Source organism: Phalacrocorax aristotelis, chromosome 1 (genome assembly GCF_949628215.1).
Source record: "Phalacrocorax aristotelis chromosome 1, bGulAri2.1, whole genome shotgun sequence".
In the NCBI taxonomy this organism is placed as follows: Eukaryota; Metazoa; Chordata; class Aves; order Suliformes; family Phalacrocoracidae; genus Phalacrocorax; species Phalacrocorax aristotelis.
Genome location: NC_134276.1, coordinates 71,089,460 through 71,232,856, shown reverse-complemented (window position 1 = coordinate 71,232,856; position 143,397 = coordinate 71,089,460). Strand labels below are relative to the sequence as shown.

The 143,397-nt window shown below is 41.2% G+C and overlaps 3 protein-coding genes and 1 long non-coding RNA gene across 12 annotated transcripts; all 4 read left to right on the top strand.

Moving 5' to 3' along the window:
* The first annotated feature begins 25,830 nt into the window (after positions 1–25,830).
* Positions 25,831–30,192, top strand: LOC142057012 (uncharacterized). The gene is made up of 3 exons (XR_012660520.1): positions 25,831–25,935; positions 27,399–27,481; positions 30,102–30,192. It is a non-coding gene; the product is annotated as an uncharacterized LOC142057012 (long non-coding RNA).
* An 83-nt stretch (positions 30,193–30,275) lies between these two features.
* Positions 30,276–53,947, top strand: LOC142056983 (interleukin-1 receptor type 1-like). 3 transcript variants are annotated; one of them, XM_075092492.1, is made up of 11 exons: positions 30,276–30,371; positions 31,475–31,541; positions 33,246–33,477; positions 35,543–35,732; positions 36,808–36,982; positions 38,181–38,246; positions 43,609–43,729; positions 46,072–46,217; positions 47,924–48,067; positions 49,115–49,279; positions 50,513–53,947. In XM_075092492.1, exons 2-11 carry the CDS (start codon positions 31,481–31,483, stop codon positions 50,887–50,889), a joined length of 1,677 nt encoding a protein of 558 aa, XP_074948593.1. In that variant the 5' UTR covers positions 30,276–30,371; positions 31,475–31,480; the 3' UTR covers positions 50,890–53,947. The 3 variants fall into 3 exon arrangements, with proteins under 3 accessions (XP_074948593.1, XP_074948594.1, XP_074948587.1); XM_075092493.1 differs by having other exon boundaries at positions 31,460–31,541; XM_075092486.1 differs by lacking the exon at positions 30,276–30,371 and having other exon boundaries at positions 31,436–31,541.
* Positions 53,948–69,041: 15,094 nt separating this feature from the next.
* On the top strand, positions 69,042–86,731 carry LOC142056940 (interleukin-1 receptor type 1-like). Of its 6 annotated transcripts, none has more exons than XM_075092459.1 (14): positions 69,045–69,235; positions 69,756–69,895; positions 70,650–70,710; positions 71,506–71,669; positions 73,501–73,570; positions 76,925–77,168; positions 77,487–77,673; positions 78,469–78,631; positions 80,615–80,680; positions 81,266–81,386; positions 83,500–83,648; positions 83,948–84,091; positions 85,300–85,461; positions 85,974–86,730. In XM_075092459.1, the coding sequence occupies exons 5-14, from the start codon at positions 73,507–73,509 to the stop codon at positions 86,360–86,362; spliced, it is 1,689 nt and encodes a 562-aa protein (XP_074948560.1). In that variant the 5' UTR covers positions 69,045–69,235; positions 69,756–69,895; positions 70,650–70,710; positions 71,506–71,669; positions 73,501–73,506; the 3' UTR covers positions 86,363–86,730. The 6 variants fall into 6 exon arrangements, with proteins under 6 accessions (XP_074948545.1, XP_074948560.1, XP_074948565.1 ...); XM_075092471.1 differs by having other exon boundaries at positions 69,119–69,235; positions 71,506–71,842; XM_075092444.1 differs by lacking the exon at positions 71,506–71,669 and having other exon boundaries at positions 69,042–69,235; positions 85,974–86,731.
* Positions 86,732–109,675: 22,944 nt separating this feature from the next.
* IL1RL1 (interleukin 1 receptor like 1) lies at positions 109,676–138,542 on the top strand. Of its 2 annotated transcripts, XM_075092432.1 has the most exons (12): positions 109,676–109,806; positions 115,029–115,124; positions 116,007–116,077; positions 118,312–118,513; positions 118,816–118,984; positions 119,072–119,234; positions 121,830–121,898; positions 123,701–123,833; positions 123,924–124,081; positions 131,518–131,661; positions 133,550–133,708; positions 137,492–138,542. In XM_075092432.1, the coding sequence occupies exons 3-12, from the start codon at positions 116,011–116,013 to the stop codon at positions 137,836–137,838; spliced, it is 1,611 nt and encodes a 536-aa protein (XP_074948533.1). In that variant the 5' UTR covers positions 109,676–109,806; positions 115,029–115,124; positions 116,007–116,010; the 3' UTR covers positions 137,839–138,542. The 2 variants fall into 2 exon arrangements, with proteins under 2 accessions (XP_074948533.1, XP_074948540.1); XM_075092439.1 differs by lacking the exons at positions 131,518–131,661; positions 133,550–133,708; positions 137,492–138,542 and adding an exon at positions 125,673–125,989.
* The last annotated feature ends 4,855 nt before the right edge of the window (positions 138,543–143,397 follow it).

The following is a 143,397-nucleotide window of genomic DNA, read 5'->3' as shown; positions in this document are numbered from 1 at the left end:
CCATTCAGCAGGGCTTTCAGGCTGGGGGGGACAGCTGGCAGGGGTTAGAAACTTTGTGACCACATTCAGCAGACATGGATTTGAGGGCATGGGGTGTTAAGAGAGTGATTGCTATTGCAAGTGTACATATCCTGCTGGAGCTGCAGGCAGAATGAAAGAGAGACCTTAAGGACTCCTGAGTACCAGGTGCTCCCACCTTGTGGGCTGTGAATATATTTTCCCATGAAGTTCATACACTGCAGAATCAGGATTGCGAAAGAGAGTGGAAGAACTCCAAGGATGAATAATCAGAGAATTTCAAGCACATGCTGTCCAACAGGAAACTCCAAATCTGAACGCTGAACAAAGTCTGGGGGAGGGAGAGACTAAAACCATGGGGTTTTAGCTAGGAGGAGAGAAAAAGTGTTCAAAGGTCAACTTAAAAATGGAAAGAAGCTGAACATAGCATAAAAACAGTTCTCCCGTCACTCTATTCTTCAGTGGGGGCTTCTGTGAGCAAAAACCAGACATGCAGGCTCTAGGGAATCTGTGGGCATGGCAGAGCAGCAAGGGCTTCTTTTTGCTGAATGATGCCCCAGTGTTTTCAGAATTAAAACCCTGAGTCTTTGGAGGAAGTCAGAAGAGATCAGATGAAGTACTAAAGGTACTTAGATAAGAAAGAAATGAGATGGACGGTTGCAAAATGAAAAGTGTAGTACCCCGCAGGGTTCTCTGCTAATTTTCAATAGGGTTTTTTTCTGGGATTTTGTTAGTTCTTCAGTTCACCTGGATTCACAGGTGTGGGGGTGGAGATGCAAGCCCTGCAAGTCCTGAAATGACTGCATGTTCTGTACTTCCACTTCTTGAGATTACTGTTTTCTTCCGAATGCCAGAAGGCTGCTGCCTGCCAGTGCTCTTTCAGAGCCTCTCTCCCCTTGTAATCAAAGGCAGACTAGTCATCACCTTAGTTATTTTTAACCTTTAGCAAGGAAACTCCTAAATAAGTTTGAAACACCGTGTCACATGAAGTGGAATAAATGGGGCAGATTTAAAAAAAAAAAAAGTGCTTCAAATGATCTGATATGTTTTTTCCGTGTAAATCTTTCTTAGGCTGTATTTAAATATACAGTTCAATATGTAAACTATACATTGAAACCTGTATTATTGCTATACGTGTTGTTTACATATTATAAGCTTTTGTTAAAAATACATCTGATTAGAGAGAGACAGTTTACCTTGCAATGTTCAAATCAACTGACGGACTGGAACTCAGAGTCTTTGAAAGATGCTGGAATAGTTTTGTTCTTGGGAAAACGACATTTCTAGTTCAGCCTGTAAAGATGTGCACAGAACTACTGTGCTTAATGCAGGGGAGTCTGGTTGTGGCAGTGCTCTGTGCCTGGCTGAGGGCTCTTGGGAAGGCACCAGACTCAGAGGAGATGCCAACATCGTTCTTGCATCTTAGAAGCACTTCAAACTCAGCCTGAGCTCAGGCTATATAGAAATATGGCACATTTTTATGGAGGGTACCTGGAGATGCCTTAAACCTTTCCAAAACAACTTTTCTAGCCAAGAAGGGTTCCCAAGCCATCCTTTTTGTCTGATTTTAAAACAAAGGCAGAGAGAAACCATACACTCTGCATTCTGGGAGGCTTGAGCACTGGTCACACATGACATTTCCTCCTGGGAATCCCAGAAATTTAACTTTAAACCTTCTTGCATGGCATTCATATCATCTTCCTTTCTAAAATTAAGAAAAGATGTTTTTAATTGAATACTCAACAAGCTTTCACAGTAGTGCGCTGCAGGCAATGAACTGGAACTGAAGTCAGATTTCAAGTACGGTGTATCACATAAATCTGAGTTAAAAGGGTGAGAGGCAAAAACAATGTAAAATGTAGAAAAATTATGAGGTTAGTGAATAAGCTGTTTTAGAAGGCTTAGGTGCTGATTCTGATCAGTAAGACACTGGTCATTCAAAGATATAAAAATAAAAGCTTGCTGTGCTGAATGTCTTCAAATTGTTAGACTCAACCAGAAAAATAAGCAAATGGTTCATAAGCTTGCCCTGTATATGCAAAAATTCATTTTATAATTTGTAATTCATTCATTTATGTTGTAATTTGTATTAGCTCTGTGTTAATAGAAGTTACTTTTCAAAATATAGAAAAAAAAATTTAAAAAGAAGAAAACCTAAAATTCATAGCTATGTACAGGGATGCAATTAAAAGCAGATGTTATTTCAGATGAGATGATGCTACCGCTTACACAATATAGTCCCGTGGCTCTCATGGTTAATATACATTTCATGATTACCTCTGCAGGTGTTTTAATCAGTGAAGTAAAAACAGATGACCAAAAATTATTTATTATTTCCGACTTTCTTTTCCACCATTCCTCCGTTAAGATGATTCAAAGTTCTCCAACTTTCATTTATCTTGCTGATCTCAAGCAAGAACTCAAGACAGCCCAGTGACTCATTTCAGATAGCTGTTTCAGCACCTAACTGGGGAAATCAAGGTCAGTCAAGATACACTATCCTGAGTGCCTCTGTTACAGATTTGGACTTGTAATTTCTGCTGTATGTGATGCCAGGTTAAAGTTTTGATATTGCAGAGACAGCTTTATACTTATCATCTCATTAAAATAAATTAAAATATCAGACCAGCATCCTCTCTGGCTGTGGAAGGAGACCAGGAATGACAAGATTTCTTGCATGTCTTTGGGAAAGGGGTTCATTGTTTTTTTTTCATGTTTTTCATAAGGAAGAAATCAGCTTACTTGGGAATTAGATTATGTCACGTGCAGAGCAAAAGTATCTGGTGTATTGCTCAGAACTGAATTGATACTGGTTTTTTTCTAAGTTCCTCCTATTGAAGGAGCACAAACAAGTAAGTGTTTTTCATGCTCTCTGTGTGCTTGTTTAAGATATATGAAGCTCTTGGCAGGGGATGAGGAGGACATCAGGAGTTTTATCACTTCCTGACATTTTTCATATTAAGCCAAATTACTCCCTTCCCATTCCATTTTTAAACAGGCTGCAGTGTGACCTGACTCCTGGTTCATTACCAGCCTGCAAGAAACACATGGGGTTATTATTTTGATTTGTGTTGCTTAACTGCATTTTTCTGTTTGTTACTTTCTCTACTGGCACAACACAGAGCAAAATTGCTGCTCACAGCAATAAGGGCACTGCCATAGCTTCGGCTGCTATGGCTTATCAGCCTTTAAATATCCTTTGGACAGGCATCAATAAACTTCAGAATGAAAAACAGAAACATCTTAAAGATTCAGTACACGCCTATTGCTCTTTATTTTTCATTCTGTTGTGTATGAAAAATTACAGGTAAAAACCTTTGTTTGAAAGGTTATCTGGTGGTGTTCAGAAATCCCTTTTGAGACAGGGAGCCTACATATGTGCTCATGAATGGAAGTGGTTCATGGCAGAGGCACAAGTGCTGTCCCACGGCCGTCTCTTCTGCCTGCACGTTCCCTGGCACACTTCTGGCCTGTGCCAGCTAGCACTGCAATAGGAAATACCTACTGTGGTCCAGGGACTAGCCCAGGCTAGGAACTTTTCCCTGTCAGAAGTGAAGCTGAGGACACTCTTCTGAGGACACTCGTTGGAGTTCAGTTTAGCCACGTGGAGAGAGACCTCAGACAACCTGTTCTCTGGCCCATTCATTTATTTGTGCTAAGATAACTGGGGGTTGTATGGTCAATCAGGATCTCTCAAATTTACAGGACAACATACCCTATAAATTAAACTTGACTTTATGAGCATTAGGAAAGAAAAGAAACAAACCCAACAAACAAGCCTCATTCCCTTTTGTACAGACTAGTCTACTGTGTGAATTCACTGTTTCATCACTTAATTCATGATGTTTCTAACTCACAAGTTCTTTGATTCATAACTCACAACTTGTTACTCGTGCACCTATGAGCAAAACAGTTACCCAGCCGATGGTGAAAATGCTCATCCTTCCTCCCCCATGATGGTGTGGATATCCCCTGTGTCACACCAGGAAGCACTAAAGCCCGAGCAGTCCAGCTGCTGTTGGATCTGCCTCAAAAGCTTTTTTGGGGTAAGCTAATGTATTTATACCTTCCAGCTTGGAAGTGTGTTCTCTGCAGTTTCTATGAGTTACTGGATTCTGAAAAACTGCCAGAGGACCAATATGCAAGGATGATGGCTGCAGGAGACAGCAACCTGAAGGTGACAGTGGCTGCATAACGACCTTTAGCCCTTCCTGGCCACCGTGTCCTGCCTATGCATTGCCCTTGCCTTGACCTAGTGGTGCTGCTCCCAGCATACATCAGGCCTTAGCATGAGCTGTGCGTTAGCCCATATCTGAGCAGGAGTTGAGTCAACAGTCACAGGGATGCTGGTCTGTGGAGCAGTATTCCAATTTTGTTGAGAAAGCTGTGTTTTCTTATGGCAGAAAAGATAAAGGGGCAGGGCAAGACCATGGCAAAAGGTAAGAAATGCAGCTTTGAAGCCAGCAACACGATGGTCCTTCGGCTGGAAAAAGCTGCAACTTCCAAGTAGGGATGAAGAAAAGTTTTTGCATCTAAAGATTTGCACTGTGTGCTTACACTGCTAATGTAGACCCACCCCCAAACTCCACACCATTAATTACACCAGCATCCACCTGGAGTAGCATTAAGTGCAATCAGCATCTCTCTCATGTGTGGTAAATTCATTCTCTATAGCCTTCATAAAGGATATGATGATCTTATTAGTCAATTGAGGTGCGGTCAACTTTGCCAGTATTGGGCTATCAAGGCACAGCAAAGATTTTTGCTCAGCTTCTTAGGGTGTGTATACAAATACCTGCTAGGAGGTGCAAATATTCTTATCAATTAGATGCAGTATTTTGTAGGTGGCCTCTGTTTCTCTCATAAGGCTCAAGCAGGTTATGAGGAAATGTGCAGTGATGCATGCCCTGATAGAGGCAGTGGCACTAAGGAGCAAAGTTGTGCCTGGGAGTGCCGCTCAGCTGGCAACTTGGGGACACCTCCAGGCCTCCTCATTGAGGCAACGATGTGGAGCATGAGGGGACAAGGAATACTGAGCCACTTTCCCATTTCTGAAGCTGTAAGAGGACTACAGAAATACCTGTAAGGGATGTGAATGTTGTGAGAATTTGGAAAATATTTAGGCACACTGGCAATTTTTTAGGCAGCTAGGGAATTGCTCTCAAGTCAAATGCTATTGTTTGAATCTAAAAATATGCAGAACTTGAAAACAGAGGAAGAAGGTTTGGCAGCATCTTCTCTTTTTCCCTGCCACACATGAACAAGGAGATAAAACAGGAATCTCCAGCACATCCCTTTATTGTTAGATATTTTTCCAATTGCCTGGAAATGAGGGAGACAAGCACAGAGAGGGAGAGCCAACACGATCTCAAGAAACTTCAAAACAATCTTAGCTGCTCATAATTTGATACACTCATACCACGTAAATGACAATTCCAACTTCTCAGGGATTTATAAGTATTTCTAAATTATAAGTTATGTATGGGTTAATAAACTCCAAGGCATGAAAGAGAAAGATGGGAAAAGGATAAGGTGGGGAAGGAAAAGGATGTATAAGGGATGGAATGATGACAGACAATTCAGGCACACTTTTCAAGGTTTAGCCAAAATCAGTTGAGCACTGGCAATGTCATGTCTTGATTTAAGTAGTGCCTATTACAGGCTGGACAGAATCCTTCCCTGTTGAAGAGCTGGATTTTATATTGTATAAAAATGATCTCATTTAATTACCTGAAAGTTTTGTCTAATGTGGTTTGCTGTAATTCTGGAAGAAAATTATAGATTAAAATGGCCACCATAGTTTATATTTTAATTATGTAACTTCGACCTTATGCTCACTGGTATACACAGGAAGAGCTTTTGAATCTTTTTGAGTGCACTTTTCCTCTCCTCCTGGGTTCAGACTAAGTGATGCCATCCTTCACAGCTATTTCTTGTAAAACTAAAGTAAGAAAACATTTGTATTTGAAATTGGCTCAACTGTTTAATCAAGACTGACCTACTCAAGTGAACAAAGAATCTGATCTGTAAGTCAAAGGAATTCAGAAAGGGTTTCACCTAATGAAAGCACCATCTATTATTTTTAGTAAAGACTTTGTGAAGTAAGCACTTATTCAGAAATACTGTCTCGCTTAGCACTGTGTATAAGAAAACGCCCCAACAAGCCACCTTCAATAGAAACCACCATCAAGCATCAAACGCTGCACAGCTGTATTAATATGTGTAAAATACCGATTATATTTAAGACAGTGATTTATAAAAGCATATTTCCTGCCTACTAATAAGGTCAATTTCCATTACTAATTGGGTCAGCTAACCACAAAGGCACATGCTTCACTTCCTCTTCAAGCGTGTTCTTTGATGGCTTCTCAGAAAGTTACAGGTTGTGTACTTTATGGCAATACGTTGAAACACTCCAGAATCATTAATGTTCCTTTTATATCCATCACCTTCCTTCTGTTATGTTTTTCTCCTCTTTACCTCAGTTATTTCTCCTTTCTATCACCTTAAAATAAAACTTTTTTTTTCAGCTTTTATATGTTCAGCTGCTACTTTATATGAAATTTTAAATGTTTGGTTTGGGTTTTTTTTTACAACGATATCTTTTTCTGTAACTTCTTCAGACAATTTTTTGTTTCTGGCTCTTGCTTATTTCTCTTCTGTGTTTTATTTTGTTTCTCTGATCAAGCTACACACACATGGCATTTCTCCACTCATATCCTCATTTCTTTACTAGTTTAAATACTCTTTTTCCCTTCTCCTTTTTTACATCAGGTTTGGCTTCCCATTCTCCTTCTCTAATTTGTTTAATCTAGCCTCACTTGTTTTCATCATTATGAGAAATTAGGAACTTTGAAACTAAAATACCATAAAATACTCAGTGTTGATAGCTCATCTACGAGATACATTTGAGAAACATGGTGAGATGATGTCAAACGTTAAATGTCAAATTCCTGCCTTTATAGGAAACGGAAAATTCCACAATACAGCGTTCAGGAGAGTCTTCTGAGGTTTGGCAGCCTACAGCTATGAAGATTTCAGCCTTACTGAACACCCTTCATTGCTTCGCAGCTGTTAGTGCTGAGCAGACAGCACAAGTCTGTGGAGCAATAGGACCCTTCAGGGCCCTAAGAAGAAAATTGGACATTCCTTGTATTTACTTTACTACCCTACAATGAAGCTAGACACTACTACTGAGAGAGGGAAACCTGCCTCTCCCAGCAGCTGTCAGTGCCCACCCTGCAGCTGGTAAGCAGGCAGCAGGGATCGATCTGCATGAGTGCACAGGGGACTACACGTGGGCCAGAGGGGAAGGAGTGGAGAAAAGAAGTATGTGGTGCATCTCAGAGAAGAGGTTGAGAGACGTCCCTGGGGAGTGGGAGAACTGAGGCAGGATGGACATGGAGCATAAGACTGTGAGTTGGACTAACTCCCATTAAAGTTAGACTAGGATCAAGTGGTTCATACTTTGCTGAGTGGCTTGAAGGAATAACAGAAAATAGGTAAAGGGGGTAGGAAAGAGAACGTGACACAGAGAAGAAGTTTTTGAAAGACATGGAGATTGTCTAGACAGGGAGACTGGTATTAGCCACTTTTGTAGGAAGAAAGAAACAATGTGGGGAGAGTTTGACAGGAGATGGGTATACAGAGAGTGGGAGACAAAGAAATGGGTGTAAGAGTTAGAGAAGAGGAAATGGGGAACTGGTGAGAATACAGGGAGGTTATGGTGAAGGTGTTTGAAGGAGGAGGTCAGTGGAGAGACTGGGAATGACAGCCACTGGGGAGGAGCTCATGAACAGCCGTACTATGGGAGCCTCCAGAAACAGGGAAATGACAGGGAGACTGGAGGTGTCTATTTTGAAGGGGGAAGAGGGAATGAGACTACATATGAAAGGAGGCTATGGCTGGGGGTAGAGGTCAAAGAAAATAGAGACTGTGACAAGAAACTCCAGGTGCATCTCATAAGACTGAGAAAGCAAGCAAAAAGGAGGCAGACAAATCTCAATGTAGGCAAATGTAAGGTAATGCATATAGATAAAAATAATCTACACAATTCTGAACACAGAACTGGCACTTACAGCTCAATAAAAAAACCTTGATCATTGACAGTTCTCTGAAGGAATCACCTCAATGTGCAGTAGAAACTAGAACACCTAGGTAAATGGATTGAGAATAAAACAGAAAGCATCAGTTTCCCAATACATAAAATCTTGGGGCACCTTTGCAGGGTATGGTTTTGAATAACTGAGTATATATGGTACCCTTACTTCAAGATACAGGTGCACTACACAAAATTATGATGAAGGATGTGATGCAGCTGTTCCATGAAGGGAGAAAAAAGGCTGAAACTCTTTGTTTTACAGAGAAGGTGGCCGGTGGGGGAGAAGAAGGGTATTGTTGGGGCTTACAAAATTTTGAAGGCAATGTGTAAGATGTAGAACTTTTATTCACCAAATCTTATGGTACTAAGATTAGAAGATTGTCATTGCAACTGGAACTTGGCTTAAAAAAAAAGACAGTACTTTGCACAGTCTTTACCGATCTTCTGGAAATGGTTGCTACAGGTCTGTGCTGGTTTTGGCTGGGGTAGAGCTAATTTTCTTCATAATACCTAGTATGGGGCTATGTTTTGGATTTGTGCTGAAAACCGTGTTGATAATACAGGGATGTTTTAGTTACTGCTGAGCAGTGCTTACACAGTCAAGGCCTTTTCTGCCTCTCACTCCACCCCACCTGTGAGTAGGCTGGGAATGCACAAGGAGTTGGAAGGGAAACAGCTGACCCCGAGTGCCCAGAGGGGTATTCCATACCATACGACATCATGCTCAGCACATAAAGCTGGGGGAAGAAGAAGGAAGGGGGTGGGATGCTTGGAGTGATGGTGTTTGTCTTCCCAAATAACCGTTATGTGTGATGGAGCCCTGCTTTCCTGGAGATGGCTGAACACCTGCCTGCCCATGGAAAGTAGTGTATGAATTCCTTGTTTTGCTTCGCTTGTGTGCACAGCTTTTGCTTTACCTAAACTGTCTTTATCTCAACCCAGAAGTTTCCTCACTTTCACTCTTCCAATTCCCTCCCCCATCCCACTGTGGGGGGAGTGAGTGAGCAGATGGGTGGCGCTTAGTTCCCAGCTGGGGTTAAACCACAACAAGGTGGTTGTGGAGGCAGAGAGTATCAGGAGGTTCAAAAAGTAATTAGGCTAATGGTCTATATACTCTTGGGGAAACACATCAACTTGCCCTCTAATTCCCCAGCAGCATTACTCCCTTGCATGACTGTTACTCCCATGACTGGTTCTGCCTGCTGAACTCTCTTGTGGGTCATGGTCAGGATCCCCTCAGATGAATTGAGGAGGCCTCTCCCATCAGAGAGGGCCTCAGCATGTAATTTATGCTTGCCCCAAAGATGGGATTGCACTGGCTACCAGGGTCTGGGCCAGTGGTCTCAGCTTAGAGGTCCTGGGTGGCAAGACTTGAGGAGGAAATGTCAAGGGAGGGAGCCATCTGCCCTTGTGAGCAGCTTGCTCTCACTTTAGGGTGTCCCTTGTAGACCCCTCCCCAGGGACCCAGGTGCTTCCCCACTGCAGGCAGTTTCAGCTGAGTTGACCTGCTTGTGCTGACCCCATTACCTGGGTAGTGCCACAGACCGAGGGGACACCCGGGTGTGAAGGGGCACTGGCAGTGTTGTAACTGGGGCCTTCTTTTGCCACTCCTCCTTCCTGCGTCATTGGAGAAACCCAGAAGTGCCAAGAAACCCAGCAGAGGAAGGTGGGCGGTGGTGGTAGCACTCCACCCATGGGAAGCCACCCATTTGCCATGGCGATGGGAGTGGGGTAATCCTAGGAAAGGGGCAACATCCATGTGCTTTTTCCAAATGCAAGGCAGGAGGAAGGGAGGAGATGGGTAGGATGAGGGAGATCAATTGCCAACAGCTCCCAGCAATCCTGGATGTCAGGTTATATGAGACGAAAGTACCACAGATAGTGGCCAGATTTGCACAATGTCCCTTAATAGTATCTCCCATGGCCACTGCTGGAGACAGAGTGCTGGGCCAGAAGGGGCATTTTGGTAGGGTCTAGCTGGGCATTCCTTTCATTCTCAGAATATTATCAAGATTAACATTATCAAGATTTCAAAATTAGTTATTGCTTAAAGTTGCTTATGCAGTCTTAACGTATTTTTCCTGTTACATGTGCTACAATTGTTTAGTCACATACTATTTTACCTCCTAGGAAGTCTTTGGTGCTATTGGGAAGAAAGAAGGTACTTTCTTTTAATAATCATGTAGTCAGGACATTTTTTTCTCCCTGGTAACTCTGTGAGCATCCGCATGCCTTATTTCTTGTCCTCTATTCAAAGCCAGCTCAGAAAATATTTGTTTTTACATGGATTTTTTTGGTGCTCAGCGTTTGATGTTTTTTTTTTTCCCAGCACTGACTTTGCAGTCAAGTTCTTTTAACATAGTGAGTTCACATTACAGATTCAGTCAGGAGAAGATTCTGTGCTAAATGCAATTTTTTCTTTTTATAGCTGTTGACAATACCGACAAAGAAAAGAAAGGCACACCATAAATCTGCCAGTAGAACGTACATATTTCAGGTATCTTAGCATCAAGAGACCTATTATCAACTAAACAATAAAAACTAGGAAAGGCCAAGCAAAAGTGAGATGCATGAAACTCAGGGACTACTGGTGGTTGCTGCCTCCTCAGAATGGCGGTTGCTCAAGAAATATGACTTCAGGAATGAAAAGGAGCATCTGCCCGTAGGTCCTAGCTGCTAGTCCTCACGTGGATCACATTCATACTGCACATGTGGACTTGACCCAGAGTAAAGCATAGATGTGAACTAACTTGCATCTGTTGTAGATAACCAGGGTATTAGCATCCTGTTTGACCCAGACAGTCAAATATTACCTGAAAATCTAGAACAAAGAATATTGATAAAATTACATCCCCTCTTTAACAGAAAACAAACTTGCAACATCTGCAAGTGCTGATGTTACTTCTATTCTTTGTCACAATTACAGTTCTTCCTTCACTGAGAGTTAAGGGAGAGGCAGGAAGCCTGGCAAACCACAGAATTATAAGCAAAGTGTGCTGGTACCTTTTGAGTAATGTTCCAGTTGCAGTCGAAGCTGCTGTAGTGCTGATCTGATTGCTGCTATGCCCAATATTTGATGTAGTAGACATTATTGCCTTTGTGTAGCTTCTCTTGTGGCTGAAACCCTCTTGAATGAGAAATCTGAAGTGTGTTCTAGTGGCTTTTGTGGAAAATTACTTGTACACTTACAGTAAGGAGCTGTTTTCCCTGAGGTCTACTTTTTTCTAGGTTTTCAAAAAATATTTTTTAATCGATACAACAGTATTTTCAATCTAATCAATCTCCTTTGAAAATTATTATTACTGAACAAAGCTAGTGACCACTTCAACACTGCAACAAGTGTAGGCTTCCAAAAGCACTGTGGGAGGCTCCTTCAACTACTTGCCTTATCAGGACGAAAAAACTGTTTTTTAAGGGACAGAATTGCTGTCTAGCTCACTTCAGTGCAGGCTTTGCTAGATATGTTTTTCAAAGACTGTTTTTCAGGTAGCCATTGCAATGAAAATATATGGAAACCCCCAGCAATCTTTCATTTGCACCTGATCTGTAAATAGAGCGTGTTGTGGCCCATTTTATTTCAAGCTATTATAACTGGCTGGCATTTGACTTCAGAAGGGGAGTTACAATAGCGATTGTAATTAATAGGTAGTATCATTGATTGATAGTAACGCCATAAGTTTCTGAGTGAGCTCTTTTTAATATTGTTAAAATTATCCCTTTGGACAGAGATTTTCTATGCTTCATAGTCATCTAAATTTGTTTCTAAAAAAGGAAGGTCACCCAAACCATTCAGAAATTTGTAAAATGAGGTTAAAGAAGAAAAACACTGTGCCTGCATGCTTTAAAGCCATGAACAGAAACATAGCCTTTGTCAGGGACATGTAGCTTGCATTTCTGTGAAGCGCTATGTGGATTTGCCTAATTTATAAGACATTGCATATTTTGTCTCTCACATGGTCATATTTGCTAAAAGTTTTGAATATTTTTCTTTTAGGATGCTTCATCTGATTTCTGTCTATGGTCCGGGAGCTTGGTTTCTGTGCCATGAAAGAGGAAGTGCTATTGTTATTGCAACATTCTCTTCATAAGGCATCGATGCCATCCCTTTCCAGACAACCTAGAGAATTCTGGGCCCTAACTGCTGTAGGTACTAGTGCAAGGAAGGTGAGGAGACAGCCTGCGACTGCTCTATCCAAGGCCAGCTGGGGCTGCAGGCGATTTTCTCCTACATCTTAGGGTGCCTCAGAGAGCTGCCCTAAACTGTAGCTCCTTCAGATCAGTCTGTCAAGGCCACTCACCTTTGCTTATGCTTTTTCTTTTCCCTTCTCTACTCCAGCTTTCCTAATGACCATACCTCTGAGGTTAACAGCTGGTACATACAGCAAAGGTCATGGGGAGGTCCAGAGGAGGAATCCACCAGGCACAGAATCCCCTGGAGGGGCAGGAGGCCTCCTCCAAGTGGGGCACAGCCTGCTAACCATGCTCCTTCCCCTCCCCACCACTTGCATTTAAGCATTGATAAGCAACTTCACCCAGCTGGCAAAAAAAGTATGTGTCAGGTTTGTAATGGTTTCAGTAAACTGAAATGTGTCCTTGGAAAGCTGCTCTTGAAGAAAGCAAAACAAGGTTTGAGAAGTTCCTGCTAAGTGAAACAACACGGGAAAATACCAGTTTTGTAACTTGTTGGACCTGTGCACTTACCTTTCTAAAAATGGAGACGAGGTCTGTTCTACAATGAGATCTGTGTTGGAGACAGCTTATCAGAAGTACAGATTTGGCTTATTTTCTTTAGCTCTGTTCTTCCCCTTGTATCCTTTGACTTATTTGCTCCTGGTCCCAAGTACGGTGTCATTCTGAAACTGTTCCCTGCAATGCTGCCAAGCAACACAGTACAAACACCACACAAAAGAGGGGTGGGGAAATAGAGCTCTTACTGTTGAATCATGTGAACAAAAATTGTTTCCAGCTTGCTTGTAATGTGAATTCCCACCCTCCACATGTCCTGTTTAAGAAAAAAAAAAACAACCAAAAAAACCAGAAGAAAGCATAGTGCTGTGGTCTGATGACTCTTCCTTCCTTCAGGCTTCTGCTGAAGAGCCAGAAACTGAAATCAGGAGGATGTGAAGCTTGCTTGTCACCTGGAGGCATAAGGGAGGTTGGGAGCATTTAGAGCTCAAAACTGCTTCTACCATTTACTCCAGGGATGGAAGTGATGTTTCCCCCCACGGTATCAGCTTCCCAGCTCTCCAAAGAGTCTCCAGAGACCCCGTGGTATGAATTTTTTCATGCATCCCAAACAAGCATTAAAAAAAGGATAGCTGCTCTGTCCATTTTAATTCACTTTCAAACTCCATGCTTAGCACTCACAAGAGGTTTATATTACCAGTTTAATAGCTTGAACTACCATCAGCTCAAACTACCTGTTTAATACTACTTAAATGGTAGTCCCTAATCCAGATTTTGTGCCTTCTCTTTTATCAGGCATTCTGGTCATCTGCATTGTTTAAACTGACAGCCTCTCAGACAGTCATTTAGCACCAATTTTAAGGAATGCTGCAAAGGAGAAAGCCTTTAAGAGGCTTGTGCATTCTCTTCTGTTCTCTTAAACTGGTTATATTGCTCGGTCTCTCACAGGCCTGGACCTTTCTCACCTCAGTGTGGTTGCTTTGAGCTGGACAAACATCACGGCTGCTGCAAGCAGTGGTGAATGAGGTGGCTCTGAATAGATTCCTGAGTCTTGCAAAGAGAGTTACATTAGAAAAAGTTGATTTCATAATAGCAGTAAAAGATAGCAATTATTGTTGAATGAAAGAAAGCAACTACTTCATTGGAGGTTACGAGGTTACATCCTGTTGCAAAATTTCTTTGCAAAGGAAACATAAAAAAAGCCTCCAGCCAAATTCACATCAATCATGATGTCCTTTTAACTGCTTTGGATCCTGTAAATAAGGTCAGGCCGCCTCAAACAGTATTTGCTCCCACTTGGTCCCCCTGATTATTTAACAGCTTTTTGATACTTCATGTAGACAAATAATAGCACCCTGCAGCCCAAATCCAGAGAGCTCAATTGCCTTGAAGTAAGCAAGAAAGGGAAAGAGTAACAAAGCTCAGTGACACGTTTCTCACTCTCTCCAGCTACACTCGCTTGTACAATAGTGGTTAACCTCTGAGCAAAAGCTGCCGTTGCTGTTCACACTGCTCAAGCCCCTGCCACAGCAGCCCGATGACATTTGAATGACAGATTTGAATTAGGATTTCAGTTGAAACATTTGTCACAAACTTCTCCTTAAAACTCATGTTGGGCAAACCATGAGGAAACTTTTCTCTACTTGCAAGCACAGCCTTGCTATACCTTGTAATGGTATTTCACTTCATTTTTCTTAATCTTTCTTCTTGATGTGGCCCCATAAATCTGGCCCATCCTCCCTTCTTCCGCTCCTTTCTCTCTCTGCTGAGACAAACGCTCTTCTCAACATTCACTCAGCACCATAATAACATCTTTTTCAAAAGACTGCCTGACTGTTCATGCAGGTCCTGCTCACATTTTCCTCTTCTTTATACAAATCTGGTTGATCTGATGAGCCTTGAACGTCTAAGACAAAGGGTGGGAAATAATACTTTCTATAGAATTAAGATATCAAAACATAAGCAGATTTATCTCAGAACATGGGGCTTGGAACAAATTCCATTGTCTCCCTTGGAAGATGAGAGGGAGAATTCTTATTTACTGTTATTGCCATCTTTGACCCCCCATATAAAAATTTATTTGTAACATCCTTTAATTTTACATGTATCCATGCTCTTTTGGGCAAAGGTGTCCATCACGGCTGTTTGCCCATTGCTTTACATAATGGGACAAGACATGACTGGGATGTGATATTATAAAAATGATGATCATAAATAATACACATAATGTTAAAAAGGCAAGGGGCACTGGAATCAGAAAGCTGTATAATTAAGGGGACTCCAGCACTTGAATCTCTAACTTACTTTCTACTGTGTTGACTTAAGCTGCACCTAGGTTGACGCTTTGCTGCAGAAAGGTCTGGGTGTTTCAGAGGAAGCTGTTTCCTCCGGAAAGATGCTGGGAGTCAGGAAGCCTGGCAACAGCCTTCTTACACTATCACCCTCTATTGTGCCTGACATCTCATTAAAAAAAAGCTTCAGCTGTAGTGGAGACAAATCTAATTATTTGAAGGATTTTCACCTGTTGTCACTATGAATTATTTGAACTCAGGATGCACATGGGATGTGTGTTCTCTTTTGTTTCTAAAACTTGTACAGTATAGGAACTTGGTACTTGGAGCGTGAACTGACTTGATATACCATGAACAGAAGAAGAAAATAGTTTAGTATAAGATATGTTCTTAAGTTTAACCTCAACCCTGTAAGTTAAATATTAAGCTGCTTTGTTGTTTTACCACCTTGAATGCCAGGGCATAGAAATAAACCCACAGATTTTGTATTTAGTCTGATTTACTGTAAAGAGATAAGAAGCCTCTGTCTGGCTCATTGAAAAAAAAAAGCTTGGCATTAACAACACAGAATTCTTCTGTCTCAGGATGTTTCTTAGGGGATGTGCTTTTTAAAAATATAAACCAGCAAAATCACAGCCAGAACTTCTCAGGAAACCACAGCCTAAGACAGCCCCAAATGGTTCTCACTTTCCTTCCCTCTTTGCTCAAATGAATCATCTTCAGCCTTTGTTTTTTTAAGCCAAATACTATTTACCTACCACATTAATTTTCCTCCTATAAGTGTTATCAGAAGACAACCATTACACGCAACTCACTCCCATCAGACAATGACTTGCTTAAACCAGGCACATGAACTGCTGAAAATTGTAGAACTACTCTTCATCTGTGTGGACCATGATAGTCTGGGACACGTTTTGGGGGCAAGGTAGCATGGATACCCCTATTCATTGTTCCCAGCGCTCAGCTGCCACCAGAGCCATCCAGATTTTGAAAAGTCACTTACCATGGGAGAGGATTAGAAACATAATGGAACTGTTTGCTGTTGTTGGTATCCACAATAGCACAAGATCAGTTTAGGCTGAACAATCTCTGACTGCCTATTAAGTACTCTTCAGAGAGCCTAATCATTGCTGGCTGGTTGCAAACAACACTTAGGAAGTGTATTAGCAAAAAGCGTATATTTACAAAGCTCTGAAAGAGAGGCATTGGGAACTGCCATGAGCACAGCATGCTCTCTCAAATAATTTGTCTGTCATTCTGGGCAGCCCCTAGATATCCCTCTGAGTTTACCTAGGAGCTTCTGAAGGCACAATGCGTGCTTGGTCTTGTGTGCTCTGGGTGCTGCCCTCCACCTGTGGAAGACACCATGCTTGACATGTTGTGGTCTCCACAGACTGGGAAGCTGGTCTGGAGGATGGTCCTGGCAGGCGCCATAAGATGTAGTATCAGATGTACTCAAAGAAATCTTCTAATCTTGCTAGAGAGGCTTTATAACTAGTTTCATCTCCTTAGTGCAGACTAAGTGCCCCCTTGTCACAGGTGAATTATTAAGAGAAGTCATCGTTGTGGGGTTAACTAAAAGGGGTTTATTAATGATTAAACCATGCTCTAATGATAAGTAATCAATAGAATGAAAATTAAACGGTAATCAAATGCTGATTAAGAAATAATTGAATGGTAATTAAAAATTATTTTAAAATGATTTGACAATGATTTAAATGATAATTTAGATGGTGGTCAAACACTACTACTTACTACACTTCTAATAATTATGCTATAGGTGGATATATAAATGTCACTAGCGTACAATATACTTTTAGGCCTAATGTAAAACGTTGCTTACCTCATTCTAGATAATCAGGTGCCAGATCAGGGGTCTCTGAGCCTTGAGAAGTAACCTTGAGAGGTATCCCTTCTCAAGGGGAGGTCACCACTCTGCAGCCTGCTGCTGCGCAGGAGTGCTCAAAGAGCTCAGGGCGGAGGGGAGCTACAGACATGTAAAGCATAAAGTGATTGACTCCCCATTTGGTGTATGGGCAGAAGTGCAGCTGTGGCAGTTTTTAGTTTTGCCTAGTCCCAGCTCAGGCTGGTACTGTTAGCTCCTGCTAAGACACGGCGTAGACCCCTTAGTCCCTGAGAAGCTAAGGCTTAGCACAGTTCTCAAGGTTTTCACAGCAGGGCTGATTTCAGTCAAGTGATTTCAGTCAGTGATGCCTGAACCAAAGAAAGAACTGCTCACCCAGTCAGAGTGGGGGCATCCCTCACACTCTACCTCTTACACCTTGTGCCTTTGAGTGCTCCTCTCCTCCACTTCACCACACAGGTAGAATGGAAGTTCTGACAGCAGGTGCACCTGACCCCAGCCACCACAAAGGCAAGGAAGTAAACATACCAACAAAGATATCTTCTTAGTCAGAGTCACAAGACAAGCCTGATAAGCGCAGCCCCTGATAAGATCAGCCTAAACCTCCTTGATCCGCAGGACAAAGAAACTGTGATAATGAAGTAACCTTCCAGGAAAACAGGAGTCAGCAACGACTATTCCTGGAACTGATGTCCTACACTTGCTTATGTGTCTACCAAAAAGGTATTTATGCCAAAAGCGTATAAAAAGTAACTTGCTACCCACCCAAAATGAGCTTCTCTGCAAGAGATCTCCCGGACAGACTGGACCCTTGCCTGGGACACCTAGCTTACTCTGGACTCTGTGATGCGTATCATCTTTGAAGTGAGACTCTTTCTGTCATCAATTAGCCCCACCCTTGGGAGCGGTTTTGTGAATGTCATACTGGTAATACCTCGCATAAATATGTATTTATAGGTGCACACACAGGTAAAGGTTCATAAGTATATACTCACTTCACTAGTTGGAATTCTGCAATAACTTTTAACATACATATATTAATTTTACTCTTGTAATATATATACACACATGGTAATTTAGTAGCGAATTGTAACATATATTTATATTAATAGTTATATCGTTCTATATCTATATTATTTGTTTTTATTAATAGTAGTTTTGTAGTAATTTGTAACAAATAAATTTTCAGAAACCCCAACCTCTGTGTCCTTGTGTAGTGCAGAATCCTGAGCACCCCACAGTCACCATCTTTATACACCCGTGGGTCAGGTAACCCCCACAGGTCATGACCATGACTGCTACAGTACCCGTCTCTGTGAGTACTGACATGCAATCTACAGAAAAGACAGAGGACAAAAAGAGCACACGGAAATCCAGAGAAGGAAAGCATTTGAATTCAAAGAACTTCAATATGAATTTCATTTATTTTGGAACATAGCAGCTTACTGTACCATCTGCAGCTGTATTTACTGTGGGTTGAAAGCTGGTTTTGATTACCAGTATCCCGGCAAAATACTATCCATGGCCCAATAACTCCATGAACACAGCACCAGCATTTTACCACAACTTTCACATCACAGGTCAGTTGCTAACATAGTTAAGAAAGGACCATGAGAACAGAGGTGACTAGCTGGGCAAAAGGATACACACAATATTTTTTCTTCTACTCCCATAATAAGTTAGTCCTTGAGTGACTGTCAATAAGAAAAATGAAGAAATGTTAATAAGATTCAGCAGAAAAGCTCTCTGTGGCTGTTGAAAATAACAATATTGGGGTTTTTTCCTGTTCTTTTTTTTCTTTTTCTTGTTTTTTTTCCCCATCTACAAAATGCCAATTTATAGCTGTGGTCCAGTTGTGTTTCACAGCAATAAAAACACACAAGAATGAAGGTCTCCAAGGGAGAAAGCATAATGCTGGTGGGAGCTGGGATTGCTTAACACCACTGTTAGCATTTGCCAACATGTTTTTAAAAGTTCCACTGACAGAAAACCAGCTCATGAACTACTTCTGTATTCCACATCACTGTTTGCTTTCTTTTGGCTGAGGAGAATGCCAGGTCTTCAGGCAATGGAAAGTTTCAGCAGAGAACAAAAACTCCTACAGGTACTTTCAGAAGCAACAAGAAATTATTAGTTCAAAATGTAATGCAACCCATGAGGGAAATTGTCTTCCTTCTCTTCTATAACATGATCCAATAACAGGAATTATCATAAATGATCAATTAAAATGCATAAAATATATTAGAGATGCTGCACACTGTTCAGGCACATCTGAAGCCTGGATTAATCTTCTCCAGTGTAGACAATCCGCAGTACAGACTGAGATAATTGCATGGCTGAGATAATTTTCAGGCAGACAGAGGGGAGCAGGTCAGATGACTGCTCTTTGTGACTCTTGCTGACCACAGATGGATGAACTCTGCTGAGATGAACTCTGGCCTAAGTGCTCAAGTCAGGCTTTGCAAAAGCTTGAGAGACCTGGAAGCTGAAAGTCCTGAAGAGTTTGCCTGGAAAGGAGGGTTGTAAGGAGGAATGTGACATGTATGGCTGGGCAATGGGAAGAAGGAGAATCTAAGGAGAGGAGTGTGGCAGGGAGACACTCTGACACCTTGGCAACAAGAAAGCTGGAGACTCTTTTAGTTTCTGCTGAGGGCTGTAAGACAAGGATAGGATTTAGGAGCTGTTGTGCTGTAATGAGTTGGTCACCTTGAGGTAGGATGAGAGAGAACTGCAAGGTTACTCTTACAAAGTCTGAGCTAATGTTTGTGTTTGAAGGACATGTGGAAGGAAAAGGGAAGGAGCAAACCCATCTGGGTAGTGTTATGTGTTATGAATGCTGCTGATGGGTAAAGGCCTGCTGATAAAATAGGTGTGTCCTGATCAGTGTGCTACAGTGACTGAACAGGGATGCCACAGGGAGGGCTCTGTCATAGCTTTTGTTTATACGTGGAATGGCAGTGAAAATCTGCCTCGTAGGCTTTAAATCTGTCCATTTTTAAGGTGGATCAGTCTTAATTAGAACTAATATGTGAGGACGGAGCAAAAGCTATGGCATGACACAGCCATAGCAGCCTTCTATTTAAAGTGGTTTTGTTTATCTCCCTCCACCTGTACTGCTAATTAGATGACTGAAATCCAGTTTCTACTTATTTCCAATCTGACTCTTTCCGTTGTCCTTCCTCTTTCTTTGACTCCTCTTTTTGCAACCTAGGTTTATGATAGGGTGGGTACACAGTTGTGGCAAAGAAAGATCTCGGTGTCAAGAACTGTATTTTGGACTTTACAACATGCACTAAAGAACAGTGGATAGGTGTTATTAATAGAGAAATAAAAATCTAGGAGGAAGCATAATTTATGAGCCATTTTCCCCAATCAGCCTGAGACTATAAAATTTTTGAATGAGGGGGCATGTTGTAATTTCAGCTGTGTTCACCACTCCAGATTACTTGGGCTTCTCCTAAGACTTCCTTGCAATGAGGCTAGTGTCGGATCCCTATTCAGTTTGTGCACAAATCTTCTGATGACTAATCAATTAAAAATTACTAACAATGGCAGTACTGCTTATTTGTTATGTCACTTTAGCCAAAACAGGTGAGAAAATAGGAAAACCAAAGCTTCTGCAAGAACTCAGCAATAATGCCAGCACAGGACCCCTAAACACATATACAGCTGACAAAAAAACCGACTGCTTGGCAACGTATTAATGAAAGTACTTTGCCAAGCCTCTAGAAGGATTTGACACAGCACTTAGCACAGTGATTCATGTTCAGCCAGTTAGAGCTCAGCCCTATGAAAGACAGTAAATTACTCTCCAAAGGCAAAGGGTTCATGCTCCAGTCACGGGAAATCAATTGCTGTAGATAATTAATTATCTTATTTTATCATGAGTATTAGCTTCCACACATCTGCTACTTTGGTTTTCTTACATTTTTGCCGCAAGGAATGTCATAGCTCAGGCAAAAGTAGCTCTGTATTTTGTTTCCTATGTCTCACACTGTTCTGAGCTTTTACAGGTGGTAGGAAAAAGCAGCAGTACATTAATTTCTACGTGCTTCTAAGGCAAATAATCCTTCCTTCTAATCCAGGGTGAAATCACCAACATACCCTAGTGCCTCCTGAGAAAAAGGCTTATTTTTCAAAGCTCAATCCACTGAAAGTTACTGCTTCTAAAGATTCTTTTTCAGTCACCATATTTCAGGGTCTGCTGTAATTGTGTGCATCCTTTTTGTGCCCTTCTAGCAGTTTAAAGACGAATATTCTTGTATTGGTTTCCTTAGGCTATTATGTTACTCCAGCTTCCTTGTTCTTTCTGCTCATGTAATTTTAGTGGTACTCTAGCAAGGCACTGTATAATCTGATTATAGCTATGCGGCCATTATACAGTTTGTCCAGATTTTATTGTACACTGTCCCTTTCTGGCTGGGTGAAAAGGCTAATTTAGAATTCCAGGTTCCTTTTCAGCATCTTGCCCTTTATTGTACAACATTTAAAGACAAACTCTGAGCGCACATTGTACATAGCAAACTGCAAAAGCAGAAGTTAGAGAGCTGCTCCATGATAACAGCAGACAGATCGTAGTCATTAGAGACACGGACATTTTAAAGTCACGCTAGATATATATGATGGATAAACCACTGCATCCATCTTACACACCTCACTGCAAATTAATTACAGCCATTTCAGTTGCACTTCTGCTGACTCCAAGAGCTCTAACCCACAAAACAGGATAAGATCTTGAGGTGGCTGTGTGTCAGGCAGAGATACCCAGTTGTGAAACTTGATTTTCATTTCAATGACTCAACTACCGGCTAGCAAAGCCATCACTTGCTTTGGCTCTGATGAGTATTGTTAGTGCCAACATTACTGTCTCCACCTCAAGGAAGTCCTAAGGAGACCAATAATAACCTTGAAGCCATTCCGGGATCTGCCTTGAGAACTGCTTCAGTTCAAACCAGAACTATTCAGGTAATGTCGGTAATACACGCATGGCTGATTTACTTATGTAGTAATGTGGTAAAGACAAAAAAGTGGGGGTTTGGACCTACTTAGTCACATTGGAAATGAACAAGGCTATAGAGCTTCTGTGTGCTGAAGGCAAAAAGGAAAAATTCCCCAAAACTGTCACCATTGCTCTCAGGAGGCATGGAAAAGAGTCACAGAAAAGATCAAAGAGAAGCATCTTGTAGAGAAATCCACAGTGATTCTGGGTGGGCAGGAGGAGAAAAGTGCTCCTAGCATGCATTCCTGGTTCAGTGTTGCAGTGGTAATCACATCATGCAGAGACCTCCTCCACTTAAGCTGCAGTTGCACATGGAAGCATGTAGAACTGATGAAAGACCTTCTAACCTTTTTAAAAAGAAAAATTAAACATCTATTTTTATTTTCAATGAGATTCCAATTGCAAAAGCTGTCTTTTGGGAAAACTGGTATGTTCAGGTTTTTCACTTACTTAAAATGTCAATTTGAGATCAGTTGCTCTATCTACTAAAAATTTGCTTTAAGTGCATATGGATATACCTGATCAAATATGAACTCTCTCTCTTTTGTGTGGAAATGCCAGACAGTGTGACTGAACATGCTTCAATACATGAAAATGTGTTTCACGTTACTGCTGTACAAAATAGGTCTGACGTGCCTTTGAAGGAGTAACACCAAAAGCACTATTCTGAGTGCAATGTGATGCCTCTGCCCTTGTGTTTCTGTTGCTAGCCTGTCCTCTCCAACAAGAGAGACCTTTGTATAAGAGGTCATTATGGGAAGGGATCTAGTGGGATATACAGATACTCAGTTTTGATTTGGACTTTGGACTTGGCTGACTAGAAAATCAACCACCTCCAGATGTAAGATTTTCTGAAATGAGGATCTTGGTGGTCACAAGCTCTGCTGTTGTTCTAAAACAGGTGGGTTCAGACTCAGAATTGGTTTGTATTTTCAGGGATCTATAGTTTTTGGTGCTGCAGCAAGGTGTAGCAAGAGTTAATTCAGTATAAATAGGCTCTTTGGCATAAATTTGCGTTTCTTGCTTGCTTTCCACATTAATCTTTATCAAACGACAAGTCCAAAGAGCCCTGTGGAGCACTTCAGTGGAACTACCAGACTGCCTTTGAATTAACTAGCATGACACAGACATCACTGTCAACATCAGTGGTCGAAGTGCCAGGAGCTGTACCTTTCAGAGCCAACTGGAACAACTTACTGTGTTGCTCTGAAGTTCACCCTGGCCAGTTACTTCAGGATACTGAAGGACACAAACCTCTGTCTGGCTTCTTGGTGCTGACTGATGTCTGAACAATTCAGTCTTGCTAGCAGCAATCTGGCATTGGCATAGCCTCAGAGGCCTGCAGTTGGAAGCGATGACGGGCTTTTCCCGATTACGTGTGAACTCGGCACCTAGGTACACTCACACAATTGACTGATTGAGGTAACAGGTCAGGTCATAAAACTCATTTGGGAAAACAGCTCTACAGTGGAACAAGAACAGAAATTAGCAAAATTGTCTCTCTCTAACTGGAGTCTTACTAGATGTTTCATGATCAATTCATCCACAACACTCTTGGGAAACTCTAGGAAACATCCTCTACTCTGAGAAAAATGCATACTTTGCTACTGAATCACAATTTGGCAGTGCTGACACTTACGTGTGTTCTTCTGGAAGTGTACTTTTGGTCTGGAGTGCTTAGTTTCTCTAAAATGAGTGCCAGAGAATGCTTTGGGTTTTTACTTTAAAAGTGTGGTCATGGCAGATATGGGATATCAGAATTATGGAAACAGTGACGTGTGCCAGATTCTACAAATGACCATTTAACCTTCAAAACTTAACAAGTATTATATACATCCAAGATATAAGTATTACTCTTCCTTGAGGCCGCTGGTTTTCTGGCATGCTCCCCATTCTCTTGCTACATGGTGGAGAGCTTTCCTGGTCATTGCTAGCTACTGGGCAACACTTTGTTCTCTGAACCCCTCTGTGTCACCCACTTTCAAACTTTGTGCAGCTTAATGGGAAGCATTGCTATTATCCTTTGGATATTGTAGAACAAAGTATTGGGCAGACAAATACTTAGAACACTCTAATAGCTTTGTTCTTAAGATTGGTATGGCCTGTGAAGTTCCCCTAATTTAGTCAGTCACCTTAACACCACCCTTGACTCAAAAACAGTGAAGGCAAAAGCAGATTAAATCATTTAGCACTGTTAAGAGAGACATGAGAGTTTGCAAATGCTTACAAGCACACACAGCAACAGGAAAGGACATGTGCCCATCCAGCTCATAAAGGGGCCTCTCCCCCTTTATATCATCGGTTAAGCTGGTAAGCATTTCACAGCTTTCCTCTCTGAGAGCTCCGAGGCTCAATCCAGCTCTTCATCCTGATATTGTCAACATGGAAGAAGCCCAGTATCCCTCTAATTGGTGTTAATGAAACCAAGAGGCAAACGAACTAGCCCTTCTACCCAAAAACACCCGAGCTTCCCACTTGGGAAACAGTAATGGTTCTGTGGGTCTGGAACAGAGGACCTCCTCTATCATTTAGTAAGATAAAACATGCCTTCCCACATTTTTCCAAACCCTTAAGAAGTTGACAGTCCCTTCACATTGTTTTGGGAATTGTTCAAACCCCAAGGTGAAGCAGGTTCTTACATTACATTATTATGATTCATATTAAAAGGTACATTTACTTCAACTGGAATGTAAATAAAGTGCATGTGGATCTTTAATAAAATCAGAGATGGGGATAAGTGATCACTCTGAGTGCCCTACAGTCATGCCTCTGAGGAGTGACTAAAAGTAAGTCTGTGGGAACCACAATGAAGAAGGTGAAGGCAAACTCGAGGAGAAGGTGCTGAACTGAAAACTATGGACAAGGAAACAATTCCAGAGCAACCTTTCCCTATCTGGAAAAATTTGCATTTCTGTGTTTGAACATGTTTAATTTCACCGTCAAGCTAAACAATGAGAACTATACAGAGTTACTACCCAAACCGTGAAGGAAGAAACTATAGTTTGAACTGAAAAAGTGATACCTTAGCGCAGTGGAAGGGACAGCTGACCAAACCAGACAAAAGGTAAACAGACACATGACGGAAAGCAAAGTTCTGCTCCGCATAGAGAGGCCGAGCAACTTCAGGCGATGGAATATGGGAATGCTGGCACCGGGCATGCATTTACGTGTTCTGGTAAATACCAGACAGAAGTGATGGCCCCTTTACTCACTTCATGAGTGGGGTGCCGGATTCACAAAGAACTGGCTTCACTTGTGCTACACAGGTCCCCAGGGCACGTGCAGTTATGTCTGGCGTGTCCTGGACGCGCTGTGGTGCACAGGTAGGATCTGGTTATTTGAAGACACAAAGCATTTCTTCTCCCACTGAGCTGCCAAATGGGTGCTGGCCCCTCGCCGCAGCGAAGCCGGCATGGTGAGCTGGCCACAGGGCCCTCTCATGCTTTGCAAGATTGGCCAGGTCAGGGCTTGCCATGAGGGCATCCTGAGGGAAAACTGGCATCCGCACAGCGCTGAAGTCAGCTCGGCCGCCCCAGCACCACAGCCCGAAGGGAAACTAAACCCATGTGTGGCGGCTTAAGGAAGCGGGTTGATGCTGGAGAAAAGCGGGTTAGCTCAAAACTCGGGGAGATGCCCCACAGGAGGCCACCACGACGGCCAGCTCGCCTGCGCCAGGTGCTCGCACGCCCCCGCGGGTCGGTGGGGGCTGGCCGGCCCGCCGAGACCCCACAGCCATTCAGCCCTCCCCGAACCGCCCGGCCGGGACTCCACAGCCGCCGGGGCGGCGCCGGCCCAGCCGCGGCCCAAGCCAGCCCCACACTCGGCAGCGGGCCGTGACCCGGGCGGTGCAGGGCGGCGGGGCGGGCCGGGGCCGGGGGCGGTGGCGGCGACGAGGCGGGGCCTGGTGGCCGTCCGCCCACCCGCTCGTTCGCTTGCTCAGTGGCGGCGGCCGGCGAAGCGCGGGGACCGGCTGGAGGTGAGGAAGGGCGGCGGGTGGTGTGTGGGGGCAGCCGTCTCTCTCCCTCCCGGGGCTCGGCGCGGCTTCCAGCGCCGCCGGCCTGACGGGGCGGGCAGCGGGGTGCCGAGTTGCGGCGAGGGCCGGGGTGGGCGGCTGGGCTTTTCCTTCCCTGCGTGTCTCCCGCCGCTCCGTGGGCCGTTTGCCTCGTGCTTGGCGGCGTGGGGAGCGGGCGGTGGCGTCCCCGGGCCGGTCAGGGTGCCCGCGGGTTGGGGCCAAGCGTGGGGGATCAGCTCCCCGGCAGGTGGGCTGCGGTGCCGATGATTTCCAGAAGGAACAACCCCCAAAGCCCTCGGTTTGCTGTTAATTTCAGACGCGGGTTGAGGCCGTTCGTGCCGATGCGCCGTGCGTTGCACAATGCGGCTACCTCCGCGCGTGGCTGCTGGCTTTGCAGCTTGTATGGCATCAAATCGCCTCCTTGGAAGTCAGCTCTTTATTTTGCACTTGCGTCTGCTTCCTCGTTGCGTGCCGCGTTATACAAACCCAGGTGGGGAGGACGGTGTGAAAATGACGGCTGTCGGAGTGCTGAACGCTACCACACATTTTTTTTTAAGGTACCAGGAAGCAGGATAAAGCTTGGCAAAAATCTTCTTGACCCGGCAAAACGCTACAGAAACTATTGGTTGCATAACCGTGATCAAACGGGGGCTCTTTTTTTTAACTGTTCGTATGACAAGAGCGCGGTTTTGGGTGAAGGAGCTGGCTGCAGAAGTAGCGGTACCGAACCGAGCGAGGAGCTCTTCTGGCGGTCCCGGACCTGAGCTGGGCGCAGCCGAGGCGGCGCTCGGCAGCGGCCTGGGGAGCCACGGCTTGGCAGGACAGAGCTAACCGCTGAAAGCTGCTGAGCTTGAACCAAGGTTCAGGTTTGTTTCCAGCAGCAGCTCTTAAGTCTGGAGAGTTTTCATCAGGGACTTGAGCAAAATGCTGGATGTGTTTTGTTTTTCTTCTTCATAAATTCGGCAGCTGTGTGCTTGTTTGGCTTGGGCCGTTTCTGCGTGCTTGGGTTCTCAAAAAACAGATTGGAGTTGCTAAATGAACACGCTTGCCTTTCATATAGATTGCGAAAGTGCTGTAGAAGCTGAGAAATTGGCATAAAACTCTTGCACAAAAATTGTTTATTAACGCAGAATCCGTGATTCAGACGTTTTAACTTAATCCTTAAATGAGAAACACCTATTACTTCTGTTTTTACAAAAAACACTACTGATTTCCTCCCTCCCCCCGGAGAGTAATACATCAATTTTTTTTAATGCTTTGCGTCCCTGTATTTTTTGATACATGCAGTTTTATATGCATGAGCCCTTTTGGTCCTTTTAAATGCCTCTTAACTGTACCTTAAAAATGTTTGTGGGAAAGCAATAGCTTACTTTGGACTTAAAGAAGAAATATTCTGCTTTAAAGCCCACATTACTTTATACTGACAGGTATCAGGAGTTGAAATGACATAGAAAAGTCTTCAAAAGTGCTGACTGCGAAATGAGCTCCTTCCACTTGATGCTGAAAGGAGGTACTGTTTTCAGTTGATTTGAATACTGATAAGATCGCTACTTTGAAGGTGGTTTGGATGCTCTCATTGCCTCCAGTTTGAGGTGAGGTGAAAGGGGGTGGGTAGGTTGCTCTTCACTGTACTAGAATCAGCTGGTGGTGGCCAATTATGTAGAGCTACAGATGTCCATCTTTTCTTTTTTCTTTTTTTTTCCTTCTCTCCCCTTCTCCTGTGCTTTGGTGAAAGGTGAGGCACTACCTGTAACAAACACTTTGTCCAGATTCAGATTTAGAGCAGTTAATACTTTGTCTCAAAGTTGAACTGGAATATAGGTTATAAAGGTTTAACTGTTGCAGTCCCCTCTGTGAATATTCTTTGATTTTTGTGACTCCATTTTGATGTAGCTTCAACAAAATGTCTTGGATAATGGGCTTTCCTTAAAATTATGACTTCTCTGTAGTCCAGTGACTTGCAGGATTGTCTAGAAGGGAGGCATTTAAAGACTAAAGTTTGTGGTCATCACTTCAGTGTCAGAACACCACAGTGGATAACCAGATCCACTGCTAGAGAGTGCTTTTGTGAGTGACTCAGTGTTCGTGGATACCCCAATAAAATGATCAGCCGCGTTTGTTTATATATTGAGCATGTCAGACAGGAAAGTTGGGACCTCAGGAAAGTGGTAGACTGGAAAAAAGGTACAGCCTGTTAGAAATTGTACCTTGCTTTGCTGTCATAGTTTAACCCTGGTAGACAGCTTAGCTTACTCTTGTTGATAGGAGTAAGCACAACAAGGAACAAGGTGTGAGGTGTATGGATTGTTGTGGTGGGTTGAACCTTGTCTTGGTGGCTGTACTTTGGAGCAAGTGGTCATCCATGGGTTTGGTTCTCCACATTCTGCCCCTCCTTCCTCCATTTCAATTAAAGTGTGTTTTACTTAAAAAGTTATTGCAGTTCCTTCATATAGATATGCCACTAAATTGGGGCACTTTACTCCTCTATGCTATTATGTTGTTTGTAGAGATGATAATGAGTTGCCTTTGAACCACAATTGCAGTGTTCTGTATGGCTCAAAGGCTAAAGGTCTGTCGGTTGCCTTTGCTGTAATAAGTCCCCATAGACAGCCACTTAAATTAACAGTGACATGCTGATATGCAACTGAGGGGCTTAGAGGCTTTCTGTGCTACTGTGTTGAGCGGTTTTTCATTGTGTTTGCCTTTGTAAGGATCTGTCACGTCCATGTATGTATAAATTATTTACAAGTATAATCTTTTAAAAATTGGAGACAGAAAATTTGGAAGCCAAAGATACAGTTACACATTTTGCACAGCTTCCTGAAGGACAACTTTGCTAATTCTGCTGCATGCAGACTTAGGGACCCAATAGCTCTCTAAACCTCTTCATATGGCATTTAAAGTTGGCTGTGTCTAAGGCAAGTAAAAGGGCAAGTTCTGCAAAGATAAACATCCCACAAAGAACAAAATGTCAGTATCTTAAATTAGGTCCACGTTTTCTACTTCTGTTTTCAAGATGGTAATTTTAGAAATTTGATGGAGCCATAACAAGTTGTATTTTCACTGTGGGAAGATTAATATTAGGAATGTAACTTGGAAACCAAACCTTTTCTTTTTATTGTAGCTTGAACCTCAAACACGATCGATTGGTCATGTGGGGTTTTATTTGTTTTTCTTTCCTTATTTCTTAGAAGACTTCACATACATTTTTCCTTTAAGCCCAGCAAGCTTTGAGCTGAAGCAGTTTTGCAAACTAAGCGTATAGGCAGTGTCATCAGTGAAATCGCTGTTCTCTCTACCTAAGTGAGATTTTGGAGCTTCTGTGGTTGTATCACAGGGGCATTTCATATTGCTGAGACAGGGATAGAAGGCACTACAAGGCTAACGTTGTTAGGTACGTGAACAAACATCTGCTTTTTAAACAAAGTGCTGTTTCACATTTGTGCATTTTGGGTAGTGTTTTTCTGTATATTCTGCTTAAGAAAAAGTGTAAAAACCTTTTGTGGTCACTTGAAACCATACTGACCAGAATAGAAATTCTCCGTATACTATGAGGTATTGCAACTACAAAAGCTAGAGGCTTCTTCCCTTCTTTCCAGAGTTTTTAAGGTTTACCGCTACAGTATTTGAAGTGTGTGTGTGTGAATTTTGAAAGATCAGAACTTTAAAAAAGTTGAGCTTTAGCACACAATATTAGAAAGACATCTACCCTTGGTACTGGAGACCAGTAATGGGTGCAAAATGTAAAGCTTAATCTGTTGGATTACTTAGTTATTTTTACCTTGCTCTAAATTTAAATATTCTTTGTTTCCTTTTAGTGGCTAAATCTGTCTTCCCAAGTCGCTACTTATGTCTGGTTTTGTTGCTTGCTTCACACCTGTGTAACGTTATCTTGTTTTTGACAGAAGCTGCATTTTACAAATGTCGTTGCTAGAACTCTTGGTCAATCTTTACTGCAAGTTTTGTTGTTGCTTTTTTGTTCTAAGTCATCTCTCTAGTGTAGGTAGAGGGACGCTCTTGCTTTTACATTTAGGGTGTCTGTAGAAAATTTGGTTTTCTATGTGTATGCTGCTGTCCAAAGGATGTGTTTACATTGTAAAGTCCTTTTTCCCCTTCTCCACTTCTTACAGGTAAACTGAAACTCCAAGAATGATGATCATCTCATTGGCCAATTACAGGAAAAACACATACAAGGCAACTAAATAAAGACTATGGTATGAGTGCTTTGTCAGTTAAACTGTCCAAAAGAAGTACATACTTGGAGGCTGTTATATTAAAGTGTTGAACTCTGCTCCCCGGGTTGCTCTGTACTACCGCAAAACTTCTGCATATGAAATGTTTCAGAAGAAGGAGCTGGTGTGGCTTATTTGTCACTAAAGTGAACTATATTGCGTATAAAAGTAAGTCAAGGCCATGTGTGTTTTTCAGGGAATACCATCTATTCTTCCAGCCATTTCTAGCTGGGTAGAAGGCAAATATTAACTAGGACCTGTGCAATGAATGTTTTGTAATGGACTGCTATGTGCGAAACCAGAACGCTTTAGAGTGAGAGGGAGCAGCATGCAAAATAGTGAAAAACTGAGGAGAGGCAAGGCAGCTAAATGTAGACCTTAACCTACAAGAAGCTGTTGGAAGGGAAAGGGGTTAAGCGTTTGCCAGCTGGCTGACAGTACAAGGCTTGGGAAGGGCTCTGATGACATCTTGCCAAGAAAAAGCAGGTGCATAAGAGAGGGGAGCAGAACTGGGTTAAGGTTTAGAGGTTTCATGGAAGCCACTTGTGGGCCATGAGGGCAGTTGGTGTCTGTTCAGTCATGTCTTTGTGGGAGAAAGCTGCAAAGATGGCCTAAGGTGTGAAGTGAAACTACAATTTTTGAACACTTTGTCTTGTGTCTGACCACACCAATTCATATCAGCTGCGGTTTCCACACAGGTTTAGATTTTAGATGCCAGTTTAAGTGCCAGCTCGCACTGGAGTTACAGCGTGCTTGTCCTCCTGCAAAGAACTACAAGTTCATCTGCTCTTAAAAGCAGTGTTGCCTCAACTGTACAAGAACAGTTCAAAGAATGAAACCTCATACATCTCTATGATTATGTCTCTTGTAAACATGCGGAAAGAGGAGTATATTAATCAAGCTTGGTTTATACAGTATAGCTTACATCACTGTATGCTAGCATAACTTGTCTGTGCTAGAGGATTGGGGGTTTTTTTGGCTTAACTATGCTGGCAAAAGAAAATTACACTTTATGCAAGAGCTATTCCAGTAGAAATTCGGAAAAATTCCACTAGAAAGCTGAAAACTGAGTAGCTTTCTGTGGAGGCTAACAGTTGCTGTAGCTGAAATCTTCAAAGGCTGGGGCTAAATTACCAAACGCATTTTTTTCCCTCCTCAAGATGACTAATGCTTCTCCTGAATTTTTTTTTTTAAGGAGTAGTGCAGGGTGCACAGGGCAGTGCAGCTTGAACGCTCTTACCACACTAATGGAAAAGTATTCTTCTTTGCAGCAAAAGATGACATCTACGTTTTTGCTCATTGGTCTTCTCACTCTACTGATACCTCTGTTCAGTGCTGGTAAGTGAAATACATTGTTGAAGTTACCATTTTAAAAAGAAAACCTGCAAGAGACAAGTTGTGTGTATTTAGCAGAAAAGAGGTACTGAGAGCAAATAGTAGATTTGGGTTTTTTTTTTCTTCAGCATGTTGAAGATATGCTGAATGCCTCCTCTTGGAGTGAAGTTGCACTGGGGATGGAATGGACAAACTGACAAATATTTTTAAATCTAGACACATAAATTTAGAGTACTGAGGCTTTGATTAGCCTCTCCCTGATTCCTATGAAGAAAGTTCAAAGAGATTGTCTTCCTTGGCTTAGCTGTTGAATGCCTTCTTTAGGAGACATGGTGTAGCTCCAGTCCTGAAAGCAGTAGAGCTCAGTTTCCTTTACATTTAGTTAGTAATATTTTTAATGGTAGATCTACTTATTCAGTGCAATTTAGGACTACATAAATTAATGGTGCTTGTCTTGCTGCTCTTGGCATAAGCAGTCTAATATTAATGTCTCTGAATTAGTTTAGGCAACATAGGGACCTACTTGTAAACCTTTAAATTAGGTGATGGGAAGGTGGTGGGACTGGAAGGATTACTGAAGACTTTTTTATTTTGAAACTTAATACATTAGCTTTGTACTTATACAATCATTCAGCAAGATACGCAAAAGCAGTTCAGTCAGACGTTTTGCAGCTTCATAGGAATTCAGCGTTGCACATGTATGCAAAAGTTTGGAAGCTTTTAAAGTCTGCTTTATAGCCAAATGGCCTGCTCTGTGCTAAACTGGTATTCCCCGAGCAGTTTTTGCTTTTAGATTTGGTTTCTTGATGACTTCTTGCATTATCTGCCCTTCTTTCTCTTGTATTTTTTTTGGCTGGTATTTATAAAAAACAGCTTGCTAAGCTGCATAATTGTATCTTGTCAACTTGTTACATAGCTATAATTGTAAAAATTCTGTTTATGCTCACCATTTATTTGGTGTTCAGATTAATTTTCATAATTTAAAGGTCTTTCTCGACAAAGATGACAGAAATTGCAAATGTAGTAAGGAAATAATACATTATAGTCAAGACTTCTTAATCTAAATACTGCACTGCTCTAAATTCCCTTTGTATGTTGGTTCGCAGACTTCTTTGTGTTGAGGTCTTGATCTCATTCCATACTGTCTTTTGCTTCAGGTCAAAACCCATGGGCTTTTTTTACACCACCTCCTCTTCCCACCCCCCCCCACCCCCCCTTTCTTTTTTCCTAATTTGTTTTTGGCCACACAGTTGTAATAGTCAGAGTGCTGTGAGGAGCTCTGCACTGGTACCGTTTGCACCATGCTTTTCATAGGTAGTTTCGACATTAAGAATCTGGTAATTTTGCAGAAGTACTAGCATGCTCAAATAACAAGGACAGAACAGGTGAGCTGTGAAGCTCGTGTTGCCTGGTGAATCCCGTGTATCTTATAGCCTGGTTTGCACTGACGCTGTTGGACTTGCTTATTGCAGACAGCCTTAATAGAGGGAAGTTGTGGCTTAAGCTTTGTAAAATGTGTGGTTTAGATCCTCAACCAGAAGGTGCTAACAAACAAAAAATGGTAGCCTTGTGATGTTTTAATAGTAAATTGTTACAGAAAATTTATTTTCTAATTCTGTGTAACTTGAAATGGATGTTAATATTTCTAAAACATATAAGTGTACGGATGAAAAGCATTGATAACTTTTTCTTATTTTTATTTAACAGAAAAATGCAGTATTTGTGATTACTTTGTGCTTGTTGGAGAGCCTACGGCTATTAGTTGCCCAATAATTACATTGTCAGTGCTTTACTCTGACTACAATCTGACGTGGTATAAAAATGGTAGTGCTACACCAGTAACCACAGACAGAAACGCCAGGATCCATCAGCGAGAGGGCTTGCTTTGGTTTATTCCTGCAACGCTGGAGGATTCTGGGCTTTATGAATGTGATGTAAGGTAAGGAAGGGAGGAGGGAAACAACTGGGTTGCTAATGCTTACGAGCGTGATAATGTGTTCATGGAACTTGAGCGTACAGAATTTTTTGGTTTGGGTAGGGAACTTAGGTCAGTTAAAAGCACTCTTTTGACCATGCATTTTGTTTCTGCATGCTGCCTTTTTTTTTTTTTTTTTTTTCTTTTCTCCCACACACTTACAATTGCAAAACTGGTTTGTACAGAAGACTGTTTATCTTAAAGCATGATAATATTAACAGTGATCTGTGTGGACTGTTTGTTTTGTTTGTTTGGATGAAGTGTGAGGTCACAGGGAAAAGTCTTAACTCTTCCAGGTTTTCCTGTGTACAAATTGCTGTTTGATACTGACAGATCAGAAGAATATTTTGGTTTCTTCATTGGACATGGTTAAATGGAAGAAGGCTCTAAGAGGACCAAACTCTGCATGTTATGCAGTATCACCACCTACAGACTTTCTGGAGAGCTTAGCAACTTTTGGGGAATCCTTTTAGAAATTTACAAATTAAAAGGCAGAAAACCATTCTTATGTTTTCTTCTAAAATATTACCAAATGTTAGTGGCCAAACATGAGAATGCATGTACAGAGCAAAGCAATGTGCTAGACAGCTTTAGAGACAGTGAAAGTAATGTGTCCTCAGTAGTGCTCAAAAGACCTGAGTGTACGGAGAAGAAATAAAAAAGAATAGTTTCTTTTCACCTCTTTGGTACTTTAAAGCTCTTGCCATATTTACAGCTCAGATTAGTGTACTGGACTTCATCACGTAAAGTGGTCAAATCTTGCTTGTAATGGCTGAAGTTCACTGTGTGCTGAGCAGTAAATTAATTTTGGGAAGGCACACAGAAATTTTTTTTTTCCCGCATGGTCTTGCCACAGCATGCTGAGAGCAGCGAATGCAGGCTTTTCAGGTGACACAAAACTTGTTTTAGTGTGCACTTACGTGTACTGGTGTGCATACAGTACACCAGTTATGCTGAAGTGGTTTGGGTTGTGAATGTAGTAACAGTGATCAGCAAAAACTTCCAGCGTAGGCACAGGTCTCAGGCCTTTGCACCTTCCTGCTCCAAAGTCAATAATGAAGCTAAGATTGGAAGCCAGAAGAAATGTAATCCTTTCAGAGCTACCCCGTTAAATAACTTAAGTCTTGCCTGCTATGTTTCTTGTTAATCTAGCTATGAGATGTGTTCCCACAGGCACCTCCTCACATCCCTGGCTTGCATAACGTCAGCAGGACAAAAAACTTGCTAAAGTTCAGTTTGTTAACTGTAGGCTACATTTTGTGCATCAGTCGCTTAAACCTTAATTACAGAGCTTGTCAAGGTGCAGTATATAGAAGTTGAAGCCAGGACTGTCAAAACATGCAGTTTTCTCTTCTTGAAACTTCTTCCTTAGCATAGCATTGAGAAGTGAAGAGTTAAGCAATGAATTAGAGAGTATTCCTTTACTTCTGGCATAGGCTTCTGGTTTCCACTCCCATTGTTCCTCTGCTCACAGGCTCTTGTGAGCTCTCAGCGTGAAGTGGTTTCACATTAATATTGCACCTTGATGTATATGTTATTCAAAAGCTTTGTCTCTCTTCAGCTAAGAGTTACAGCCTGCTTGTCTTGATATGTCCCTCCAAGGAATGCTGAGATGAGCCTGTCATCTCCCGGTCATTTGGCACTGAGGGTGTTCCAGCGCATGTATGTTTTGTGTTACCCTGCATTACTGTGTGTTGGCAAGCATAGCACTGAAAATGGCAAGGCTGGGTTGATGCTGTGGGCTCTGTATAACATCAGTTGTGCAAAGTCCTGGCTTTCCCTCTGGTGCTTGCAGAGCAGACCCCACTTCTGTTCACAACACAGGATCAGAGCTTATTCCCATATCTCTCAGTCTGGAACAAGGGGTGAGGAGCTGAGGGTGGTGTTTAAGAGCTTGGGGGGCTGTAGAGAGGGTGTTAGAGGCAAGGCTAGTGGGGATGCTGAAGTCCTTCTCCGTAAAGTCCCTGACTTGCTGGAAACAAGGAACCTTATTGTTAATGACCTGGCTTGTCTGCTGTTCTCATTACAGGACCCTTAACCACTCTAACAAAAAAACTATAAATTTAACAATTTTTAAGAACGACAACAATTTGTGCTTTAATGGAAAGATGAAGTTTGAACAAAAAGTGACAAGCACAAACACCGGAAAGATTATATGCCCTGATCTAGAATATTTTAAAGATGAAGACAATGATCAGCCTGAAGTACATTGGTATAAGGTATTGTGCATGTGTATTTCAGATATACATGTTAGAAAATATTCTACTTAAAATGTGTTATGAAGTAACTGTGAAAAGCAGCTTTTGGAAGGGAAGGTTTATTTTCTCTGCAGTTTGAGTAAGGTGTGTATCTCGCCACACTACTGGGGAGGTGTAAGGAGGTACGGGAGGCGTATTTAAAAAAAAAACACAAAACATTTGTCCATTTTTGGATTGCAGATTTTTTCAGAGTAAAAAACGTGGTTTCGTGTGTTGATTTGTGAAAATCTAGTTTCTCTGGTTATTTTATGTAGATAATAAGTTTAAAAACTTGTACGTTTCCTTAAATACAAGGCTCTGCACAATAATTTCAGGTTCACAGAGTATTAGGCTTACCCTGTCTCTTGATCATGGTGTGCTTTTCTTATGCCTCTTGCTCTGATTCTGCCAAAACACTCTGTAGACTATGCAAGCTTAGAAACGTGTATTTTGTCTGTGTTAAGGTAAAATTCCAAAGCAATTCAACTCTTAATTCTGGTGCTGGTATTAAAGTAGCTACACGGACCTGTACATGTAAAATAACCTTGGTGCTGCATCTATCTATATTTCTTCTTTAGAGATTAAGTGATTCTAAACTGCTTATAGGTCAGGGAAGAGAAGGAAGTTTTTCACTGTTCATGCATTGCCTCAGAAATGGTAATAGACCCAACAGCACGAGGCACTGCTACAGCAGCTCTCACTCATCGCAGTGAAGTAGGAATGCAGATGTGTATTCTCAAACTGTGCTACATGCATAATAACTTTTATTACACCTGAGATGTTTAACAGCTTGACAGTTATCTGAAGGCAGTGAACTAAAACACAGCATTTGAAAACTTAAAAAATTGGCAGCAGTGACTTTTAAAAAGTGCAAATGCAGCAAGATGTCATCAGGCTTCACGTTATGGCATAGTGATGTTTGAATAAGAACCCACATAGTGGCTTTCAAAAAAAATCAGTATTTGGCAAGTATTTTAATAATCAGTAGAGTTCAGTAACTTATTTAATTATGAGGTTATTAGTTCCCTTAAACCACAGGTACTTTTGATATATTTAGGAATGCAAGCCTGGATTTCTTGAAGACAAGCGACTTCTTTTGGCAGAGGGTGAAAATGCTGTCTTGATTCACAATGTAACTGTACAAGACAGAGGAAACTACACATGCCATATGGTATACACCTATATGGGAAAACAATATAATGTTTCACGAACCATAAGTCTAGAGGTTAAAGGTGAGTGCATTGAGGCTATTCTCTTCTCCTTTTGGCTCTGCTGTAAATGTTTGTATGCAGGCATAAGCTATTTGGCACGTTACTTTTCAGGTCGGTGAAATTAGACTTGCAAATCTTCTTTAGTTAAATTTTCCTGAATGCTAAAATTAAAATACAATAATGCATGTTGCTACCCTTAAGCATTGCTTCTAAGGAAGAATTGTCATGGGGAAATGAGAAATGTGGGGTTAGGAGTGAGAATTAGAAGGAAGCAGTAGTTACTGGGGTGGGGTGGTGTTTTTGCTAAAACAAATAATGCACCATTAAATTAGGTGAATTAAAAAAATTTTTTTTTGCTGAGACCATCACAGCAAAACACCTGCTTGTGGCCCTATTAGTGAGCTTGTTTATAAAGTTCACTAGAATCTCATTTGATAGGAAAAGAGATATGACAAGCTGTATAAATACTATAAAGTTAATAAACCTTCCTCTGGAAAGGGTTGGCTTAATGTTGGCACTTGGTTGTGCTTTTCTGTATCTAACAGGACACAGAACTGGCTGTCTCACTCCCCCAGTACTGTCATTTATTGCTGTGATGGTTGTGATTGCATCTTTGTAGGCAATGTTACTGATGACCTGACCACTGACATGATAGTGGTCTTGTCAGAAGTGTTGGATGGAGGTAGAGTGTCCAATTTCTTAGATTAAATAAAAATTCTGACTTTAGATAGGTGATACAAGGACAGTGGGTTGTTAGCAGCGTGTCTCTGTATCATGCAGAACGATACAATTCCAGCCCAGTTTAAGCGTGTACTTGTTTACTCTTTTACTTAAATACTTACCTGATCTAGGAAGTCAACGATACAATCCCTCTTTCTCTTCCTTATCTGTGTTCCTGACAAGGTTAATGGCATTTTTTGTTTTGTTTTTGTTTTTTGGTTTTGTATTACTTTTATTTCAACTGCCAGTAAATTTGAGATTTTCTTTTTGAAGTATTTTTAAGGTAAGCTAAAGCCTTTTGTTCATTTGGAAGCTAAAACAGAATAATTTGGATAGAGTACAGCAAATATCATGAGATATTTTCTGTTGTAAATTTGAAACTGGTAGTAAGTCTGGAGCTACAATGGTACCAAACAATAGAACAAAAAAACCAATCAGTTGAAGTAAGTTGTGGAACTCCCCTTACCTGAAATTTTAATTTTCTCTTTGTTTCTTTTAGAAGGACCACGGCGGATGAGACCAGAGTTTATTTATCCGAAGAACAATACAATTGAAGTAGAACTTGGTAAGTAGTTACTATTTAAGACATCATTAACATTCAGTAAAACAAATAAGCTCCTGGTCTTTCTGAAATAACACATGAACAATTCCACTGACTTCAGCAAGAGTGGGAGATAGGCATGTGGATTGGTGATATCTGGAAGACAGATGATAAAACATGATTCCCATAAGTAATTTGTGGGGGGAATAACTGTGTGCCTAAGATTGGAGTCTTAACCAGCAGTGTCAGGTGGATGCATATATTTATTTTTGCCATCTGCCCTTTGTACCACTTCTCAGTGTCTGTCTTGACATATACTCTCTATCTGTGGAAATAAGGTTACATATATGTAACGTGTTAGGGTAGTTACCAGTTGACCAATTCAGCAGCGTTTCCCCCTCCTGTGTGTTTCCTCTATCCCTTTCCTCTCCACAACCTGGACTTTATTCCTCATTCTAGGGTACTAAAAGGTTTCAGATACTGATCATTTGTGAAACGGTGAGCTGCTAGTTGGTGGATATTCCAGGTATTGTTTATCTTGGATGTTTCTTAAACAAGAGATTCTGGGTATAATGATTAACTTTTTCCCAGTGAGTTCAGCCAGGCAGTGAAGCAGGCTCCCCAGAGAAGTTGTGCAGTCTCCTTTCTTGGAGGTTTCGGAACCTGACTGGATAAAGCTCGAAGCATCCTGGTCTGACCTCAGAGCTGGCCCTGGTCTGAGCAGGAAATTGGACTAGAGGTCTCCCATAGTCCCTTCCAACCTCAGTTACTCTGTGATTCCATGAGCCAAGTATATGGTACACAAGTCTTTTCCTAAGCAAACCTATATGGTACAATCTAAACATGTATGTGGGACACAGTTGTGTTCGACTGATGTAGCCCAGAAGAATGAGTTTTGGAGCTGCTTAAAGTGTAATTTTTTTTCTTTTTTCTTTTTTTTTTTTTTTTTTTTCTTCACCAGGGACAACTGTTTCAAACAGTGTTTGATTAAAAAGGGCATTAACTAATTTTGGAGAAGTGTGATTGGCCATTTGCTAGAATTTCCTAGTACAGGATCTAAGCTGTCTTGTAATCTTTTGGGGAAGGATTATTACCAATTAGGTAATTAGAGAAGCTCTGAGGAAAGGTTGCGTTGCGGCTCTGGCACCATATGGGAGCTGAGGCCAGAGCATTGTGGATTATTCTTATGTACATTACATTGCTGGTAGTCCCGCATAATGGCTACGTTTGCTGCTGGGTTTTTTTTGACATTAAGCTTGTAAATACTGTGTATATCAGGTGTTCTTTTCTCATGTTGAGGCTTCATGCTTCTTTTCACATTATGTGAAACATTTTGTCTGGCCCAAATTCTAACTTCGAGTATATGGTATTAAGCTAAAGTGAACAGCACTGAAGTACTGGTGGGTTTTGTTTGGGGATTTTTTTGTTGCAGTTATTTCATTTTTTGGGTTGTGTTCTTTTTTTCTTTTCTTTTTGACCTCAACAACTTGTGAAAGATACCTCATTCTGAAGTTGCCAGGTTCTGGTGAGGATGAGTAGATTGTGAGCAGAATAATGAATGAGCTTTAATAGAAATTATGTTCCTCCAAAGTCCAGAAACCTTTGTTTTAAAAGATGGGAATATTCAGGATCTGATACAAACAGTATTATTTTATATAGTCCTGCAGTCTTCAGATGGTTATTTAATTCTGTTGGAAATATTCAGGAATGGCTCATCAGCCTCTTATTTTTTGGTAATTACATCTTCTTTGTCTTCATTACAATTACATGCCTGAAAGTTTTGTTTGTGCTCTGCCACTAATAAGGAAATTTGTTCACCAGATTTTAGACTGAAATAGGGAGGCTTGCCACAGCAATTTTTTTACCTCACACAAGCCTAATCTTTACGTGTGAAAACTTTTCCTTTTCCTTTGTTATTGTAACTACGGAAGGAATGAAGTAATATTACAGTGGGTTTCCCTGTACTGCGTCTCCCACCCATTAAAATATCACATAAATCTCATCCCCAGTTCTGACTGGCAATTAGTTATGACTTCCCATTTAATTCAAGTCTTATGAGGAGAAGCTGAGGGAACTGGGATTGTTTAGCCTGGAGAAAAGGAGGCTGAGGGGAGACCTTATCGCTCTTTACAGCTACCTGAAAGGAGGTTTTAGTGAGGTGGGTGTTGGTGTCTTCTCCCAAGTCACTAGCAAAAGGACAAGAGAAAATGGGGGAGGTTTGGATTGGATGTTAGGAAAAATCTCTTTAGTGAAAGAGTGGTCAGGCATTGGAACAGGCTGCCCAGAGAGGTGGTGGAGTCACCATCCCTGGAGGTGTGGCACTTCAGGGCATGGTTTAGGAGGCATGGTGGTATTGTGTTGACAGTTGGACTTGATGATCTTAGAGGTCTTTTCCAACCTTAATGATTCTATGAATTCTTACCAAGGCAGTCTCTACTCAGGAATCTGATCTGCTTAGGCCCTTAAAGGCTCTTTAATTTACTGCATACATCCTTTAGGATTTTCTTAATCCTTGGTAGTACTTGCTGAGAAAATGGAAAACAGAGCAATTATTAGTCCAGGGGCTGCCTGTGACTCTCAGCCTATATTAAGATATGTTATGTGACAACTTGTTTAGACTCCTTATTTTAGAATAGCATTTGGTCCATATTTGTTATGGCTTGAACACTGCATTAGTTAAAACTGGATGCCTTAGACCAGCTAAGACGAACAAACCCAGCTTTGATTGCCTTACAGACATTAGGAAAGCAGTCACTTGTGAGACTAAAAGGAGATGGAAAGCCTTCACCCACAAAGTGGGTTTATTGCGGCTACTGGACAACTACAAATGATTCCCTATTACAGGGGGACCATTTAAAGGAAGCTGAAGGTTTTTGTTTGTGGGGTTTTTTTTTGTTGGTTTGTTTTTAAAAAAGGTACTGCTATTCTGTATTGGGTTTGCGTGGCAGGATTTTGGTAGTGGGGGGGGCTACGGGGGTGGCTTCTGTGAGAAGCTGCCAGAAGCTTCCCCCATGTCCGATAGAGCCAGTGCCAGCCGGCTCCAAGAGGGACCCGCTGCTACCCAAGCCTGAGCCCATCAGCGATGGTGGTAGCGCCTCTGGGATAAGGTATTTAAGAAGGGGGAAAAAGTGGCTGCGCAACAGCAACTGAAGCCTGAGAAAGGAGTGAGAATATGTGAGAGAAACAGCCCTGCGGACACCCAGGTCAGTGAAGAAGGAGGGGGACGAGGTGCTCCAGGCACCGGAGCAGAGATTCCCCTGCAGCCCTTGGTGAAGACCGTGGTGAGGCAGGCTGTCCCCCTGCAGCCCATGGAGGTTAATGGTAGAGCAGATATCCACCTGCAGCCTGTGGAGGACGCCACGCTGGAGCAGGTGGATGCCCAAAGGAGGCTGTGACTCCATGGGAAGCTTATGATGTAGCAGGCTCCAGGCAGGTCCTGTGGCCCCGTGGAGAGAGGAGCCCATGTGGAGCAGGTTTGCTGGCAGGACTTGTGACCCTGGGGGGGACCCACACTGGAGCAGTCTGTTCCTGAAGGACTGCATCCCGTGGGAAGGACCCACACTGGAGAAGTCTGTGGAGTCTCCTATGGGAAGGACTCATGCTGGAGCAGGGGAAGAGTGTGAGGAGTCCTCCCCCTGAGGAAGAAGGAGCTGCAGAAGCAACGTGTGATGAACTGACTGCAACCCCCATTCCCCATCCCCCTGTGCCACTGATGGGGAGGAGGTAGAGAAATCAGGAGTGAGTTAAGACCAGGAAGAGGGGAGGGGTGGGGGGAAGGTTTTTTTAAAGATTTGGCTTTATTTCTCATTATCCTACTCTGATTTGATTGGTAATAAACTGATTTCCCCAAGTCGACTCTGTTTTGCCCATGAAAGAATTGCTGAGCGATCTCTCCCTGTCCTTATCTTGACCCATGAGCCTTTCATTATATTTTCTCTCCCCTGTCCAGCTGAGGAGGGACATGACAGAGTGGCTTTGGTGGGCACCTGGCATCCAGCCAAGGTCAACCCACCACACATTGAAAAGTCATGTTTCTGTCTGGTACCTTTAATGAGATGCTGGGGGAAAAAAAAAAAGACTTTGCTCCTCTTAAATGCCTGCCTGTCGGGGCAGAACCTGGAAAAACCTGTATTTTTGAATGAGAAATGGCAGGAGAAGGTTGTGCAGAAAGTTAACAGTACATTCATGAATGTATAGAAATCGAGGGCATGGAATACTTAAGGGGTTTTCTTCCCTTTGAAGATTGTGCAATGTACTAAACCACATCTTAAGAAGAAAAATTACTTTTGTGGTGGAAGGACATGAGGGAAGAGATTGGGGAGCATCTGTGATTTCTTTGTGAAGTCTTGTTCAAGTAACTGCTTTGCATGTGAGCTAAAGGTTTATTCCGTACTTTTGATAGAGACTATCCCTTGGTGGAAGCTTCTAGATCTGATGTGGTTCTAGAAAAAGAAACACTGAGATCTTTACATAGGTGAACTGAGAGCCCACCTTCTCCTATCAAATCATAACTTCCATGGGTAAAATACAGAAGGAAAGGACTCCAAGAAAGCTGCTTGCCTTCCTGTAAATGGAACCCTCTGAGGTACATTGGCAATAAATATATGCTGCAACTTGGCTTGCTTTCTTAATACTGAGGCATTCTCTAGGTTCTGGACTGTTGATGGCAAAGGAGCTGAGTGGCAGGTGAGCTTGCTCTGGGAGCAGAGTGTGCGGGTATTCAGAAATCATCTCAGTGGACAACGTTTGTCAAAAGACTCTGATGTGGAGTAAAGATGTGAGTGGTCACTAAGAATAGGATTCAGCTCCAGGGTGTAGTTGTCTACACAGGGGTACCTGCACATGAGCTAGGGGCCTTAATTCGTACTATTACCAATGGGGGCTCCATTCAGTTGCCTACACATACATGTCTAGTGCTGTTTTGGGTGGTCTGGCTACTCTAGCAGTGCAGGTCTCTTGAAGATCTGGAGTCCTATCTGCCAGCTCCATATGGATGCCTTTGATGCTGGAGAGCATCTCAGATGTCACCATACTGTGTACATGCAACTGATTGAAACCCTAAGGTCTGACAGTGGAAAGCCATTCGGTTGATAAGATCCAGGTGTCTACTTTTACTGTGAGTGGAATCCGGCAGAGCTGAACTCTGTTACTAGCTTAAGACATCTAGCTCGCATGTAGACATAACATTTAGACACCTACATTTAGGGTGAAATTTACATCCAGATTAGAGACACCCAAGTGCAGATTACAATGAGTTTTAAGGACTCTGCTTTTCATAAGGTAAGTGGGTTTTTCGATATCCCTCCTTTTCCCAGCTGTTCCCTAATCACTTGATCCTTCTTCTGTTACAAGACGTTCAGTTGCTGTATTTAAATGTTTTTTGTAGGCTCTCATGTAGTTATGGAATGTAATATATCAAGTGGCATAAATGGCTTGATTCCGTTCTGGCAAGTTAATGATGAGGATGTTGATAGCTTTGATAGCACCTACAGGGAACAGTTTTATGAGTAAGTATCCTTATACGTTGAATACTAAGTCCATTTCTAGGTGAAGCAATCTGCAATAGTTTGCAGTGAATTCACCATACAATTGACTATTGGTCAAATGTCAGTAATCGTTGAAAGACTGATTAGAAGTCTGCATTGAGTACATTATATTCTTATTGGTTGGTTTGTTTTTTTTTAAATAAACACTTTATTATAAATACATCAGTATCTAATACAAATGTAAAGAAGCAATCATATGTCGGTTTTTATAATGCCATTGCGAAACATAATTTTGTAAGGCTTGCTTATGCGTTTGTTCTTACGTAATCCTTTTTGCTAATAGATTAAAGCCTGCACTCTGTCATTAATATGGGAAGGATATATTGTTCCAGGACAGAAAGTCACCCCACTTACTTTTTTTGTGAAGTTGGTCCTTTTCTAAGTAGACATAGCTGCTAATCCTCAAGAACACAAAGCAGAAGTTCTTGTTGCAGGATATTTAGGGCTCTTTTATGTTCAGGAAAATTAAACACGAATTAGGCTGATAAAACCAGTAATTTATTTCAAGAAAGTAGGACTTCTGTTACTCAGTGACTGGCCTGTGCTGTAGCAGAGTGTGGATGTACCATTTGCTTTCTCACTGTATCAGTCACTGCTGTTAAATAGAACCCTTAAACATAGTGCAAAGGATCAGTTCACACTGGTGCAGAAGTATTGCTGTCTCCACAAAGTGCCATCATCAGTGCAAAATATGGCTGCAGAGTTAGGTTGAGGTTGCAGAATGCTTTTAAAATTATCTTTTTCATTCATCTGTATCTGGCTTCCAGAAGGAATCTTAGTTCTCTTTTGTCCCCAAGTTCCTTTAGGGGGAATTATTACTGTCATTATAGATCTGTGTACTTGGTGGTTTGCCTATAAATATGAGGAACCCAGCTTATGGTCTCTAAAGCAAAATTAAGCCCATTAGGGAATGAAGTTTCTCAGCTTCACCAGTTAAGACACATGTGCAGCTCTGCGTAGCTATGTTTAAAGTTACTATAACTGCAGCTTCTCCTGAAACCAACTTGGTGCTGCTATTAAATAAATCTTCCTGAAAAGCATTTAATATACTTAACTTTAAAGGAATTCTTTGTTAACAGTTTTGGCTTGCATGGAAGTAATCTCCATTTCTAATCACTACCCTGCCTGATAATTTTCCCATGCCAGAGACGGAGATGTGCGAAATACATCCTGTGCAAATTCTAAGTAGGATTAATAGCTTGAAGTAAGTTATCAGAGAAATTAATCTAAATGCAATCAGAATGTTTTATTTCAAAAAAATAGTAGCTATTTCTCAGTAATTAAATTTATGGAGCATTTGTTAGCTGCAAAGCACACTGTAGGCATGGCCAACATTATGGACTTGAGGGCTTACACCTTGGAGGCACCTCTGTCCTCTGCTGGGAAGAAAGTTAAAACTGACTTGAACAAATCTGAACGTGTTGCAAAATGATGAGGTTTGTATTGGCATCCCATGAGAGAAGTTGCTGGCAATCATACACATAATAGAAACTGGTTTTTCCAGATGTTCTGCAAAATGAGTTTCCCTCCTTGAGTACGTAAGGTCAAGTCACTTTGGTATATAGGGTAGGATGCCAGTTTGTAGGTGCCTTCCTAGTGTGGCCTCTCCTACCTTATACTTGCACACCTACCTTAGAGCAGGACTGTATTTAGCAGTATAGCATATTATATCTCTAAGCCTTCTGTGGCAATAGATATCAGACATTAAGGCAGTATTACCATGTTTGTTGTCATTTGACACCAGCGTTACCCAGCTTTTGTGAACTTTGTACATTATTTCCCAAGTTAGTTGGTGCCATTGACTGTGGACAATGTGGGCTTGGGGAGTCTGTTAGTACGCTTAGAAAAATCTCTGCTGCATCATCAGGATAAAGAATCCTGGAAGATTATTTTTCTCTTGACATTTTTATTACTAGTTATTACTTGTTTGAATAGTCTTTCATTCACAGAGTCATTTCAGTTGGAAGGGACCTCTTGAGATTGTCTGGTCCACCCACCCCTGCTCAAGCAGGGTCAAACAGAGGAGGTTGCTCAGGGCTGTGTCCAGTTGGGTTTTGAATATCTCCACAGGTGGAGACTTCACAGCTTCTCTGGGCAACCTCTTCCAGTGTTTGACCAATCTGACAGTTACAATCTGCTTGTTACAGGGGTGATATTTACTGTGCTTCACTGGCTTCTTGGGTTTATAGAAGTAAAAAAAAGAATGTTCTTGTATTTGTGGATGGATGAATCTATCCCATATTAAGCACTGGTATTTCAGTTTCTTTACAGATGTTTCCTTTTTACTCTTTTTTTAATGACAGAGAGGCGATGCCTCATGGACTTGCTGTATCTGGAACAAAATTTAATATTTCAGAAGTGAAAGTAAAGGATTATGCTCATAAATTTTTCTGTCACGTCATATATGGTTCTCAACAATTTACAGCCTACATCAAATTGGATCGCCCGGGTAAGAGATCGCATCGTGATAAAATGGTGATCAATGATGCTTACTTCTCAGTTACTTTGAGAACATCCTACTTAGAGCTAAAACTGCGTGATGTACCATTGTGCAAAGTGGGCAATGCAGCTTAGTAGTTTCTTTGATTATTTTTTTTCGTATTCTTAGCAAAATTTAAAAACATAGCACTTTTAATTTGCTTTGTCTTCTCTCGTTCAGTGTTATAGGAAACACTAATGAAAGACTCCAACTTATCTGAAGCAAGTATGAGACCTCAGGGAAATATTGTGCTTAATTTTACACAGCTGTATTGAAGAAGCATGTGGATCAGAGGAGGTCGTGTGTCTAGAGCAGTGAAAATGGCCAATTCTCTAAAAGAGCTGGGGGAAAGACATAATTAAGTGTGGAACAGGTTGTCAAAAGGACATGAATATATATGTGGCCCGGTTGTCCTATCCTTCAGTAACGAATAATGGGCTCAGATTGCCAGGAGAAAGAGAAAACATCTATTTATATAGTAGGAGAAACTCTTAACACGATGATAATGAAGGAATGAAATAGATTGCTTGGAAAGGTTCTGAACTTTCCATTACTGATGCAGGTGCTGTGTTATCACCTTTTGGACAGGCTCATGCATGTTGATTGGGAGCATCCTGACACCTGTTGGGAGACCCCAGTCTTGTGCTCAGAGACCCCAGTCTTGTGCTCAGAGACCCCAGTCTTGTGCTCAGAGACCCCAGTCTTGTGCTCAGAGACCCCAGTCTTGTGCTCAGAGACCCCAGTCTTGTGCTCAGAGACCCCAGTCTTGTGCTCAGAGACAAGTTTGACCTGTTGCTGGCTAGTGTTAAATTTTCTTTTTTAGTAGATGAACTTAAAGGTAAAGTGAGCTTCAAAAACTCAAATGCAAGGCTGAAGAAATTAATTTGTTTCATTTAAAAACAGATACACAGAAAAGCAAATCATCAGATATTATAAATGCCCATTTTTTTTTTTTTTTTTTCATTTAGCTGCAGAAAAGCCTCTGGTCTATTGAGCTTATATTGAGCTGGCTTTGTCAACTGTGAGCCAATTCTTTGACAAACGTTATTCTCAAACTTACCTTTAACTGGCCACATTGTAAGCAAATAATTGACTGAAAGTGGATCTGAGGTGTAGCTTTTGACATAAGTTGTTCATAAAGATTGTCAGAATAGGATCTAACCTCAGAAATTCTTTAGTATGCATAAACTAAAAAAGGCAGTTTGTGGAGAGTTTTTGTTTTAAGGATAACAAATCTAGTAAGGACAACAAATCAGTAGGTTCAGTGACAGATCTGCAAAGAGGCTAGAGACAATGGGAAGCTGGTTGGTCTGGGGAGAATAGCATGGCCAGGAAATCACCTTCCCGCCTCTGACTTTCCAAAGTTTTGTACCAGAATTCTCACTCTACTGCTGCACTGGGATATAGATGAATATTTTGGTGTTTCAGCTGAAGAGCAGCCTCATTTGTCACATTGCTAAGGTATCTTTCAAAGAAAAGATAGACGTAGGGTTGTCAAATAACCATCTTTGCAGAAAGCATACATGAAAAACTTTCAGTCCTATTCAGTCATTTCTTTTTTTTCCTTAAAAATACTTTAATGACTAAACAATTTTGAACTTACCTTGTCTTTCTCTGATTCAAGGGTGTAACTGTGTTTTGTTTGTTTTCTCTTTTCTTATTCCACTCTACTGCAGCTCAGAACATTCAGGGTTACTTAATTGGAGGAGGAATTTCTTTGGTATTTTTATTATTTTTTATTCTCTTCATCTACAAGATCTTCAAAATTGATATTGTGCTTTGGTATCGGGACTCCTGCCACCCTTTCCTGGGTAAAAAAGGTGGGTTTGTGTAACAGTGCTGTGTGTTGTAATGAACCTCCACCTTCCCTTGCAAAGCAATGAGGTAACCTCATGGAGTGTGATTGGTCTTCCCTGGGATATTTGAAAGGATGACATGTTTTTAGGATGTTTAGAATTAGTTCAGATAACAAAAGCATCTACAGGGGAAAAATCAGCAACTTTCCAGGAATCCAGTACTATCATTCCTTTCCCTGAAGACCCACTTCAGTGGTTTGAATGCTATTCTGACAGCAGTTGTTCAGACTTCTTTTAATTACTTACAGAAAGCAGTAATACAGTGGAATTGTTGGGTGTTTTTTTATTTTCCATACATGAACCAGGACAATTTTCACTTTATTTTGTTTTCTATTGGAAAGCACTTCTGATTATTTTACTTTCTGTAAATTCCTGTCATTCAGAAAAACGTTGATAGGGGCGCTGTCTATGAGAGTATGCTGAAGCATGGGTCATTTCCAAACATAGGAGAGGAGGTACATGCTAGAGAAACAGAAGATATCTTCTAGAGGTATTGAGGTTCTGTTAGATTTCTTTGAAGTCTTTTAAATTTGGTCACTCTGGAAAGTTTGTTCCAAAATATCTAATACAATTCAGACCTTAAAGTTTGCTGAATACTTTGGCTTTGTTTTCATGGCTAAGTGGTTGCTGTGTTTTGAAACTCCAGGTTACAAAAATGACCTGAATTATGTGGCAGCTGGAATTTTAAGTATTCAGTTGTACTACTGGAGCTGCTATTTTCCAGATAATTCAGTGATAACATTTTTTTACTTAGAGTTAAAAAAGAATATTCAAACCTACTTTTGCAGGTCTCTTGCGTATTCAGATCCAGCATACTGTATTCTAGAAGGCCTGATTCTACAAATATTTCAGGCTTAGTATAATTATACATGCTTAGATAATAGCAGGATTAGAATGTAAAACAATTATTCAAGTGAGGAAAAACCAGTTTAGAGGGGTTTTTTTGTTCGCTTGCTTGCTTTTGTGTCTTTATAATACATTTTTATATTACTCCTATTGCTCACTCTTTAGTTTCAGATGGGAAGATCTATGATGCTTATGTTCTGTATCCAAAGAACAGAGAAAGTTGCTTGTATTCATCAGGTATTTTTGCTCTGAAGATACTGCCAGAGGTCTTAGAGAGACAATGTGGATATAGCCTCTTCATATTTGGGCGAGATGATTTACCAGGAGAAGGTAAGCTGTCTGAAGACAAATTACACTTGAGGTGTCTCATTGGCAGCTGCAAACACAACTCAGAAACAGCCAATCAGTCCAATGTGATTCTAAATATCTCTCACCATTGAATGAGCTATGATTTTGTATTATCTCTGATGGAGAATGAGAAATACAGCACCGGGTGCTCCCGTGAAATCTGTTTATCTCAGCCTTTCCCTTGTCATTATTTAGCTATTTCAGGTTTTTTGTGATGTCTGGCTAGCCTAGACATCTGGAGATCGAAGGATGCTGAGGGGAAGAGGAGTTGAAATTGTGGTTGTGAATGATGACTAATTGCAGAAAACATGGAAAAGTATGTCTCGCGAGTGGTGTGCAAAGAGCCTGTTGCCTTGAGCTGCCATGTGACAGGATGACCTCTCTACTGTTTCATTGGTACTTGCTCTGAGAACTGCTGTCAAACCAGCAGGATGCAATAAAGGGTATGACGGATGCTTAGACAGTGCAGGTGGAAAAAAAAAGAACACAAAGCAACACCAAGTTATCAAGAACAATCAGCTGTATCAAAGACTACTTGTCCCTAGTGAAAGTTCTTACAAAGCATTGCCTTCCTTGCAGGGCTTTAAAATCCTTGTGGCGGTTTCCTCTCCGTGCGTAAGCGCATCAAATTTAAATTTCTAGCATCAACACTGAAAACTGCAAAGTCTGTCCCACTGACTGCTTATGTGAGGTGAAATGATGAAAGTGTCTGAATCCTTCCTGGTCTTATGGCTTTAAAAATATAATGCTGAGACTGAAAAAAATTTGCAGAGCAGGCCTTAAATAGAAGTTGGGTTTTTTAAAAAAAAAAAATTGGGTGCAAACAAACCTGCATGAGGTGGTTCGTGGATTGATTTTTTACATCTGAAGGCTTTTGGTAATGGTTTGAGAAGGAAGGGTTCCCTGAGAAGTAGAATCTAAAGTGCTGCTTTATTTTTCCTGCTTGAAAAAACTTGTTTTTTTGCAATTGCACCTACAATGGCAATAAAATGGCATTCGCGAGAGAAGTAGTAGATATTAGGTTTATGCAAAACAAGAAGATAGGGTCAGATTGTGTTGCACTGGCCAGTTCTCTGCTTGCTCTTATCCTGTCCCTTTTGGTGAGATAAAGTGTGTTGGCTCAAATATCAAACAGTGAATGAACCAGCATCAACGTGTTGGTAATAAAAAGTAGGAACATACAGCCTTAATTTTGCACAACCTTTTTCTCTACAGCTGTGATCAGCATTGCTGATGAAAAAATCCGTCAAAGTAGAAGAGTGATAATTGTGTTAGTACCAGAACCTTCCTGTTACAATATTCTAGAAGATGTGTCTGAAAAGCAGCTAGCCATGTATAATGCTCTTATCCAAGATGGCATTAAAGTGATTCTCATTGAACTTGAAAAAATACAAGATTATGCAACCATGCCAGAATCCATCAAATATGTTAAGCAAAAGTATGGTGCTATCCGATGGAAAGGGGACTTCTCAGAAAGGTCTCACTCAGCAAGTACCAGATTCTGGAAGAAAGTGCGCTACCGCATGCCATCCAGAAAAAACGGATCTTCACCAGGATTGCATTTGTTACGACGAGACTTTAATTCTCCCTAAATAACAAAGGAAAAATGGCACTTAATGACTAATTCAGTTCACGTAGTAGGTGATGGATTGATTGAAGGTCACATGTATCTGTTTTGTGCAGACAATCTTATCCACATTTTCTGGATTGAAGGTACTACAACTTCGTCTACAGAAGTGGATCATTTTTTCTTCTGGCCAGATCAACAGACCGCCTTGAAATGTCATCAGTAGCACAGCAATGACATGGAAACCATGTAGGAAGCACATGAGGCCTTTTCCAAGAATGGCACTGTGATTTGTGGAATTCTGTTAGTATTAAAAATGGAAGGGGGGAAAAAACCCAGAAAACTTGCTTTTTTTGCAATTAAAGGTTGAATATGAAGGGAACGATATTAATTATGATTGTGATACTATGTAATGGGCACTGTTGATGCCAGTATATTTTTTTGTTTCAATTTTTGTAATGAAATTACACAGAACTTTTGTTACAAGTTCATTATTTTCCTAGCTCAGTTTGCTGAAAGATAAATCCCTCTGTTACTGAATCAGTATGTTATCATCCAAGAGAAAAGACAGAGACAATCCTAACCCCCCCAAAAGTGCTATTGAACCTGACAAAGCATAAATACTCTTTCCTGATCTTTTTTACTTTTTAAAGAACTATACAATTTTTAGTCACATGTCCCATGCAGACATTGTAAAAATACCATTGTAATGCTGTACTGAGCCAAAAAAATTAATCCCCAGAGGATTTTTTTTTTTCCAGTTAAGTGGCTTAATCTATTTGCTCTCATTTTACCCAAGTGGAATAATTAGCTTATGACACAGACTCTCTCATGGGGAGTACAAGACGGTCGGCTTCATCCGCCTTTACCTTAAGGACCAGATCAAGGGGCTTCAGGGCACCCACTTGTCATGGGTCGCTGTTGCTGAAGAAGAGCAGGTCTTCCCTTCTGTTCTCAGCCAGAGTGCTGGCTCTAGCATTTGTCAGCTCTGAAAGCTGAAGCTGGCTGAACAGACTAATGTGGCAGAAATAATTTTTTTGCTTGGGATAGTTTTCTCCCAGATTAGTGAGTTTATCTGGTTCCCAGAGGTTTCAGAGTGCAATGGGAGAAGAAATGGGTGGTGGAACCATTCCTTTTGGCTCCAGATGTGTTTAGAAAGTAGACCTAAAAAAGCATTGTACTCCTTAAAGTGAGAGAGGGAGGGAGAGATGCCCTGTGTTACCCCCTGCAGCTGCTTGCTTTTCTCCTTTCTCTCTGCCTTGATGATATAAGGAGTCTGAGCTGACTGTACTGAATTTGGCTGAGGCTGGATGAATTGAGGCTGGAGTCTCAGCTTCCAGACAGCTGCTTGGTAAAGGAAGTTGTTAAAACTTACTGTACATGTTGAATCCTTTCTCTTGCCATGTTTTTGTTTTGGTTTTTTTTTTTCTAAAAAAACCAAACCCAAACCAGTATTATGTATGCCACAACTATTAACTCTGAAGTTATGTTTGACTTGGGTGTAGGCAGTGATGTAGTTTATAATGATCAATTCTTTTTTCAGGGGAGGGAATTGATTTGACTGATTTTAAAAAGTTTTCAAATCTGTTTAATACCATGCTTATAGCTATGGATTTTGCAGGAGCAGGAGATGTGAGAGCCAAAATGCCTCTACTTTTCAGTCTGTCCTTGAATGTTACATTTTAAAGTTATGAGATCTAGTTGTATATGGAAGCCTCAGGATTTGACTGTTACTGCCCTTAACTGCTGCTTGCAACTCTGAATTCCTGTGTGTCCTATCAGCTTTCTCTTGCTGCACCTTTTGCTCTGTCTTTTCCTGTGCAGCTCCATTATCTTGGAACAAGCAATTTACTATTGTATCAAACTCCATCACTTTCCAAGCTGTCCTTGAAGGCTGTTGCTAATACAGTATTAGGCAGAAATTTTCATTTTGAGTTGGTCCTTTGATAACGCCACTTTTTCATCTGAAAAAGCTCAGGTTCTGCATCCTTCACAATTTGTCTCCTCATTTTGACACTGCAGTGTTGCCTTTTTCTTCTTTCATGGCTCAAGCATTTATCATCTTGTGTCTTTCTCCTTGACCAAACAAAACTGAGAGTGAGGTGCCATCCCACAGAAGAACTGCCCAGTGAATGTGGGATGGTGTAACTCTCGTGTTCTGCCTGATAAGTGACAAAACCAGTGGAAATAGGTTCCTCTCCTGCCTAAAGTGCTTTGGTTACCTTGGTGTATGGTGGAAACTTGAAACTCTGCTTCTGAGAGACAGTGCCTTTGAGCTGTGTGAGTTGAGTGTGTGTTTGGCCAGATTGGAATAAGAATCTCTTCATTTCAGGATAGGAGGGGGAAAAATGCATTTGAAACATCAGACTGTTTCAGATGGTCATGGTACTGGAGTGTTTTACTGATGACTGGCATGTATGTATAGACCAATGCACGTGCTTGTGTTCTCCTCTCATTCTGTGCTTTAGTCAAGACAGAAGTGTCAAGGGAGGATCAGTTCTGGTCATGAAGTGCCACATTCACTTAGCTGTTGCACACAGTCTGCTTTTAAATACAGTGGTGTTCAGTGACAGCCTGTTGTAGGGTAAGAGAACCTTGAGATCCATCTGAGCAAGGCCAATTGTTACGGTTCACACTGATAGAAGAATTTATTAGGACAGAAGCTGTACGGTTTGGTCACAGAACTCTTCTGTAAGAAGATCCCTATTTCAAATGTGAAGACTAGACACTGGAAGTATGGTATTTGTACTCTGACGACTAGGGTATAATACTGACTTTGCACTTCCACCATGACATCTCGCAGTATGCAGGCCGACCAACAGCGTTCCAGCGACCTCGGGCCTCCTGAATTATTTTTGCTGACTGGAATAGATGAATGAAAAACTGCTACTTGTTATCCCTACTTTTAGGGATAGAAAAGTTATTTTACTGAGCCAAAATACTGTTTTTTATAAAAAATATTTGTTCCTTTTGATATATTTATACAAATGATGCTAAAGTTTTCATGTGTGTTATGTAAAGGCACTTTGAAGAAAGGTCCATTTTTTTAATTCAATAAAGGCACTACATATTTTTTTCTTACAGCACTGCTGGTTTTTTTCCCTCGTTCCTCCACTAAAGCATGCTGAGAGTGAACAACAGCAAGCATCAGTCTTGACTTGTGTCTTAAACAAGACTGCTATATTAGGTCTTTACTCAGGCTGCTGAATATGTGTTGGGGAAAGGGTCTCATTAACCATTTTGTTCATCTGGTCTTGGCACAACATTAGGACTAACCACCTCGCCCTGCCTGGGCTAACGGGAGCTGTGAGCTTGCAGTGGGGTGAAGCTAGAGCCGCCCCAAGGCTGCTGCCTCACTCTCTGGGACCAGCACGGTCCCCAGCAGTGCCCCACTGAGTGACCTTCTGCTGCAGCTCCTCAAGAGCTGGGGAGAATGCAGGAGGCCTCAAATGGAGGAAAAGTGAAGGGCTTCTGAGCAGTAGCAGAGAGGCAGCCTTCCCTGCTTGTCTCTGAGCAAGCCCTGACTCTGATCTGCTGCAGGAGAGCCAGAGCCTTGGCAGTGGTCTGGTCTCGTACGAGGTGTCACGTTGATTTCAGAGGGGCTAACGTGCTTGGCATAGGGTTTACAGAAAAATTTTCAATCCTGATAGATAAAAGGAGCTTATAAAAGTGAGAGTTTTAAATTTGGTCTGTACTTTTTGCATTCTGATTGCTTTGAGTTTCATGAAAGCTGTTACTGAATACCAGTTCTGGCCCTTTTTCTAGTAGAAGTAGTGCCAGCTCTGCTTACTTGCTAGTTTAATCCTGGGCTTGCTTTTTCTTGCAAGACAGGTACGCCGATAAGAAAGCCAGTAAGGACTTCTTCTGAAGTGAGATTTTATATACCTATGTAACTCTCACAGTAGTTGTTTTTCAGAATCCAAGAACTTTTGTTAACTTCTGTGTAACCAGCAGCACTGAGTCTGATTCTGTAGACTCTCTCAGCATTTTCATGTGAAATTTCCCAAATGAAGTATTTTCAAGACCTGTGCTGATAATGCTTTTGCTTTTTTCAGGCCTAATCTATACTATACACCTGTCTAAAATGCAGGCGAGGGTTCAGGCTGTGAATTAATGTGTGTTTGAAGGTCCTATGCATTTGTTTCTTCCCCTTAGGAAGGGGATCACTATAAGCATCACTTCCATGCTGACAGCAGCACAGCACAAATCCTTTTTAAACAGGAGGTGGTGGACAATTTGCTTCTGCTAAGGTGCTCTTCATTCCCTACCTCTTCCAAGATACAGTACCTTTGAACTAAGTCTGAATACTTGAAGAATAAAAGACTGCGGTGAGAAGAGTCAAGCTGGAGAAAATTACTGTTCCTTGGTAACTGGACTCAGCATGGTTTACTGCGAGAGCTGAAGCCAGCCTGACCAGCAGGTTTCCTGCCTAGACTAGAGGAACAGTACGAATGTGGCCAGTACTGTGACAAAGCCCTCCCATGTGAGCTTTTCAACTCTTCTACATTAGCTTAGCCCTGTCCTCCTCAAAGCCATTGCAAGCAAAGCTCTCCACTCAGTAAGGAAAATAAAGATCTCCATGCGAGGTGAGTAATGCTAATGTAGTTCTTGGATGTCTTTACTGGTAAGTCAACCAAGCCCTAAGCTCCTGGATGAAGCAAGAGAAAGAAAGGCGGGTGGAAAATGAAACGCTGACTTCCGGAGGACACTAAAGCAGACATCCAGAGAGTCAGTCTAATTTCTGCATGTAAAATGAACTCGGACCTCAGCTGGGAGGGAGCTGCGGGCCCATGAGGCATCCTGGAAGTTAGGTAGTGAAATGTCTCATTATCAAATGAACTTTAGCTTGTCTTGGTACAAGCCAAATTCCTGTGGTGAGAGGGAGCCAGGCCAGAGCACATCCCTGTGAGACACTGCTTTGGTTTGTTCTTGCAGGTGCAGACTACAGAGCCTGTGCAAGTGTCACACAGGAGGGAATGTCTCTCCCTCTGATTTAGATTTTGTTCCTAAGTACAAGAAAGTGAAACAAACCAACAACAACAAACCCCCCAAAGCCCCCCCGAAACCAAAACCAAACAAAAAAAACCCCAACTCCCCAAAAAACTAACAAAAGGAATTCTACCCAAATGGATTTTGTGGTGGTAATTCAGGAATGCTTCTGTGTTTCTGCTCCCAAACACTAGTGGAGCCTTCTGATTCTGATTTTAACACAGTTAATTTTGCTGCGGCTGGTACCTGTCAGAGATGAGCATCTCTGACTAGCTTAAGAATTAAGCTGGCTCTGTGGTGAGAGATGTTTGAGCAAAGTTATGGTTCCAGCAAAGCTTTTTAAAATTAAAGGTGGTTTTATTTATTTTTATTCCTGGCAAGTTTGCTATTGTTCTCCTGATTGTCTTAGAAAACCAGGAGGAAGGTGATGACTGTTATGAGCATTTAATTGCATACTGGAGGTTTGTGTCCCATTTTGTGAGCGTGCAGCTTCTGGGACATTCCTTGGGAGCAGGAGCTCTCAACTCCCAATCTGCCGTTTGATAGGCTTACATGGTAAGCTTCAAAGGAATGCGATAGATGACTAGCAGACTTATCCAAAACACCTTCCAGTCATCAGCAGCCCAGAGAAGGTAGCCCCGATATCAAGACCATTGCTCACAGGAGACCATAGCCTCGAACCAACAGACCAGCAAGGACAAGCAACCTGGCCAGCTTGTCCTTGCCACCTGCCAGCTTGAATCTTGCACAGGGTCATGCAGCTTGCACAGCGGCTACGGTGCATAGATATGGAGCAGTGCAAAGGAGAGTGCTGCACTACTTCTGCACCTGCCTGCTCTGCAGAGAGTTTCATTGCAGGATTCAGTTTTCCAAGGGGTATGAGCGGTTTATCCCAAGTTATACCTGATCCTGTTTTACTTCTTTTGTCTGAAGTTTCTCACAAGATAGAAAAAAAAATAATGTAGTGAAACCAGAAAAATGAAACTGTGAGAGGGAGGGCAGGATGGCAGGAATGGTAATTACTCTTTTTTATAAGATTGCTTGTCTTGTCTTGTGTTGGTACATCAGACAGCAGAGAATTTGCTTTTGAATGCAATGCTACTTCCCTAACCTTGTGCGCTGATGTCATGAGAAGTTAATGACAAGACAGTGTTTAGGAAACAAGGATGCAATAATGCAAATGCCAGAATGCTAATTCAATGGTTTTGTTTTCATTACATGACAAGCCGTAACAAAATATGTTCAAATGTCTTAGTACTTAAAAATACTGCTGGCTTCTGTTACCATAATGGATTTTATTATGATCAAGTGATACCAACACTGACAAGCTTGAATGTTGTGTGTCCTTGTCAGCACTGTTTCGGAGATGAGAAAGAATACTTTGCCCATTCCCTGTTATAGGGTGTTAGACATTACTGTGACTGCCCCTACTTAATTTTTAGTTGTGGGATTTATTTTATGGTGTTTAGAACTCGAAACAGGGACAGCAGGGGAAATGAATAATCATATGATCTTTTTTTTTTTATAAATAGTAGAGTAAAATATTTTAAATTATTTAAATGCATTGTGATTAAATTGAAACTAAAGTTATTTTCTTTTCAGCGTATGCTTAAATAGTAAATGCATCCTATTATAAAAGGCAAAGATGTTGATGTAAGAGGGGACTTTGTATATCAAGTTTTTATATGTCTGTTTTTTTAGATATGCTCAGTTATTTTCTCTGCCCTCTTCACTTTCTAAATTACATTTTAAAAGGACACCTTAATTATATGTACATATACCTACACAAATGTGGGTAACAAAGTGCTACTCCCCTTGGCTAGAATGGCTCTAGAAGCGAAGGCTGCTCAGTTCATCTGGGGCACATCACTGAGCCCCAGTCCCCTTTCCCACATGCCTTGTCTTGATGGACTGCTCTGGCTTTGCAGAGTTTGTAGCAGGTTTGTCGGCACATCGTAGGCAAAACCAGCAATTATCTATGATATGCAAAGTGGAAAATAAGGGAAAAAGTTTTCAGAGATGTCTTAATGTGAAAGGAATGATATTGTTACCTACAAAATTACTCTCTGCATTCTTGAGAAGGAATGTTCTAGATTTCGAGTAAAGTTCTTTATTTGTATTATCTTTCCCTGTTTTAATAATTAATCATTATTGCATTTAGGAATATAATCCACTTAAAGACAAAAGGACTCTTAGATTGAGAGAGGATCTTGTACTAACCAGTATGACTGTAAAAGGAGTGGAGGCAATTACTTAAGCAAAATCACATATGGTTGCTTGGGAAAACAATATAACAGTTGTGTAAAAGTTATCAGTCTGCTTTTCAGTCTTTTGTGTAACAAAGTGGTGTGATTCTATGGATTTTCTATCATTTCTTTATGTAAATCCAAAAGTCGGACATGATGATTCTCTGTATTAATGAGGGATATTGAATTGAAGCACCTAAGAAAATGGTTTTCTTCAATTATAGGAATCCTTTCTAAAATAGGAAGTTATAATAGAATTATTAAGAGTCTGTTAATAGTTTTGTGTTTTGTGTGTTTAGAACCATACTAATTCTCAAATTCAGAGCCCAGGAACCCAGCCATTACCCAGTTACTCTTATTTGGTGCTCTTGTTAGCAGCTACTCCTTCCTAGTCAAATGATGTTGGTTATGAGCAGAGCGTGAAAATTTGAGGTGAAAATCACCAGCCTGGAAGTTTTGTCAGTGCTTGGGTGTTCTTTGGAACCGAGTGTGCTGGGGAAAAGGCAGGTCAGAGTTCGCAGCAGTTCATCAGGCTGTGGAGCGTGAACATGGGCGGCTTGGACACCTTTCTAGCATGACATAGCACCTTCTTTGCTTTGGGAACGGAAGAAATGCGAGTACAGGCAGGTAAGTCTTCTGGGGACACGCAGAAGGGAAAATAAAACCTTTGAGAGCTCTCCACGGCAATAGCTGTATTACAGGACATGTTAGTTCTTCAGTGCTATTGAATCTAGGTGCACACCACAGCTGTATCCTGACCCCACGCTGGGATGTAATGTAGATTCAAACCCAGTCTTTGTCTATCCCTGGAAGAAAAGCCAGTCTGCAGCTAGAGGGGAGTGATAAGCACGCTCTGCCCAGGTCTCCAGCAGAGCCCCAGCACGCATCCCGGTGACGAACAGTCAGTGCTTCGAGAGGCTGAACTGTTATGAGAAGTTCCAGTGCAAACACTTTATTAATATTGAGTTAAAGTTGCCAGCCCACGCTTCCCTCTGACCCCAAAGGAACAAGCAGCAAAGACGCGTTCTGTTTGCTGTTGGTGCTTCATTCTACAGTTCCTCTTTTCAGACTAAATTATTGCTTTTATTCACCCAGGAGCCCTGGTTGTTATTCCTTCCCAGAGCAATCTCTGTCCTGCCTAGGCTACCAGCATAAATATAAATATTGTTACTGTTCCAGTGTCCTGGATTTTTTTCCAACAAAGGACTGCTATGATCACAAACTTTGAACAATTACTAATGTAAACCAGCTGTTGGCAAAAGTCTTCCTTAATATTACAGAGAGCACGCGTGTTTTCAGTTGGATTGTTTACATGTGGCTGACAAAGGCAACAGGGTGTTACAGAAGGCTGCAAGTTGTATCGGTACCGAAAACCAGATGATTATTCAAACAGCAATGGATGATGGTAAAGGTGCTTGTTTGTTTCTGGCTTAAAAAGGAAATTATGGAAAGGCAGGAGCTGGGTTGAGATGATGACTGATGAGCAGTTGAGGTACTAACCAGCCAAAAGGCTATTTTTTTAAATTTCCTTTTTTTATTATCTGAATAACTTGAATATTTGTCTGCTACACAGGACAGGTATTTCACAGAAAACTTTATTTTAATTGAAAATAATATTGTTCAGGTATTTCTAGTAATATAACAATGCTTTCTTCTCTTCTTCCCTAGTCCACAATACTCTTGTTAGACAACAACAGAAAAAAAAAAAACAACACAAAAAAACCCTCGATATGGTTGAAATTACACTTGGTAACTAACTTATTTCTTCCATTGGCAGGTCATAAGTTATATTTATCTATTTCAGTGATGCACTTGATGCATTTATTGTGATAGTTCAGACTTGCTAATATTAGAAAACCTTTTCCATAGTCTTTCCAAATTCTTGGATTTCCCTTTGTCTTCACAGATAAAAAAGGTTTCTTTGATTATGTATCTTGTGACATACATACAAAGATAGGGCATTTGTGTAGGCCTCTTGCACAGCAGAAGTATCTCCAAGATATCCTTCCCTTGACAAATCTTCTTTAAAGGCGAGATTTAATACTCAAACCTGTTAAATGGGCTTATTTGTGCATTAACTTCAAGAACTGGACAATGTTTGCCTGCACAGATACTAAAGCAAAGCAAAGCTAGTGATTTTAAAACAGCCCCAATGTATTAGATGCTGAGCCTGAGAATTTATGCGAGTAATTCAGGTTATGTGTTAACGTATTCTTTTGGTCAATCTTCAACAGCAGCTACTTGTACTAGGATGCTTGTGTTTGTGCACAGAAACCCTGGGTCAGTCATGTAGGATTAAAGGATTGCAAAAATTCAGATTAGAGTGTTGGACTTCCTCAGTGTCCCTTTAGCACTTAGCTACATGAATACCATTGGTTCTGGGTTAGGTGCCAAAAGAGGTTTTCTGACTCTCATGTCAAATAGGAGAACAATTTGTGGGACTGGGGTCTCAAAAAGCAAACATAGTCTGACAAGGGAGCTAGAAAAGCCTTGTATTTCTAAAAATGGTTCCTTTGTTCTGTGAAATTCCTCTTCGGCTTCTTGCTGTTTCCTATCACTTGAACAGCTCAGGCTATGGAAAATTAAATATTTTTTAAGGCCACACTCTAATGGTGTTTTTTAGAGTATAGTCTCTATAGTATATACTCTATGGAGTATAGATAATAGAGTATATCCTCATAGATGGCAATATATCAAGCTTCAAAGATAATTTACTTGCTGAAAAGTCAATAATATACTCATCAATTTTTTTGTAGAAAGGAGAGTCAGAGAGGAAGATTTGTAACTGTAGTTGTATGTGGTTATCACCTGTTTCTGAATAAAAATATTTTGCTTTTCAGTTTTGTCTGTTTCACAGTGTTTGAATTGGAGAAACACCATCTCACTGATTTATAAGACTTCAGCAGAAACTAACATGATACTTCAGAAGGTGTGGCTTTATAAAAGGGCATTTAACCAAATAAAGGGTGCGACCTCTGTGCATTATCTTTCTGCTCTGCCTTCACCCTTCTCACTCCGCCTCCCTCACACATTCTGTTAGGCTTTAGCAGTCTGACACTCCTCTTCATGTAAGGATTTGGTTTGACATTTGCAGGCACAACTCCTGTGTATAGTGGGGAAGGCAGAACAGCACTGGTATCACCAGTTCTGGTGGTGCTATTTACCCCAATGCTACTAGCACCAGCATGCAAATTATTTTTAATCTGACTTAAATAAATTATCGTAGATTTGGATTCATTTGTCTTCAGATTAGCGAGCATCAGCTGTCCACTCAACTTATATTTTTAATTGTTTGTTTGTTTTTTTAAAGGAAAATCTAGACACATTTTGTTGTCTTTGAGAGAGAGAAGAAATTTCTTAGAGCTGGACATGTGGTGAAATCCCAAGAGTGTCAATGTTGCACAAGACAGTTTCTCAGTCTCTTTCATCATTGGAGTACGATAACCTGAGACTTTCGACTATTTTGAATGCAGTCTGAGACAGTGACTGTATGCAGCTATGGAGTACCTAGCCACAAAAAGCTCTGGTCATGGTTAATTACTTATGGGTATACTACTTTAATAGAAATATTTAGTATTCATAATCTTGGTTCTCTGTTCTCAGTATGTTGTGAAGGGATTTGAGTGATTTTCAAGTACTTAAGATGGTAAAACATGTCTTCCCCACTGTGCTCTCAAAACAGAGCCATTTTCCTAGCATCAACTTAATTGCTTTCCTTTTTATATACATGATTCTTTTCTCGATAGATGCTGCTTCTCTGCAGTGAAGCTCAGTATCACAGTATTGCAGATAGAAGACCACAACCGTTGCTTTATGTGCCATACTGGCCACGTTGCAGCATACATTGCTTTAAAATGACTAAGTTATTAACAGAGTGAACACTTCCCTAGTTAGGAACAACAAAGTTACCCCTAATTCTGCTAGTGTAACTGAGAACAATTTATGTGGAGTGTTGGGCAAGTGGACCTCTAGAAGGAGTTTTAATGAAAACCAGAAAATTTTAAGTCATGCAGTTCAGAATAAGTATAGACAGAAAGCATTGAAGTTGTACCAAGCACTTGATTCTAAGTCTTATTTTTCCCAGTAAGTGAACTGAAACACTCCGATCCTTTGCTTCTGCTGAAGAAGCTCACGTGTTTTAATGACCTATAGTGAAGTTCCTATAAAGAAGATGGAATTTCTTGACTACTTTTAAATAATAAAAAATGCTACCACAAGTGGGAGATTTGACCCTCTATGAATTGCCCAGAGAAATCCCTTTAGGCAGCTTAAGGAGACCTAAATTTCTGTGTCTTGCATTTGCTCGAAGGTTCCAGTGAGTGATGCAATACTTTCATTATGTCTTTCTTTTCCTTTGCTGGTTTAGCTCAAAAATTCTTGTGGTTGTTTGGTTGCAGGACTCCTTGTACCGGCATTTTTAACTGTTGCAAGACGGAAGTATTACTCTCCACATTTTTAAATGCTGATGTCATACCTTGGCATTAAAACCCCTGCAGAAAGGGGGTATGCTTGCATAATCACAGAGATAAAGTGCAGTATGCACTCCTAGGACTGCTAAGAACTTTATAACAAAGTAAGCAATTGTGAAGACTTGCAGAACATGATCTCATGGGAGAATTCTGTTTGGACTTCCCTGTGTTACCTCTTCACCAGCTAAACTGTAAGGCCCCACTCTGCCCTCGAGTTTTTAGAGGGCTTCATCTCAAGCCCCCTATACACAACTTTCTGCCAGTGAGTGTCACACATATGTAATTATAAATACATTTTTTTCCTTGTCTTTGACCAAGAACTCAGTTGTGTATACCTCTGCAATGTATATGTAGCACCTAGAGGGCCTGAACTTGGGAAACGCAAAATGGGAAGGGGCTTCCTTTGCCCCTTGGCTAGTTCATTCCCATTTCATGTGTTCAGTTATATTGTTCTTTCTGTGATTTATCATGCTTAATACTAACTAAGTATTTAGGTTTCTCATCTCCATTACTGCTGTTTAAGAATCTCATTCCATCTGATTCTTAGAAAATTAAAAACTTGTAGCTTTAATGTATTAATTGACAGGTGAGACATATTATTTTCCTTCATTGGTATCTACCAGATGTATTATTTATAGACAGCACACAGAATGACAGAATCAGAGGTTGGAAGGGACCTCAGGGGTCAGTAGTCTGTCTTCAATTTAACCTAGACAAGTCGAATTAACTTAATCCTTCCTGAAAGGTAAGCTTCCCATTTTCCCTAGTATACTAGAAGCCCTCCTCCCATGAGAAGTCTCTTCAGATTTGTTAACATGTTGACCAGGACGCCACACAGCATTTCAGCCGAAGGTGGCCCGGTACCTTGAACAGCGTTGTCGGGGTCCTAAACAGCAGACCTGTGTGCACGGAGGAGTTAGTGATCCACGTGAGAGCCCATGCGAGTAGGTGCAGGCCTGAGCTGTGTGGCGCACACCACGTGGCTGCAGGACAACCTGAGCCAGCTCACCCTAATGGAGAAGCCTGTAGGCAGCTCCCACCTGGCACCTGGCGATGACTCCACCTGCATGTCTCAGCTTACCTTGAAGAGATACAGCCTGTTTTCATTTAACATCCTTTGCTTGACAGTAGAGATGACGAATGGAGTTGTCTACGTCTAAGGATACCTCGTAAAAGCTCTAAAGGCTTCAGCGCTGGCAAATCTCCCCACAGACAGGCCACACGCAGCATGCCATGCCCTGACTAGAGGTCTGGCCAATGCTGCACAGCTTCAGGTTCCCAGCACCTGAAGTGACATAAGATTATCTGTGTTATCTCCTTTAACCTTCTCAAGTTATCTCCAACACACCAAATTTTAATCGATATCCCATGGTGTCTAAGCGCCTTTCTCACTGGGATCCGTAATGAACACTTGCATCAGTGCATTACAGGGGCTTTAGGTACTTCTGTAACTCTACTGGAAATAGTTCACCTGATTTAAGACAGCATTTGCTGCTTTTTTTAAAAATAGATATACTGGTGAGTCATGGGAATGTTGACACCCAATTCTTCTCCTTAGTCTGTGATTCTGAATGGCAAGCCGTTGTTTAATTACATCGGAAAGCTTCAATATTTTTTGTGCTGACAGCACTGATGAAAACATTGATATGAAGGCAATGCAGATCCCCATGCGAGTTCTCTCCATGACAGTAACTACTGCCACACCTTGGCTCTTCCCTTTTCCAGCATCTCCCATCATCTTTTGCTAACTGGCTTCTCAGTCAACCCTGCAATTCTGGTTTTACAATATAACTCAGTTTTCTCCACTCTACTGTGACGATCATTTTCCAAGACGAAGGCGATAAGGGTATTGAAACAGAACAACAGACTAATGTGATGTAACTGAACGCTACAACGCTACTTCTGTATTTTCCATTTCCAGTTTCCAGCTCCTGTTCTAACCTTTCTGAACCAAAAGTTTCTGCATACCCTACAGCTTATGGTTTGATTGCTTTTGCATATTTCTTCCTCAATAGAGGATTTTCTGTTCTCCAATTGTATAATATATACATTTTTAAAAATTACTGTAGAATGTTTTTTTCCTGCACAAAAGCTTGTCTGTTCCTCCAGCTATTTTAGATGACCCAAAGAAAGATATTACCTCTTGCAGAGGCTCTTGCCATGCTACAAGATTACTAGCTACTGGGTCTGCAACTTCATACACCAGTTACTCTGGAATTTAGGATAGAAACTGCTTGGCCTCCCTCAATGAAATATGCAGAAAACTTAAGAATTTTGCTTTCTTCTCAGTTATTGCAATTTCCTGGATCATATCTCTATTTCTATTAGCCTTGCTGCCTTCTCCTTCCATAGCTGCCACTATATTTCTCAAAGGAGAGGATTAATGTGTTTTTGTGGCCATGTGTAATTTGCTCAGATTGTGGTGAATTCCTATTTCATCGGTCATTTTTATAGCTAAAGAATATTTTATAAAATGTTTTAATTTACCTTGTGAAACTAAACTCCGCCTGACTTTTGCCAGCACTCGTGGTTATGACCTTGAAAACAGATCTTTGTTTACCAGTCAGTCCCACGTCCCATTTCTCTAATGTTTTTTGCCAAGACAGATTCCTCCAGCTAAGTTTTAAGCCTTCCAGCCTGCAGGTAAAGTAGGAGAAAGTAAATTTGTTGGAAACATGAAAACCAATGAGCCTGGGGGTTTTTTTGAGGGGAAAAAAAAGGATAGATTTTGCCATAAAAACTGTGCCTGGCTTTTGTAATAGAAACCTGCTAGAAGTACAAATTACTTCCTGTGCTCTACTGGTGAATAATTTGTAACTGCAGGATGTTTGATTACTACACTTGCAAGCCCAGAGAAGTTCTTGTAAGATGGATGTCTGCAAGATGGAAATGCTAAGCTAGTTTATTAGTGTTAAAACTGAAAGTGGGATTGCTCAGTAAAATGGAATTACACATTCTCAGCACTGCAAGCACATTTAGATGGCCTTGTCACTCCTAGGATTCTGGTTTGGGATGACAGGTATCAAAACAACCTGTTTTATGCAGCTTTAACTGTATCTAAAGAATTACCTGCCATTACATATCTTAATTTTTTTTCTTACAGCTTTAAAAGTTTTGTACATACAACAACATTCTTAATGTCTTCATTAAAGTTATCTTGTGCAACAAAGCTTACAGTAGAAATGGCAGAAAAAAATACATATACAAAGGGCTTTAAAATTCTGTTAGGTTTTTATTTGCTGGGCTCAGTTTCAGACAAAAAAAGGTATACGGTGAATATGTACTGCAGCCAAAAACAAAAAATAAGATTGTGGCTACAAACCACATAGTATTGCCCTAAATATACTTCTGGGTGTCTTAGAGACACAGTGTGACCATAGTCTCTTTTCACATAGAAGGGATGATTTACCCGGAGCAGGGAAAACACAAGATTACTGAATTCTGTAATTTCCTTTACAAAAGTAGCAATTACGTTTGCTTGTCACTTGTCCTAAAAAAAACACCCAATTTTTTCAGGTTAAGTCGGTGTGGAGGACCTGGTGACCACACAACGTGTGTTTCAAGAGACTTCATTTCAGGCTAACTGCTGTCAGGTACTGTTGACAACACACCCAAGTAGCTGGAGCTTGTCTTTGAGCTTGGCCTCTTCTGAAAGGAATCTGTTTCATGGGCTCCAGGATTATTTGGTGATACAAACTGTGGGAGGTAGGGTTGAGAGGGAGATCAGCTTTAAAAGAGCTCTCCTGATCCAAACAAAAACGCTAATGCAGCCACATGCATACGCCTAAAGGAGCTGAATATATGTGAAAAGGGAAAGTTGCCAATATTATACATTGAATAAGACAAGTGATCCTGAAAGCTGGAAGAAAACTACTGGAGAATGTAGAAAAACAAGAGGTTTGTGGTAATGAAAGGCAATGGTCTAAATTCATGCCAGACAACTTCCATCCCATCCTTACCTAAGTGAAGGCTCTCACTCTGATTTCCTTCTATGCACAAGTCAAAAGGATTGAACTATTTATTGCAGGTAACATTCTCCCTTCATTGGCTATATAACATTTATCAAATAAATAAAGCAGATGCATGCGGCCATCTGATGGAGGAAGGACTTCACAGCGATACCTTATTTAGCAAACGCATTTTGGAAAAATGCGATACACCAAGTGCTACCCCCAAGCCCAGTCTCTTCTTTTGCAGAGAAGTAGCCTTCTTCGAACACGTCCTCAGTTGCAGAAAGATAGGCCATGTCATGATCATTGCTCTGCTGAAATCCACTCTCAAAGATGGTACTGATGAGTTGTGTTACGGCCCTCCCTGTGCTAATTACAGCAGAACACACTATCTTAGACCTTCATGAGACAAAATACTTCTGAACATTTGTGTAGGTTTAAAACAAAAAACTTAAATTCCACTGCACAGATCTGATCGGGAGCATTCTGGAAAACTTGTTTAGCACCACTTTCATTGCTGGAGCTAGTGGTTCTTTGTCTGCTTTGAAGTGTTCCTGGTGACCACATCAAATGTTCAAGCAGACTGGGGTTAATGTCCACTTTCCTTGGACACCCCACTTCTCTGCTCTTCCATGCAATTTTTGTCTTGTGACTGCCATATTCTGTATATTTTGATGTCTCATGAAACGCAGTCATTTCATTTGATACTCCTTCAGCTTTACTATAACATGGTTTTTCTAAATTCTGATTTACATCAGTCACTGAATAGTTGAATGATTGAATAATTCTCATGTTACCTCTTCATTTTGGTAATGTTTTAACACCATTTTTCATACGAGAAATATTCTTGCCAGAGACATTTTTTCCATGATTAATGGTATTATAATGAAGATATGAGAAGAAAAATATTGTATGCAGCAGAACTTCTAGTGTGTATGACTCAGAAAGAATTATTAAAAAATGTTTTGGTTGTTTTTTTTTTTTAAATCAGTGCTTCTAGAAAAATGTAGTAGAGCAGGTCAGGGAACACCTCACTTGCCTTTCTGATGATCAGATTTAAACTCATAGACGTTTTGTGGTGGCACAAAATAACAATACAGAAACTAGAAATCTTGCATAAAAATTATTTGACCTAATGCAGCGGGCTCATAATAAACATTTCCAAAATGAAGTACAGATATAGTTGCTGACTGCATAAATCCTGTTGTCTTGCTGAGCCTGGAATGAATTAATGAATTCATTCTGTGTTCCTCCCAACAGCATAACATCTGGTGTTGTTACAACGTGCCCCCAGCCAGCACTACATACCTTGTATTGATGGAGGACAATACATGCAGGCATAGCAGTGCATAATTTCTCAACTCTGCTTATCTGTGGCTACCACTTGGTGGGCAGGATGGCTGAACATGTTCCATTTGGTAAATAAAGTAGCACCAGAAGGTGGAATGAAAGAAGTACCAGAAGTAGAATGAAAAATGAGAGTGGAAGGAGCAGGACATATCTGGATTATTCTGCAGAGTTTTTGCAGAATACTTGCAACTTTCTTAGCAAATGTGTTTATGATGTATTTTTAACAATAATGGTATCATCTGCCTTGATAGTTCTAAAAAGTCCATGATTGCTGCCTACTTTGGGAGGAACCCCAAAGCGAGCATTCCTCTACCTTACTATCTATTTTAGTAGTTAGTCAACAAGTAAATGACAATGCAGCCTTAAAAATGCCCATATCCGACTGCGTTCACTATGACACATTTGAAGAACAACTGCTTTGAGGAACCTGGGACTCCAGCCATGACGTGCGAGTGAAACAGAGAACAAAAGCCCAACAGATTATAGCAAACATACTGTTCCCAGAACAGCCACAAGTTAAGTAACCTCTAAAAAATGTCAGGGCTACTCAGTAGTTGTTAAGTTTGTAAGTAAAAACGTAGGGGCTAAATGGGACTAACCCTATATGTTCAAGCTTCAGAGCCAAATATCTCAGTGACATGTGGCTGTCTGGGGACTTTAGACCAAACTGTGGAAGCAGCCTGTGGAAGCAGCTTGTAAAACTGTCGATGGCCCCGAGATGCTCCTGCCAGGAGGCTCCGTAGCCTTGAGGGGACCTTTCTCTTCCAGTGACACGGTCTCCTCAGCTGGGGATGTCTGCAGGTGCCCGTACTACAGAAGGAAATGGGGGGGGGAAGTCAGTCATCCCAAACCTTGCAATACTTACTTGGAGGATTTCATGCCAGTAGCTCCCGCGCCCGCCCTGGGCAGAGGCCGAGCCCGGCCGCCTCACGGCGGGGGCACGGCGGCTCGGGCGGTGGGGCCGGGCGGTGGTTGAAGCGAAGCGGTCGCCTCTCCGGGCGCCTTCCCCTCCCCCCCCCCCCCCAACAGAAAGCGGCTTTTTGCTCAAACACCATTTTTTCGCAGCCTGGGTTTAATCAGCACGTCCTGCCTGCGCCGGGACACCTGCCGCCCTGCGCTGGGGCGGGGTGGGGAGGGGAGAGGAAGCAGCTCGGCTCCGCCCGGCCCGGCCTCGACGCGGGGCCGCCTCACCGTCGCGGGGGCACCCAGGTTTGCAAGCAGTAGCCGGGGGAGGGCGAGGCCTCGCCGGCAGTAGCGAGGAGGGGAGAGCCGGCAGCGGCGCTGCCGTTCACGGGCTGCCGTGACTGCCTAGGAGGCGGCAGCAGGGGCTCCCCCCGCCTCGCTCCGGCCCGGCAGCCGCGCAGCAGGTAAGCAGCAGCTGGGATTCCCCTGAGCGCTAGCCCGTCCTGAGGGAACCTGCCTCCCCTCAGCGACGGCCCTTTCGCACCGGGGGCAGCCGGCGAGGGTGGGGGTGACCTCCGTGGTAATGCCGGCCGGTGGGGCCAGGGCCCTCCCCCTCCCCCCCCCCCCCCCAAAGCCGGGGCGGGGGAACGACAGAGGGCGGCGGGGAAGGGTCTGCCGTACCGGGGACAGCTTTCCTCCGCCGGTCGTGTAACGGGGCTGTCGGGGTCTGCCAGCTTGGGATAGCGCGGGAGGAAAATCCGTGGAGATGCGCCGACAGTCGTACTTTGTTCCGATGTCCCCTTTTTGGGGCCGTGAGGTGGCTCAGCCCCAGGTGGTTGGTGTCTCTTGAGGGACCTGAGGGCTGGGGAGGGTTTAGGAGTGGGAGTGAAGTTGTTTTAAAAGGTCAGCATTTTCCTCTGCAAGCCGTGCGTGTGATGAGGCTCAGTTTCTAAGAGAAAGCATGAGAGCACCTTTTCTTTGCAGTTACGTCTTGGTCCCTGGGTCTGGTGGATGTCCTGTGAGCTCACCGCGACTGGCACGCCTCGCCCTGCGGATGCAGGGACCACGGTTCCTGAGGCCCTGAGGAGCTACAGCCCCTTTCCAGTCGATGTTTCCAGGAATACGTAAGAATTCAAATGAAGAATATTGAAAAATGTTTTGCTGCCATACCTGGCGAGGTGGTCACCAGGTCAGGGTGAGCCTCTCAGCCAGCGATTGATGGAAAAATGGCTATCGAGGTAGTCTCAGTGCTGTAACTACATCCCAATGGGGTGGCTAGCCCAGCTGTTCAGCACCATTTAGGTGTGCCTCAACACTAAAGGAATATATGTATTTGTTGTAATAATTTTTCCTAGATCAAAAATGAGACACTTGATTGAGTTCTCTTGAAGAGGCATGGCATACCTTGCAGTTAATAGAAGGGTTTAAGGTAATATGAATATGTATATTTTTATGATTTAAAATGTTAATAGGCTTATGTAAAAGAAATGGTGCGATACTCTGACTTTCTGTCAGTTCTCTCAATTCTGACAACAGGACTGTTGCATGTTTTAATCAGTCCATGTTTTTGAATCAGACATTGAAAGAAAAAAGTGCTACAAGTATGCAAAAATTAGTGAAAGCCATGGTTCTTCAAAGTTCTGATGGGACTAGTTTTTTTTTTTAATTGAGTAGATCAACTTTGAAAGGACTAGAGAGCGGAGGAGAAGGTGGCTGTACCAATTGAATGACAGTTTTTAATGAGAATTATGCTTTACTATGTGCTATCATGGATGCTGTAATTGTAACTCAGCTGTGTGTATTACTGAAGACCTCTTTCAGACACTTGTCCTTTTTTATTTTTTTTAATCTTTAATTGATAGAAATATTTCCTTTCAGGGTGAAACTTTATGGACATGGCCTCAGATACATGGAATTTTTTCCCCTCTGGAAAATTTGGGTAAAGTTAACTCCAGCTGAATTATGTCCTGAGTGGTAAAGGTCCACAGGTTGATTGCAGGCTCAAGATGTGGACAAAATGGCTGGGAAAAGGGAGAAATTTAGCTGTTTATCATGGTGGAATGTGGTAGGAAAAACATTAGCACTCGACTCTGCAGTCATACGTTTTGTTATTTTCGTCATGAATTATGTGAATGCATTCACATAGCAGAGACTAATTTTGCTGTTGGATATACCTTCCACAAAAACAGGTTTTTTCATTGTGAAAAGTCAGAGACAAGAAGGAGTGTCCTCAGAGTAGTTTATGTGGATGGTTTTACACATGGCTGTATATATATGCAGGTCTTCCATGTTAGCAAAAGAGCAAGTTATGAATTTAAATAGATAGGAAGAACATTGAATTTATAGAGAAGCAGGAGACTGGAAGATTTTCCTTCAGAACATGGCAAAATACTTCTGCTGTGTCTACTGAGTCTACTGATAGGGGTAAAAAAAGTGCTTCAGAGAGTCAGAACAGTGGAATAAGGTAACGCTGTAATGGAACAGAGCTTATGAAAAAACAGTGATTTAGAGAAGTCATAAGGAAAACAGCTGGTCATAAGCGGAGTCTATTCAGTCCCATTTTCTCTTTAAATTATTTCCATTACAATATTTTAATCTTCTTTAAAATTGAAAACTAGAGATTTTAAGAGTTACTGTCCATCACAGTTAGTGAAGAAAGTTAGAACTCTTGTACAAACACACATAGACCTCCTCTAGTGATTTCAAAGTTTTGTGCATTTCTTTTTATGCTCAGCATTCTTGCGGGGACTCATTTCTTCATTCAGCTAGGCAAGAAAAGACTTGCCTGGTAATTTGCGATGAGGGAGGAGGGAAGAGAAATGGAGGAAGGAAGAAAGCAGGCACTGGAAGAAGCGGTGTGGATGACTCAGTCTGCGGCTTCTGAGTCAGTTTGATGAAGTAAGACACATCAGCCGGAAGTGTCACCTTTGACTATTGTAGAAATTGGTGATCAGCTAAAGGTTCTTCACAACGTCCTTCAGTTTGAAGAATTGCATTTGTCCTTTCACAATGCTGTGGGAACTGTGGTAGGCTGAATAGGGAAAAAAAGAAAAGCAGTAAGGCAGGCCAAGGTAAGGAACATCTTCTCAGAGGCATGGAACTAATAGATCCTTCTCCAGACACATTGGGGATAGCAAGCCTGTCAAAGAGTCCTGAGAGCCAGTGGATCATTCAGGTATAAGAAAACCCTATGGGATGGCCCATGGGAAGATAGGAACGTAACATGCTGCTCTTGGAAGAGCATGGATTTCAGTGCCAGTACCTTTTCTTAGGGCTAATCTTCCGTGGAAGGATCTGTCTCAAATTGAAAAAGTCAAAGGCAGTTATAGAACAAAACGATCCATAAGCAAAGCACCATGACTGGCTGATATTCACTCTTCTGTTCTCTTGTTGTAGATGTCTCATTTAAAGGAACTTTGGGACAAAAAGATCAGAAAGTAATAAACGTGGTGTTTTTTTTTTATCCTCCCGAAGTGATTAAAACAGAGCCAGGAAAGTAGAGACCAGTGAGCCTGCTGTCTGCAGCAGGCAGCTGGGTAGAAACTGCTTCAAAGAACAGAACCAGTGGAAGTGAAGATAAATTACGTAAGGAAGGAGTCAACAGTGACTTTTTTTAAAGGGAGTTCATGGCTCTAAAATACTAGAAGTGTGTTAGAATTGTATGCATGCATGTGAACACATTGCATACAGGACACATTTTTGATACAATCTGCCTTAATTTCCAAAAGGCATTCAGCAGAGGCTGCCAGTGAAGCCAGACTGCCATATAATATACTTATTCTCACATGTGTAAACAAGTAGGCAAAAGATAAATGCTCACTTTTTCAGGTGGAGGAAGGTCACTGTTGGAGTCCCAAACAACTCTCTTCTGCTCAGCGTATATTTTTAATGATCTGGACAGAGGGAAACTGTTGCAGTGGCAGAATTTGCCAAGAATACAGAGCTATTCAGGCTAGAACATGCAGGTGTTAATTGCAAAGAGTGGCAGAAGGATGTCGTGATAGTGAATGACTGGGTAATAACAGCAAAAGAAATCTGTTGTAGATAAATGTAAAGACAATTTATAAAGGAAATATGGGCAAAATCCTAACATCATGCGCTCAGCGGCTGTCTGGGTTTACCTGATTTTTAACGCTCAATGATTAGATCGTGGGATTTTACTACATATGCCCATGGAAATATCAGGTCAATACTCAGTAGTACTAAAAGAACTAATAGATGGTTAGAAAGTATTAGAAAAAAAAAAAGAAAAAATGTTGTTTTTAGTTTATAAATCCGTAGTGCACCTATGTTTTGAAGACTGTATGTAAGTTCTCTTCTTTCTCCCCACCTCAGACAGGCTGTAGCATAACGGGAGATGGTACAGAAGAGGGTGGCAAAGATAGTCAGAAATATGAAATTGGATTCCATCTAAGGAACAGTTAGATGAAGACTGTAGCTTGGGAAAGCAAGAACTGGGGAGGAGTGTACTAGGTCTGTAAAAAATCCTGAGTGCTTGACAAGCTGAATCGGAAATGTTAACTTTTTTTTCCTCTGGTATAATTAGGAGCTGTCAGGAAAAACAAGCAGGTAACAGGCTCAAAACAGGGCAAAGACAATTCCTATATTTCCCGTGTCCTGTATTAACTGTGTAATTCCTATTTTAACTGTGTAATGCAAATGTTGACTTCAAATTGTGGAAGTTTTTATTGGAAACCAGTAACTGAAGGTTTTCTTCCCATTTCTGCAGGGAAACATGACAGCAAAAACATTGTTTTCATGTAATATCACAACAGCATTTCTGTCTTTAATTATTGCAGGTAAGTTTATTGATGGCTATGGAAGGTCTCATTCTGAAACTTATTTTTTCACGGAAGTAATGCCATTTTCACAGAAAAATTAGTTGTAAAAGTCAAGTTTATGTGCATGCCAATGAGTTCTTTAAACAGTCCTAAAAGCAGGAACTTATAAAACATCTAATATGTGATATTTTGTGTACTATTTTACCACAGAATCATTTAGGTTGGAAGGGAACTCTTGAGACCATCTAGTCCAACCTCCCTGACCCCCTCCAGGGCCAGCTAGAGCAAATTGTCCAGTCCAGTACTGTGTCCAGTTGGATTTTGAACTTCTCCACAAATGGAGACTCCACAACCTATCTGGGCAACTTGTTCCAGTGTTTGATCACCCTCACAGTAAAATAATGTTTTCTTGTGTTCAGATGGCATTTTTTGTGTTTCAATTTGTGCTCATTGTCTCATGTCCTGTAAGTGGACAACACTGGCAAGAGTCTGGCCCTTTGTTCTTAATTTCGCTCCCATCAGGTATTTATACACATTGATAAGATCCACCCACACACTCCCCAACCAAGCCTTCTATTCTCTAGGCTGAACAGTCCCTACTCTTTCAGCCTCTCCTATGTGAGAGGTGCTCCACTCCCTTAATCATCTTTGTGGCCCTGTGCTGGACTTTCTCCAGTAGATCCGTGTATCTTTTGTACTGGGAGCCCAGAACTGGCTGCAGTACTCCAGATGTGGCCTCACCAGTGCTGAGTAGAGGGGAAGGATCACCTTCCTCAACCTGCTGGCAGGTCCTGATGCAGCCCAGGACAGTGTTGGCTGCCTTTGCCGTGAAGGAGCTTTGGTGGCTCATGGTCAGTCTGTTGTCCACCAGGACCCCAGTGTTGTTCTCTGCAGAGCTCCTTTCCAGCTGATGCCTGGGGTCATTCCTAACCAGATGCAAGGGTTTGTGTTTGCCTTTGTTGAACTTCATGAGATTACTGCCAGCCCACTTCTCCAGCCTGTTGAGGCCGGTCTGGATGGCAGCATGACCCTCTTGTGTATAAACTGATGAAATGAGCTGTAGTTTTAACTTTACAGAGTGTGTCCTTAGGATTTTTTTCATATTGGAAAATACAGCCATTTGAAAATAATATAACCTCTAGATGCTTGTAAAATTGCTAGGCTACTCAGTTGCAGCTGCTTGTTTCAGCTCTTCAGCTGTGAACCAACAATCCAGTTCATATTTAAAACATTTCAGATGGTTCAAATGAGTTGCTGTCATCTTCTTATCATTCCACCTGGAATCTTGCAGCTATGCCAGACTGTTAAAAGAAAAACTTAATTGATTTCCCTTCCTTGAGTTTCTAGCAAACTATTTTGTTGGAAATGGTTTGGTTTTGGTTTGGTCTGGTTTTTTTTGCCCATGGATGGACAAGCTGTAAAGTTTACCAATCCATTGGATAGTCTGGTTTTTGGCTATGCAAGTAATCATATGGAAAGGTGATTATTTGACTGCTCTCCCACCAATAGCAGAGAGTTCTACTGTCTGTTTAGTTATGTGTGTACCTTGTAATTCTTTCTTGCTCCATGGAAATAATGGAGGGCATTGGGGGAGAGGGATTTCAGGGAAACTGGGGCAAGAAGTGTGTGGAAAAATGACACTATTTTGGAATATTAGCATTTAGTGGCAGAAAAGGGTTATTAGTTTCTGCGGCCACAGCATTTCGTAGCCATCAAAGTTGTTATGGGGCATTCAATATAGATATCTGAGCAATTCAATGTTTTGGTAAGTAATTTGGAAAAGATTTATAGTGAGGTGGTGAGAACTGTGGAAGGTACAAATGATGCCTTGGTGGTCAAAACTAATGCTCAGTATGAAGAGAATGTCTGGATATTGAGTATCCAGAATTTAGTGATAGAATGTCAGTAAGTAAAATCAAATGGATGTGGAGGGGCGTGGAAGGGTCATGCATGTATAGCAGAAACATCTATACCACGTGTGTGTGATGTGAGCATTGTTAGTTAATAACCACTTGGGAAAAATACTACTTTGACATTTCTGGGTGCTGTCTGGAAGCATTAGCTCTGTCATCAGTGGTGGCCAGAAAAGCAGAATTTTTGGGATGCAGTAGAGCAGAAAACAGAAAGCTTCGTTATGCTACTTTATAATCTCATGATGAATGTGCATCAATTGAACTCTGCAGTTCTGGTCATTCCATGTCAGAAAGACTGTGTCTGAAGAGGTAGAGAGATGAGTGACAGCATTGTCTGATATGGGATGGCTTCTGTATGAGAAGTCATTAAATGAATGAGAACTTCAAGGTAAAGAAAAGAGGCAGCCAGGGGAAGATGTGATGGAGGTCTATAAAATGATAAATACCATGGAATAGACAGATGAGGGAAAGTCAACTTTGCCATTTCTCATAACAAGAAATACATGATACCCAGAGAAATTACAAAAGCCAGTGAAAGGTTTTTCATGCAGAACATAAGAGGAAAGAAAGGGGCCGAAAGCAAAATACTACTTTACTTGTTCTGCCCTATGCTCTATTTTGTGGAAATAACACATTTGCCACTTGATGTTATCAGAGGCAGGGTTTTGGGCTAGACAGACACTTAACATGGCTCTGTGTGGCTGTTCCTATATTGTAACGAAACAAGGTATTTCAGATAAATATAATACTGAGTCAGGAAAGTGGCCGTGGTATCCAGAGTTGGTACCTTTTTCATCATACTTTTTTTCTCATATATTAAAACAAAATCTCATGGTGTTGCTCTTTTTATTCATGAATCTCCTTGGGTCAGGAGGAAAAAAAGAGAGCTCATTGGTAAGTGCTTGTAATAATTCCTCTCTAAATGCTCATAAAATGAAGGGCAAGTTGAAATTTCCATAGCAAACTCAATATTTGTGCAGCAGCAACTTTAACTTCAGTGTCCTCTTAGGATATTCGGGTACTAAAAGCATAGTCTGTCTTGAAGACTTAATTTGACTACAGTTAAGTGAAGTTAACAAAGACACCAAATGTGAAATTTGTGTGTGCATATACCTGTTTGTGTACATGCACATGAAACAGGAGAAACACAAGTCCTTTAGTAATTTGCATCTGAACTAAAACATAGAAATGACAGTCTGCTGCAAATGAAGAGATTCTACTGAGCAGAAAGTCTGCATTCATAAGACAGCATTTCATTCCAGTGGCGTAACTATATGTGTATATTGCTGAGTAGTACTCTCAGCTGTAAAGATAAGGGATTATGATTGTATTTTTAGTAGATGACTTGAGCATGGAGATGAAAACTCCAGTGAACTTTGTAAATGTAATCAAGAAATGAGTTCAGCATATCCTTTTACAGTGTTTGAGGTTTCCTTTAATGCTTATCTCTTTCCTTTAGAGAAATGTGAAGCCTATGATGTGATGTTGAGGCAAAGTCTTGTGCCCGATGGGCAGCCTCTTGCTATTAAATGTTCACTGGAAAAGACCTTGAAAAGTGGAGACTACAACTTAACATGGTATAAAGTTGGTAACCGGACAGCTGTGCCTAAAGACAAACTTTCTAGAATTCATCAGCAGAAGAATTTAATTTGGTTTCTTCCTGCAATGTTAGAAGATTCTGGAGATTATGAATGTGTCATAAGGTGAAAGTTAAAAATATTATGTTGTTGTGGAAACGAGTTGCAAAAGGAATAACTTGTAGAAAGCAAGTAGAATTTTGGGGGTAAGAGAAATACTAATGAAGAAGGGAGAGTGCGTTCACAGAAACTAACTTTAGGTTGGGGAAAGTAAGTCTAGTTTTGGGTTCTTTTACCTAGAAGACAAAAGTAAATCTACTAGACAAACTGTAAACTTCTCATCCTCTTCTCATCCTCACTTTCTTCTCCAAAAAGAATACCATATATTTTTGAGTTGGAAAATATGGCAAGTAGGTTAATTTAACTATGTTATATTAATTGCAGGAATTTGACAAGCTGCAGGAAAATGTGTACAAAAGTAACAGTTTTTGAGAGGATTGATGGTTTATGCATAAATGAAAAATTTGCTGTAGAGGAGGTGATATTCACATTATCATCTGCAAAGGTTGTATGTCCACACTTGGATTATTTCAGGAATGAGAAGAATATTCAGCCTGTTCGTTGGTATAAGGTGAGAATGCTGTGTTTTGTACTCTGATAATTGTCCATTATTTAAAATACAGATCACTGATATTTGTGAATTTTAAGGGAAAAGCTAAAGGATGGGAGAAAAATGCTTTTAAAACAAATTGGGAGGGGATTAAGACTTCTTATCTTTTAAAGGTTTATACAGGTTTTTTGATTAGTGGGTAGAAATTCAGCTTAGATGTAGGAGACGTTGACCGATGTATCCACCAGGTGGCATCTTTTTACCTGCTGATGAAACACACTGTCGTGAATTTCTTTTCTGCAGAAACAGTTTTAGTATGTCATTTGTGAGAGGTGGCACATCCGTTATGTGCTCAGTGTTGTTCTATTAAATAAGTGCCATTTCATATTGTTCATGCTTATTTAAAGGCTCTTTCTGTTACAAGAATGTAGTGCCTTCTGCAGCATTCCTGCCTCGTGCCCACACAGTCATGTGGTACCATGACTAAATACTTTAAAAAAATTAAGTCTAATTGTTAAACGATTCTTCATTGATGGATACTTTTAAAAACCTGACACCTGCATTTTACTTCCTCATTTCTCTAAAATTGAAAACTGTTTTGTGTAGGAAATTAACTGGAGTTTCTTTGAATTGAAAACTCAGAGCCAAAATGAAGTATGTTTTGCTTTTTATTCCACCCCACTCACGCTTCCACAGCATCTGCAAGGCACCCATCCTTATGCTGTGGTCCATTGAAAGTTCAGATTGCATTAAAGGGAGGTAAACCATAGAAAGAAGTAGTGATATGAATTAACAGAGTTCTCTACACACGTTTAGGACTGCCAGCTGCTGCAAGGGAAAAGGTTTGCCATCTCAAACAGTGATCTTATAATTTTCAATGTGACTGTACATGATCAAGGAAACTATACATGCAAAACAACATATACCTACAATGGAAAACAATATAACATTTCACGAGACGTCAGCCTGACTGTAGAAGGTAAGTAGATCATTTCACTGTGTTTGTGTTCATAACAGTGACTGAGAATTTTTGTCTGAGCTTTTAAAGACTAAAGCTAAAAGACCAGATTTGTAGATAGACATGCTTAGGGCTACTAGTTTTCCTCTAAATATGAGGAAAAGAAATGCTGACTGAGACCTTAAATATTTTTGTCTGTTGTTGCCACTGTATTGGAGATCGGTTCCCCTGTTCAAAGTTGCAGTATGTCAAAGCTTTTCTGCCCAGACCAGCTGCCAAGGTCCCTAAACAGGTGCCCTGTAAGGCTTGGTAGTCATGATACTGTCTGCTGTAGCTGTACCCTCTACCTACCCCTCTTACTTCTCTTTTTGCATTATCCTCTTGCCGCAAGAACAACAAACTAAACCAGCCCAAACTGTAGTGGTATCTTGACTCCATGTGTCTTATCTGTTTCCATCAAACCTTTGTCTCTTCTGGTTTTGGTTTTGAGCTCCTCAGCACAAGAACTGCTGATCTCTGATAGCATGTGTCTAGCTCAGTAGACCCTGATTTACGTCAGGGGGCCACCAGCCCAACAAAAAGTTATTGAAGAAGTCCTAGCTGTAAAATGTGACCTCCTTTGCTAGTACAGCATTATGAGGTTGGTATTAGATTGCTGAAAAGGCTGTGCGGTATCAAGGTATGAAGTGCCAATACTGTTTTTACATTCCAGCTGATGAAAGACATTTCAAGGTTTACTAATAGATTGCATTGCATTGCATTGCATTGCTTTTAATGATCTCTTTTTGTGCTTGCTTATTTTGCTCTGTGTGTATATACGTGCATACATACATATGTATAAATATGTATATGTGTGTATGTATAGATATGATATGAATACTTATCATATTCACATAATGTCACATGTATATGATGTGGATAAACAAAACACGAGGAACATAAGGTCAGATCAGATGAAATGATCATTCTAGTCTTAAAATCTGTCCTAGAACTTCTCTTGGGGTAATTTCAGCTCCCACTATTCAGAAGAAGCAAAATCATATCACTCCTTTGCCATAAATGAATGAAGGCAGCTCAGTTGTTTTTAAAGTCTCCAACTGAGCAAGTCTACACTAAAAAGGGTGTTTTGGGGTCCAAACAATAGTGCAGGCCCAGTTTTCAGAAGGGGAATCCTCTGTGCTTTGCTAGGGTGCTAAAAAGGGATGCTTTATTACATGATTTCTTTTTGTTAATTTGTGCTCTTGGAGAAACTTCCTTGAGCTTTGAGTATCTAATAGGAAATGTTCTAAAATGTCCTACAGCTGGAAATGTTCGGTGTTCAGTGAGGGACCCTCCAAGTGGGATTCATTTAGCCATACTGAGACATTTTTAACGTAGATGTCTAGATCTCCACCTGTTGATTACTCTCCCTTTGTAGCCTGTAGAAAGAAATAAGCTTTTCAGAGTGTCACATATCTAATCCTAATGTAAACATCTAAACGTGGCTACTGGCGTTGTACTTCCTTATAGCCAGTGATGTGGGAAGAATTGTAAGGCCTTCTACTATAGTACAGAAACGAAAATCCCCTTTATAATAGTAAAAGTGTAAAATAGATGAATTGCACTCCTAAGTGTTTGGATCAAGTTTGTATGTGTGGGGTGCTGGGTGACAGGCTAGAGGGGTGTAGAGGGGTGGTACTGTAGATATTTACCCATACCCTTCTCAGCACCTGTGAATGCAATATTATGTGATTTTTATGCTATGGAACACCCAGTCTACCATGAGCGTGTTATTTGTGGCACCGCATTTTGGAAGAGGTGGAGCAAAGAATACTATAGCTTCAAGTCAGAAGAAATAACTACCTGAGATACGGTACTTTCAGTTTGAGTGATGTCTTTTATGAAATTGCTGACAACCTTGCCCATAGGACAGGGGATTTTTAGGTTGTACTTGGGTTACAGAGCATAGAACAGGCTACAGCTGCCCCAGGTTTTCTGAAAAGAACTTTCTTTTTTTTTGGTTAGTGAGCCCACCAAAAAAGCCCCCGGAAATATCTTACCCAAGAAACAACTCCATTGAAGTGGAACTTGGTAAGTAGTTTTCTCTGTAACAAAATACGATTTTGCATCGCAGTGAAAATTCATACCCACTGAGTGACCTATTCTATAGTTTTTTGTATTTGCTTTTTGACAAAAACTAGTTCAGTGAGCAGCTCAGTTTCTGTATGTTGTTCTCCTGAAGGAGTGTTTGGGCTGAGAGGAAAAGAGATGAGGCATGTTGCTTCCTTGGAAGCAACTTAGAAGTCCTTGGAAACCTGTAAGGAAATTTCTCACATGCAAAGAAAATTATAGGGAACCGAAGTGATTCTCTGTCACATTTGTTGCTTTCCATCACTCTGAAAGAGATTCTAAGAACAGATTCCACCTCTGATTCTGCAGGGAAAGCGATGCCTCAGGGAGAGGTGGCGTCTTCCTGGTTTTAGCCTCTTCCATCCTACCCGTCTCTTTCTGAACCTGCAGATCACTTAAGTGATACAGACCCTTTGTTAGAGTAACTTTTCTGAAAGGGTGTGGGACCATCCATAGTTGGTCTGCGTGCGAGTCTGTGAACAGAATTGTATAGAGTTTAATTAGAGTATGGAAATTAACTTTTCACTTTGTAACACAATTTTGTAGGCTCACAGGTTACAGTGGATTGCAATACAACAGGTGCTGATGGGTATGAGGTGTTTTGGACAGGCAACGGTGTGTATATTGATGTAATTTATAAGAGCAGAATTTTTGCAAGTCATTATAAGTAAGTATATTTTCAGATTAGAAAATACCATGTTGGCAACCAAAGTGGAATTTTCTCCCTTCGACATTAAAATATTTAGCAACATTTTTCACTTGCTAAATAGCTTTCTTTTTAAAAACGCTAATGCTTTGCTTCTTCCAATTCACTGTCTGCTTTGAAGTAGAAGCTTGAAACATAGTAAGCACATGGACTTCACATGTGATTGTGCTCTTTTTGGTTGTTGTAAGAATCTGTCTTAATTTCCAACCTTGGGCAAAAGTGTGCTGTAGACTTAGTCTCATAATTGTAATAATGTCTATTGAGCAGGCTCTGGCCTGGCAGAGACCTCTTTCAGTTGGATCAAGCATGTCCAGGCACATGATCTTCAGACTGTCTCTTTCTTCTGTGTTCTCCTTTCCCTTACATCTGCCTCTCTGAAAGGTTGCAGGAGGTCAAACCTGTGCTTTACAGGAGAAATTGAGACTTCCAGGTTTAAGAGCCTTGAGTCGGAGCAGTATAACTGAGATCAGGTGAAGAGCTAATGGAAGACTGTTGAGGACATTTGTAGTGAAGCTTAGTGGGGTGAGAGAAGAAAAGGGAGACAGATTTCCAATGATGAGTTGGGGGTTGGGAGGAAAATGGACTTGGACTGAGTAAAGCATGAGAAGGGCAACTGGGAGATAAGGTGAGGGTGAAAAGCAGATTAAATGGAATTAGGAGAGAATAAATTAGACCTGACTTGAAAAGGCAACTAAAGTTGGAGCAGAAGGCAATCTGGCAGGTTGGGAACTAAAAATTGCAGGGTTTTTTTCACCCCTCATCTCATGGTGGTGCTATGAAAACAAAAAAGTTATCTTATTTTTAAAATTCTCAAGCACTCTCTAGGAGTGAGAAACTGCTAAAGAAATGAGAATGATATCTTCAAAGTAAGAATATTAGTTATAAAGTTATAAGTCCTTATCATAAAACAATCTGGGAAATAAAATGCTGAATTCTTTGTGTGCTTTCCAAGAGAAAATCCTATACAGAAGTAATACATTATACTGTCATAAAGAATTGTAGTGCCATAAACAGTTGGGCCATAATGCAGAGGTACATGGTCACTGAACTGATATCATAAAAGCAGCGTTATTTTTTGTACTTCCTAGCATTTAAATGGTCAGCTTTGCAATCATTAGTCATTTTCATGAACGATGATTCCTTAATTCTTTGTTACAGTGTTCAAATTGCTGTAACTTTTTGCTCAGGAAGTGATTCATGTGGACCTATATATGCCCTTTATGATATATCTCAAGCTTTTATTTTGCATTTTAAATGGTAACTAGAGTATGTTTTCAGGAGAGAATAGTGCTCGGCTAAGTAGACTAGTTAGTTAATTTTGCATTTGAGATCTACTGTTAACATGGCAGTGGTCCCTCATTTTGCCGGTGGTCAAAAAGTTGTCTAGTTCACACATCAGTTACGTGTCACAGTACACAAGACTAACTGAATGTGCAGCTTAATGGGCATTTTTGTGTCCTTGTACAATGTATGGGGGATAATGGGTGTCTCTTACTAGCACAGCCTGGCACTAGCTGTTATCAGTCTGTTCTGATCCGTGGGGTGAAGCAGCAGTCTAGACTGCACTCTGCAGCTCTGAGTTGGTGTTGTCCACTGTGGGTCACCACCCTTGATTTCTTCCCTGTCCCAGAGCTGCTTACCCCAAGAAGATGCCCTTGTACAGCGGCCTCTTTCTGTGTCATATCACGTTGTGGAATTTCTCTTTCGCCACGCACTGGGGCTCTCCACCTTCTCTTAAAGGGGCTGGGAAGCCCGTAACAAGGGTTTGCTTAGATTTGTAGGGTATATTGTTGTACTTTAGCCTATAGAACACCTTATATTCCTTTAGAGAAACACAGGTCCAGATAAGATAAATTCTTGATGTTTTCCAATGTTTATGCTAAATGTCAGTAAGAGGCCTGAATGTTGTTTGGATTTCCTTCATATAATGTAATATGGACCTGTGCTCATCTATTCTGAAGTGTGATTGACATTTGCAGATGAAAACAACCATTGTCTTGCTGCAGCTGTTAACGGTGAAGCCATTCCAGAAAGGGCAGTGGTTTTATGGCTCTGTTTGTTGCCTTTTGGGTAGGGAGGAAACTTCTTATGATGGACGCCCTATGCATTCTGTGAAGCTAATAATTTCAGAAGTGAATAGTGAAGATTATGAACAACCATTTGTCTGTCAAGCTTCAAATGCTTTTGGACAGGTTGCATCTTATATTATATTAAAACACAGAGGTAAGAAATACTGTTATTTTTGAGGCCTGTGTTTGTCTTGACTTCCCCAGAGGGGTTTTGATACCAAATGCTCATATATCATGTTGATAGAAGACAGATGGATTACAGTTTGCTGTATGTACGCACGTACCTGTGCATAGGGGAGGGGTCACTGTAGTACTGTATTTATTATTATTAAAATAATAGGTAGATGGAAGTGAAAAATACGATACTCAAATTTGTATTACATCTGTGTAAAAGATCAGATTTGGACAAATTCAGCCTTTTAAAAAAAAACATCTTTCTGTATTTTTGTGCAGTTCCTGACATACGAAGATGGCTGACTGGAGGACTAGTCTCCTTGTTAATTATAACATTTATTACTTTAATAATCTACAAGATTTTCAAGATTGACTTGGTGCTTTGGTACCGTAATTCTGTCTGTGCCTTTGCAAGTAAGGAAGGTATGTGAGTGTTACCAGGTATTTTAGTGTAACTAGCCTATTGTTTTTTTTCACTTGCCATTACTTCTAAGCAATAATGTGATTATTTAGTTGAATGTTTGTAGAATTTCCTTGAGGAATTTTCAGATACGCAGAAAGACCTTTTGGGGGGTATTTTTTTCAGTCACATGAGTAAAATATATAATCATAGTTGAGGTAATAAACACTGCACAATATTGAAGGCAGTCATGGTGAGATAGGTCAGAAAGAACTCCAGGTTTTCCCCAAATTAGCATGTTGGGGTTTTTGCTTTTGGGTGAAGTACTTTCTTTACACGTAGATTTATGGTCACTCTGCTGATGATCAATAGGTGTCAGCAGAGCTACATCCTGTAAACTAGCTGTTTAAAGACGTGCATTAAATATTTATATTGAAAATCAGACACTTTTTCTCAGAGATTAAGCTAGTTGGGTGGGGGGGGTTCTGTTTGTTTGGTTGTCTTTTTTGCAACTTCTGGCTTTTACCCGGTGCTTTCCTTCTAAATTCTGTCAGTAGTAATGGTTACATGCCAAAGAGAAAAAAGGCTACCAGTTCTCTATTCTGTGATTCTTACATGTTTTTATTGCTGTGGTGTAGACAAATACATTGGACAGGTGTGAAAATGAAAGAAACTATGTTTGTAGCTTGTTGAGCTAAACTTGTTGAGTTAAATCTGATTTTGGTTTGTTCTCTTCATTTCTGTTTATTCTGCAGTTTTAACTCTCAAAACGTCAGCTGCCTTCTGGCCTTTTTCTTCTACCTACCTTTCCCTCACAGAATTATTGCAGGAAAGAGTTGCCATTTTCCACCTTCTCTCTTGGTTAGTCAGAAGTAGAGAGAACTGCTGTTGAGTTTGGTTCAGGAGAGGTGGTGAAGAAAGTCCTGCAAGAGGACACATTCTTAATGTCTTGGCACCTCTGGGGCTGGGGGCTCCTTCCTGGAGGTCACAGGTCCTGTGTCTAGCTCACTTGCTGGCACACTCGTCCCCATGATGGGAAAAGAGGTCAGGTTCTGTGGCGGCTGATCTTTCTTTTGATTTAAAGAGCATTTCAGTGCTTTGATGTTATTCTGTCAGACAGGTGAATCAGCCCCCCATTACTATTTTTAAACAGTCCAAAATGAAACCTTGCAGTAAGGGCATGTTGCTGAATTTTAGTTTTTTTAATTATGAACATTTGTATTTGTTTTAGATGGGAAAATCTATGATGCATACGTCCTGTACACAAAAAGCAGTGGAGGCAGAAGCTTCTATCGTCTGGAAACCTTTGTTCGTAGAATACTCCCTGATGTTCTAGAACAACAGTGTGGATATAATCTCTTTATATTAGGAAGGGATGATTTACCTGGAGAAGGTACGCTTCTTTAGTTAGTAGAGTTAATAGGTTGTCTTTTGACACATTGTTCTCAGGGTAGAAGATTACATATACAATTAAAAAACACCTACGTTTGGAAAACAAAGCTATATTTGTTTATTTTTAATGGATAATTTGTCCATTTGTCCAATGGGCCTTTTTATTTTAATTTTTTTTTTTTGTTTCTTATGAAAAATTCTGTTCTGATGTTAAGAGGGTCTGCACTTTCTTTTTAGTGATGAACAAATGAGGATCCAGCAGCATTAATAATGTTGAGGTTCTTTGAACAGTATCTGCTGCTGGGGACTGAAGAAAACAATTTTTATCAGGAACTTCATGCAGTGGATCATGAATCATGAATGACAGTTGGGAGATCTTAAACCTACCAGTCCTCTGAGCTAGCTGCTGCTCCATATATATATATATATATCTGCAATTTTAAAATTAAGAAATATTTTACATCAGTTGTAAAGTTTCTATGCGAACTTTGATTGTTCCTTCATTGCTTACAGCTGTGGTCAGTGTTGCTGATGAAACCATTAAGCAAAGCAGAAGACTGATGATTATTTTGGGATCAGAAACATCTGGTTGCTGCCTGTTAGAAGACACCTCTGAACAACAACTAGCTATGTATAATGCTCTCATCCGTGATGGTATTCAAGTGATTCTGATAGAAATGGATGAAATACAGGACTACGCAAGCATGCCGGAATCGATCAAATACATTAAGCAAAAACACGGAGCTATCCAATGGAAAGGGGACTTCTCAGAGGAATCTTGTTCAGCAAATACAAGATTCTGGAAAAATGTGCGCTACCAAATGCCATCCAGGAAAAAGGTCTCTTATTCTGAAGTGTGTTTGCCCCTAACTTTGAAGAATTCTGCAGAAAAGAGAAGTTAAAATGCACTTACTAAAATAATACTGAGAAGGTAATTCTGAAACGTGGGGTTTTTCTTACATAAATTCTTTGTAATATAAAGTAAATGTTTTCTTCAAGGTGTAAAAACTACTCACCCCTTCCCCAGATTACACTGTAAAAGAAAAACTCTGTGCAACTTCAGTTTTGTTCTGGGTTTTGGATAGTGACACCATTTGTTGTGTTAGTCTCATGCAGATATGAGAAGTAAATGCTGCCTGTGGTGGTAGGCGATTAAATAGTCATGGTCCACATAAATGTAATATCCAGTGAAAAAGCAGGCGTGAAGTCCATTTTTTTAAAATTGAAACTACAGCTGATAAATTAAAAACCTGTTTCTATGTCAGCGTTTTCCTAGTCGTTCTGTTCCTCTTCTTGTTGCGTCTCCACGATTGTCCGACTTCCTCATTACTGCAGAAATCTGCACTGTGCAAACTTTGGGGTCCCCTCCTGAGCAGCATGCCTTACTCTTGCTTCTTGAAAGGTCTGGGGAAATACATGACAGAGCAGGTATATTTAAAATACCTCACAACACTAAATGTGTTTTAGCTGAACAGTTGGTACCAAATGTGTTCAGCAAATTCAGGGGAATCCGTGGCCTTTTAGATATTTGGTGAGTAATTCTGTGATATCTGGTCTATGTGGTGTTTCTAGACTTAGTCTCTTGAAATGGTCAGGAAACTGAAAATATTTCAGATTTCTTGCAAACTGGAAGCTTTCCAGACTGTGCTGCTACTCTGGAAACCAGATGTTCTCATTCCGTGTCTCAACTGTGCTAACTAAGCACAGAAATTCACTGAGAATTTATCAAAGGGCTGCGCTTGGGCTGGGTATCCTGGAGGGAGTGGAAAATGGCCAGTTCTGAAAAGTGACCAGGTGCTAATGGGAAGAAATAACGTCTTGTCTACTTGTAAAAGAAAAAGTTAGAGGCATGTGGCTATGTCAGCCTGCTTGGGGAGTAGCTTGGTGTTTGTGGACCCCCGTCCATTTTTCTGTGTGCATCACGACGAGAAAACGACATGCTGCTGCCTCTTCAAGGTGGTCTGAAGTGGCAAGAGTTTTCACTCTCCAGATTTGAAGAGCATCATCTGAATCCAAATGCAAATTTTGCTTGCTTTTTCTCTTCCTTTCTGAGGTTAAGAAGGTTCTTACAGTATCGGCTGGTTATCAGAAGTGTGTATGCTGAAGATGATGCTCTTTGGGCTGTATTGATGGGAGAGAAAGTGAGGTGCAGGAGTGCAACATATGTTTAAAGTGAAAGGCTTGCAGTAGCATTTCGTGGTACCTTTTTCTTTGGGAAGGGTTAGAAATACTCCTTGTGAGCAGTGTCTCATTCTCCTGCTGGACATGAGCCAGCAATGTGCCCTTGCAGCCCAGAAGGCCGACCGTATCTGGGGCTGCATCAAAAGCAGCGTGGCCAGCAGGTTGAGGGAGGTGATTCTGCCCCCATACTCAGCTCTGGTGAGACCCCACCTGCAGAGCTGCGTCCAGCTCTGGAGCCCTCAGCACAGGAAGGACATGGACCTGTTGGAGCGGGTCCAGAGGAGGCCACAAAAACAATCTGAGAACTGGAACACCTCTTCTATGAAGACAGGCTGGGAGAGTTGGAGTTCTTCAGCCTGGAGAAGAGAAGGCTGTGGGGAGACCTTATTGCGGCCTTCCAGTACTTAAAGGGGCCTATAGGAAGGATGTGGACAATCTTTTTAGCAAGGCCTGTTGTGACAAGAAAAGGGGTAATGGTTTTAAACTAAAGGAGGGTAGACTTAGACTAGATATAAGGAAATGAGGGTGGTGAAACACTGGCATGGGTTGCTTAGAGAACTGGTAGATGTCCCATCCCTGGAAACTCAAGGTCAGGCTGGACAGGGCTCTGAGCAACCTGATCTAGTTGGGGATGTCCCTGCTCACTGCAGGGGGGTTGGGCTGGATGGCCTCTAAAGGTCCCTTCTAGCCCAAACCATTCTGTGATTCTATTCTCTTCTATTCCTGGCTGTGGGGTTCACAGCTGTGTAATTTTCCACAGCCTCCATTGACTGGAGATGTTGCCATGAAAACTGAGAACTGGATAGATCCACCAGATGAGGTGCTATTGTTCTAGTAGATGTTGAATCAGTTGTCTTTGGAAATGCACGATGTTTAGGCTGGAACCTTTTAAAAAAGAAACTTAGGAACCTAGAGAGTTTAGATAATCAATATTGTCAAATTTTTACATTGTGTTTAGACTTGCTCAGCAAAGTGTTGAAAACTGCACTTTTCCTTCAAAGACTTTTTTTTCACGTGTGTTTAAAAACAGAACCCCCTTATTTCCGTATATAATGAGAGAAATAATAAAGAAAAGGTGTTGAAACTGTGGTAGATTTTTTTTCAAACTTCCTAATTTTACATGCTCTGAAATAAAAAAAAAAAAAACCTGCCAGCGACTCTAGGATTTGCAGGACTACAGATAAGTACTAATTTGCCTGGAGTTGTGCTGGTAGTTTTTGTTTCTCCTGTGAATGTGCTGTTACGATTTCTGGCCACGTTCTTCCTTGATCTTTTCAGAGGTTTGCTACAATATTCAAGCCAAACCTTTTCCCACTCTTTGAGACTCCTAAGGACTCTGAAGTGAAGACAGATGATTGTGAGTCAGCATTTATCTACCTCATACTTTCTTTTAAACAACCAGAGTTGGCATGATTATGTAGGCATTTTAGTATTCCTGTGTGAAAATGAACGTGGGAGAAAGGTTTCAGTTATCGTGGCTAATTGTTAGCTAACTACTTGAAAGTTGCATGACACGAAGTGGCTTCTGCTTTTATCATGGGGCTTTATTCTGAAGCTGAGTTTTCTTCTCATGTTTCTTTCCCTTGGAAACTTTTTGCAAGGCAGATAGGAAAACAAGACTTTTTGTGGTACAATAAAGGAATTCCCATAGAGACAGAGATGTGCTGATTGCACTTTATTTAAAAAGACCTCATTAGTTGGCCAGAGGTCTGCTTCTGGAAACTTGGTAGCCTCAGAAGGAAAAGGCAAATGCAATATAATCTGTGGAAAAAAAACTATTTGTTCACCACAATGTGGTAGATACGTTTCAGTTTATTGTATATCTGCACTGACAGAGAAAACAGTCGGAATGTTATGTGGTGTAAGATTCACTGAAAGCATTCTCTGCACCATTTTTTACTTTTCAACCATAACTGTGTGATACTTCTTCCGTTGGCTCGTTCCTGTCAATTTATTTGGTGCTCCAGATTGCCCCTTTTTGCCTGGTGATTAACTTGTCTCAGATTTTCTACTTCCACTGCATCTTTCCATCCGTACTGCAAGGCTAGTTTTTTCTGGGAGACTTTCCTCCTGTCGTAATTTTCCTCCTACATCCCACCAGTGCCAAGATACAGCCTGTTTCATGTTTTAATGTACACATCTATGACCATATTGATTCACGGACAGAGGCTTCTGTAATGGGGAGGATCACGTGCTCTGAGCCCAAACCCAGAACGAGTTGTCGCAACCTGGTGGAGCCTACGTGACGGCCCCAGACAGGACAGCCCTGACTGACTTTTTTCTTTTTTTCCTTTCAATTTACCCCTGTGCTGCATCCTCGCAGGTAGAAAAGCACAGACGTGATTTCACATTTCCCCTTTATCTTGCTGCCTTGAGCTTCTGCTCGACTCTTATCCTACCTCTCACTCCTAGGGAAGTGCACTCTCTATTAACTAGGGCTGTATAGTTTCTGGGTAAGGTGTGTCACAACCACATCATTTTAAATGGAGCACAGGAGAAGTGAAAGGACAAATGCATCTTTGCAGGAGTAAAGAAGTTACAGGCAGGTGAAGGAGGTTATAAATTCTCCCACTTCTGAAACAGTGAATAAGCAGGATATTTGGCAGTTACAAGAAATAAGATTCATCTATCCCTTTAAAACAAAAAAAAAATAAATTGGCAGTTAACTCCCCTACATATTGCCTACAGGAACAAATAGTGAAAAAGCTAAAGAGTTATCTTGACAGGGACACTCACAGTAGGGAAGAACTTGTGTGCCATATGTCCCCCTACCATCTGTGTACGCTCTCTTCTGGGTCGTGACATCTGGTTCTGCTTGATATCTGGCTCCGATTCCTGTATTTTTAGGGTAAACGGGACTTGATTCTCCTCAGAGACTGAAGAGAATAGAACACATGCCGACTTCTGCAAGAAAAGCCAAGTTTTTCATAAAAAAGAGTCTCCCCAGCCTAGATCTGAATGGCATAATACACGTATGTCTTTAAATGAGCCAAGGACGTGCCACCACCGTCTGCTGTCGCTTTTTAAAACCCACTAACTTTGGCGTGCTTGACATTTTTGGAGGGTTGGCCCACATAGTTGGTTGGGTACCTAATTTAGGAGAGCTAGCTTATTACTGAGGAAAGGGTCGCATCCAAGACAGCAAACAACTGAGGACGGGAAAAGATGAGGGGTGCCAGGGTGAGGGCTGGTGAGGGAGTAACAACATCTGCCATAGGAAGTGGTGTGGGGATCCCCAAATCCCGCAGCAGTGAGCCGCACCGGCGTTGTGCTGAGCAATGCCTCCACCTAGTGATGCTTGAGAGCCGGGCGGGACCGAAGCTCTCCCCTCTTAAAAAAAAGCCGCTCTGTTTACATAAGATCATAACAAAGTTCTGTTGCTAATAATATCAAGCCGCAACATTCAAAAAAAAAAAGAAAAAGCTGCAACGAGGGAGTCAAAAGAAGAATATATTCTGACAACTGCTGTTCTGAATCATGCCGTAATTAAGATTTTTAGTGCTTTCCCATCCTTTGTAGGAACTAGCAGGGATTTTAATGGAAAATGAGATTTTTGGCCTTTGAGTCTGTGCATCTGTTAATTTGGTGCCTCAGAATTAATTGGGAAATGGGGAGGCATTGTCCTCTGTAGAGCTGTGTTTATTTATCAGCCTCTAGCATATGTCAATTAGATCTGACTGCTTTATGTTGAGCAACACTTCCCATTGATTATTCCAAGAAAAATACTCTGAATGGAGACCACTTCTTCTGGGATCTGCGTTCCAGCAGATCAGCCGTGCGTGATGGCTGGAGGACCATTACCAACTGTGTGCTCCCCAGGCAACTGGGAGTCCCACAGCTCATGTGACACAGCGAACTATGGACAAGTTGTGCCTCATTTAACTGTCTAGCCCACTGATCTGGGAACAAATTGATCCAGTGGTCACATGGCGAGAAAATCTTGTGAGTCTGGGGTGCTGAAGTGTTTGTAGGACCCTGGTCTGCAGCTGCACAGTAGGCAAGATTCAGTGGTCCTGGAGTCCTTGAAGAAGAATTGCCTCAGGGCTTCCAACAGAGAGGAGCTGTTGGGTACATCATGAAGACCATCGGAAACTGAACATCACAACATTCCTCAGAGCAGGAAGCACTGGCCAGTTCTCCCTGGCTCTGAATATTTGGAACTCTAATGTCACAGGCAGTGCCTTTGCCACCTGAAATGATCAGTCCCCAGTCCTTTCTTGGATGATGTGCCCAGGTTTCAAGGGACCCTTCTCACTGCTGGTATATAGCCCTTTTTTTTTTCTTTTTTTTTTTTTTTTTTAAAAACCTACAGCCATATTATTTGTCAGTTGAAGAGAACTTGCAAAATGGCAGTGATTGGGTGATTTCAATGCCTATCTAGAACCTGTGCCATAATCTCTGCGAGGCAAAATTTTTTACTGGATTAATGCCTGTCTTCAAAATAATAATAATAATGATAATAATAGTAGAATTAAAAATGCAGCCATATCAAAAGATCCTGCCATGGCTCAGGCAAAACACAGATTCTGAGTTCCAGAACTAATGGTGAAGACGAAACTTTGCAGAAAGTGATTAAAACAATTAGCAGAGGAAGGCTGGGGCAGAGTGGTTCATATACTGTCATCAGTTCAAGGAGCTCTCAGTAGTAGCTGGATTTTGTAGCAAGCATTGAGATGGCAATTCTTAAAGTGTTATAGTAGTGCATGCTACACTACTGTGTATGACTTCTTCTTTGGCAGCTAAATATCATCTCAACTGAGTAAGAGACTAACTGGAAAAAAAAATCCTTGTAATGCTTTAGAAGTGTTTAGCCAATTTGACCTACACCTGGCAGTGTTACAGTCTATGTGACCTGGCCTGGGGGAGAAGGAAGGAGGTGAAGAGGAATAAAGCCAGCAGCACCCTACATAGTTACTGATTAAGATCCTGTGTAGCATTTTGAGCTACTTGTGGGACATGTGAAGCAGCACAGTGCTGTTTTATCTTTGTACGTACCTCTCTCTAACCGCAAATGTACTTACTATGGACATATTTCACTGCTCTTGGCTTTTCTCTTTGAAGATAAGTCCAATCAGCCTGATGATCATCTTTTGATTTCCTGAGCAAGGCCACCTCCCGTATCATCATGTTCCTCTCACAAGACCCGGTGTTGTGGAACTTCCCTTGCCTTAGATGCAGAGTAGATTTTTAGTTCCCCTAAAAGCTCCTGGTTTGTTGTCAGCAAAGTATTTTCAGGCAGCAAGTACAGAGCACTTTTGAGGGGTAGGAAAGCAGAAACTTTACAGACTGTGTAAGGATTCAGCTATGGAAGCAGTAATTTTTGACCTGCACTGAAAACCTGTACCTGTATTCCATAATGGAGTGCAGGACATACCCACCTGCAGGCGATCCTAAATGCCTCGAGGATGAAAACGAGGCTTTTGATGTGCAATGAAGTTTGGTTACAAATGCTGTGAGTCTGTGTGTTCCTCTGGCTAGGGCCTTGTAAGGGCTGGAGCGAGACTTGCTGGCTGCAATAAATCCAGCTGACCCATTCCTCATGCCAAGAGCTGTCTCACAGCCAAAGGACCCAGTTTTCTTATGAGGGCTGCTGGGAAAAAAGAGGAACAACAAATGCTGGGAAAGAGCACAAGGAATACTCTGAGGGTCAGGCCAGCAGCTGGCCAAGCCAGGCGTTTTGTCTTCAACAACAGCAAAAGGAGCTGCTGAAAATCTGACCAATGTCTCAACAGCAGCCCAGGCAGCTGCCCCAGGCCAGGGCAGACAGGTAGGTTTCTGCTACCTTCTCCCCTCTCTGCCCAGCCTCAGTGTGCTCCAGCTTTGGGTTACATTTCTGAGGGCTTAGGTGGGCATCCAAGCTGAAGCTACCCTGGCTCTGGTGCAGCACCTGCATGGGCAGCCTCCCAAGGGTGTCAGCTCCAGCTGCACCCCTTGTCACTGTCAGCACGGGCCAGCTTGGCTCCTGTGCCATGGCCTTGTCACTTCTGTGCTGTGCCCATCCTATAGGCTGCTCGTGCAGTGTCTTGGGTCTGATTCTGGGCCTGTCATCCTTAGCACTTCCCCGTGCACTCCCTCAAGGCCAAGGAATGGAGCCAACAGCAGGCAGCTCCCTAGAAAGAGCTCTTCCTGTAGACCAGAGATGCTCCCATGTGAAGTCTCTCTCCTCTTACTTGATCTGGCCTCACCAAGCTGCAGCACTGGTTGTACAGACACCTAGTGCTGGCAGGCTAATGGGTTCTGTCCCCAGTAACTAGGGTGTTTTATTCTTGCAAGTTTCAGAACACTGTGGTGGTTGAACAGAAGCGAGTGACATAGTCATATTAGCACTTCTGGAGATCTTGGGGTGCTCTGAGCTCTCAGTGTGCTTTGGTCTCCCATCTGCCTGATCATCTACAAATGTCAGCACGGAGCTGGGCACATTTACAGCTGCTGGGCCATGGCTAATTCAGACTACATGGATTTTTATCTCCAGCACTCAGCATGTGAAATCTGAGCTCCGCTGAAACCCTGGGATCAGGATAATGTTCTGGCATCTGAACCTGAAGTTACTTTAGCATTTTTGCTTCTTTTTCCCCTCTCTAGCAACAAACAAAAACCCATGTGAAACCTCCTGGGTTTTGTGTAGCCTGTTTGGCCTGTGTTGCCCCAGCATTTCATGGTATTTTGCCACTGCTTGTAGCAATAGGTGTCAGATGAAGCTGTGTATTTACAGTGAGATACTTTTATTGTGCTTACTCAGCAAATACTGAGACTTGGGCAGGCTGTTGACTTTCTCCCTTGAGAGTGAAAAAGAGGTTTTTGTGCTTCCTGGAAAATATGTTGCTATTGGTGGGAAAGAAAGTCCTGGGGGTGAAGTATCACAACCCAAACTGTTCTGTAAGACTGGAAAACCACACAGAGCGGAGCTTATTTCCATTCAGATATAATAATGCTGTGTTGGTCTGTTGTTATTGCATAACAGGATAAACCACATCCTCCCCCAGAAAAAACAATAGAGCTATCTCTCCCTATTAAAGTGACTTTGGACACTGGGAGGTATTAAAACCTGTCAACTTTTCTCTTGAAGAAAACAGTGTACCTCGTTGGTTCTTGGTTAGCAAACACTCATGCAACAGGAAGTTACCAGAGACATATCTGCAGGCACCATGCCAGTATGGCCATCCAGTGCAGCTGGATATTAGGAGAGTTGTGACACTTCTTTGCTATTTTTCTGGTACGGTCTGACAGGTGCTTCTTCCCTGCCCTCACTAGTTTGGACTGTCCTGCTCCTTCTGTCTGCCCATACCTGCTCCAAGGCTGCCCTTTCTATTGTGCCAGCACAGTTGCCTGTCCATGAAACCTGCCCAAGATCTAAACCAGCTGAACAACAACCATGCTTTTCTTGTTCCTTTTGGCCAGTTATTCCTTAGGCAGGTCTGTTCTCTGAACCATCTACCATCTAGGAAGACAAAACACTTTTTTCTGGCACAGGAGAGACAGGGAAGGCAAGGGTGGATGTTTAGGATGGCATGAGAAGCACTGCTCCTAAAGCACAGCCTTGGTAGGGTTAAGCAGCTGTTTGATGATGTGTGTTCTTGTGGCTATACCACTTCCAGCACTCAAGTATGGTCCTTCAGGGCCTTCTCTGTATATTGCAGTACTATGCCAAGAACACATTGAGATAATGCCTCTCTTCTCTGGCTACATGTTTGGGTTTTAAGGATTTTTTCTATGTATTGTGTCCGATGGACTTTCAGTTGCCCTGGCCAAAGGGTTGAGCAAAAAAGGTCGTATCCCACAGTAAGCAGCATGGTCTGAGACACCAGCTTCTAATGAGGGGTATTTTCTGGAACCAGCACAACTTTTCTCATGTTTCTATCCATTCCTTTATCAAGCTTCAGCACAATCTCAGTGCTGGCCATCCAGCATAATAAAGAGTAAGATATGATGAGTCTTCAGGAAACAGATAGCAGTCCTGTGTAACTCCTTGCCAGAGGTCACTGCAGAAGTAGGAACACGGGTTCCTGGAGAGACTGGACTTGGAAGAGAGATCCAGTGGGAGGTGAATAAACAGACAAAACATAACAGGCTCGGGAAATTCCTGGTGCTGACAGCAATTGGAGGCTAGGAGAGTACTGAAGTGGAGTTATGGTGTATGTTGGCTGTGATCTTACTCTTTACTTTCTTAATAATCCTTTCTATGGAATAAGTACTGAGCTAGTAGGTCTAAACCAGCACAGCTGTTGTCATGTTTCTACGACTTGAACTATAAAACCGTTACAAGCATGGAGCTATTGCATCAAAGTTTGCTACCGCCGCTGTTGACAAACATTCTTTCACCTTTTGTTTTCATGTCATTTATTGACGGTTTAATTCCATAAATGGCAAGTCTTGGAAGGAATCATCTTGTCTGAATTGTAGACTCTTAAAAATTCATCATTGTCTATTTCTTTTGTCTATCACTGCCTGTTTCTTCATGTCAATAGTTTGCCATCATCGCCTGTTACGTTGCCTCAACAGGTTCTACAGTTGCTTTTTATTCTTTTGAAAATTTGTCATTTTTCCATGATTTCAGTAACCCCATCTTGAACCAAATAGTTTATTCAAGATGTGAGATTTCCAGGGTTTGTCAGAGTAAATTTATTCTTTATCTTTTCAAGATTTAATGGACCATCTGAAGGGACCCTGTTGGTGAAAATCACCTGGAAACATTTTGCTAGAGCAGGTTCAACTTTGTTTGTCATCACTGTTTTGCCTTAGTCTTTGGAATATAAATACTTATTTTGTCTTGATGCAGATGAATCTTTTACTGCTTCCTATTGGACATTATGTTTTGACTGAAACTTCTGGGTGCTTCTTCCTTCTCATTAATTTACCCAGAATTTCAGTCATAAGAAATTAGCTCCTTCTTTCCAGACGTTGTTTGATTCAAATGACCAAACCAGAAGAAATAGGAGGTAGTAATAATCGAGTACAAATGAGCAGTGAGTTCAGTTGACTCTGGCATATATAAAGAATGGGAAAAAATGTTTCTGTAACCTCAAAGGCTTTTCTGTTGGCATGGTGCAGGGAGATTCATGGACTAGACATAAATGTAGTTATAAACATATATTTGGAACGGAACTTCTCCTAGAGTCAATATGAGCCTCTGAATAGTTATGACAAATACTACTTAAAATGTCCTTAAATTCTACCTCTCTAGCTAGGATGATAGGTGGAATTGTCCATAATAATGATGTGCGGAGGTTATTTAATGGTAAGATTTTCATTCTAGGCTTTCTGTTCTCCAGCTCAAAAGAGCAACAACAACAACAACAAAAGGAAAACAAAATTTAAAAAAAAATAATCAGAATTACTCATTTCCACTTTAGCTGGAACATAGGAAATATTTACTGGCAAATGGACTTTCCAACAGGGAGTTAGAGGTGAAGTTGGTAGAAAAAAATTGTTACAGGTGGGAAACTGGTGGGTTGGCTGATTGACTGAAAGGAAACATAACTGAAAAGTATGGCCACTGAAGTGTACAGTCTCAGGGTTTTTTTTGCACATAATCTCATTCCTCTTCATGCCAATCAGAAGAGGTTACAGTAACATTTGTTACAATAGTTAGTCATGAATTTGGAAGTTTCTTCTTCTGAAATCTGCAGACCAGAGATGTGTCCCTCCTTTCCTTATGCTGTTTCTTGAAAATGTACTTGAGGTGTGTTCTGTTGTGCTGGGTTGATATGCTAATCTTCTGTTGTGATGAATATGCTGGAAAACATGCCACAATCTTGTTCATTTTCTATTTATTTTTTCTAAGTGTATGTAGTTTCCATCTAGATCTAAAGTGTTCACAGAGAATTAACTTTTCTTTGATTTAGATTTTCTCATCAGACACATTCTTGTAATGTAGTTCAGTATTTTCTGAAACTTCTGGAGTTTCTGAAAACTCCAGAAAGAAAATGCAAACTGAATAGAATATTTTTAATAAGACTAATAACTGAAGGACTTTAGTATCTCCCATCTATTTTTCAGAGATGTAGCAGTTACTTTACAGATATGTTTCCTTCATTGGCTTATCAGCTACAGAGTTGCTGTTCTACTTATGACTACTTGAAAACTGTGTCTTTCCATCATTAAGCATATAAGTTCACAGAAAAAGAGTTCTTTTGGTAGTGATGTGCAGGGAGATTAAAGCAATTTTCTGGTTTTATTTTGTATGATACACTGCCATTTCTGCTGAGGTCTTAAAATTCAAACTTTGTGGCTACCCAAAGGTCAGATCTGACACCTGAGGTTTTGCTGGGGAAGAAAACCGACCTGACAGAAACTTTACACTGACTTTACAGTATTGATAAGCTTTGTGATAGCAGCAGGAGGAATGTCTGTGGAAAGAGCTCTCCACACAAGCACTCTCATTCAGAAAATTTCTGGTTGTCTGCACAAATTAGGATAAATCAATTTGCTTCTGTGATATCCTGCAGAGCTAGAAATATGGCTAACTATGGGCAATGCCCTTGCCCAAATTTAGACACACACCCCCCACAAAGGGAGAGGTGTGGTCTAATACACCTGTCTGGTTAGTGGCAGAAGGTGAGGACCTCTAAGACCTTCAAAAGGAACTCTCCCTAAATTGGCTACTCTTGACCCTTGCTGTTGACTGTAGAGAGAACTAATAGGAAATGCTTAGTTCCACCCCCAGTAATGATGTAAGATGGCTTTCTTCTGAGAAGAGATGCTAATTGAGCAGAAACAGCTCTGATGATAAAAAAAACCTGAATGTATGGTGCGCCCCCGCTCTGTTCTGCATTCTCATACTAGCCTTGTGGTTAGAGCAGTCATCAGGAAACTGGTGACCTCTCTTGCCATGAAGGTGAATGTGCTCCCTCAACTCCTCCCAGGACATTTTCTGCTTCTTCTGAGGTACCTGGGCCAATTTGTACCTGGTAGTGCAGTTTTGCTTGTTGAAAGCAAATGTGAAGGAGCTCAACCCACTTAAGAGGAGTTAGAGCCTCAGAATACAAATTTCTTATTAATGTTCACACTCCCAATGTAGCTAGAGTCCAATTCACTCTTGGCTGTTCTCTGTCTTCCCTATGATTTATAATCCCCAACATGTAGCATCTCAGTTTCAGTGGGCAGGGTGAAGCATTCTTCCCGTGACGTAGAAGTCTCTGGAGACCTTAGAAGTTGGGTCTTCTGGTTTCTGGATAAGTGTTCTGACTGAAAGCCTTGTCTGGGCATTGTGGATTGCTCTCAGTCTGAGTTGTAAATTATTTTTCATTGGAGAGAAATCCTTGCCCTTTCCAGAGGATGGGGTTCTGAGTGTGTAGAGTGCCTGTCTTAAGCATAGAAGAGACCTTGAATGAGTTCAGGCAGTGCTGGGCATCAGAGGTATGGGATTTTTGCCTGAGGTGTGGGTCAGTCCTGTTTTCTAAATCCCGATTCAGGCAATATTTAGCTAGGAATACATGACAGCTGGAGCCTGAATGATAAACAATTTGTGGCCATGTCTGTGTTGTCTGGACTTGAATGGCCTTTGGGAACAGAAAACTGACTGTATCCTCTATAATGCACAAACATAACCCTTTTTATCGGTAACGGAAATGCATACCAGGGAAGAAGTTTCCTGCTAGTCTGCTACTTCTTTAAGAAAATAGCAAATCTTATTACTGTCTGGATGTGCAGTGTCTGACCCAGTCACGTCCATGACACCCACCTGTCCTATCACATCCACAGCAGCGTGGGCACATCTGCACTGGGCCTGGCTGAGGCAATATGGAGCTGGCCAGGGAGCATCCTTGGCTCGGTGGCCGAGCCTATGATGTGTTACATAGTGTGCGCATATGTAATGACACCTGAGGATGTCAGACAGTTTGTTTAAGACATAAGAGCCTCAAGATCATTACTGAGCTAATAAGTGATCTGGAGACAGGCTGTAGCACTCGGTCAAGTGCAATCATCTGAATCAGCCATGCAGGGTGGGCCGGCACTTGCCTGGGAGTCCAGTACAGAGTGCATGCTCACTCCATGGAATCAAGGGTATGTGAGGGCTTACACACCATGATTTGTCAGTCTTTGCAGGACAGGTAATCACTGAACTCATGGGCATTTTTAATAACTGTTGATAGTTTTTATTATTTACTTGTACTTCTGTAATAGGGATGTTTACATACCCTCACAGAAACCAACATGTCCACATTAGGTAATAAAACCAAACATCCTTGAATTTTCGTTCTTTCAGGCCTACTTGTTGCTATTGATATTTTGTAAAGATAAAAGAGGTGGAATATGGTTTATCTTTGACACCAAGGGGTAATTTCCCCAGAAATGGAGAGGCCCAGAAATGCCCAAACCAGCTGGTTTTGTATGCATGGGTTTTTTTCCCAGATCCCTCACTTTAACACAAGTAGAGACTGCAGTTGACATGGTGGCCTTATCAAGCCGTGTACTGTGTCTACAGTCTAGACCTTACCTCTGTAGAACAATGTTAGCTTCATATTTCAGTGGAAATTTGAACACAGGATAGGTTTCATTTTCTGTTGCACTCACATATTGCTGAATCAAGAGTTTAAAAAAAACCCAAAACAAATGGTGAAGTGATAGTCAGTGAGGTAATGCCTATGATGGAAGAGCATGGCTCTAGAACTGTAGCTCATGAGCTGCTGACCAGGATGCTTATGGGCCCCAATATCTATCACAGGTGAGTGAACTCAGTGAGGTTTCAACAGAGCTCAGTGCTGCGTTACTTCAGTGGCTAGTAAGAAACACCAAAGAAGAGACTGTGCCAGAAAGTCTGTTTGCCAAAGGGGGTTCGACACTTCAATGAAACTGGGATTTGGAACAGGAAACAATCTCTTGACTTAAAATAATAGGTTTCTTTGCTTACAAATGCGAAAACTTGCCCCCTTAAATTTATTCTTAGTGCTCAAAATCCATCAGTATGATTATCTCCTCTCTGGAGGAACATTTTTCTGCATATCCATGTTTCCCTATATTTTAGAGCCACAAAGAATGAAAGTTTGTAATTGTGAGCTGCTTTTTTTTGTTTTTCCTTCCAGCAGGTTTTCTGCTCCAGAGCAAGGACGAAGGGGGGGAAAGGAATGAGCCTTTTCAAAAAGCAAAACTTGAGACCCTAGAGGAACAGATCTCCAAGCTCTGCAGGAATTCCTGGTTTCAGGGAAGGAGAATGGCTCTTTTGGCTCTTAGCATAATTATTAATCACAGTATTTGTGAGATGAAATAAAATCACTCACACACACAGAAAAAAAAGAATTTGAGCTCAGGTAAGAGTTACATTCACTTTTATGTTTCTTCTATTTCTCTAAGTAAGAAAATGTAAGAAAATAAGAACTGTCATACCAGCTTGCACAACACCCCACACCCCTAGGTCTTTACCTTGTTGCTACCCAAAAGCACAAGCCATCAAAAACAGGCAAAGGAAAGGATGATGAACCCTGCCAGTGTCAATCATGTGGGCCCTCAGTTTAAAGTAGCTTCTCCAACAGCATCTTAAATGGTGATCAATGTATCTCTCCTTCCTGAGTTCGAGTCATGCCTTTTGAACACATTTGCACCACTACTTTTGACAGCTTGAAGTGGCAAGTAGCTTCCTTTTTTATGTGAAAGCGTACTGCTTTAACCATGTGCCTGATAATTTCCCTATCTCTTTTCTTATGAGAGGTACTGAAAAACCATTCCCTATGTAATTTTTTCCTAGTACCAAATCTTTCGTTTTCTCAGCTGGAGAGTGCCGGTCAATTTGGTTTGTTTTTGTAGCAAAGGGCCTCTGTACCTCTGACATCCTTACTGCTCCTTTTAATAACTTTTATTGTTGTTATATACTTTTTGTCACTGATGACCAGAATTACATCCAGTGCTCAAGATAAGGATATGTTGCATCAGTATAACAACATTTCCTGTTTTGTTCTCTGTTCTGCTAATAACTCCCCACAAGCTGTTTGCCCTCTTGGCAGCTGCTGAACACAGGCTGTTTTCAGAGAAAATCCAAAATGATCCCAAGATGTCCTTCCCGGGTAGTGAAAGCTGATTGCTTTCTATGTGTTCGTAAGATTATTTCTTCAAGAATAGTGTTTTGTGTAGATAAATGTCTAACAATACCGAGCCAAATAAAGCTAGAGGTCACCTGGTCTCATGGGATTTCCTGTGAAAACTTATCTGCTGTCCAAAAGCAATCATTCTGCTACAGAACTGACTGACAGAGTGGCTTCTGCATTTCAGTTAGTTTCACAGGAGCTATGAAACTTCCAGTATTTGGGTCCTGTCCTAGACCCTTAGTCCTGGACTGGTGTGCCTGGGAGCCAGGGGTGGTTAGTATGGTTGTCAGGCTCTGGTGTGTGATGAGGCTGTGGCGTGGTGAGGAGAGGAGAGAGAGACGTACCTGCTCATGACATACAATGCAGATCACGCACTTCACTGCTAATGTGGGAGGTCTTGAGCAAGTTTGCTTCTGTAGGCTATTAACTGTAGAGCAAGAAGTCCAGGAACAGTTTGGCCTCTGGTCATGGGCCCTGAGAGCAAACAGACAGGAGTGTTGAAATCTGTAGCTCTTGAAGGCACTGAGGTCCTCAGAAGCTGCTAGGAGACCATGCAAGCTCTGCCACTGGCTGTAGAAATGAGGTGGAACAGAGATGTTTCTAATCAAACACTTTTGGGTAAAAAATCAGACAAGAACTGACCTCCATTTCTGGCTGAATCCATGCTGAGAACCTGTATTTCTACTGTAGACGTTAATTAGCTGTGGGTTAATCTCCTTACAGAGGCTCTGGGGGAGATTGTGCTGCAGTACCTCCAAGAGGTTCTGCCCAGAAATCATTGATAAACCAAAAGTCCAAAGAATAAATGGCTTTGAAAAATGTTTGCCTAATGTGAAGGGACTCCACCATTCAACACTGAATTCCTGTGTAGTAGTGGGTGGCCCATATTATACCATCTATGTCCTACAGGGAAAGCAGAAGAGGTATGGCTCTTCCTGTACCTTCCCAGCAATACCTGCCTTTTACAGGCATCTCTTAGGCCAAATCATTGTACACAAAGACCTCTCAAACCTGTGAAGTAGATCTGGTGAAGTCCTGTCTGGAATTGCTACAGGCCATAGTTACATACAGGTTGTTTTCCGTGTAGAATCCTATGGAAATGAGGAGTTTCACCTGGGGGTGAACAGAAAGGCGAGCAATTGATACACCAAGACTGTGTTATACAGGAGGAGGAGGCATGGTAACCATGGATGAGAGCAAATAGCTCATTTTTAGATTGATGGGAAGGGAAGCTTAGTTCCTGGAACAGCTCATCTCCCAAGAAGACTTGCAGGAAATCATGTGGAGAGCTACAAGAAGGTTTTCCATAAACAGAGGAGTCTTGGTTAGTGATGGGAGAGAAAAAAGGTTGTGTTGAGTTTATATTTTCATGGTGAAAGAAACAAACCTGAAACATTAGGTAATAAGTGCTAAAAGGAACTCTGCACGTCATTTGGTGTCTTTACAGCTTACAGAGATAGGCAACTGTCTATATTCCCAGAATTTCTTGCAGCTGGCCAAACTGGGTACATACAGTTCTACAATAAACAGGCCAATTGCTGACATACTCTGTCCTAGTTTCCATGTATACTAGCTGTGGGCAGCCAGGGCCAGAGAAGGTTTTCATGCTCATAGCACTCCCTGCTTTGACAGGTGCTCTAAGGATTTCTGAACTCCAGCAGATGTCCTTGGGGTCTGGACATCTGGCTGCTTCCACTAGATAAAAACTAACAAAAATGTTGATTTTTTTTATTCTAGTAAAAAGAAGTTGGGTGACATTTCCTTTTCATAGGAAAAGTTCAGAAGTTCTAGTTTCTGTGAGAAGCCTTGTTTTAATTTCCAAAAATAATTTAAACTTTCAGGGTATGCAAGCTCCAAGTTGCAGCCAGATCTGAGAGCAAACACAGTGAGATAGTTATCGCAGAAAATGTTCTTCTAAAAACCCAGTCCATAACCTGTAGACAAAATAAGACATTTTTCTAAAATAGTGATATTAACAAAAATATAAATAATTTTTACAACTAAAACTCTGCTCTTGCATACTACCAGTATGTCATGACCTCCTTAATCAGTAAGACATCAACTTCCAGTAATTCTGGAAACAAGACTATTTAGTTAGAAGTCCTTATAAACAATACTCTTTGTCAGCAAATTATCTTCAATGGCTTTCTGGAGAACCCCAATTAATTTTAGTTATGTAAATTAATAAGAGCTGTGTCTTTTGCATCTGTGTGATGATTTCCAGAATGCCATGTATTTGTAGAAGTTTCTTCCTAAGAAACTGTGTAGAAAAAACTCATTCACAAGGAAGAGGTCAGATATGAACAACAAAGATGTCCTGAATAATCTTCTGTTTCCACAGTAACGGGAAATAGAGTGGGTCCTGCACAGGAGGAGGTTAGCTTCCTGTGCACTTTGAGGAGAGGGCTGACTGTAAGGGTCTGGGGCTTCTGGAATTAGCCTATGTTGTTGCACCAAGCAACAACCTCTTGGATCTAGTGGTTTTTGGCTTAAAATTTGGAAGATTTTACTTAGACGCACCTTGTCTGTGCCCTGAAGTTATATGAACACAGGAGAGTTGGTTTATTCAGCTTTTCTTTTGTGGATAAACTTTAGATAGTTTTCTTGCCCAAAGGTACTTGCCTGCTCAGACTCACTTTCACCTCTGTACGGTAAGTCACTCAGGCATCCAAAGACAGGACCACCTGTGGAAGAAGAAGATCTTGGGGACTCAGCGGAGTGTTTTTATTTCCATAAGAGCAACAGATGTACTGCAGTGATCCTCCCTCTGGTGGGCTTTGTGATGTCCCCATGGGGATCCTGCTGGTGGCCTGGTGACATTCAGAACAGCTGCTGTTCTTTTCATTCTGGCTGGCTGTATCCAGCCTCTGTGGGATGGTGGTGCCGCTGCTTTCCTTTTGGGGCAAGGCATGGAGAAGAGAAATTGAGAATCTCTTTAGAAAGGGAATCTGTTTTTAAGATGCAAAGGCTTTGGTGATGGTGTTGAGATTTTTGTTGGAATATTGTCCTTGGCCTGACAAGCATAACTATCATTGTTAAGACCTTTTATAAACAGCTGGTGATCAAATAACGTCCCAAATAACATACCAATGTGCAACCCAAAGGTAAATACCTGCTAGCCACATTAAAAAGAACAGATATAATTCTTGCTAGTTTAGCCAATTGCTTCCTACAAGGTACTCTTACCTCTGTTTTGTATCCTCTGAACTATAATACACTAGCTGCAACCATAGTGGGGCTGAAAACCTGATAAGAGACTTAATAGCTCTGCCTTGGTGGGTTGAAGGAGAAAGATGAGTATGATGAAAATACTGATGGCTTTATAACATTTAAATTCTTATTAATCCCTTTCTATCCACATGCATGTCCTCACCTACTGTTGTGTGGGACCCTGCCATGCCCATTGGCCTTGGCTAGCTGCCAGGTGCCCACAGAACCTCTTCATCACTCCCCCTCTTCTAAGGACAGGGGGAGACAATGCTACAAAAAGCTCATGGGTCAAGATAAAGACAGGGAGGTCACTTACCAAGTACCACCATGGGCAAATTAGACTCAGATTGGGGAAATTAATTTAATTTATTGCCAATTAATAACAGAGTAGGATAGTGAGATATAAAAAAAAACTAAAACCACCTTCCCCCCACCCCTCCCTTCTTCCCAGGCTCAACTTCACTACCTCCTTCCCGAGTGGTGCACAGGGATGGGGAATGGGGGGTTGCGGTCAGTTCATAACATTTTGTTTCTGCCACTCCTTCCCCTGCTGCAGTGTGAGGTCCCTCCCATGGGAGACAGTCCTTCACAAACTTCTCCAACGTGGGCTCTTCCCACGGGCCACAGTTCTTCACAAACTACTCCAGTGCGGGTCCTTTCTATGGGGTGCAGCCTTCAGGAACAGACTGCTCCAGTGTGGATCTCCTACAGGCCACAGGCCCTGCCAGAAAGCCTCCTCCTGCATGGATTCTCCATGGGATACAGCTTCCTTCAGGGCATCTCCACCTGCTCCAGTGTGGGGTCCTCCATGGGCTGCAGTGTGGATATCTGCTCCACCATGGTTCCCCATGGGCTGCAAGGGGACAACCTGCATCACCGTGGTCTTCACCACAGGCTGCAGGGGAATGTCTGCTCTGGTGCCTGGAGCACATCCACCCCCTCCTTCACTGACCTTGGTGTCCACAGGGCTGTTTCTCTCACTTTATCTTACTTCTCTCTCACACTTGCTGTGCAGCAGTTTTTACCCTTTCTTAAATATGTTATCACAGAGGCACTAGAGTCACTGACGAGCTCAGATTTGGCCAGCTGTGGGTCTGTCTTGGAGCCAGCTGAAACTGGCTCTGTCCAACATGGGGCAGCTCCTGGTGTCTTCTCACAGAAGCCATCCCTGTACCCCCTCAAGATTTGCCACATAAACCCAAGACATTCTGGTTAGGCATGTACCCCTCAACAGTGCCTTCTTCAGATAACTGCCTCAGACTTCTCAATGAAAGGAACCAGCAGAGCTACTTGGGGACCAGCCCATTCTTTTTTATCACAATGTGGGTTGTAATAGGACTGCATGATTAATGATGAAGACCAGGGACAACACTTACCTTGGGGGAAGAGGAGTTCATCCCCATCGGAATAATATAACCCTTGAAAAAACTTTCTAACTTCCCTGTTGCACAAAGCCTGAGGTGCCTATGCTAACCACAAGTAAGGTACCAAAACGCAGAGGAACAGGAAGGACACTGCAACCTCAGTAGGGCGGATCCCCACTAGCTAAAACATTAGACCTACCATCGGAATGGACACACCCAAGGCCAGCTTCCCCTGCCTTCTGACCATTTGCTGAGTCCACCATTAACTTGCATTCTTTTCACAGCTCAGGAGTAATTTTGCTAACACAAATGAGTTAAGTTCATAAAGCCATGCTGCACCAGAACCAACCACGGAATCACAGACAGCTGAGTCGAGGGCCATTGACTCCTAGTGCTGGTAAGGACTTGTGGGGCCAACTGCAGCGTCTTGACACCAATACCAGGTTTTCTTTTTTTAACTTCTAACACCTAGTGCCAGCTCCTCTATGTTTCCAGCAAACTCTTTTAGTGCTTCACTACCTTTCCTGTTAAAAGATTTTTCCTGCTGTCTTGCCTAACTCTTCCCTGCTTCAGTTTAAGCCCATTACTTCTTGACCTCTTTGCTTGGAGAATGGATGATTCTCTTGCTTGGTGAAGTGCTATGCATACAGTTTGCCAAGGGAGCATGATGCAACTAGCTCCTCAAAGAAATTTCTTGACATATTTCTGTAAGCAGATTTTTCCATATGCTTATCAAATGGGAATTTTTTTAGGGCCAAAAATTATGAAGTCTTCAGCATCAACTGTAGTTTCTTATGAAAGCTGTAAAATGGCATTTGCTCGGCTGGCAACTATCTCCTTTAGCCAGGAGCTCAGTTTCCCACTTCCCTCATGATCTGGGAACAACCTGATCATGTGGAATGTACTACAGGATGAAGGGCTCTTCTGAGGTATGGAGCAACAGAATGAGCATCTCTGTTCTAAGTTTCAGTGGATGTTATGATAGAAGAACGTATCCAGGCAATGGAAAGTTAGCTTGAACAGAATGTATTTAACCTTCCCCTAGAGTAACATGACGTGTTGTGATGAGAGGATGCTGAATCTACCACTGAACGCAGATCGTTACTCCAGACTTTTTGTCTGAGTCTCTAGCATCAGAAAATGAGGAAGGCCTTGATTCTGATGACACTGCATGAACCTGGGCAGGGAGGGGTTTGTGAGCTTTTCAAGGTAGTGATCTGAGCTGACCCTGAATGGTTGACCAAGGCATTGTGAAATGTCATTGTTGCAGGGTTTTTTTAGCTCTTTTGCATTTTCTGTGTCTTGTGGGGAGTGCAAACCCTAGATCACTTCTAAGGAAATGCTACACCAAGAACTGGGGGAAGCATGGGTGTGACATCAGATTTTTGCATAATGGTGTATAATTGCTGCATCTTTGTGTAGGGATGTGGGGTTGCTACATGCTGAGAGCAGAGTCCCAGGAGCACTGGAAGTTATTAATGGTATTCATAACTCTTCCAGGGAAAAATAAGGGTTTGAATAACCATAGCATAAAATCTTGTTTGGTTAAAGAAGGAATGAACAGTTGATTCTCAAAATGTTGTAGAATCATAGAATCATTAAGGTTGGAAAAGACGTCCAAGATCGTCAGGTCCAATCATCAACCCAACGCTACCATGTCTCCTAAACCATGTCCTGAAGCGCTGCTTCTACACGTCTTTTAAATACCTCCAGGGACGGTGACTCCACCACCTCTCTGGGCAGCCTGTTCCAGTGCCTGACCACTCTTTCAGTAAAGACATTTTCCCTAATATCCAATCTAAACCTCCCCTGATGCAGCTTAAAGCCATTTCTTCTTGTTCTATTGCTGGTAACTTGGGAGAAGAGACCAACACCCACCTTGCTACAACCTCCTTTCAGGTAGTTGTAGAGAGCTGTTGTGGTTTAGCCCCAGTCAGCAACCAAGCACCATGCAGCCGCTTGCTCACTCCCCCTTGGTGGGACGGGGGAGAGAATCAGAAGAGCAAAAGTGAAGCAAATCGTGGGTTGAGATAAAGACAGTTTAATAGGTAAAGCAAAAGCCGTGCACGCAAGCAAAGCAAAACAAGGAATTCATTCACTACTTCCTATGGGCAGGCAGGTGCTCGGCCATCTCCAGGAAAGCAGGGCTCCATCATGTGTAACGGTTACTTGGGAAGACAAACGCCATTACTCCAAATGTCCCCCCCTTCCTTCTTCTTCCCCAGCTTTACATGCTGAGCATGATGTCATATGGTGTGGAATATCCCTTTGGTCAGTTGGGCTCAGCTGTCCCAGCTGTGTCCCCTCCCAGCTCCTTGTGCACCTGGCAGAGCACGGGGAGATGAAAAGTCCTTGACCAGTGTAAGTGCTACTTAGCAACAACTAAAACATCTCCCATTATCACCGCTGTTTCCAGCAAAAATCCAAAACATAGTCCCATACTGGCAACTACGAAGAAATTTAACTCTATCCCAGCTGAAACCAGGACAAAAGCAATACGGTCTCCCCTCAGCCTCCTCTTCTCCAGAATAAACAACCCCAGTTCCCTCAGCCTCTCCTCATAAGACCTGCTCTCCGGTCCCTTCACCAGCTTTGTTGCCCTTCTCTGGACCCATGTCTTTAGGAGTTTTTCTGCTAAGATGTACAAAGCTGATTTGTCCCCTGGAATTTTACTGATGTGGTACTGAAATAACCCCCTTACACTGGCTGCTGCACAAAAAGGAGATAGTTTGGGAACTTTGGTCTGATGGGTCCAGGTGTAGTGCTTGATGGTTAGAAGGGTGCTCAGCAGTCTTGAACAGTGCTCCCTACAAATGTCTTTAAGACATTTGGTGGCCCATATGGCCTCCTGAGTACCTTCTATTGTGTGTCACTGTACACTGGGTCATGTCCACTGCTGTGGACTTCTCTCACTCCCTCTTGCTCTCCTGGAGTTTCTTCTGGATTCCCTGTGGACCTGCTCTATCCCTCCAAACTTTCTTTCCCTCAGAGACTTAATTTAGCTGCTGATGTATCAGCCTTTTTTATCAACTTAGCTTCAGTGAAGCAGTTTCCTTAACTAAAAAATGTTCCTCATGTTCCAGTGACTTTTAGAGCTGTTCTCTGGGAGCTGCTGCCTAACTAGACCAGGCAAATCTGTCACTAGTTTTCAAACAAAATGGGTTTCAAAGCACCCTCTGTCGGCTGTGTTTTCCTTCTTTGCTCTCCCCAGGCACACGAGAACGCCAAAAAACAGCCAGCAGATTTATTGCAGTATAATCATGCTAAAATGGAATAATTTGTGATTAATGGAAAACCTATGCTATTGGTAAAAGATGTCTGATTAATTGGAACTATGAGATGGCACCTCTGATAGGTACTTAAGGTTACCACAGTAATTTGCATGTTCTGCTCTTTTCAGTGGGAGGTGTCTCAAAATGAAGCTGTATGTCTTGCTCCTACAGATATGAATTGCACAAGCCAGTTAAAAAGAGTTCCCAGTACTATCTGGTACAAGCTACAGCAGAGAAATCAGTGCAAAGGACCCAGCCACAGAGACCAAGCCACTTCTCTGCTTTCTGAATTTTCTAAATGGTAGGTCAAATTTTTATATTATCATTTAACCCAAAATAACTGAAGTATTTTATAAGAAAGTTTATTTCAGTTCACTTCTTTGCTTCTTGATCACAAGAAAAAAATATTAGATTAAAATAGTGGATGCACTTATGTGATAGACAAATTTTCTCATGACCAACATAAAGATTTACCTCATATTGAAGTGTATTTAGAAATGGATTTGCCCTCAGTTTCTGGCAGATACTTTTACTATTCATTGACACAGAATATATTCACCGTGCAATGGATTTTTAAGAGTTTAGTACATTTATGTACTTTCTTGCTTCAAAATGTTTTGTAAGAATAATGTGTACACCAATTCTAGCATTTCTGTACTTTAATATTGAAATTTCTAAATTCTACACTTAAAGCTGTAACTAGTGTAGGCGTTAACTACTGTGAGTGCTAGTTGGAAATAAGTTCAGCGTTACTGTTGCTATTTTAATAGCCCATTTTCAGTCAGAATAAAAATAACTTTCAAAAGGTGAATGAATGAATGAATTCTATGTCTATGTAAACAAATCTCACACAACTGCTATTTCATGGTATGTTTATGTTGTTAAGTCTGTTAAGCTTTTTAAAGTAGAAATTGTAATAACATTTCCAAGTTTTGTTAGTATGCAAGGTATGGTACTTTTATAATGTTTGTTCACTTATATAAACAGTACTATAAACACTTTGTTGTCAAATACAATTTTGGAAGAAAAATCACAAGTATGTTACTAACAGCGTTGCCTTTGGAGAAGCAAGGAGTTAAGCCCTACAGGCTACTGCTTCTGCAACATAAGTAGGGGGTTCCCAGTTCTTTCATCTTCCTTTGATAGTGGATCATTAGGGGCTAGATTTTGACATACTCAAGTAGTTATCTCAAATTTCTGTATTTGGATCTAGTGCTTTTTCAGCATCATACTGAAGTTTTCCTTCACAGAGCTTAGAATTAAGCTCATAATATACAGTTATTGTGAGCTATAGGAAGAAAGAGATTTATAGGAAATGTCTCCTTATCTTTTTTCCCCTGAACATTAGCAGCCCAAATTTATAGCATCGTTGAATCTTAGAATCATTTAGGTTGGAAAAGACCTTGAAGATCATTGAGTCCAACCTCAATGATCTTGCAGAAAACTCAAAAGTGTTCACAACTATCTTGAAAGGTTATCAAATCAAGGCAAAACTGCAATTCTTTTGGATCCCCCCCCTCCAACTTTTTGCCTTTCTTACATGTTCCTATTGGGAGCAAATATGTGACCTGTAGGCACTGAATAAAGAAGGGTTTATTCTGAATTTCTTGTCACAGTTCAAAGAAAGCATTGTTAAAACAGCAGTTGATATTAGCTTTTGCGATTAGGAATTCTACAAGCTGATGTCCAGCCAGTATTTTTGGATTCTATTTAAAAAAAAAAAAAGTAATAAACAAAAATTATATGTGCCACAAAGCAATAAGATAAGCCGATGTGTTTTCTTTTAACTGCCATGGCTTGTATTAATTAGCCAACGTCATCACTTAAAATTAAGTTTTTCCTAAGAGAACCTAAAAAAAAGTATGAACTCTTCCCATCTATTGCAAAATTAAGCCTGTCTGTTCACAAATATTCTAGTTACTTTTGTAAATATTCTGCACTCAAACTGTACAGGAGCCAAGGCATCACTATGTACACATCACACTTCTCAGATAAACTTTAAAAGTGTTGTCCCTCAAAAATAAGAGTATTTTAATAAGCTTCCATCCTTAGATAATCTACCCAGAGAAAGAGAATAAGAAAAGATATATAGGAGGACCGAAAAATCTGCTATGCAGGTTTTACTTCAGACAGATGTAATAAAATGTCAGTTGTAAATAAATCTGCAAAAGCAGAAAGAAAACTCATAACTATTTCCAGAAATTATGGCCTTTGTCTCTCTGTGCTTCAAGCTACAGGAACTTCTTCCTTTTGATTGTGGAAGGTGAGGTGTCTTAGTGCCTTTATCTTGTGCCTCATAATAGCCTTTTTATTGACCTCAGTATCATGGCTGTGTGGATGCTTTAATTTTGCTTTGCTCAGAGTAATGCCACAAGGCACTAGTGAATCAGTCCCTCTCTTGCTATTTGGTGTCTAGAACTGCAACCTCAACCTCAGTTTTTATTGAGGTAATTTGGCAGTTTGCTGATGACTTTGGAAAATGCAAACAGAATCACATTGTTCTTTTAATTGCTCGAGCTCTTTGTATTTTCAGGGAACATCCCTCTTTAATTAGAGCCCCATATATTGCACGTATTCACACACACAAACCCCAAACTCTCCTTAAACTGTCACCAGTGCATGGCAACTTAAAAATGGGGGGAAAAATCAATAAAGCAGTCATCAAAGTTAGGTGGGGAGAATCTGTCCTTTCAGCACAACTACTTTACACTGTTCTGTGCAGGCTGGTAGCCCAGTATGTGTAACGTTTCTCAAAGACATGCATTTACAAGAAACAGAAGGCTAAATACAACAACTGGCAGGAACAATGATAGGCAAATACAAATTTCTTACTGCTGGATCATTCTGGCACTTGTCAGAAGAGTTGGTGAGGGCAAGTAATTGGCTGTCTTCAATCCTGGACAAAGCTCTATCTCAAAAATGGAGAAAGCACAGCTCCTTGCAACTTTTTGTTAATCACCAGCCCTCCATTTCTAGGGATGCAATAGCGCTGGCCGTAAGGAACTCGCCAGCATCTCCAATAGCGGTATCAGTTGTGGCCAAATACAGAATAGAAAAATACAAAGAAAAATACAAATAAAACATCAAATGAGAAAGAACTTAATTTCAGGCAGTCATCAAATCTAGTCTGTGAAACTGATTTTCCTTAAAAATCCATCACTTCACTTTTTGTCCTCATGCTGAAGTATCTGCTTGCTTAAACAAAATAGCTCTAAAAAGTAGTAGGACAGTCAGTATAACAGCTGATATACCTCATTGTGGGGAATGCGTTCATGGAGCAGAACCAAACGCTTGGAGGGAAAAGGCTCCCAGCAGAGAAGGAATATTCTGAATACTCTTTTTGTCTATTTAATTACTCAAATAATCTAATGATATTAAATTTTATTTATTATTCAGCTTAGAGTTCTTCACTTAGCTGATTCATAGGGTATGTTTTGAGACTTCACTGCAGAGGCTCAGTTGATATAGCTGTATCCAATCTCAGTTGTACGAACCAGCCCTGCTGCAGCTAGTGTTTTGCATATCATGTTTGCTTATGTGTATACACATACATGTATTTTGCATGCTGTAAGCATTCAGCATCTGATGGCACAGTGCTCTGGGAGGCTGCACAAATACCCTTTGGAGGGATTCACCTTCCCTTGCTATACCACTAGTTCTTACTATGTATATACCCTGCTGCAGTCCCAGGCGTGTCAGTCAGTGTGTCTCCGGAACAAGTGAGCCGTTCCGAATGAATGTGGGTACCAACCAGTTTGAAGTCAGCTTGCAAAACTGGCCATCAGGCTGGACAGAAGGACCTTTTAGGAAGAAAAGGTCTCCTGTGCATAGGCCGATGCTAAACAGCAAAGTCACAAGCATCTGGAGATGGTGAATGGCTCTTGTGAGCTGCTGCAAGTGAAAAAAAGTCATTTCTGTGAGAAAAAACAAGTGAGACATAAGCTAACCAAAGCTGCTTTGAACCAGTAAGATTAGGTACAGTAACAGGTGGTGAAAGACAGTTAACTGGAGTGCAAATTAGTGCAGAGAATGAAGTGGTGTTTCAGAGCAGATCTGTATCATAACAAGGTTCAGTGAAACCAAGTCAACGAAAATCAGTTCTCAGAAAGATTACAGCTAGATGGCAGTGTTTTGATTTTACTCAGAAAGACAGAAAGGGAACGGGTAGATATCTCATGGACTGTGGAAATGAGGTGCTCACTGCCGTATGCCAGAGAAACTTTCGATCACTTGCTCTGGATGCGCTGTTAGGCAGATTGAGACCCCACGTATCTATCAAATGTTGCTCATATCAGCTGAATAGTGAACTGTTTTCCAAATATGTGCAGGGCATGTGCATCTCCCGTTTATTTCTCAGGAGAATATGAAGCCATGAGTCCCCATATCATTTTTCAACTGTGATCGAAGTAGACCTTAGCTGATGGATTAAGTCAACAGAATTACCGGCAAATACAAATCTGTTTAGGTCCTGAATTGGATCCAGGCATCTAATAATCAGGATATGAGAAACTCAGCTCCCAGTTCCCACCTGCCTAGATTCCTCCCTGGTAGTGTCAGAAATAAGTTCTAGGAATAAGCCTTCTGCTCTAAAGGATGAATAAAGACAAATGCTTTACTGTGTTGAAGCTGTGAATTTTGTTGTGTGCTGTTTTGCTCTGTATCTTTCTTCCTCGAGGGCCTACCCTGTCCCAGGTCACTCCTGAACCTTCTTCCTGACCAGCTTATTCATTCCTCCCAGGGCAAAACTCCTCATGCTTGTTGTGCTGAAAAGTACCTTCTAAAAATCTATTCACCTAGCCTAAGATTTCCTTAAAATTAAAGAAGTCAATAGATTGCCTGTGCTTGTATGTGGTGATAGGTTAGCAGTTGGACTCGATGATCTTAAGGGTCTTTTCCAACCTTAACGATTCTGTGATTCTACGGTGCTCTTCCCCAGCTCTAACGAAAGCGAGCAGGTGCACATGCACATTGTTTCTAGGAGCTCCTGGCTGGTCACTCGCTTCCTGTAAAAGGCATGGCACCAGCCTTGCGGTAACATTAATGCTGGGATGCCGCTTTTTCAGTCTAAATTTAATTTTTTCTGTGATTTGTGAGTATCCTTGCAAAATACCTACACGGAAATTCTCATGCTTTTCTCTTCCAACACTTAGTTTTGCTGTTATTTTTTAAGAGTTTAAGAATAAGCCTCTGGATTTCATTAAACCTTCTAAACAAGAAACTTTCCATATCACTACAAAGCCGATAACATTTCTGGAAGCTCAAAATTGAGTTTGTTCTGAATTTCAGACTTGGTCTACTTTGGCCTGCAAACATAGATCTTGATAAGGTTTGTCAACGTTTGTTTAGTCTGGAAATCTTTGGCACTGAAATAAAAATTCCTTGCAGTAACTGTGACGACAGTACTTACCCTGCCTGTGCATTTGCTGCCTATTTTTCACTACTCCTCCTGAGCTCACTATCTGCAAGATAAATTATAATTTTTATTAACTTAGTTTCTCTTGAAAACATATCTTCTATCTGTAGTACTACGGGACTGCTTCTTCCTCATACACGATAGTAGAACCTACCACTCTGTGACCTGCAGTGAAGGACAGCATTCAAGTGAAGGGTTTATTAATGGTAAGTAGAATGCTTACAGCGGCATAGTACAACTGGATTGCATGTCTCTTGTCTCCTGAAATATTCCTAGGTTAGGTCAACTTAATGTCCACAGACAAATAGCCAGTTTCTTTAATGAAGGGGTTTGCTGGAGAGTGCCTGAGCCACCCTGTGAGGTGTGAATTAGAGCAAGGGCATATCAGTTAGACACATATGAAAACAACAGTGAGGCACAGGATCTGCCCTACTGCTGTTAAATGAGTACAATGCATGTTCCTTTACCTACCTTTCCAGTCTATTTCTTCAGTTCCCCTTCAGGTTAACATTGCTGATGGCACTCATCTGGTCTGTTCTTATTGCTGAACGCTTACCTAGAGAAGCTGCCACTAAAAATACCTCCACTTCCATAGAAAGCCAAAAAGGTGTTGTGCACCTAAACAGTTGATTAGATGTAAGCTTAATTCAAAGCCAGGGTATATATTTTCAAATCCAGGATCTATCCTTTTCTAAATTGGGCTATAATTTTTCCACACTTGACTATGAAGAGAGTGCCAATGTACATTTAGCTTTCTTATTAAAAAAAGCAACCAAGCAAGAAGAGGCTTCTGTCTGAGGCCCGCCATGGCAGAATAATCCCCCCACCCCCATTAAGCAAAGTTATAACAGAGGTTTCAATGGAACATCACCTATTACATTGATTTTAGTATGAAGAAGATCATCTCAAAGCTGCAAAACCACTGCTACACAACCCCCCCCCGCCTGTAGAGAGCAGCTGATGTGATGCAGTTTATCACTGTATGATACTGTTATCTGTTCATAGATGTGCATCAGTACCATGGTAATAGCATAACTGATGCAGTCAGAGTATATTCTGAGATATTAATGTTTTTCTTTTTGGTTTAGAAATATGATGGGGTATGTACGTTTGATCTTCCTATCTACCTTCCTCTCGGTTTCCATGACATCTGAAACATGTAAGTCATAGTTTAAAAATACTTTCTGATGAGGTTTACTCTGTAGAAATGTGTACACTGTTCCCAGGTTGGTAATTTTTTTTAAACCTAAAATTAGCTAGTTTACCTCAAGCCACAAATCACATCTTAAAAACTAGCTTTATGTGTTTTCTCTGTGTATTAAAATGCACCGGCTACCGTTAATTTCTGTGACATTAAGTCTGGGTTCTACCTCTGCTCCTTGGCATCTCCGCAAGCAGAAAGAAAAGGGTTTTTTTTTGCAAGGATTCAAGAGTAGCTGGTGTTCCAGGTCCCAGCTGGGCGAAGTCTCCAAGAGCATGCTTAAATTGTACTGAACAGGTTATATGCGTATGCACCTTGCTGAACCAGGGACGTAACTGGGAGCTTTGATCATTAAAAACACTTTTTGATGTCCTGGGTTTGGGGGTGTTAAACCACAAATGCAATGCAACAGCAACACTTCCTTGCACGGGGGGATATTCAAAACAGTAAGCTCTTTCTGACAGGTCAGCTTTGCTGGCTCTGCAGTAATTTCTACCAGTGACACAGCATTATATAGCACTCACATAGTTCTAGTCTCCAGCTGAGCTTCTTATTTGTCTGAAAAATACTGTAAGATATTATGTCTAAATATTTTCCCATATTATCAGTTTTACAATACGAATGCTAAGTTTCAAATTAATTAGATATATCAAGAGGCCAAATTCTGCTGAAGGATTTGCCAAGATAATTTTCACTGATGTCACTGAGTTTAGATGAGGCCTCTTATTTTCTGTGTCTTCCCTCTCCTCCCGTATTTTTCCCTGAAGAAAGCTGTATTTTCTATGTGTTCCTCCTTCAGTGGGACTATGCGACCTTTCCTAATACCCCAGATACATCCCACTGTCTTTGCAAGGCTCATGGGTAGGAATGCTGTTAAAATGATGGGTTTGGGAGCACTTGGACCTGATGTGGGTAATGTAGGCGCCTGAATTAGTAAGGGAGACAAAATGTAATGTCAATGGAGATGGACCGCTTCTTTAGAAAGAACCAGAACAAAAGCCAAGTGTTCACCATGTAGAGAGACTTACCACCTAATTTGCGTACCTACGTGTTGAAAGCCAGGTGGTGGCAATACTCCCACCAAGTGTCATTTTTGATAGAAAGTCTCTATTTTGGTTAGCTATTTGGTTACCTACTCTCATTTTCACGCTCCCTTACCTACTGTAGCTCCCCTGCCAATGTCCATCTTTGCCCAGTCTCCACCCTTGCTTATTTTCTCATCTTTCTATTCTGTAAAATGCGATTTAACTTCCAGATTAGTGTTTCTGTTTTCAGCAGCCAATTCATTATTCAGGTGCCTGGAGACTTAAATATCTGTCAAAGTTGCTCGATACAAGTTTCTCTGGACCAGTTTCAGTATTCAGAAGTAGAAATAGATTCAGTTACAAAAACGGTAAAAGTTAGTGCCTTCCTCCAAACTCCTTCCTCTTTTTTCTTTTGTGTGAGTGTGTGTGGTTTGTCTTCCTATGCTTCTTATTTGTCTCTCATTCCATTCAGGGATCTTTTAAACTTCCCGCCAGATTCTTCTTTTCAGTCAGTTACATTTCTTTCATTATTTTTTTTTTTCACATTTTTGTGAACGTCGCAAAGAAGCTCTTCTGGCTTTTGCCTTTTTTGTTTTATATACAGGCTTCCTCCTTCTACTAGTTTTTTCTTCAGTGAAATGAAAAAATTCTTTATTTCCTTTTTCTGTATTAAGAAGGCAGAGCAAGAGCTCTTTTCTGTTGAATAAGTAAATATTAATTACACTGAAGTAAGGAAAGATAACTTCATAGTACAGTATTAAAGACAATGCTTTTCTTTGTGTTTAAATTCCTATTTTGAATAAACCAGGATTTCAAGCAGAGATTTGCACAAGAAGTTCATATCAAGAAATTAATGTTTTTCAATTAAAACCTCATATTTTTTAGTGTATCTCTGGTTTGAATCTAGGGTTGGCTTTTCTTTTCTGCTGTGCCATACATTAATTACTATTTTTGCAAACAAATGGCTCCATAACTCAGGGTAAACAGATTTTTATCTTGAAAAAAATCCAGTGAGAATAAGTTTGCTGTTCATAATCTCTAAAAACTCAAGGAAGGTAGTTAGAGGCACATGACTGACCTACTGACTCAGGAATGCCACGTTCTCCTCTGTCTCAGTGGGGCTAAGGTTTAATTAATCTGTGATTTTTCTCTTTTGTTCATTTGCAGTTGATGCAATGGAAGGTGAGGCTTTAGTCATAAAATGTCCCCGACGGAATTCATTTGTGAAAGTCACCTGGTATCACACAGATACTAACAAAATAATTCCTGCAGAAGAGGAGGGATCACGAGTATTTTCTTCAAAACTATTTCTTTGGTTTCTGCCAACCTCTACAGAGGATTCTGGAAACTACACTTGCGTTATACATTTGTAAGTGCAACACTGAAAAGTGAAAGGCATAAGACTGGAGAAAAAAAAAAGTGCATGTTTTAATAATACAATGTAATTATTATCTGTGGAAATTACGCCATTTTTTCATGGTCTACACCAATTCATGTAACTTTTCATTCTGCAATTGCTATTTTTATGACAGGTTGTTAAAAATCAGTCTGTGATTAAACAAAATAACCATCCATATGTTTAAGAAAATCAAAACTCACATTTGTTACACATATTTATTATATTCCATATAAAAATACTATCGTTGACATATCTTTATTTCATTTTTAAAGTTCAAATAATCGCACAAAGTCATTCAACATGAGTGTGCAGGTGCATCCATACAAGAAAGGAGTATGTTTCCCAAGTCAGATTCGTTACCCAAATGACACTGGAAGAGGAAAAATCGTTTGTCCTACAATTGACAATTATAAGAATGCTACTCTCATCCAGTGGTATAAGGTAACTAAAACCCTGATAGTGCCAGTTGTGGATCAGATTACCGTGAGAGGCTATTTGCAGCTAAATGAAGGAAGTTTTCTTTTCCAGGACTGCAAACCTCTTCAGGGAGAGAGATACTTGCAGAAAGAGAAATATATTTTTATTAACAACCCAAGAAAGGAGGATGATGGTCACTATACTTGTCGATTCATCTACACTCATAAAGGAAATGTGTTTAATGTATCAGCAACAAGGATTTTCATAAGTAAGGGTAAGACAGTAGTTTTGTAGCTTGCTAAGATAAAAAAGACTGATATCTGCTTAAAGCAAAGGAAGCTCATTTTGCACATTAAAGAGAAAAAGAGTTTCTGTTGGTTTGTTTTATCTCCTTAATGAAACTTTAGATCAGCTTTTTTAGGTGAGTTTTATGGATGGAGTACCAAATGGAGTGAGATGGGGGTAAATTCAGACCTGGTCACGTTCAGCTTTTTGCTAAATGTCTCTGACGACTCTGGTTACATACTGTGGTTGGTAGAGCTGTCTGGTAGCACTTGTTTCTGAAATGAAGGGTCTCCTCAGCGGGATGCCATAAACCTCTGCTTTCTATTTCTTTGAGGGGAGAAGAATTTGTAGCTAGCGAGGATCATCTAGTGGTTATTGGATCACTGATGTGTTGATGGCCTACAACTCAATACCTTCTGGTCCATCCTGATTATCTAGCACTTATTTGATAGTAGGTCTGAAAAAACTATTAGATTTGTCTTTAATGAGACAAAATGAACAAGATATATAGACAGAAAATGAGTGGAGCTCAGTGATTGCCATGTCTTTGTTATTTTGAATGCAGCCAACATGGCTGAGATGTATGGACTTTGGGGTGCCTCTAGGATGCAGTCTACTCAGGGTTGCCTTGCATTTGGGTGGTGGTCAGGGAAGAGCATGCAGCAATCTGCAGTTCCAGATTGTATCAACTTGCAAGACTTAGAAATGTGTCTTCAGTTCTACAATCAGATCAGTAGAAAAACAGTCAGAAGGGTTACTGAGGGTTTGGGGGGCCTTGGGTTTGGTGGGGTTTTTTTGGTTTCTTTGGTTTTTTTTTTTTTTCCAAAATAGATGATGTTGATTTGTGAAGAATCTGACATTGGATCTTTTTGCTGTGGGGAGGCACCCAGCTTTGTCGGCAGAATGCACATTTGGAGTGTAGGAGCCTTGATTGCTGCTGTGCCCAGATCTCAGTAGCAGAGTTTGTTTTGATTTTTCTGAGCTGGACAGAAGACAGATTTGAGCTGAGACCTTGTACGGTAGCTTAGGAGGTGTTGTGCCTTTTCTCCCCCTCTTTCCTGTAATACCCTATTGGTCTACATGACCCTTCTTTGCCTAACACCAGTTTTTGTTTGAATGTACTTTGATCAAAACTTCTCTAACTGGTCAAGAATATTGTTGTGTCTGGATTATAATGAAAATTGCTGGGGTTTATTTGGTACAAAGGCATCCAGACTTACAAAAGCCTTTTTTACATCCAGGCTTCATTACCTCATTTCAACATTAATCTGCCTTTTTCTTTTCAAATCATTGCAGAAAGAAGGGATTGCAACATAATATGTGAAAGCTGAGCTGGGTCTGTCATGTCTGCTCCAGTTTTTACTGGACAACTTTTTTATCAGCCCTTAAAATTAGTATGCTGATGACTGGAGCTGTTATGTTTTGATGATATTGGCTTGTGATGTACATTCCTGCTGCCTTGCAGATCCACACTGATCCAGAGGACCTTCTGCCTCTGAATGCTGGCAGCTAAGAACTTAGCATATTCAGCTAGCTAGGAAGTTACTGACTTTCTCCTGACTTCTTTTTAACCAGATCCAGCTAATGAAAATTAGAAACATTTAGGATGGGTAAAGAGAACTACTTTTCTGGCAGCCTGGGAAGCAGTGGTTTAAATGAGTTTCTGCAGATTTTTTAGGGAAATATGGTTATGGGTTTCACAGAGCTGCCTTGAGATTGAAAAACTTAATGAGGAAAAGGATAGCAAGCAATGTGTTTTGAGTGGGAAATATGAGACAGTATAAAGGGCAAGACAAGAAGAAAAATGCATCAAGGGAAAAAAATCTTAAAGATCTGAATACCTAATTCAAGTCAAGCAGCTGGATGTAGTTTGTCCATAACAATTATTAGTGGGGACAGAAAATAAATATGTCAAAGGAAAAGTAGTATTCCTTCTAAAAGGTAATGATAAGCGATGCTCAATGTCATGGCAGACCGGTGTAATGGGAAGCAGTTGTGCGTAGCAGAGGCGGACATACAGTGGAGAGAGAGGCCTGGGAACCAGACGTGCTTGGCTGTCAGGCTGCAGAGGTGGGGGAAACAGGGGAACACAGACAGGCATCCGTGGGCTAGAGGGTCCCCAGTTCATACACTGCATGAAAGTACATATTTTCTATTTCATATCATGGATATGAGTAATTTCTCAAATATCTGAAGGAATTTCTTTATCTCTTTTGGAAAACAAAGTAAGAGACTGTGAAAACACACAAACGTATAACTGTATTTGCTTTTTTTTCCACTCAGCAGCAAAAACAGTACTTGAGAAACTAAAAATTTTCCTTGCCTTTTATGTAAAAAGGTAAAAATTAAATAAACTGGGAGAAAATACTTGAACTATTCACATGAACAGACTCCCCATGAATATTTGTTCATCGGAATGAAATCAGATGATCCCAACAGGTGGTGAAATGTTGCTGTAGTGTCAGTTTGCAATTTTGCTTTGGGATCTTAATGTATTAACTGTATAGATTATAATCATTATCTTACAAAATGCTCTTTCACAGCTTTCTAATATGTGATTTCTTTCCCTCCTTAATTTCCAAAGCAAAACACTCACCTCTACCTCCTCAAATTTTATTTCCAAAAGATAAAGATGTAATAGAAGTGGAGCTTGGTAAGTGTGGACTTTAAATTGTTTTAAAATTAATATTTTGTGATGGTCTAGTGAACATGGGGATCTTCAAGAAGATTTAATAGTGGAATTTTTCATTACATTTTCGCACCATAATGTTTACCAGATTTAATTCACCCCAGGCACAGTGATGTGAAGTTCGGTATAACTGATGGGTTATTTAGGTATTAAGCAGCAGTGTAAGGGGATTTAAATAACTCATTCTACCCCTACTGGGATAGACTAGGATTACTCACACAGTCAATTATTACATCTCAGCTGAAGGGGTGACAGCTTCCATCCACTTCAAAGAGGCCTTTAACTAAATCCCTTGAAACTGCTTGATTGTACCCCTGAGAGAAGGATGGGCTATTCTTGCAACTAGAGATGCTCCTTGTTACTTGCGGTTCCGGTGTGGAGACAGTGGCTGTGTCTCTGTCGAGGAATGAAGGAGAGCGAGGGACTGGTCGCTGGCTGTGAGGCCGTGGAGCGCTGCCTGGCTCACGTCCACATTGGTCAGCATTCATCAGACCTGTCTAGTTGGACGATACCGAGAAGGCTGAAAGACAGGACCGAGGAGTGAACTTAGAAATAGCAGGTTGGAAAGCCCACAATGTAGAACTTGCTCCCTGACTCCCTTTCATTTAGGACCATGGATGTTCTCAGTGATTTGGATTTACCCTGCATAACTTGCAGCATCAGAGCAACGTGCTTGTGGGTAGGAGTGAGAGCCATCTAGGGTTTTTGTATAGTCAACAGAGAAAGGTGGACCTCTCCAGAAAGTGACTGAGCCTACCTGAAACATAAATAGGTAGCCCAGGATACCTGTCTCCCAGGGCAGGTGGGATGAACCTGGGCCACTGGGAGAAGGGATCGCAACTGCCACTCCACTGTTTCTGTCCTACAGCCCGGGGCCCTCTCTGAGGTGCCACATACACAGAGTTGCCCTGTTGACTCTCATTCCTCTTCTTTTTTTCCTCTTCCCTCCAGTTGCTTTGTCACTCAGAGTTAGATGATCAGTGCTTCAGGACCACCTTTCTCTAACACGATAGTCAGTCTCTAGTGCTCTGTGTGCACTGCCCGCCCCTCTGGGACAATGAGTAATCTGGCACTGCCTGCAAGGAGCAATTTACTTTACATTTAAGATTTGTTAATCTTATCTAAACCCTGCTTAGATGGAGATTTACAAGGAAATAATTTAAAGTGTTTTAATCGTGCCTTCTTACAGTGCAATGGTGACTCTTACTTTAGAACAAATATTTCCTAATGACAAATACTTAATAAGTAATTTCCTGTTTTAGTTTTGCTTGGACTGGTTTACTTTACATGTATCCAGCTTGAATAAAATCCAAGATAAGAGTCTGCACACAGGATTTATGCAAAATAGTATATACTGAAATTAAACTATGTTATTTCCATGTACATTTGTGTGTAAACCAGCGTTTACTTTCCATGTTCCTCACTAGTTGCTCACATGGGTTAGGCATCACAAGTGAAGTCTACATTGCCTTCATCATAACAAATAGAAATAATTCCTTTTGTAATCCTTGGTGTTGTATTAGATAATTTGTTAAAATGTCACAGAATCACAGAATCACGGTTGGAAGGGACCTCAGGGATGTCCTTTTACTATTTCTTTTTTAGTCTCTTCTATGCATCATTTTCTCAGCAGAAAAATATGCCAAAATTGTTAAGGCAAAACTCACAGGTGGTATGAAGATTTGAAGAAAAAGTTGTTATGAGAAAAATAAAATTATACTTGTTTTTCATCAAGGAATGTTTACATCTCTCTGCATCTTGATTAGGTGCTGCTTTGTCTCTGAAATGTCAGGCCCGCCTGGGGATTAAGAAACAGCCACTGGATGTTGTCACGTGGGATGTGAATAACATCCAGGTGAAATACTTAGATTTTTCAAGATTTCATGAAGAAAGTCATTTGTAAGTACATATAACATAGAAAAATCTTTCTTCTATGCAAACTGTGCCTAGCCATTAAAGCCAAAGGTACCAGCTCTTTCTCCCTCTTAGTTTTGAAGGATATGAGCAAGAATATTACAGAGAGACCACTTTGCATATTACTGAAATAAGAAAGGAGGATCTGCAGGCAAATTTCACATGTGTGGTGGTGAATGAAATGCACAACACAAGGGCCACGGTGAGGTTACAACTCAAAGCACAATATGAGGGTAGGATATTATCATTTTGTTTTCTTACACTTTGCACTCAGTTTGAAATATGTTGGTGATTTTATTCAATTATTTGTTTCTGTTAGTAACAAGGTTTCTGCTAGTAAGAAGAAAAACCAACCTGCTTCCTCCCTACGTATTCAAGCCAGTGGCAAAATCCTCATGGTTTCATTAGGTCATGAAAGTCTTTGGGGTAAATCGTGCTGGAGGGAGGGCATTACTCAAATGGTATCAGTGAGAGATTAAATATGCAGAGCAGGACAGGGTATCAGCCCTGTGATAAGAATATCCTGTTTCTAGGATATTTCTGCGCAGTGGAAAATTCCCCTTGCCTTAAAGGCATGTGGTGCACTTGGATTTGAAGCTAACTGGTATAGTGCAGTCTGCTCTATAAGACAGAGCATCAGTCTGTAGAGGATCCTCTGCAGATGGGAGCCGGGCAAGAAACTGACCTCTCCTTTGGCCGTCAGCGTTACAATGCATTGTGAGGAGCAGAGATTCATCTTCTTCTGAGAATCAAACTGCTGTTTCTACTGCGGAACCATGGCATAAAATAGGGAAACTTTAAAAGCAAGAGTTTCAGCTGCCAGCTTACCAGTTCGCTTGCCTTCCCTCCCATACCACATCCACTGTAGTTCCTTGGTTTTTGACTGAATGTTAAGTGGCTTGACTAAATACTGTGATGTCTGGCTTTATCATCTCTTCCTCTGAATACCACTGTGTTCATTGTGTGCCACACAGAGGTGTCAATAACACTTCGAAGGCTTTCCCCTAGTTTTTTTTTTTTTTTCTTTTTTTTTTTTTTTAAAATTAATGGTTCTAGTAATTTCTGCCACAGAAGGAAAACTGAGGTCAGTAAATGGTGGGGAGTGGGGTGGTCTTTAGCTCCTATGGGAATTTTTTTTTTAATAAGGATAGCCAAATCCCTGAGAAAGCATTGTCACCAGCACCACTGAGTTTGATTCTTAATGGCAGAAGTTGTTATTGTGTCTGTGAAGGCACAACAAGAAGCTATGCTGAACCACCGAGGATCTTGAGAAGAAATCCCAAGGTCTTTAGCAGGGATTAGATAAGAGAATGCTGGCAAGAGTAAACTCAAGTGTATTGTCTTCTCAGGGTTTGCACAGCTCCATATTCTTGACTGTTCATAACTTCCTACAGGATTATGGCTTCAAAGTATAAACTTATTTCCTTGCCATTGCCTAGACTAGAAGGGATGTAGGTAAATTATAACAGAGGATGGGTCATCATCCAGCAGGACAGCACTGATTCCCCCCAGAGGAAGGTGGTAGGACATGTGTTGGTTGGATATTACTAAATGAGCACGAGCGCAAGCGCAGCATCACTCAAGAAGCTGGAATCACATCAGCTCTGCACTGAATTATCTGAGTGTGGGAGTGTACTTGCAATTAGAGGGAAGGAAACTGAGTAACTTCCTGCTCACTCCAGTTCAGGCAATACAAGTCCTTTATGGGCCCCATATTACAAACTACTCAAGGAAAAGAGTGTATTTTATATTCTGTATCATCAAGTGATTAATTAAATCTGATTTCTGTTGTAGACAATTCTTATTTTGTTTTTTTATCCATAGGTCTTCAGTAAATGTTCATGAAAGCTCTTGACTGTGACTCCCTTTTGCTGCTGCCTGTTTTGTGTGGATGTCTGTCTCCTTCTCCCTGTTGCTGCTATTGTCAAGATGCCTGCTTCTGCTGCTCAGCACTGTTGGTGTAAGCAATGCTACATCCAGAAATGGCTGTGCTCTGCTTTAGTTTTCTTCACTCACTCCTCACACAGCCGAGCAATATATATGCTAAAACAATGACAGCTTGACTCTGAGTATAATAAAAACACTGTAGGGTTTTTCTTGTGCCTCACATCTTGTAAATGTGTAATAAAAATGTGTACTCTACTTCTTTTTTGTGTTTTCCGTGTTTCTTTGTTTTTAATAGAAAAAAACAGTTGTGGCTTTTTTTTTTTCTTTAAAATATGTGGTTGTTTCTTAGTGTGTCCACAGCACAAATTGTGTCTGCTAGCTACTATCCTGTTAATGTCCTTTTGCATCAGTTCCTGCTCTGTATTCTGACTTTTTTTTCAGGGTGTTCAGTATATGTTACGTTATCATTATTTATAGCACAGACCTGTAACGGGAAGTAAGAGATGAATAGGTGTTGTGCCACTTACTACTCAAATCAGTCAATTTTGGGGGCATTTAATGAACTAGATAAATAGTTTTTAGCTGCACAGTGACAGATTATGGGAAGAAGCAAAAATGCTGTAGGCAATTGCATTATAGTTGCTGTTCAGTCTTACAGCAATAGCCTCTGTCTTCAAAAACCTGCTGAATGAATGATTTGGCTCACCACATGGAAATTTTCAGTGGGAACCAGGGATTAAATATATTTTTCTGAGTCATAATTAAATACTTTAAGTCCTAGTTCACTGTTGGCAATATCATTGTAATTAACTCTAGCATATTTTTTTTTTTTGCTAACAATTGCAATCCACGTAAGAATAAGAAAGAAGAGAGAAGTAGCGAGAAAAGGAGGAGTTTCTTTCACAGTCAAGAGTGGTGACAGCTGTTTGGTTTTGTCTCCATGGAAAACAAAAATACTCCCTTAACACTGCCAGGAATGGATGTCATTGGCAATGGCAAAGCGGCTTGTCATTTCACAGGGAAAAAAATATGTTTTCCAGTTTAGGATATATGCTGTGCATACATGTATGTATTCACATACGTGTGTGAAGAAAAGTGCTGTACTATGTTCCAAGTGTCTTTTCACTTATCTTTTTAAATAGGAAATAAATGCTGCTAAGAGAAGCTGATCAGCTTTTTAGAAATGAGCTAAATGACCTGAGTACCTCAGTGATCAGGAGTAACGTAATGCAGTCAGCTCCTTTTGGTGTGATTTGGTGGTATCCAGACTATGCACACAATGCCTTTTAGGCACACAAAAATCAGGCAAATTCTTCCTTTGTTTTAATAGAAGAATTTAATGAGGATTTGGCTATGAATTTTGACAGTGTCTGCAGCTACGATCTTGCCACCATTAGGAGGTGCTAACATCCTTGCATCTTTCAGCTGCTGCTGCTGCTGCTACATTCAGACGTTTCTTCTCCTCCTGCTGAGGAAGATCTTTCTTCATTTTTTTCTCATCCACCCCCTGCCAAGTCATTGATCACCCTCAGTCAATATGGAACCCATCCTTCCACACTATTTCCCATCCTTTCTCTCCCCTCTTTGCTTGAAGCTGTTTGATATCTTCTGACTCCTTCAACACTTGTTCATAAACACATGCTTCATGTCTCATAGTATCTCTTTTCAGAAAATATAGGCTGTTTCTTTTCCTCAAGATCTTTCAGTCCTATATCTCTCTTTTTAATTCCAGAGGTGGTGATCATCCCCCACTTTATATCCGCTCTCTGCCATAAGACATGTCCTCTCTTGTGCTCTGAAATCATCTGCATAACTTGCTGTGTGGTGTGCCTCTGGTCACTGTAAGGCTAAGAAATTGGCATCAACTTTTAATTCCCTTTTCTTCTACCTTTCCTGACAAAGATGCAGTTCTACTTGCTGGACACCTGGCAAGAAGCAGCGACTCTGCCTGCCAGAATACACCCAGTTGCCCTCTATGGCTGCTTGATATCTCTCATGCTGGAAGATGCTACCTCTCAAGAATGAGAAAACTAATGGGCTACACTGTTCATGCCAGTTCAGCTCACTGATAACTGCAGTGGATCAATGCTCACAAAAGTAGCTCTGCTGGCAGAGGTGGGGAAGCTGTTAGCTCCTGAGCCAGAGGCAACGACAAGAAAACACCGGAAGTGTTAACTCCTTCTACCAGTAGATCTGGGTCAGGACAGGAACATCCCTTCAGCATCCCCTTTAAGCTGTCTGCTAGGGAATACATGTGCTGTCTGAATGCCTTCCGAGTCCTTTCCTTTTTATTAATATATATTTTGCCACCAGCTTTTAGTTCCTCATTTTGATTCATGGCTGATTAAATAATTGGAGGCCGTTTTTAATATGTCTGACCCATAAGCATCATCTTATTTCTCCCTGAGAATTCCTCAGTTCTCATTCACAAGGAAGTGTAAGATGCCCAGAGGACCACAAATCTTTCTGGCATGAGCTGTCTTATCTGCAGCATGCCAGAAATTCCAGTCATTTGGAGCAGAGGTAAAGTTCAGCCCAGAACATCAGCTCTGTTCTTCCTCAAAGATACTTAACGCCAAACCTAACCTTTTGACTCATCTTTGGTAGATGGATGTGGACAGGAATTTGAGACCCAGATCTCTGCCTTTACTGTCTGGTAGTGCATCCAGCTTAGAAGGAGAGGAGTTAGAAAAACTGCTGTTCTTCTGGAGTTTGTCAGGAAATCCTTCAAATATTGCTTTCTGACTTGTTTTCTCTGGCCTCTCCACTATTGTTTCTTGTGAGCTGATAGTTCTGTATTCATATTGCTCTTGAATATAAATAAATAGTATTAGAAGACAGTCTACTTATGAACCCTCTGCAACAAAGTCAAACAGAACAACATGATCTGTTCAACCTTGTTCAGGGCCTCCAAAAGTGGCTTCTGGCCCTTGCCTGCATTGTGCTGAAGATGATAGCTGATTTATTCCAGAGAAATGAGAGGCTGAGTCAGCCTTACCGGGAACTGAACCTGTTCTTCCAGGAAGACCCCTGAGGCATTCTTGTCTGATGCTTTACAGGATGTATAAGCACAGGAAATCTATCACTTCTTTTCCAACCTTGATCTAATCAGTGCAAAACCAAATGTAAACAATGTTTTTAGGTTCGTAGTTGCAGAAGCTGTTGCTGGAATCTGTTTCTTTTCTACATGTTTTATAGACACTCAATGCATTACAACCATATTTGTAATGTCGTGGCAAGCACAGTCAACAAATGAAGCAATAATAGTGGCAATCTCTGATCCTTGGGTCATCCTGAACTGATAGAGGAAGAGATTTCCTGATTTTGTCCGTGTTTGTGTGCGTGCATTGACCAGGAAAATGGATCAAATCATAAAATTTGAAGGGTTCCACAAGGACAAGGTTCCTTCATGGGCATCACATGATGCTGTTAAAAGTACAAAATGGCCAAACTTCACTACAAAAGAATCTGGTTGTTTTCTTGCCCACTTCAATCTTACTGGAAGGTGGTTTCCCCAAATCTCCTAGTTCTGGTGAGGTATGCTTCATCATGTGCCTGATGTTTCTTTCTCCCTTTAAATGGCAAAGAAAGAAACAGTAAGAGTGTGAATATCATGTCAAATGTACCTCACATCCTTCCAGAGGAAAGGGAAAATGTACTTGTAAACTCTATATTTATATACCTTTTCAGTGGAATTTCTCAGGAACTAATATTTTTAGGTTGCCTCTGTAAGTACTACTCAATATATTGCCTTATTCAACATCCCCTGGAGAAGCCAGGGAACCTGCAAATTTCAACATAAGAGACACTTCACAGCTAAATATTTTACCCTATTTCATTCACCTAGTGCCAAGTCCAAGCAAAAGCTCTGAAATTGCTCCTTGGTGGTGGTCAGAGCCTTCACCTGTTAGGGTACTTCCTGGCTGCATGCAATCTGCAGCATTTGTCTTGCTGCCTCTTCTGTAGAGGAGATTGAGACTGGCTTTTCAGCCTGCTGTAAGACGTTGGTGCGGGTGCTGGTGCCGGTGCCATTCACCTCAAGTGCTGGTGAATGGCCTGCCGCTGCAGCCACAGGTCTTGTGCGTGTTTTGCAGGTGGGGGGAGAAAAAAGCCCTGAATGTCTGATCCCCGCTGTGAATGCACAAGGCTTGGCTGGGTGGAGTTGCTACCAGTACATACAATCACCCTCCATGGGTTAAGATGCTGTGAGGACACCAGAGCTGACCTCCATGTCTGTATTGCCAGAATGCTTGTATTTAAATTTATATGTGGTCAACACTCAAAGGAATATTGCTTTCCTCTGCTAAGATAATTCTGAAATTGCAGCATACCTCAGATCTCACTGTAACAATGAAAGGATACACGCTTCTAGTGGTATTCTGAGCCAGGGCATTGCATCTTGCAATTACTATATTTGCTATATCATATTAAAATAAAAAGAGATGGGCCCTTTTATGCAGTTGTGATGCACAATCTGGACATTTTCATGAGCATTTGTTTGGGGTAGAACTCCATTCCCCAGTCTGACACCTCTGGGGGGATATTTTTTAATCCAAATCATTTCAGTGATCTGAATCACAGAAAAGCCCCCAAAGCAGAATGTACAGAATGACCTTCCTTCTACCTCCCATGGTCTCTTACTGCAGAAGAACTAGAGGCTATCTAAAGGATGCATGTATCTAGATTGGCTTCTGCTCTGTGAATCACAGAACAAGATGAAAAATGGGCTATTACAGAAATGCAGCTGTCTGGGATACGGTGGAAATGTAGTTCCCCCCTAGAAGAGCGATAATCACAATCTTGTCCTAGACTAGCTGCGTCCATACGATAACACAGAGCTGGTGACTGCCATCCTTATAGAATCATAGAATCACAGAAAGGTTTGGGTTGGAAGTGATCTTTAAAGGCATCTAGTTCCACCCCCCTGCAGTGAGCAGGGACATCTTCAACTAGATCAGGTTGCTCAGACAACCCGTCCAGCCTGACCTGGAATGTTTCCAGGGATGGGGCATCTACCGCCTCTCTGGGCAGCCTGTGCCAGTGTTTCACCACCCTCATTGTGAAAAATTTCTTCCATATCTAGTCTCAATCTATCCTTGGTAGGTCTTCATCTCTGAAGTGGAGGTGGTCAGATTCAAGAGCTCTTCCATGACTGAAGCTGGAACTAAAGTGGGTGGCTCCTTTCTTTCCCAATTTTCCTTACTCGTCATTGCTATTTTATTGTCCCTGAGCCTCTCCAAAGGAAAAGGCAGGGGAGAACATAATCTGCCTCCAGTATAGTTTATTTTATTTTTGTGACCAGGACACGTTCTCCGTTCCTGCTTGTTTTTGTACTTTGTGCTTATGTTGCAGATTTCGTTATTTGCACATTTTTCTCTACCCTGTTTGTGCAGCTATGCCAGAAACCTCTGCTTGTCCTTTTGTGGACACTTATGGTTGTCATGCATAGGCTTAGATGCCTTGCAAAATGCCTGAATATTGTGGCTAGTTGTGTTATTAACAGTTTTACAATGTTACAAAATACTCAAACTTCATTGTCAGCTGTGGTATTTAGTGTAAGTAGGTCTGGATGCAACAGAAGTAAATATTAATTACATACTGCTTAGTATTCTTCTAGTTTAGGGGTCTCTGTGTTGGCTACACCATCTGGGGAAGGAAAAAGCTTTGTCCTCTCTGTTGTGAGCTCATTAAAGCTGTGACAGTAGTAAGGTTATGAGAGGCTGAGGCTTCAGCCCATGGGTTAATTTCTCTACGGCTAACAATATATTCCTTTCCTTTGCAGTGGGTCTTCCTAACATCCTCTTGATTGTAGGATCGCTAGTTCTGCTAGTTGCAATAGCAATCTCTGTTATACTTTATCAGTCCTTCCGAGTTGATATAGTCCTACTGTATCGGGAGATATTTCAGCCCTATTCTCTCAAGGACGGTAAGTAAGAATTGAGCAAGAAAGTTTAAAAAAGGGAAAAAGGCAATAATTTGATAGTTGCTTACTAATTCATATGACACCTGAGCCTGATCCTTCACTTTCTCATGCCTTCTGATATTGTTTAGGTAAGAGAGGACATACATAGTTCTGGTAGTGCTTTATATTCCCTTGTTTCCTGGGTTCTATAGCGATGTGTTACATAAAAGAGGGATTCAGTCCTGGTTTCATATTTTTTTCACAAAAATATTTGCAATGAAACATTGAATGACAGTGAAAATCAGAAACTGTACTTGTTATGTGCTCTCTAGAGTAAAGGAACCAGCCTGCTGGCTAAGTTGTTAACAGGCGTGTGTTAGAGCAATACAGAATTTGTAAGCCAAAGAGAAAGGTACCGGTATGGTGGGAGACACTTTTGAGGGGAATACATCCCGTCCAGCTTTAGGGGTGGACTTCAGCTCAAGATTCAGACATCTAAATTTAGTTGCATGCAATGAAGGTGCACGCATGCAAGTTCCCATCATAGACATGAAACCTGGAGGCCTGTGGCTGGGTTCAGCTGTTTAACCGTAAGCAGCCGGTGCTGTTGGAGCTCCCTTAGGACTTAGGAGAGACCTGAGCCCCTCTGCAGTGGCAGCTGAAGGACAGGCAGTGCCTAATGACGTTATGTGGCGGATGTCTTTAGGTGACCAAATCCAGCTCCTTATCAATAAAATCAACTCAGCTAACCAGGCACTGGGACCTTGCATCAGTGGCCTATACGTGGACATCTAGAGTCATTTGGGATGGCCAAAAAAATGAACAGATAACACTGATCTGCTGGATGTTGCAGACTTCTGTAGCAGGGTCTGGAAGTCAGGTAGGGTACCACAGGAAGTCTCAAGTGGCACTAGATGCCCATGTTTAGGCAACTCAGCTGGGCCCCTGGCATTTACATGAGAGTAATCTGAATCACTCTAGAATACACTGATTGCAATGGCTAGTTCTCCACTGATTGTAGCAGGATTTTAGACACCTAGCTTTCATGCAGACACCTAAATTTACATTTGTAAAATCTGAAGCTGACTCCTACCACAAATGTCTGCATGGTAGATATCTAAAGCTGATCTATTAACTTATGTTCCCTTTAAAGAGGAAAGAAGTACGCTTTCTAGGGCAGTTTCCACCTGAGTGCATTTTATGATGCAATGAATCAGACTCTGGAAATGGCCATTTCTTTTTTATTGTAAGGATGGTCTGGAAAAGAACCTCAGATAGCAGCAAAAGAAGGGATATGGTCATCTCCACTGGAAAGAAAGAAATGGAACATTTGGGATTAGAAAAAAACTGTTATAATGGAAACGTATTTGAGATAAATGAAGAAAAGAGCAAAAGAAATATTTGACTTTGTACTTGGTTGTGACTGTAAGACTACTTCCTGAGTAAAGGAGCTTTTCTCTTGGAAGTATGATACGTTGTGGGAATGACGAGTAATTTCTTCAGGGTGGAAGAATTTAAGTGGAGTGTCTCATCCTGAAAGACAAAGGCTGTTAACAGCCTATTGTATCACTGAAATAACAAATGCTGAGCTTCATCTCTATTTCATGCTAATATGCATCAATCAATGTAACTCTTATTCTATATACTTTGGGATACAGCCTTCACAATACAAAGGTCAGGTTCTCCAGAGTAACAAACACACAGGACATAAAAACTGAGCGTGGAAAACACCAAATGTGCACAGTCTCTAATTTCCAAACATGCACCCAATGATGTACATTATTCAGATTATCAGGAACTTCTACTTAGATATATTTCAAAGACTGATATTTTTATTTCTCTTCTAGCTTTTGCAATAGATGGCTCTAATTCATGTTAACAAAATACACTTCCTTCTTGTTTGGCCTTACAGATGGGAAGATATATGATGCATATGTTATCTACCCCAGAAGCCACACCAATGAAGCTAACTTTGTGGAATATTTTGTTTACCAAATCATGCCAGATATTCTAGAAAATAAATGTGGATATAAACTGTGTATTTATGGGAGAGATATATATCCTGGAGAAGGTAAGTTTCAGATCAGATAATGCACAGAATGACTTATCAAGCTTGAGCAGATTGTGGTTCTAGTCCCTTTTAGGGGTATAGGAGGTCCCTTTATGTTCCTGAGCTGGCTGCTCATCTCCTCAGCAGCTGTGTGTCTGCTCTTTCAGGCAGGGTGACACAACAGCACTCTGTGCCTCTGTGCTTGCCGGTGTGCTAAGAAAAGCAAGCTACAGGGCTGGGGGACAGGTTATCATCTTCTAGGGTCATGACAGAAATTTGACCTCTAGTGTGACTCTTTTAAATAGGCAACTGCTCTTTGGGTAGTGTAACTCTACATAGCTGTTACCTGGGCAAAGCCACAGCCAAACTATATGTGAGCACATCTGCAAGACACGGAAGAGGAGAAAACCACAAAGTAAAACCTAAGTTGAGGAATTAACCTTGCTGTTATCACTCAGGGGTTTTCAACCTGTTACGAGGTTGTTAGAGTCACAGGAAGTTCAGCTTCTTTTCACTGGCATGACCTACTTTCACTTCACACAATTCCCAGCACTAATTCAGAAGGCAGTTGGTATTCTTTATTCCTGCTTGTCTTCCAGAATGGAAACATGTTAAATACTCTGTGTTAATTTCCATATGGACACCTTCTACACTATCTGTTATAATTGCTGTCATCTAGGTGCTATCTGCTTTCCTTCAGAGCTGACTTAGCACTTTTGTGCTCTGATTATTCTATGGACCAGATCTTCTCTCCTGTCAGTAAGCAGGCATGAAGTCAAAGATGACACATTTTCTGTTATGCATTTCTGAAATCATCTACATTGGGCCAGGTGTCACTCACCTGCAAAGAGCTGGGCTGAGATCTGGGCCTGAACCAGGCCATTCCCAGCATGCCAGATCCAGAACAAGGAGCTAATAGTAGCTCACAAAACTGTCAATACAAAAACTTGTGCCACCTGTTCAGGTGATTAGGGCCAGGGCAATATTTTGTTATGGGACACTGTCTCAAACTGGCTTTTATGGATGGCAATCCTGAAGAAAACTGAGCACAAAATGCAACCGAGCTGAAGACTGTGGGACTAAAAAGGGCTCTAGTAAGTTGGCTGAAAACAAAGACATTTTCACTGTACAAAGGCATGAATGGACGCCTGTAACCCAGGAGTGACAGACAGAAGACTCACCATGCCAGCCTTGGACAGTGAGTAACTTTTGTTTGACTTGTTCGGTCTGATTTAATCAAAACTCTAAAAATGCCCTGAGCGTTGACCATTGTCCTTCCTTTTATCTTCTTGCCTAATTTCCCGGCCTTCTGTTTTTCTCTCCCTTGTCTACTTTCATGCCCCAAAATGCTTCCACTTGAGTGAAAAAGCTACTCTGAATCTGCCTGCCACTGGGAGCACTTAAAAGTTCTCTCCGTCCACCCAGATCAACTTTACCCATATGTTCCCTACTCTTGTTTGTCTTCTGATCCTGAGCCTTTGTTGCCAGGTTTTGAAATCCAAAACCTTACAATTATAATATGCTAAGCAGAGTCAAACAGGAAATGCCACTTCAAGCTACTGTGGTCTTTCCTGAACACACATCATAGCACTTGATGAATCATATTTTTCACTGTAAAACTCCATGGAAACTCCCAGGAAAAAAAAAATGCCTTTGAAAATAAAAAATTATTGGACTATAAGATTCAATTATTATTTCAAGACAGGCTTATGAGATTTAGTTCCAGAGCAGAGCTTTGTAACTTGAGACTTGTGTTCTTCCAGTAAAAAGAATAATTAAACAGACTGATCCAAGTGATAAACAGCACTGCACAGCTGTTGGACTCCCATTATGCTTCCCTACGTTAACATTCTTTTTGTTTCCTCGTCTTACTGATTAATAGTATTCTCTACAACTTAACAGTTGCCTGAAGAGGTACAAATACAAGTATTATCCAGCAAAACAAAAATTTTCGCTATCACCTTCTCCTCCATTCTTCTCATGGTCTCGTCGTCCTGTCAACTGCATTCCTTGCTGTGGTATCCAACTAAACACTGCTGGAGCTGCTGTATCTGTAATACATAAAAACATGAGCAAATAACAGAGGAACGATCATACCTCACCGGAGCAATGTTCTGTGTAGCCAAGTGTCCTATCTTCAGCAGTGGCCATGGACAAAGGACTAGAAAAGACTTTAAAAACAGGGAAAGCTTATATTTTACTATCACTAATGTACTCTCCCAGCAGTACATGGACTTCAGATGCTCGATTTTTTGTGTGTAATATCTGCTGACGGATTTTTCTCTCACAACATTTTCTGTCACTTTCTGAACTCATATAAACTTCTAACATTCACAAAACAGGTTGCAATGAATCCCTCGGTTAAAGTATTTACAGCACGCAGTCCCATCTTTCCTCTTGCCACGAGTATGGCATCAGAAATCCAAATGGAGAAGTGAATACCTCCCCAAGTCCATGGTCTGTCAGTCCTGAGCACAACGGACTGCACCTCAAAGCCGAGAAAGATGGTTTATTTAAAAGTGTTGTTATTATTGGAACTAAACATATGACAGTTACCTTAATTTTCCTTGCCTTCCAAAGAATCTATTCTCCTAACATCAGGAAAATTTGATGAAAGAGAAGAAAACAAAAGGAGTTTGAATTGGTGAACATGATAAAAAGGCAAATTTTTTTCATAGAACACTCAGAGCCAAGAAATAGGACAGAGAAGCCACTGAAAGGGATCTCTTCCTGACCCAGGAACTGAAAAAGCTGAGTGTCTCTGAGACTGAGAAGACCCTTGCAATGGGCTGGCAGCCCCCAGCAAAGGAAAAGAGGATGCATATGCAGCTGGCTGATGATATCTGCAAATCAGTGGCTTTGTAAACAATTGTTACGTCAAATTTCCTTATCTCAGCTCCCACCTCCTTTCCCTTGGCCCAGAATGACATGCTCCCACCAAAACAACCCCAGCTTTCATTCCACAGACCACAGGAAACTCTTCTAGCTGGGATGAGCCTTTTACTGGACAGGCATTCATCTGCAGTGTTCCTCCCATAGACATCACAGCAGGTCATTGAGAAAAGCAGCTCCTGGAGACTTGATGTGGAGCTTTCCAGGTCAACCCAGAAGTTTCTCCCACAGCATGCTGGCTCTTGAGTTTCCTAGGTTCAACACCTCCAATATGACAGCTGCAGTTGTGGTTGATCAGCTCTCCATAACACGGCAGTGGGAAAGAGAAACATCTTTAGTCGTGCTGACATACAAATGCCCTGCAAGCCTGGGTCCACCCCTGCAGGGCAGATGCCAACCCATTGCCCAGGTTAGGATATAAATTAGCATGCTATAGCTCAGGAGAATTAACACTCCCTTTGTCAGTAAGCAAGCCTCTTAGAAGTAAGCCACCCAAAATTCTTCAAATTACTAATTTTCATGGGTCAGTATTGCAAAATCAGTCTGTAAAGCACTAAACTTTATAGAACATGATTCCTTATATGGACACAATTTATCAAGCACAAGCTTGATGCAATTCAGATCTACTGAATTTGATCCTCGGTTGCTGGATTAGAAATTGTTAACAATTCTTAAGAACAGTGAAAATATTAATGTTTCAACAAAAGAAAACATTTGAGAGGAAAGCTTTGGGGTTTGGGTTTGGGTATTTTTTGCTTGTTTGTTTTTTTTAAGCTCTTTTTCTAATGAATAAGGTGTACCAGACTGAAGTGAGACAGAAGTTATTTCTGGTTAAAAAGCAATGAAAATGAAGTGCCTAAACACAAAAGACTTTATAAAAGTAATTTCAGGGTCTCATAATTTTCTTCCTAGATATAGCAAGTGCAATTGAGAAGAGGATCCATAAGAGCAGACGGCTGATCATCCTTCTAACGCATCAGCTGATTAATTGTAAAGAACCTGCATATGATCAACACATTGCTCTATACAATGCCCTCATTCAGAATGATACAAAAGTGATTCTGCTGGAAATGGAGACAATTGGGACTTATGAGAAGCTTCAGGAATCTCTTAGGTTTATTATTAAGCGGCAAGGTACAGTCAAATGGAAAGAGCGGCACACTGTGCACCCACAGTCCTCCAATTCTAGGTTCTGGAAACAGGTGAGGTACCATATGCCACTGGCACTCAAATCCTCATGCTCAGCTAATGCTGGGTGAACAGTGAGTCTAAGAAATACTGGTAAACTGTCAGGTTAAACCATGGGCCTGCAGTTCCTTTTCCTTTCAGTAGGTGCACGATTTTACAGTCTGGAAGTCTGGCTGTGTTTCTGAATTTTTTTCAGTCCTTCAGTTGAATAACAATGAGGTAAACTGGAGGAGGTCTGGGGAACTAAGGGAAGTTTTTATAGGTATGGGAGTTCTGTAAATAAATCATTATAGGCTGCATGCAGAGCTTTGCATGTCACAGGAAACAAAATGTACCTCTACTCTGTCTATATATACTTGTACATATAACTGAAAGTTTTGATTCTGAGTAGCTGAATGTTCTGCAGGTTTGCTTAACCTTTCTAATGCAGTTGTTCAAACATAAACATCTCCTGTATTATTCAGCTAGAAAGCATAATGTGTATTATTCAACTAAAATGTATAATGTTGTAATTTTGTTCTTTTTTTCTGCCACTTATTCTTTTCTGATTCAATAGTAATACTCATACTATGAAATTTTATTCTTCCTTAGTAGGAATACCTCAGTAAAGGCTCTTTTGGGACTGATGTGAATACAGCATTTAAAAAAAAAAAAAGCTGTATTAAGGGAAATAAATGCACGCTGGTATATACTTATATGCTTATATTTATATAGGAAAAATGTGTATGTAATATATGTACAGATTTTTTTTCAACATTAAATTAAAAGATCTATGAAAAACTAAACAGCTTTTCACTGATGAGTTATATTTTCAAGTGTTTGTGCACTCATCGCTCACTATAAAACATGTAATGTTGCATTTTATTATTGCCTCATTAGATTGTGTACAGTGTTGCGTCCTGTTCCTAAAGATCCCTGTAGATAAACTTCACTGTCGCTATGGAAGCACCACAAAATGGATTCATGCCAATGTAAGAGAGGCTTGGTTTATTCCTACAGTGCCATTTCTTCCCACAGAAAGAATACAAATACTAGGACATACGTAAAGGCAGGAAAAGCCTGTTGCTTTTCACTATAAAGATTTTTCACAGCAGCTTCTGAGCAAGACAGACTATTCACTTTCAAAATTATTCCAAGATAAGTTTTCAGTAGAGTTTGAATCCGGGGCACTTAATGAGGAAGAAAGGATGATAACTGAGTATCTTGGGAACAAAAACTGTAGGATGGATTTTGAAGCTGGAAAGTGATAAGAAGACAAGGTACAATAAGGAAGTGCGTGGGGTCAGCAATGTACCAAATTACTCTGAAACATACTGATATCTCATTGAATTCTGTTAGCCAGCCAGTAGTTATGACAGTGAAAACCAAACTCATTAAATGGTTCTTGTGGTGACACACCTTTTGTATCAAGTCTCATGGTCAACCAAGGAAAAAGAGGAAAACAAGCAAAACCTGACAACTCGTGTTGTGCTTTACCAGCAGTGAACAGTATGGCCTTGACAGAAAGAAAAAGGGGCAAATTCTGAGCATGGCAAAGACCTTTTACAGGACCAGGGAGTGAGTATGTGATTGTAATAAAGACAAAAAATTGCCGCAGTTGTCACTTCTTTTTGTATTCTTGGTCATTAGTAAAGAAATCTGAGATATGCATTAAAATTCATGTCTTTCTACACATGTTATCACATCTTGTAGTGTTAAAGAGAAAGTACAAAAAGAATTTTGGAATACTTTTAGAACATAATTACAACATCAGCACTGCTGAAGCCACACCTGGATTCCTGTGTCCAATTCTGGGCTCGTCAGTAGAAGAGAGACATGGATATACTGGAGACAGTCCAACAAAGGGGCATGAAGGTGGTGAAGGGACTGGAGCATCTCTCCTATGAAGAAAAGCTAAGAGAACTACAACTCTTCAGCCTGGAGGAGAGAAGGCTCCCATCTGAAGGGAGGGTGCAAAGAAGATGGAGTGAGGATTTTCTCAGTGGTGCCCAGTGACAGGACCAGAGGTAACGGATACAACCTGAAGCACGGGAGGTGCCCTCTGAACATCAGGAAACACTTTTTTTGTGGTGAGGATGACCCAGCACTGGCACGAGTTGCCCAGGGAAGTTGTGGAATCTGCATCCTGGGATATAGTCAAAAGCCACCAGGACACGGTTCCAGGCAACTGACTCTAGGTGGCCCTGCCTGAGCAGGCGAGTTGGACCAGTTAACCTCCAGAGGTGCCTTCCAACCTCAACCACCCTGTCTTTCTGAGAAATGCAACTCAAAAAGAAACTAAATTTTAAAAAACATATTTGTAAAGAAAATTGGCAATTTTTGTTTCATATTGCCTTGGATACAAACAAGTACAGTAGCCAGGCTGCCTTAGTGGAATAACAGGAGGACAGTGTGCCCTGTGCAAGAAATATCACCTTTCAGCATAGAAAACTTACAGAAGAATCAGTTTGGATTCTTAAAGCTTAAACTATACAGAACAAATGTTATTTTGTTGCTGAATTAGAACTTCCACGCAGAGATTTAATGACCTTTAATTTCTGCTCTGTGCTTTCTTGGTTTTGGTACCTACCTCAAGTGACTCCGGAGAGCAGATTTGCTTTCACTTGTTAATAAAGCGGAGTCATCATGCCATCTAGTGGACAAACGGGTGTCGAGAGTTTCAGACCAGTTAGAAATAAATCCGTTTCAGAATAGCATTAGAATAAAACACAGTGAAATTTTCAGGGTGTGCATACTGCTGTAATCGCCTGAAACCCAAACAGCATTACCTGTAAACAGTAGCTCAGAATCTGGCAATGAGACTACAGTGCTGACTCTCTTATAATGACATATTTTGAAGGAACAATGGTGTCTCCTTGCCATGTAACTGCAGTCATACAGAGTTGTATGTCCCCAGTTGTAAAATCTTGTCTCTGGATACTTGATATCTGAAAAGTATATGATGCCTTGCTGGCAATAAAGAAAAATAACAAAGGAACAGAAATAAGCATTGACTTTACTGACACTGATGTCAGTGGTGAAGCTCCTGGTGACTTCCAAGGTATGAAAACCAACTCCTGCTAATATGAAGTAGGATAACTGTATCCAGCACTTAGGATGTACTGCCCTTCTCACATATGCACTTAATATACACCAGCCCTTTGTGTGAACATACATAATAGTTTGGCCTTGAAGTCTCTTGTTGAAGTCTCTCACTGTTGAGATTTGATGTTCCTACAGCTCAGTGACGCATGACCGCTGCTGGCTTCTTCACCTAATCCACAGTCCTAAAAAGCCAGCCTAGCTATTGCTCCTGCCACATGCAGGGAGACAGTTTTACCTATATTTGCTTCACATAGTTGTGAAGCCCAAGAGACTGACCACTAGAAGGAAGTTTTTAGAAGTTTTTGTAGCAAGCTATTATTTGTAGTGTATGCGACATTAATTCCTTACAGCATTGGACAGAGTTATGTTTGGAAGATTATATGTAAAATTGATAGTATATTCTATTGTAAAATTGTACATGTACACCCGACTCTTTCAAGGGTTGAAAAACTACAGCTACAGTGTTAGAAACATGTGCTCATGTATTCCCTTTTCCCACTTCAAAGCATGAGTTACATGCGTAATTTATATGAAAGACAGAATTTGTTGTATAGCAGTTTACTCTTTAAAACTGTTTCCAGTCTTTATAGATCTCCGGGGAAGGTATGAAGCAATCCTCCTTGAAGCCATTTCAAAGTACATGAAGGAGAAGAAGGTGCTTGAATTTACAAAATGCATATCATGCATATCCAGCCATGCTGTGGGCAATGGGAGAACACTGGATCCTGCATGCCTTGAATTGAGCAAGGCCTTTGACAGTCTCTGTTGGTGAGATACAGATAAATGGACAAAGGTGAGTGGAAGAACAATGGGACAAAAGTCCATGCAGGATCAATGTGTTGTGCTCAGTATACTAACCTCAGTAAATTACTAGTGGCATCCATCAGGGACTGATATTGGTACCGCTACTGTTTAGCATCCTTATTAATGATATTGGCAGCTGGACAGACTGAACAATCAGCATATTTTCAGACAGAAGAACAAACTGGGGAAGGATAGTTGACACTTTGGAGGGCTGCTGTTTTGGACGGAAACAAGCTGGAGAAATGGACTTGTGGGAAACTCACAAGGTTTAACCCACATGCAAAGTGCTGCATCTGAGATGGAAGAAACCCATTCAACAACACAGCTTGGAGGTCAACCCAACACAAAGTAGCTTTGCAGAAAGAGACTGGATGTCCCGGTTGACACTAAAGTGAACATGAGTCAGCAGTGTGTCACTTTGACAAAGGCAACCAACTGCACCCTGCACCTTTCCGGTGAGAGTGTAGCTGAGGAAAGTAATTATTCCCCTGTATTCAGCATTTGTGAGATCACCTCTGAAGTACTATGTCAAGTTTGGGATCCCCCAGTACAAGTGAGTCACTGCCATACTGGAGTGAGTCCAGGGAAAGGTCGTCAACAGCAAAGGACATAGATGGAGAGGACAAGAGGACCTGTTTCTGCCTACAAGAATCTAATGGAAAGATAGAGAGAATGGACGGAGCCAGGCTTTTCTCAGTGGAGCACAGTGATGGTTAAAAAAAGCATTTAAATTTAAATTACATATTAGGAAAAAAAAAGTCACTGTATGGATGGCCAAATGCTGGAAGATGTGCCTGGAGAGGCTGTGGGATCTCTGTCCTTGGAGGTGGTCGGGTCTCAGCTGTACATGCCCTGAGTGGGGGCTGGACCTGATGACCTCCAGAGGTCCCTTCCAACCTAAATTATTCTGTGATGCTATGATGTGGAGGAAAGATTGAAAATGTATGTTGCATATTTTAAAAACTCTGAGAAACATATGAGGCTCTGACAGACGTTATCAGTCTGGAATTGGCTTTCTGATATCAGGGGCAGGTAATGCTGAAAAAACTATGGAATATAACTTAACCTCTGCTAAGAATTAATATAACTGGTATACAGGGAGGACAGAAATAGATTAAAGAGGACTGTTACCAGCTAGAAGCAAACGGGCTTAGACTGTGGTTACAAGAGTTGGATGTGTTGCTATTTATGACGGAAATACTATCACAGTTCAGCTTTTCAGTTAGCACCTCTGTGTAATGTATGTTGGATGGAAAGGAAGGTGTGAAAACCTGTAAGAAGTAACTGGTATTCCCTAGTTGATTGGTCAGGTGGCCAGACCTTCATACAGAAATCTGTTTTTCAATATTAGTCCAAACTTCCATTTTCATCATGGCATTTTCATAATGAAAATCTGAGCTGTAATTATCTTTGATTGAGTTTCTTCTCTATTATGGGGCTATGACTTCTCCATTAAAATTGTGTTAGTCTGAGGACTAAAAAGTGTAAACTTTATTTTCCTTTCATATACGTTCATATACCTCAGAGCTAGCCGTGACATTAGCTGCAAGGACCAATTGAACACAGCACTTTCTACAACACAGATGAAAGTTCAGAAACTTGAGAGCATTTCAAAAGGATATGAAAGTAAATGAATATGAGAACAGCTCACGGAAAATATTGTTGTAAAAGAGCGAATAATAATAAAAAAAAAGGTATTTCCAAACTGTCACTAGCAAGACGTAGCCTGCCAAAGTAAAAAG

What these genes read in the sequence shown, in the direction of transcription:
- LOC142056940 (XM_075092444.1), top strand. Translation starts at nt 69,783, where the DNA reads ATGTCCTGTGAGCTCACCGCGACTGGCACGCCTCGCCCTGCGGATGCA. An exon ending in TATTATATTAAAACACAGAG is followed by an intron (nt 83,649 to 83,947) that starts GTAAGAAATACT and finishes ATTTTTGTGCAG; the next exon opens with TTCCTGACATACGAAGATGG. An exon ending in GGATGATTTACCTGGAGAAG is followed by an intron (nt 85,462 to 85,973) that starts GTACGCTTCTTT and finishes CATTGCTTACAG; the next exon opens with CTGTGGTCAGTGTTGCTGAT.
- LOC142056983 (XM_075092486.1), top strand. Translation starts at nt 31,451, where the DNA reads ATGGAAAAGTATTCTTCTTTGCAGCAAAAGATGACATCTACGTTTTTG. An exon ending in CTGAAGTACATTGGTATAAG is followed by an intron (nt 35,733 to 36,807) that starts GTATTGTGCATG and finishes TGATATATTTAG; the next exon opens with GAATGCAAGCCTGGATTTCT. An exon ending in TACAGGGAACAGTTTTATGA is followed by an intron (nt 43,730 to 46,071) that starts GTAAGTATCCTT and finishes TTTTAATGACAG; the next exon opens with AGAGGCGATGCCTCATGGAC.
- IL1RL1 (XM_075092432.1), top strand. Translation starts at nt 116,011, where the DNA reads ATGATGGGGTATGTACGTTTGATCTTCCTATCTACCTTCCTCTCGGTT. An exon ending in TACACTTGCGTTATACATTT is followed by an intron (nt 118,514 to 118,815) that starts GTAAGTGCAACA and finishes TCATTTTTAAAG; the next exon opens with TTCAAATAATCGCACAAAGT. An exon ending in ACTCAAAGCACAATATGAGG is followed by an intron (nt 124,082 to 131,517) that starts GTAGGATATTAT and finishes TTTCCTTTGCAG; the next exon opens with TGGGTCTTCCTAACATCCTC.